At 34.7% G+C, this 127,723-nt stretch overlaps 1 protein-coding gene and 1 pseudogene across 1 annotated transcript in view; both read left to right on the forward strand.

Annotated features, from left to right (window-relative positions):
• The first annotated feature begins 81,538 nt into the window (after nt 1-81,538).
• On the forward strand, nt 81,539-116,626 carry LOC137406793 (uncharacterized; annotated as a pseudogene).
• Nucleotides 116,627-127,431: 10,805 nt separating this feature from the next.
• LOC137406794 (uncharacterized) overlaps nt 127,432-127,723 on the forward strand; it is a 36,833-nt gene continuing 36,541 nt past the window's right edge. The window contains exon 1 of the mRNA XM_068093406.1: nt 127,432-127,488. Coding sequence (XP_067949507.1) covers nt 127,432-127,488 — 57 coding nt within the window. The remainder of the gene's footprint in view (nt 127,489-127,723) is intronic.

Genomic DNA, 127,723 nt, shown 5'->3' on the forward strand with positions numbered 1-127,723 from the left:
CTTAAAAAATCTTCTGACCTTGGGCTTCAGCGCTTTAGATCTTTGCAATTTTAGCACCTACGATACTAATATCCACAGATCCCTTGATGGCCACAAAGTACAAAGTTTCAAAATTCTGGAGTTCGAAGCCTAAAAGCCCCAAAGCCCCAGAACCATAAAGCCCTGAAGCAATCATAAATGTGTTAGCTATTTGTATCAGACTCTTTGGATTAAAGCAGTTCATTGTCTTAGCATAAAAAGTTATTTGCTGTCTGTTTTCAAACTTATAATTAAATTTTCTTGTAGTATTTCAAAATCGCTAACATGCATGCTTTTAACTAAATTAAAACAAAATTTTAATTAATTGATACAGTTTAAAAAACTAACCACTGACAATATTATATTTAAGGAAAAAATTTAGCAAGGACTTAATGTTGTGAAAGCTGCCTAAAATTGTTAAACAGAAATACTGTTTGGTGCATTTACACTGTAGTTAGTATTAGTTAATCTTTTTGTGCATTAGGAATTATTTCGCTGATAAGATTATATAGCCGAGGTTTTTTGTTTTCACTAAACTTAAGACAATTTAGGTAGACTCCATACAGATCAAATGATCTCTATGTAAACATTAGCATTTCCACCTCTGTCTGAAATTGCCGTAGAATGTACAGTTATATGAAGAATTTTGGTTCAAAATGGGTAAACTCTCATTTTCCAACCTCTTGCAATTCAGGATACAGACTGCCTTACTGAGAGACTCTAACTAGTTTGAATGATTTTTTTATAACACTCATCAATTAATTTTATCAATAATGTTTTATTGGTCTTATAAATCGATGGAAATTATCAATATTTACAGAAATATTGTTCAAAAAGAGTTTCATTCAAAATTTTAATTTGCATACTTATAAGTATTGTTTATAAAGACTTACTGATACATATCTACCACTAAAGTGTTTGACATGCGAGAAACTCAAACACAGAATGAGTATAATCTGTATTTTCATTTTAATAAACGTCTCAAAAAAACTATAGATTTTTAGTTTCAACATTTTGAGTTTTCAAGAGCGTAATGCTGGTAAAACAATGATAGCTTTTACCTAAAGATAGCCAAATAATTATTAAACTTATATTTGCGAGTCTATTGCTCACATTTTATTTCAAAAGTGACATCAATTGTTTAGTAAAAGCCTGTGCATTATCATCAGATTTTTTCCTGTCACTCTTATCCACATTGGGTTTTTAAGCTGATGTTCGACGATTAGAATTTGAGAATTTGGGTTTAGAAATTGAAAGTGGAGGGCTGCAACATGAGTTTGATTTATTTGGTTCATCTCAAATGGTTCATCTAGTGTCGTTAATCATTTGTTTTACTTTGTTTCTTTTACAGTTCTCATAAAGATTGGCTGCCAAAAGTCAGGTCTTACGTTTGATTCTGACCAGATTTTTCTTTGCTCAGCTAAAACAGCTTAAATAGCAAAACTTGTATTATAAATATTGCCAATCACAAGGTTGTTTAAAGCTAGAGTGATATACAAATCAGTATGTAAATCAGTAAATCAGCTTTTATCAGTACGTTTTGTACCAACGGTAAAAACTAAGGCTGATTGTTTGATTAGGGTTTTCAAGCACTTGCTTGAACACCATGAGACATGTTCTCACTGAAGAAATTGCTGCGACACTCTCTATTAAAATGGGTGTGATAGAGATTATGTAGGTGACTTATTTGACTCATTACATAGGTGTTGATAAGACACTGTATCGTGCTCAGCAGACTCGCAGTGCAGCGTTATATTTTTTTGCCACAGCCTCCAACACATCAACACTAATATGCAAATAGTTGACGTAATTCCAAAGCCATGATGCATCATCTATAACGTTACCATAAACTTCTTAGGCCACACCAATACCCACTGAGCTAGCATACATTTGAACAGTGACAGCTCTCCTCAGAGCTGAGTGCCAAAAACCCTTGACAGGGTCCTTCCGATGAGCCTTAACTAGTAGCTCGCTAGCCAAACTTTTAACCGCACTTAAAAAGGAATCATTCCATGTTTCACCACATCCCAACAGTTTTAGAAAACTAAAATAAGTATGCAGCCATTTCCTAATGAGTAGTGACTAACCATTTTGCCACACAGAGAAAAATCTCATGTTTTGTAGCCTCATCGGTTGGAAGACAACTTTAGCGAAAGCAGCACCTCTTGATATTTACAAATGCTTTCTGCAGACACGCCTGAGAGCGATACTCAACAATCAACTCCCATCAAGGTTTGCTGGCCTTTTCATTTTGCGTCTGTACTTGGCAAGGTGCCTACGCGCCCTTTCAGCCTCGAGTACAGACTCCTGAACCCTTATATCTTCAATGTAGTAATATGTGGCACAAAAAACACGATTTTTCAGAGAAAGAACTTGCCCAACTATTGATGTCCTAATTCTGGAAGCACACAAGCGGTCAAAACCCAAATATGTCAGCCGTATTCTTGTATTTTACTACCTGATACTTCAATAGGTTTTTGAAAAAAGTGTATTTGCAGATATACTGACTTCAAGTTCCCAATCTTCCTTGTTTTGTCACTGCACACATTGACCATGTCATCCATAGATATAGTAAACCCTAGATTGGCGAATAGCTATCATTACAATGGAGCAAAAGTGAGTCCTATATTTGGCTGTTGTTCTCACGATGTTACGTCGCAGTGATGTGCATCACAGCAACAGAGCCTTCAGCTGAGCAATGAGTTTAGAAGTGAAAGCATGCTTCTCTTGCTAGTTTGTAAGTCATGAACGTTACAATAAGACCAAATTCTTGGTGAAATTTCATCAGAGGAGACTACAACACTACAGGTATGTGAACCCACAATAAAAGTTTTAAATACTTGGTAAACTGAACTTTTGCACATGTACTATACCATTGGTTCACGTTGTAAGTTACTACTGGAAACAAACTAACTGCCAACTCAACTAAACTTACTTGTCTTATCATGATCTCATAACAACGAACATACTTTTCTATGATTATTCTGTAGTGAATTGAATGAATGCTTGGGACTATCAAAAGAAAGAATGTCTAGACTGATTACAACGACACATATTACAAACTTGTTTCTCAGCTGATAGGGTTGTAATCTAGCTTGGCATGACTGATCAAATGCCTTTTTGTCTCGTTCCAAGTAATGTAATGGTATCCATTCTACTACATGTATGTATTGTTAATGTTTAGGCTAAGAAAAAGTCAAGCCGCAGCTGGTGCTGTGCCTATGGATGTTCAAGCAATCCTGAGAAATGCCTAGATCTGGCATTTCACCGCTTTCCAAACAAGAAACGAGCTAAAACCCGTAATGCTTGGGTAAAGGCGGTGCGAAGACAGGATTGGACTCCAGCATCAAGCTCTGTATTATGCAGTGGATATTTTCAAAAAGACTGCTACAAGGTTCCACCAGGTATTGGAAGAAAACCAATGCTAAAATCTGATGCAATACCTACAACATTTACAGCTTATCCTACCTACCTTCAGCCAAAAGCTGTGAAAAGACGGACACCAACCATAAGAACAGAAAGCCTGCTAAACATCTCAGAACATCTCAGACAGCAGCCAGCACCAAAATACCTGACCCTGCAAATACTACACCTAATGATACTACTACCCATGACGATAAGCAACATGCGGCTTCTGACAATCAGGACACACCTACAGCCTCAACAATGAGCTGCCGACGTGGTGGTTTACCTAAACAGCCTGCTGTCACATATCTCTCAATATTAAAAAGAAGAATCAGTTAGATCAGAGGAATAAGATTTCCACAATACTGAAAAAGGACACTAAACTTAACAATATAGAGATTACATCGATGGATAGATGGATGTCTAGGAAAATTATTGTCAAATGAAACCACAAACAAAGCTAGAAAGACTAAAAAGACTCACAGCAAAAAAGTAAAAGAGGTTTCCATAGCACTGTTCTATTATTTGCCCAAGGCTTATGAATACCTGCGGAAACAATTTACATTGCCAAAATCACGCACTATCTGATCATGGTTTGAAACAGTAGAGTGCCAGCCTGGCTTTTTGACAGATGTCATCAAGATATTGAAGAATGCCATCCGCAGATAAATGCTTCTAAATCTCATTTGATTCATTAGTTTATTATTAGTTTAATTTATATTTGGTCACTCTTTGTACCATCAATAATACAGAAGCTTCTAAATCTTTGGTATTATTCATTACCATGTGTCTAAGACTCTTACCCTTCTCATCCAAAGTCAGTTTTAAATATTATCAATAAATATACAGTCTCACATGCATAAACTATGGAAAAAATTGAGCAGTTTTTAGTGTTAAGTCAATAGAAGTTCATAGATCAGCTGATTCATTTTACACATCACCATGACGTTGTGTCATGCTAATTACATGCCTCACTTGTTTTGATTATTCGCGAATTTAGGGATTACTATATCTATGTTTCTAATGCATTATGTGCACTCGGACATATTGACTATTGACTTAATCACATCGACTATTAATTTATTGTCATTATTGACTTATTGGACACTGAAGAAAATATACTTTCAAGTTAGTTTGATTTTGTAACCAAACCAACATAGAAGTTGTTACGCAGCACCAAGTTGCGAGGTTGGTACACCAACCTCATTTTTGCAACCAGCTTCCACCACCACGGCGATACATGCCCAAAGAAAAATGCTGTCACCAATGTCACAGCAATTCCTACTGCTAACTTTCATGAATGCCAAATAAGCAGCCTTGCTGCTATATTATGGTCTCTTATGCCAAAACTGCCACTCACAGATTTCCTGTCAGTAAAAAGTATAGCAATTAAGTAGCTCAGCCACTTGCTTTCCTCAATGACGCATTTCTGTGCGAGTACCTATTGAGGCCTGTTTATATAGCGAGCCCTGCTAAACAGTTTCCTGACTTTCCATAAAACTCAGACTTTCTATTACTGCCTAGTCACGAGAAAGCCAGTTATTCATACAATATTCCACATCTCCTTCAGCTTATCACAAATCTCACATGAAACATGCATTGATCTCGAGTGACCAGCACTCATAGTCGTCCAAATCATAGAACGCCATGACACACGCTGCGACAGTCTACACGGTTCAGTTTGCTCAGTCATCATGACCATTAGCTGGTCCGCATCAGCTACAACTCCAACTTCCTAAGCTGAGAGCTGAGTTCCGTTGCCTCCCTGATTCTCTACTGCTTTTCCATTTGCCTTGATTTGCATCCAATAGGAGATACCATCTTCTCGGGCTGTGTATAGACAACATTCATGATAAGTCTATGGCTGACATTGTCAGCATCTCTATCATTGCAGTAACGCTATTGCCTAACAACCCTCACATATCTAAACATGCCATTCACACATACTGCGTGCTTAGAAATGAAGCTAGTAACCTGACTTAATGTCTACTATTTGGTGCAAGATAGCGGGTATGGTTATACCCACACTTCATCAACCACACTGAAACAGCTCCAGACATTTTCCTAAGATGCTTTGTGGTTGATAAAAAAGGCACTCGTCACTGATATCAAAACAGCACACTTGTGTGCTGTTTTGATATCAGCACACAAGTGTGCTGATATCAAAACAGCACACAAGTTTTGTTCAGCACACTTGTGTGCTGTTTTATGCAGCACAATATGTCTTCTTTGTCATCTTCTAAAGTGAAACATTATACCAAAAATTGCCTTTTTAGGGTCATCCCTCCCCTTTCCGCAATGCTCTTGATGTTCCTGTAGTTTTTCTCCACGATTCTATTGCCGCTTAGAGCTTAGGCGGCTCGAAACCTAATGAATTACTCACCAGCAAACTGCTCAACAGCAGATGACTTCAATGCTACTGAGTTGTCCATCAGCAACTCACTAAACAGTACTTATTCTGTAACAACGCTGTGCAGTTGAGCAACCAAACTTGCCACAAACTCAGTCTGCAAACATCACCAAATAACAAACCGTGACAAACCGTGACAAACCACAGTTCACCATTTAAAGAAATAGCTGGCAATCTTAGTGAGTCAAATCAATTGCAACTCTTCACCAACTCTGTTCAACAGCCAGGCTCCCAGTCGCCACAAAGTTTTCTACTTTTAATGCAGGGTCCACACGCTAGCATGACTTGCATCTAGCCAATTTAGACCTTGCTTTCTGAAGCAACAGGCCACTGCGAATCTGCTGAGCAAGATACAGTGTCTTATCAACACCTAGTTAATGAGTCAAATGAGTCACCTACATGATGTCTATCCCACCTATTTCAGTAGAGAGTACCAAAGTCATTTCTGCATGAGAACATGTCCCACTATGTTCAAACAAGTGCTTGGGAACCTTAGTCATACAATCAGATATAATGTTGCACTTTGGAAGATGACAAAGGAAAAACCTTGTGCTGCATGAAACAGCACACAAGTGTGCTAGTTTGATATCAATGACGAGTGCCTTTTCTATCAACCACAAAGCATCTTAAGAAAATGTTTGGAGCTGTTTCAGTGTGGTTGATGAAGTGTGGATAAAACCATACCCTCCATCTTGCATCAAACAGCAGATGTTAAGTCGGGTTACTAGCTTCATTTCTAAGCACACAGTATGTGTGAATGGCATGCTTAGATATGTGAGGGTTGTTAGGCAATGGCGTTTCTGCAATGATAGAAATGCTGACAATGTCAGCCATAGACTTATCACGAATGTTGTCAATACGCAGCCTGAGGAGATGGTATCTCCCATTGGATGCAAATCAAGGCAAATGGAAAAGCAGTAGAGAATCAGGGAGGCAACGGAACTCAGCTTAGGAAGTTGGATTTGTAGCTGATGCAAACCAGTTAATCGCCATGAAGAATAGACTGCCTGAGCAGACTGAACCGCCTAGACTGGTGCAGCGTGTGTCGTGGTGTTCTGCTATTTGGACGACTATGATTGCTGGTCACTCGAGATCAATGCATCTTTCTTGTGAGCTTTGTGATAAGCTGGAGGAGATGTGGGATATTGTATGAATAACTGAGGATTTCTCGTGACTAGCCAGTGACTAGAAAGTCTGACTTTTATGGAAAGCCAGGAGACTGTTTAGCAGGGCTCGCTATATAAACAGGCCTCAATAGGTACTCGCACAGAAATGCGTCAATGAGGAAAGCAAGTGAGCTGAGCTACTCAATTGCTATGTTTATTGCTGACAGGAAATCTGTGAGTGGAAGTTTTGGCATAAGAGACCTTAGTATAGCAGCTAGGCTGCTGCTTTGGCTTTCATAAAAGTTAGCAGTAGGGACTGCTGTGATATTGGTGACAGGATTTTTCTGTGGGCATGTATCGCCGTGGTGGTGAAAGCTGATTGCAAAAAGAGGTTGGTGTGCCAACGTCGCAGCTTGGTGCTGTGTAACAGCTTCTATGTTGGTTTGGCTACAAAATCAAGCTAACTTTAAAATATATTTTGTTCAGTGTACAATAAGTCAATAATGCCAATGGAGTAATAGTCAATGTAATTAATTCAATAGTCAATATGTCCGAGTGCATTTAATGCGTTAGAATTGATCAAGAAAAGAATTTTGAATTGAATGAAGAAAGGATGCACCGGAGGGACTTCATTAAAAATTTAAGTAAATATTTAAAATGTTGATTCGCTGAAGTAAGCTGGTTGGTTAGTTTTAAAACAAACTGTAGTTATAGCTGTAAAAATGCTGCTGTGTGATTGGCCACTTTAGAGTAATTAGTGATAGCACAAATGACAAAGCTTTAATAACATGAATGCAGGTTCAGCTTACTGCTGAAATACAGAAAATCCAGATCAAATGACAAACTATTTTGTTAGTACCCTTAGCTTTGGAGAATGCAGAACACAGGCTGTGTGTATAACAACCACATTTCTTTTTACAGTACATATTGGCTGGTGTAACAAAGCCATAGTAAGTATTCACATTCTGATAGTGAGTATAAGTTAGCTAGCAATAAATCATTTTGGCAAACCATCATGCTTTCAGCACATTGGTTTTCAGATAATTATAAATCTTGATGTAACATGCAGTTGGCACCACATCACAGTTTTTTTAACCTGTTTGATTAGTATATTTTTCTCTAAGCTCTTCTAATCCTTTTAGTTTTAATATAATGTTAGCAAAACTGCTGGATTGATTGCAACGTATTCAGACTCTAACAATTTATACTTCAATGTCAGCGAAGGTAAATTATGGCTGAAATGTGTAGAATATAAAAAACCTGATGATTTATTTGTTTCTTTCAAGAGCAGTATTTATAATATACTAATAACTACCGGAGGATATGAAAACATTTACCAATGCTAAAAACAACTGTGTTGGCAGCTTTTAGCATTGGTAATTTATTTCTTTTCTAGTTGATGCCCGGCATTGCTCCTTATGAACAATTGAGGTTAAAGATTATACAGGAAAGCATTGGTACTACTCCTTCTGCTGAAGACTCCAGGAGATTATTTGCATTAAAGAGTTAACATGTTGCCAATCAATAGCTGGTTTGTACATTTTATGTGGAATTGCTTGTTGATGTCGCATCAAAATTGAAGTCTAGGCTTACTGTTGAAAGGAATTCTTGCAGGTTTGGTGAGCAAGACAAGAATGAAACTCACAATACTAAACGGTATGCATGCTAAAAGTAGTTTTGTTAAACATTATTTGTGGGTATGTTAGTAGGGCAATATCTGAGCTAAATGGTATAGCATCTAGTATGTCTGCAAAAATGGGATCTTCCTGGATTATTTCATTGCCACGAGGTGGTCAGAAGATTTAATCCAAGTGGTTCATTTCCGGTGATGGTGTCGTCAAGGGGTTCATTTCAGGTGATGGTGTCGTCAGACAAGTGGTGTCCTTTTGGTCCAGAGTTGTGAGTCAACTTTTGATAAAGGTTTATATTCAGTAATGTAAAGTCTGATACGACCGTTAGAGTGAATTATCCTCCATTTTTCATGTTATGCACCTGCTATAGTAAGGTCTTCGTGATTTGAAATGGCCCAATAAAATTTAGGCTGTAGCTTTGAACCTTTGTTCTAACTTTTACACTTTGGTGTGCTGTTTAGAATTTGCAATTTTTATACATCGCATTTTTCGTAAGGTGCTGCTGAGCAGTTTATTTCCTAGTAGTAGATGATGGTTTAGTGGAGAAGGCCTGATCTTTTCATTAAGGTTGGCTGTGTTCCCAGAGAATGATGCGAGTGGGTGAAGGTGAATACTGCCAAGGTCAGAGCTAAGAATATTGGCTTCTTGCACTATAATTTGCATAGGCTTCTCACAATTCACAAAATAAAAATTTGTGCAACGGATCTGCGGCCATTTGGGGTCTGTTTTTGGGAAGACGCTTCGAGTTTATTGATACCCTTATTGGCAGTCCTTGCATACTTATCGGTTGACTCTGTCAAAGTTGTTACATGTATGAGCTTACCTTTTTCAGTACTCAGTCAAAAAATTATAAGAAGCAAGAAGCTCCATTCACTGTTAGCTTGTTAGCCAATTATTCTCATGGCTACACTGTTCGAAGTAAGTAGGCAAAAAATGTGTGGTTCGCTCAACTAAATACAACAACTCCAATTACATAAAACTTGACAGATTAAAGGTGTGATTTCTTGAGACTTGCATGTAATATCACACTTTGATGTATTAGTTATGATATTATTATGTTTTTATCTATCATATTTGTGCACCTTAGTAGGTGGACATATTTATTAGCCTATAAAGTTTAGCTTGACTTCTTCAGCTCAATTACATAAAAATAAAACTATTTAGGTGCAACTGCCTCGCTTCATGCTATGATAATAGTTTTTGCACTCGAAAATATTTTTGAAAATCATTTTCCTCGTAGAAAAATCTGCCTGCTTAGGATTCTGGATGAACATGTAGCTGTAAGAATTTTTTCTTTAATTATTTTTAACAAAATATGACTTAAATGAATCAAAGAAAATGCCTTTTTGCTGTTTTCATGCACATGACTGAAAAAATATACATTAAACTTTTTCATTTAATAACAGTACTAACTGCTCAAGCATATTACCAATTAGTCATAAGTATTTGGACTTAAGTTTACCATGCTTAAAATTAATGATTGTCCGAACACAGTTTATATTTTGGCTTAGCTAAACCAAGCGTTACAACAATAATATAAATTCTCATCTAGCTGAAGTTCTTAACACTTTTATAGTAGCTGATGCAATTATTATTGTCAATAAAATAATGGTAAATAAGCTCAAGATAAATATGATTAATCATTTTAATATATCATCAGCCTTTGGTGTTAACACTAACTTCTATGCTGGTTATTTTTCATCTCAGCTGAAGGCCTCAGGTCTTCTCTGGTGAGCAAGTAATCTAGATAAAAGAGCAAACAGTCAGTATGTTAGTTGAAGATTTATCAATAGTTTTACAGTAGTTAGCACACCAGTATAGGTCAAGTAGCTGAAGAGTTGTGTGCTCATTTTTGTGTTGTAAAAGTAGAGAAAACGAGGTTATAAATAAATGTGTTTGTGCGTGAAAACCTATTTATATAGAATTCTAAAATGAATCTCTATGACCTTTAGACTAGATTGTGTGAGCTTAAAACATTACACGTATCCTTTACGAAAAAATTGCTACATTGTATACTCATAATTGCGTCTTGTTCCCATCACTTTGAAAAATATAAAGATCAAATTTTTTTGTGTTAGATCAGCAGTTATGATTCATTTCCAGTGTGACGGATTCAAAATAAATGATGAAGGTTTTTGTTGAAAATCAGTGTTTTCTTCTGCTTCTAAAACGCGCAAAGCGTGGCTGTCTGGTGTAAAGTTATCCTGACCTTCAAAATTACTTCAAGTGTTTATTTGCCTAATCTTAAAGTTATACTTCAAACTTATTTTCAGAAGAGTATACTTGGGGCGATTCTCTAACTTGTGCTGTGATAGATATTGTGGTGGATGCCGGGCCATGACTCTACATTTCTTATTTTATTGTATGTGTTGTCCTTTTTATTTTATCGTTGTTTTACTTGTTGTGCTTTCACTTGTCATCACTCATGTTGTTGTCTTATTTAATTGTATGTCCATTTTATGGTATCGTTGTTTTACTCATTATTCTATCACTTATCATCACTTAAATTGTTGTCATACCAACACGCTAGCGATCCTGTTTATTCACCTTGTTAGCCGGTATTTTTACCGTTTGTTGTTAGCCGGAATGAGTGAGATTATTATATATAAAGGAGCGCGCTCACTTAGTTGAGCAGAGCAAATGGCCGCACGCTCCTCGGTTAGTGGATTTTCCTTCTCTAATAAAAAATTGAACGAAACCACACGTAATTTATTTCTTTATGAAATAGTCTAGATCGTGCCCAGTAAAAGCTGGCAAATTCCTTTACAATATTACTTGCTTTGGATGGGAAAATTAATTAAAGTTTTTACATTATTTGTAATAAAACAGATTATGAAAATTACTTTAAAGTTTGGTTACACATTATGAAACAGATTTTAAGTCTAGTTTTTTTCTGGAATGTGATAGTTTTTGTGATGTTGTGTGTCTTATTCTAATTTTAAATAGCAGACACTATTTATTTCTTTTTAGAATTATGTAATAAAAGTTAAATGTATGTCAAGTGTTTGTTTCTCTATTAAAAAAAATGCTTTAACTTTCATTTCAGAAGAGTAAATTTGTGGTCTGTTCTTCTCCTTTTAGCTGAAATAGTAAATAATATTATTTGCTTTTTACTGAGAACTGTTTAAGACTTTTGATTTATTTCTGCCAAGTTTGATGATAATGTTTTTTACATATTCTAAAAACAATAATAAATTATTTATAGTTGAGTGAACAAATTTGAATTGAATTACACACATACACACACGTGTGTGCGCGCACAAGTTCAGCCTCATCCGTTATGGTAAAAAAACTGATTGGCGAATAAATGATAAAAAATTTTGGTTAAAAGTACGAAGTTTACTAAAATACAAACTAAAACTTTTTAAAAGTATTTTTAAGTAAGCTAAACTCGTTTAAGTTGGATTCAGCGTTTATGTTACCCGTCTGTCTCAAAGGTAAGAACTCTCCATGTAGTGCATTGAACTGTTATATTATCTTGCAGATCATAACCATAAACTGCACTAAAGTCATTGTAGATATCTATAGTGACTAAGGTTGACATATTGCTTTGTTACCTTTTTTTATGATGAATTTACCAGGAGGTGATTGCATTAGATAATTACTATAGACTTCTATACCAATCTATGCACATCTATGCCATCACTGGCATGCAAAAATTGGCATGCCAGCTTTTGCATGCCAACACTGAAACAAACTAAAATCATATAAGTGTTCACCAAAGAATTTTTCATTGTAGTCTTAGAAAAACAGACTGCATTTTTCACATGATTGCATGTTTTCACAGGTAAATTTAAACACCTTTATATTTTTATTTTCCCTTCCTAATTTATTTCAACAAAACACCTATTTTAAGTTATGAAGTTTAAAAGTTACAGTTGTTTGACAAAATTTGAAAAACCTTTACGGTTTTTTTATTTTCTTTCCTAATTTATTTCAATTGAATAAAACTCATGATATGTAGTTTTCTCATGATATGCAGTTTGAAAGTTAGAATGTTGTTATATGTTAATTATAAATAAATTTTCTGCCCAAAGATTTTTGCATTACCCGACAAAGTCGGGTAGTACAGTTAGTATATATATATTTATATATACATGGATATAAAATTGTTTCCTCACCCCGGTCAACCCGTATGGGTGGTAATTTCTGCTGTAACTGGGGTTTCCTACCAGACACCGGGGAGTTTAAGCACTCGCCTCAAGATCTTAGCTGTTCCCATTAGCGCACTTTTTTGCAACTCACTTGAGTTGATTGCTTCCGGTATCTGGGCAAACCACATTTTATGCACAGATGTTATTGCGCCCAGTGCCTCATTGACTACTGGAATTACAGTTGTTCTTACATTGCAGCATTTTTAAATCACTTCTTCAAGAGGGAGATATATTTTTCTACTTTTTTATATTTTTTGCTGGCTATATTGTAGTCATTGGGTACTGCTATATCTATTGTAGTAGCCTTCTTGTTTGTCTAGTCCACCTCCACTATATCTGGTTGGTTTGCTTGGATATGCTTGTCGGTTCAAATATATAGAAGAAGAGTACAAGTACTTGGGGATTATGCAAAGCAACATCAACCACGAAGCCGAGGTACGTCACAAAGCCATTACTGAATACAAGAAATGCCTTCGGCAGGTCCTACGGAGCCAGCTCAATGCCAAGAACCAAGTCATGGCAATAAATACCTACGCACTGCCAGTAATAAGATATCCAGCAGGTATAATAAAGTGAACTGAGGAAGCCATCAAGGAAACAGATATAGCAACTCGTAAACTGCTGACCATACATGAAGCACTACACCCAAAATCTGATACTACTAGATTGTATCTCGATCGGAAAGATGGTGGTAGGGGACTCAAAAGTGTACAGCAGACAGTGAAGGAGGAAGAGCAAAGCATCAAAGCCTATGCAGCTTATATATATATATATATATATATATATATATATATATATATATATATATATATATATATATATATATATATATAAGTACTATATATATATATAAGTACTATATATATATATAAGTACTATATATATATATAAGTACTATATATATGTATATATATAAGTACTATATATATAAGTTCTATATATATATAAGTACTATATATAAACATATATATATATTTGTTTCCCTTGTCTGCTATATATATATATATAGCAGGCAAAGGAGACAAATTCCTTTGCCAATATGTATATACATATATATAATATATATATATTATATATTATATATATTTATATATATATATGTTGCCAATATATATGTATATATTGTTGCCAACATATATATATATATATAGATGTATAATATATATACTGCCCTATGTTGGTAAAACTAGTTATCAGACCAACTTTTAGTTTTTTCGCTCGCCGCCCCAGAGTTTTCAATCAACTGAGCTAATTTTCACAACAGACATGTATTACAAGACAAAGAATGTTTATATTTATTTTGAATGATCAAAGTAAAACCTAATCCTCAATAATCCCATTAAACTAGTTATGCAAGCAAAACGTTGAGTAATTAGGCCAGGTATTCGGCTGGAATAACTAGTTAGCAACACTTACAGAGTTATGAGTGCAGTTATGCAATGCATGAAGCTATGGTTCCTGCTGGTAAAATTAGTTAAGATGTTTGCAAAAGTTTTTATTATCTAAAAATAACAAAAATATCCACATAGTCACAGTATATAAAATTGAAGCCAATACCACACTGTCACATCGCATTTTGTGAGTCTGCAAATATGACCCATGCAAGTACCATGAGCCGTTGATGTGCGTTAAAAGACAAGCTGCAGCATGGAAGAGAAACACATTGTTTGAATGAGCCATGCAGTGAGAGTGAGTGTCAGAGAGAAAGAGAGCGCTTTGCCATCATCAATCAGCACCAGAGAGTTAAAATTTATATCATGTTTTTGAACATTCTCTATATCGAGCGAACAATTTTTATTCATTATTTAATTGACAAGACGTCCACTAACCCGAGGATAGGTGGCATAATCAAAATATCAGTAAGTGCCCTGCTCTACAATATTTTATTACAACAGCATTACTCAAGTCTGCACACTTTCCTAGGCAACAACTTTTGCAATCTGTGCGGCCATTATTTTGTAGCAGTTTAACATGTAACATCAAACAATTTAACAATACTCGATTGGCACTTACAACGTAGATGCACATCGATTAGCCCACAATAAATTTTTGTAACGCAATTCCATCCAACCTAAGACAAACCAGCTGTTGCAATAATACTACATGCCAATGGAGAATTTGATGACATTAAACAGCTTTTTATTATTTTAATGCATATAATATTTGCAATATGTACATGCAGATTGTATATTCTTATTTTAGGATTATTGCACCTACTATTTGAGTGATAGTGCAGGCAGACATCATGGTAAATTTATTAAACTAATTGTGTTATGCCATGTCAAAATTTTAAATATCATCACATGTGGGAAGCATGTATTTGCAAACCAAGTAGTTATGTTATGTACTTGGTTAATATCATCATCTGTTATTAATTTTTATGATACTACTTTTTACATTATTCACAAAATATATTACCAATCTTGTAATTTAATAAAGTAGATTACTTTCTTATGAATATTTACATTTGGCTAGTGAGTACAACCACCACAATTATTATTTTAATTTTCATGAAAATTAGTACCATTGTGACTCAATTTCAAGCGCAAATTTATAGAAATAACGCACAAACATTGTCTAAGTTACCCAGAGACTAGATTTGCTTGCAGAAACCCATTTCATCTACTGTTATTATGCAAATAGTTTTCTAATTTTCAGATAATAAGAAATTTTGCAAATCTTTTAACTAGTTTTACCAGCAGAAACCATGGCTGCATGCATTGCATAACTGCATTCATAAGTCTGTAACTCTTGCTAGCTAGTTATTCAAGCAAAATACCTGGCCTAATTACTCAACATTTTGCTTGCATAACTAGTTTAATGGGATTATTGAAGATTAGGTTTTACATTGATCATTCAGAATAAATATGAATATTCTTTATCTTGTAATACATGTCTGTTGTGAAAATTAGCTCAGTTGATTAAAAACTCTGGAGCGGCGAGCGAAAAAACTAAAATTTGGTCTGGTAACTAGTTTTACCAACATAGGGCAGTATATATATGTATAATATATATATGTATAATATATATGTATAATATATATATGTATAATGTATACATATATATATGTATAATATATATATATGTATAATATATATATGTATAAAATATTTATGTATAATATATATATATAGACAAAGGGATTTTTCTCCCTTGCTTGCTCTGAGCTGCACTGATGAGGCTTCAATAGCCGAAACGGTACTGTTCGTAACATCAGTATATATATATATATATATATATATATATATATATATATATATATATATATATATATATATATATATAGCAATTGATAGTGAGTTTTCACAAAAGTTATATGTCAGACATATACAAAAATTACTTGAATTATTTTATTAAAATAAGTCATGTATTATTTTTTATTGGCTAAAAATCAAACTGCTTTTACGAATAGCCGAGTTGGGTCATTTGAGCTAATCAAGTCTTAGTAGCTTGTTAAATAAAAGTAAATACTCATCAAAGTTTTATCAAGCAGATTTAGGTTAGAGAAATGTGTTTAGCTATTATATAATAAAAGTAATGGTAAAAAGAAACAAATCAAATGTTTACCTTATGATTTTGTCATATATACTCTATGAGACTCTCTTTATTCTCTTTTTTCTATTTACTTATATCAGCAGCAATTCTACAATGTTTAGACACTGAAAAGCCTCATATATTCATGCAGTAACTATTTGGAAGAGTCCAAAGTAAAAATTATGCAAAACCAGAAATATCCAAAAGTATCTCAAACTAAATAAAGATCGTATTCCAGCCAACACTTTGTTTTAATATTTGAGTATTTTTCTAATTATGTTTGCATTTTATAGGTAATCAGAAACATTAGCTAATCAAGTTTACCTTGACCTTTTGAGGCTCCGTGTAATAGCAAGTATAGCAGTTGTCAGCATGAGCTCAAGTGTTAGTGATCCGATGACAAAATACATAATAAAAATAGTGTTGTACTCCCTGCAACAGCAATAATGTTGTTAAGCTGTATTTTTAAGTTTATTTAGGTTGCCATTTCATAATGTGATTGTAAAAAGTTTTTATAGCACTGCCAACAAAAGATTACAGGCTATAAATACTTTATTACTGTTTGCAAAAAAGTTAGTATATTAACAAAATTATGCATTAAAAGTTTGTTAAGGAAACAGACTGGAGCAGGAGACATTCACTTTTGATGCATTATGTAGCGCATTAGATTTCATACAAAGGTTGAATATACTATATTCGGAGTGTTTTCTGAAGCAGATAGCTAAAGTTTACTTTTCCATTTGATATAAAAATGCCAATAAAATGGGATGCTAGCAGCAAAAAGGGTATAAACATTAATACTACTAAATAAGTCTACCCAGTGATGCCACTGAGAGTACCTTATTTAAACCAAAGGCACAAGTTAAAGGAAAACAGTCTTAAATGATTTAAAAAGAAAGTTGTATGTGGTGCAAGATAAAACCTAGCGGCCAAAAAAAGAGGGTTAAAAGCATTGCAGGGCTTAAAAAATATGCAATTGAACTACCCATTATAATAAACCCAAAAAGGTTTTTTTTACAGAAAACTGTGAAAGGAGCAATGTCAAAAAATGTACCGTAAGCCCTCATGCTCAAACCGCGCGGCTTGTGCTCACGAACAGATGACTCACGAAGGAAAAATAACTTTCCAGCAAGCCGTCTGTTGTATCTAGCCGCCCTTACCAACAAGCCCCATATGCCCACAGACCGCGGCTAACGACTGAGGTTTTGTCATTTTTGACTCCTTCAGGAGCGAGAGTGTTAAGACGAGTTTTGCTATGCCCCCGTCCTTTTGAATAAGAAAAACTGTGAGTCATTTTCCTTCGTGCGTCATCTGTTTGTGAGCACAAGCCGCGCTGCTTGAGCGTGAGGTCTTACTGTAAGTCGAAATAAAAACAAGTACCTGTATGTAAACCTTAAATGAGGCTTTAATTGAAAAATCACAAAGTACATTCATATGTAACAAAGGATAACACTTACGGTGTGTGTGATATTGTCAGCACAGTTTCTGTAGTTGTGATCATTGTCTCAGAAAAGATTTTCCATCCTACACCTTAAAGATCATCATACTAAAGCAAGTCAGTGCATCAGCTGCTTTTAATAAAACAAAAGGAATCCAACAATAGCTTTAAACAGTTATGTTATTTTTAGTTGACGGTTCTACAATAAATTATGTTTTTGTATATAAATTTAAAAAAAGTTAATTTTTGGTGTGATTGACCTCTGATTGTCATTTTTGAGTCATAATTTTTTCTTTAAAAATGTTCTATCATGACCAAACATAAAAAAGCAACTTTTTGATTTTGGTTTATTCTTATCCATCAACTTATAATAATTGTAAAGTCTGTTATTTTAATTTTGTATGAAAGTATCTTAACTATCTAAATGTTATTTAAAGGTAAATGTTATTAAAGTGCAGGTGCATGTAGACTATTTATAGCACTTGTTCAAACCAAGACGTGATAGTTAAGGGTGAATTTTGAGACTGACAAAACGTGTGATTTCACAAAGCTAATTTTATTGTATGGTAACAATCTACCAGATAAGTTTGGCTTTGCATCACAGAAACACTTTTTAGCGAGAATCAAAAAGCATTATGTAATCATGTTAAAAGAAATACTTCAGCAGCAGTACTCACATCTATCAGCAAGTCTGCTGAGGAATAATCTTGCTAATTAAAGACTGTGACCAAGATGTTTATTTTGAGTCTTTTAATCGGTTTAAGAGTTACCAAGAATAAAAAGCTAGTCAAATTGGCATAATTGTTAATGCAGAAATTTCATTTTTGAGAGATTCAGCCATTGTAATTATTTGTACACACACTTTACGGTAAGTGAGTATTTTGCTAGACAGCTACAAGCGCATTCCCTATCCAACATTTCAATAAATTAAATGTTTCTAGTTGATATTCCATATAAACTCATAACTATAATTCTACTCTTCATCTTTTAAGTATATGAGTTATGTAAAATAATTAAAATATTTTTACCATATAAGCCCTTGATGCCATACTTATCTCCAACTAGAGTCAATGAAGAGTTGTAGATCATGAGAGACGAAGGTTGAGAAAGCTTGCAGTTACTGATGTGCTGGCCACCACCTAACTTTGAGCATATTGAACTGACTTGACCATTGAGATCAATTACTCTTAAAGCGTTGCCTTGAAAGTCTGTGACAATTAAAGTGTCGTTTTTCATCACTAGAATATCAGTTAATAAGTGAAATAAAGCAACTTGAAATGAACCATCTTTATAACCATGGGAAGAACCTTCAACAATCGGTGAAAATGATAAATTCTTTGGGTAGATCTTTCCAATACCTCTGTTTGTAGCAGCTAAAAGAACTCCATTTTGACTATCAGCTAACCAAGTGGTAATAGAATAGATCTTTGGATCCATGTGCCTAACGATTCCACCAGGGTTACTCAGATTCATAATAGCAACGTATGTAGTGCGTAGTTGGCTGATGTAGAATACTTGACCATCAAATGTCGTAAGTTCATCTGGGTAGTTAAATGAACAAGTAATGAGACTCCCATCTTGCGTATTATTCTTGCCTACTTTACCAGCAAACAGAGATGTCTGTTCAGTAGATCTGTTGAATAACCTTAATACATTATTCCTTTTGTCAACGAGTAGCAGAGAAGAAGAGCTGCGATGATAAAAATCAGTAATGTCATTAAACTTTGCTGTAGTTTTGTTTCCTTCTGCATACCCAGCAGCAGACAATCCAATTACCGATTTTATAGTTTTTTGATTAATATTGGCTGTAAAAAGCTGACTTTTGGTCGAGAATAATATGTTACCCGGAACATAATGGTCATGGTCCATATGGTAAACTAAATCTTGCGTGTTAAGTAGTGAACTCGTTGTGTCGAATCTAATTCTGTAAAACATAGAATTTGCATAGATTTGCAAAAAAACATGGCAATTACAAGTGTTAGCTATGTAAAAACTGTTTTATGAATGGCTTTGTTAAAATTTCAAATACATTTTTCCATTAAATTTCTGTAATGGCACTGTTTTTTCATTACTTTTTAAAAGCAATACTAATAAAATGTTTAAGCAAATGTGCTTCCCAAGTGGTGTCTTCACGACCTTTGCTGCTGGCAATCACAGCAGACACTTCAGCTGCTTCACAGTCAAGCTCTCGATACTCTAGCCAATTTCTTGGTACCTTGGTCATTCAATCAGCTTTATTCTCCACTGAAGGAACAAAGTGAACAGACACTGTCAGTTCATATTCAACTATCATGTCACGAATCAACTTCAAACGTTGTTTAAGGGCATCTCAAAAACACCTTTTGTTCAGATGCGGTTTTGCCCACACAAAAGGTGTTGGTCAACTAGCTAACAACTGTAAGCAAATCAATGATCAATGTGACACTTTTGAATTCCATGACATGACACTTCTTGAATGTTGAGAAAATTGATCTTTTGACAGACTGCCCACAACCCTGCAGCATTGATGTGCTCATGGTTGAACTTCATTTGAAGCCATGAAGCATTTTCCACAATATTGCCATCTACCTCCAAGGCCACGCCTATGCCAAGGAAGCTTGCATCCGTCAAAACTGTTACAGAATCGTGAGGGTTTACCCTCTAAACTCCTTTGACTGGGTCCTCGTGGCGGGCTTCTCAGGCAACTTCTATTTTTCCAACATGTGAGTCTCAAGGTCTACAACAGTGTAGTTGCAGCTAACCTGCCACAGGGTAATGACCAACCAGTCAGCCAAATATTGAAAACAGCTACTTTTTCGTGACGTACTGAAGGCTCAAAATTTTCCTCCAAAAAACTGTTTCCTTCTGCACATGCCTACTAGAAAATTTCAACAAAGCAACACCCAGCTATCTCAAGCTACTTTGCTTTGGGCCTATTCCGAGCCAAGCTGTCTTTCAACTGTTGAACACACAATACCGACTCCTGAACCACTGTGTCATCAATATAGCAATTAGTTCAACAGCAGACACATTCGTATAATTACAGAACTTTTTCAAGAATTGAGATCATGATTCTTGGGGTACATCAGGCCAAAACCCAGTTGAGTTAAGACATAGTGCACACCCTTGTACCTCATAACTGAATAGTTTCACAGGTTCTTAGAATTACGGATCTGCAGGTATGCAGAATTTAGGTCCACCACCTTTAGCTCGCCCCGCAGTTGCCGTCATTTCTTAATCTTATCTGTGCACACATCCATCACGTCTGCACAAGTATGACACTTGACAAATACATCCACGTCATTCATGGTTATTAAGGATAATTCATGGTAATTCATGACTGGGCGCACTTTGTATTTTTTGGCTGAGCTACTGCCAGCAGTGGAATGATGTCTTTTACAGGCCCATGCCACCATTCAGCCAGTTTTATGAAATTCATCTCTTTAGTTTGACAAATAGTGCTCTCGCACCTGAGATGCTTGAGAAAATTTATACTCAGAGATCCTAATCTGGAGCTCGTTAGGTAGTTTCCCAGACTACCGTCAACTAACAGTTCAGTGATCTTTGACAAATTTGGTTATGACATCTGGGTCCTCAACCCGCAAAAGGCATATAATGCCTCTAGTTGGTGCCCCAGAATCCTCCATAGCTTTGCTGGTTGCAGTAACATAGCACCTTTACCAAAAAGCCCTGCAGAATCCATTCCATAGGGTTTTTCCCACTAGACACTGCATTTCAAATCTAAACCTCTCCCAACAGTGATACAACCCATATGATCAGTGACATCATTTGAGAGAAGGCAGTTAACCCAAAGATTTTTACTCAACTAATTACTGGCGCAGTAACAGGAAATCATTGTTTCTGCAAACCAATAAATACTCGACATTGGTCTTTCATGCAACAAACTTTGCTATTAATTGTTAACAAAAGCTAGCTTTCTATAATAAGAAGCACAATCACCAACCTAAGACTCACTAATGCCTGCTCGCTTTCTGTGTCTACAAGACACATGAAAAATGACTGTTGCAAATGGCTCAAACAAATGGAATACAACTACTGCACATAGCCCAGTACAAAGCTGTCTGATTGCACACAAGTACAGATTCGTGCTCCTCTGTTTCTATTGAAAACTCAATCTACCTCTGGTAGCCCTGGCAGCCATGTAATCATGCACTTGCTGGCTAATACAGTTAGCAACGAGGTGCTCAGTGCTGCCATACCCAAAACATCCCCTCTTGGAAGAAGCCTCTTTTGACTTCTTTCCTGTGGCACTCTTGCGCCAAGTCTGTTCTGTTTACAGGTTTCTACACAGTGATTACCATCCCATCGAAACAAATAACAAATATATTTAGTTACCATTATGTTACTTTAAAAATATGATATTAGCTATAATATATATATATATTAGGTAAGACTATAAAAAATTAATTTGGACTTGTTAGTCCTGCACAACCAACTTCGCTTTTGAGCTAAAGACTTGAAAGTGTGTGTTCGGCCTTTTGTGGTGGTTTGTGCTCTATTTCTTCTAAAGTTAAAAAAATTTAACATGGTCACAAAGAATTCTTGTGGTTAGGTGCTTGGTTAAACCAATCTTTTTGGGATAACTCTAACCGTCAGTGCCTGCTCTTTGTTTCTTCAATCTGTTGATTGAAATAGCAGGCTCCACTTCTGCAAACCAATCCTTTCAGGGTAGCTTTAACCAACTGGTACCTGCTCTCTGTTTTTTTAATCTGTTGATTAAAATAGCAGGCTCTACTGCTGCAAACCTAACTGCTTCTTGGATGTAGCCTCTTGTAACTAGAGCAGTCTTGCTGATCATACTACCTCTCTTCCCATCATCCTTAACAAAGGGATATATAGTATATGCTTCGTGAGTTCACATTCCTTCTCTGATGTTTTCTTTGTTTGGTTGCTGTAATGGTTCGTTTGCCGAATTTGTTAAAATAATTTAAAACCAGTATTAAAATAAAAAAAATTATTTTTAAAGAAAAAATTAAAAACTAATTTCGCTTGGAGTAGGAAAGAACAAGATGATAATATCACTATATTTTGGTTTTTCTTTCGAGTGCTCTTTAAAATTGATCAAAATATTTTCATACTAATGATTGATTGATTGATAACGCAGTGTTGATTATAAACACACAAAATCATATATGTATAGAAAAATTTTAATCAATATTATGCTAGTTTGAAAATGTGATATAAGCTATCACATGTAGATCAAGTATAACTAAAAGTTTCACGGAAAGTTTCATGATAGAAGACTTAGTGCCCCTAACAAATAACTGAAACCAATCTGCTATAAGATCTAAAATTAAAAGTGTAAAATACAGTAGCTGTAAATCCATACGTATATATACATTTCTTAAAGTTTGTCTGTATGTATGTTGGTATGTGCGTAGTTTTAGCTATAGCTATTAAAACCTTGGAATAAAGAATCCGTACTGCAGAAAATTTGATTTCGGACCCTACCGTTCAACCGGTTCACCAGTCCGACACCTTACCAATTCAACCACATGAGCTTGATAGATTCATAAGGCAATATATATCGCTATATGGGAGCAAATACGATACAGCTCTCCATCGCAACACAGATTCATGAGAAGTGGTAGCTCTTATTAGTAAGCTTACTCAAATTATCTATTGGCAATGTGCCAGGGTAATAGCAAGTGGCAGGCTACTCTTTTTATATCTCTTTGTTTATAAGCTGGTTTTTAATACCCGGGCAACACCGGGTAGCACAGTTAGTAGCTATATATAAATGTAAATATACTAAACAATGGATGACATAACTGAGCAGATAATTCTACGAATCTCTACACTCAAACTTTATATGATAATTTTGTTATGGGAATCAAATTAGGTCTTGGTAATAATTATAAAACCTCAAAGTGTATAACTTCATCTATAGATACCTTTAAATTGCAATTTACAGGTTGTTTTATTTGTCACTTAAAATTCATACTTGGTGTTTTATTAGATAAAAGAGGTCACTGATAAAAAATAAAGAGGTTGTTGATATAAAATGCAAGCGCCTTTTATATCAACAATAAGGCATCTGAAGAAAACGTTGAAAGCTGTTTTAGCGTGAGTGATGAGGTGTGGGTGATGAGGTGTGGGTGAATTCTGATGAGCGAAGCTGCTTATTTGGCTTGCCTAAAGGTTGGCAGTAGGGACTGCCGTGGGATTCGTGACAGCATTCTGCTGTGGGCATGCATTGCCGTAGTGGTAAAGGCTAGTGGCAAAGGAGAGGTTGGTGTGCCATTATAGCAGCTTGATTCTGCATGGCAACATCTTAATTGTCTTCCTGACAAATATCATTGGCTAACTTATAAAGTATATAAGTTCCAACCATATAAATGGGTGCTAGGCATGAGGAGTGATTTGTTTATGCACAGTAAAATGGCAGAATGTAACTCATTTACGCAATAAGAAATTTATGGCTTTTTTTGCAACAAAATACAAAAATTCTGAAAAAAAAACTATTTTTGATGATCATTAGGAGCAACGGTGCAATTTGCAATTATTTAAACATAAACAGACTAATGATAAGGACAATATAAGTATGTCAAACTTTAAAGAATAATGCATGTATCTGTGGAACGAACAACTCCAGTCTCACATTTACACATAGACCTGTAACAAGTCTATTGCAGTCACTATCACTACTGCAGTAAAAGCAGCCAACCCACTACCGTGAACAGAAAATTACAATGAACACCATCTTCAAGTATGCCACCAGCCTGGCATAGTTCAAATTAGTGTAAGGATTGTATAATAGTTTATGTACATACAAATAATAAACAAAATACATTATTTGTATACAAATACTAAGTTACAACCACTTTTTATTGCAAACGCACCAAGAGTGTGTAGCAAGAACTAGAGTTCCTAGATTTCCTATCGTGCTGAGTTGCCGATGGGCTAGACTATAGTTTCCTTTGAAATATTCAGGTTACTCACCCATTTACTTCTTCATTAAATATTGTAGTTCCGCCTAGCTACAAACAGAAACAGCTAATTTATATGCCACATTAAGTTTACCACAAATAGTGTTTATTTTGAACGGTAATGGTCACTTAGTGGATATAAATCTCATGTACGAGAGCGAATTTGTAAGAACTTGGATTATTATTGAGAGCTTTGATACTTGCAGAAATTATGGTCTTTAATAGTAATGGCAGTATGAGGTTGCATTATGAGTGTCATCTAGGCAAATACATTTGAAAACCTTTTATGCAAATACTTCCTGTTTTCCATTTTTTCTAAAGAAAACCAAATGGTTTTCTTTAGTAAAAATGACTGACATTTGAGGTTCTAACTATGACTTTGACTCCATTCTGTAAGAAATTACCTTTACTAGATTGAATAGCTAAAAATTTGCTTACCTTTTGTACAAGACAGCATGTAAGAACTAGCAATACTTTTAAATCCCTTTGTACAGCCATTATTTTATGATGGTCAGCAAGAGAAGCCATAGAGAACAGCGCAATGTCATACATTGTGAAAATTATCAGAATACTTTAATAAACTGAGCCTCAAAGCCTTAAAAAGCTGGAACTTTAATGCCTAAGAGTCTTGCAATCTTTTCACCTTTGCACCTTTTAATCCCGTAGCCTTGATGCCTCAGAGCCCAGCACGATGCTGCCACAAAACCTAAAGTCTTCAGACCTAGTGCTACAAAGCCTTAGACCCTTGAATTTTAGCACCTATGAGCCTCATAGCAATAGAAAACTTTATGGCTACCAATTTCATAGCTACAAAATTTTGAAGTCTAAAGCTTCAGAGCTGCAAATTCATTCAGCAGCTCAGCAGTATTATTAACTTTACTAGATTTACAACTTCATGTATATGAAGATTTACAGCTACATGTATATGAAGATTTACAGCTACATGTATATGAAGATTTACAGCTACATGTGTATGAAGATTTGCTAAAGCTAAAACAGAGGAGCAACCACATTTGAGGCTGTAAAGAAAGGTGATTGCAGGTACCAGAATTTTTCATGTGCAGGAGTGCATGTGTGTACATGATTGTGTGCGTGTGTGTGTGTGTATGTTTTTGACGATATTTGTGTAAGTACATAGAAAATATAGAGTAAACATACATAAATTCTATTATAAGTTTGCCTAGGAATGCTTCATTACTGACTAAAGTCTCTGATCTACTAGTGCTAAAATAATCTAGAGACTGATGTTTTTCCTGATTATCATAGAACATTCACCAACTAATTTTCAGAAATAGTTATTTTAAGTTTTACAAAATAATGACAACCACTAATATTTACAAAATTTGATTCAAAAAGCATTCCATTCAAAAATTTAACTTTTATTATTACGGTTATCATTTATAAGGGCTCAGCGCTACATATATACAAATACTAGATACTTCAAAAAACGTTTCAAACAAGGTTATAATTTGTATAATTAAGAGTATTGTTAATATTAAAAAAAGCCCAGTTTATAAAGACTCATTGATACAAAGCTACCGATTAAATGTTTGGCAAAATGTTTGCCAGGCCTGTTAAAGAGATAAATTCAAAGGACCGGAGAGGTTGAGAAATGAAAATTTGAAATTGTATTTTCATTTTCTTTCTTTTACGAAAATCACACAGTTATAAGCTAAATAATTTTAGCTGAAGTTTTAGTTTCCAGTTTAGGTAATTATTCAAACCATGTGATGTGATCGGTTGCTACACACTAATTGCATGTTCCTAAGAAGACAAGTGAGTAGCGTCTTGAAAAGCATCTTACAATAAATATTGATAGTTTTGTTATGGCCTGAATGTCTCTTGTTATAGCCTGAATTCTCTACATTGGTGCAGCAATGAAAGCAAATGATAATATTTCTGATCAGTTCATCTTTAAGAGTACTAGTTAATCTATTTGAATATTTTCTAACCGAGAGGAGTGAATGCCAAAAGAAACCAGCTGAGTAACATCATAGAGAATTAAGGCTAATATTTGAGTGATTTATTCTCTGAGATAAACTGGTCAGTTAATAGCAAATATAACTGCAGTTATATTTGTACGAAGTGTTGCAGATACAATTAGGAGAAACCTCTTAGGAACAGTTAGTGATATAACAGACGACTACCGTTACATCGGATGAGTACAATTTTATCTCAATGATAAAGACAAAAAAGATCAAATTAAAAAATATAGCTTTAGTACCTTAAGCTGTCAGCAAAACAGTACATGTTTTTCTTTAGTAAAAACAGGATTTAGAAAATTTATATAACAAGCACATTTGTCAGGTCAGCTTGGTTTTTATATGACACTATGTGTAGTAAGAGAGGGCCTAAGTAAGTTATGAACACATACCATAAAACCTCTAATTGAACGCCATGGTGCTCTATTTTTCTACCCTTCCTCTATAGTGGCAGTCAATTAGAGGCAGCATTTAAATAGAGACTAGCGGTCTATTTTTCAAATGGCTCGTCAGAATTTGAAAAGACAAATTTAGTCCTATTAGGGGCGAAGCAAGTGTCCCTATATTTTGCTCTCTTTTTCCCCTGGAGCAATATAACATTTTTTTAAATGCAATGAAATATCTAATTTACCTTCAACTTGTCAAAGATATTTTAGTAAATAAGCATCGAGAAACTGAGAACTATTTCCCAGTTGATATCTATTGCTTGCAGTTAACCTGCAACGATATTACAGCCTGTGTCCTTCTTTGCAATTTGTTGGCACTTTCAATTTTTAATTTATTCTATATTTAAAGTCATATTTTTGTTTTGTATTTATATTTACCAATGTTGCATAAAAACTAATTGCACTCATTGACACGTTTGCTACAGTTTGAAGCCAAAACTAGCTTTTTATGCGCAATAAAATAGGAGTTACGAGCGTCGATCAATTGTATGATCAGATTACCGCAATGATGCTATCAAATAATTTGCTATAAATTTGCAAATTTCTAAGTTATATAAGGATAATCTACCAATGCTGCAAACATAATTATTTTTATTATTAAGTGACTTAAACGAACCATGTTTATATTACATGCAGAAACAAAAAGGATCGTTTTTAAAACAAAAATATTTCCATCGTTTACTCGAATAGCCGCGTTTTGATTGTTGCTTTCGGTGGAATGAACACCTTTTATTTATCCAATACCTTCCACAATGTCTTCTGGTCTTTAATTGTCTTCTGCACTGCTAAAATAGTCGATATTAGCGTCAAAACCTTTTTGGTAAAGCAAAACTTTTACACAGTGCAGTTAGCACAAAATCAACGCGTAAAAGTTTGCTTGCTAATCGTAACATTTGGCCCAAAACTAGCAAACCGTTTTGTATATGTATGCTCTTCGAAGTATTAAGGCCTTGTTAAGCAAGAAACTGCTATTAGCCTGAGATAGTATAATTATTTTTATGGCGGTGCTTTCAAAGTTCATCTACCATCGCAAATTTATACCATTTTTTCGTATATATACAGTCAAACATGGATAACTCGCCCATGGATAGCTCGAACACATGGTTAACTCGAACGGTTTCTTTGGTCCGTTCCCACGTAATGATAAATTGCTATAGATAACTCGAACTCAACACTGTTAACTCAAACTGTTTTTTGCACAACGGCTACCGAAACGGTTATCGCTTTAGAAAATCACTTTATTCCAAGCCATAGAGGTAAACCTCAACTTTTCGTAATTCATAAGCGTCGTTATTACCACCATCGGCAAAATATTTTTGTCAATGACTTTTCTAAAGGCTTGGTGAAATTTGATTTATACCAAACATCCGCTTAGCGATCGCCCTTCGGAAGCGAGGTAAAGTGAGGTAATCTTTGCATAAACTTCAAGAAAAATCGGCAAAATTGATCGTGGGTAAAACGCTCAAAAGAAAAAGATGTCTTTTCTTTTGAGCATTTCAACAACAACCAAGTTTTGCCAATGTCAATCTAAAAAACGTCATGGCAATAACATCACCTCAAACAACAAACCAATCTCAAGTGATAGAAAAATCTCTATACTTTTTGATAAAAACGTTTGAAACTTTACATTAGAAGCATTTAATTTGAAACAAGCCATTTGTGCTTTTGATTTATATTATAGTTTGTATATGTACATGTATCTACTAACAAATAAGTAAATACATGGACTTGTGACAGTGCTCTGATAACATGAACGCTCTGATAATTCAAACACTTTTGCTCGGTCACATGAAGTTCGAGTTATCCATGTTTGACTGTATATAGGCTACTTTGAAGTATCATGACCGCGTTAAACAAGGTATTATTATTAGCGTGAAACAGTTATTAATTATTTCTATGGGGCTGCTTTCAAAGTTCATCCACCATCGTAAATTTAAATAGTTTTCTATATAAGTACTTCAAAGTATCAAGACTGCGTTAAGCAAGGAACTGCTATTAGCTTGAGACTGTTATCCCATAATCAAACACAAGCAAAGCGAGTTTGTTTGGGAGCTTTGTGATAAATGCATATGTGCACACAACTTCCAAAAAGTATCCACCAACAGCCACACCCAAACCCTTTTACCAAAATCCCATCAAAAAATTTAACTTATTTTTTGGAGTCGTTTAAGTATAATAGTAATACAAAACACCTATAAAGTTATTTAAATATGTTACCAAGTCTTTGAAAACTGTCGACAAAATCCTAAAATTTACCCATCTGATCCGATGATACATAACTAGAAAGATTTACTTGGCCTAACATTGCCATTAAAACCTGACAAGCCTTTTTAATCAAAATTAAGACCGGTTAACAAAACGCCCATAAAAACATGCAGCAGATAGTAGAAAAGCGTGCACATTTCACCAGTCTATCGCCAAAATTACCGCTAGAATATCGTTTGTTGCTTCCTCTCGAGTTTAAAACATTAATGACTTACTTTTTAACAACTTCACTAGGAAGCGCATCACTTGATTGGCTATCAAGGACCAAATCCTACAACGCAAAAGAAAGGAGACTAGACAGCGCGACCTTTAACAGAACACTGCCCTTATCTAATAGAACTATTTCTATTATTTTCTATATGAACTTTTTCTAAACACTTTATATGTCTCCTTTTTTATATTTCTATTATTATATATTTTCTTTGTTATTAGTTCGTATACAAAATACTATACATATACTTATATAGGGCCTACATATAAATCTATTTACAACATTATTCTATATCATATACCATTATTCCATTTCTATTACTTTATATACAACTTTACATTCCCCATATACTTTCCATTCACAACATTCCTAACATTTTTTTATACTTACACTTCTAAAATAGAACCTTTTCACCGTTATATATCTATTTATATTACAATGCCAAACACAATTGTAATATCAACAATTAAACAATTACTCATATACCTGGTTTCAACCCAACTTTACCTCCAAAAATAAATTATTAGTTGCACCTTTTTGAAGTCGTGCTTCCTCAGATTTATTTTATATCATCTTGAACAACTCTCATTTATACCATACTCTGTTAGTTCCTGCTGACAACTACTTTTTCAACAACTAGCAGTACCCTTTATTTTTTCCATTATCACTTAGGTCGTGGGCTGTATGAGGGGATAATTTCTAGTTGATTATTTTTATTGTGTTGCTTTCAAAGTTTTAACAAAGAAAGTAAAAAGCTTTGGGGTTTGACAATGAGAGAATTGATTGTTGTTAATGTAAATAATTCATTAATAATACGATTTTGTAAAAATTTTTCTATTAATCACTTGATATTATGGGTTCATAAAGATCAAAGATAGTCAAAGTGGCGGCCAGATAGAGGTGGTATTCAAATAGAGGTGGAGTTCTATTAGAGGTTTTACGGTATGTTACAAGTATAGGTTAACCAGAAGCGACTCATTTTAGCAAATAACTATAATTTTCAGACCAATAGCTTTTAGATAATCATAAACCTTGCTGTTTCATACAATTGGCATCACATCACATCCTTTGTGAACATTTTCGGTGTTCATCTTCTTTTGCTAAGTCCTTTTTTCTCAATCACTTTAGCTATATTATGAAGTTCGTCAAGCTGCCATTTTCAAGTGAAAAACATTCAGACTGCAACGATGGTAACTACAGTGTTTGGGTAGATAAATTAAAGGTGGCAGCAAATCTGCAGAATTTTAGCACCTAATAATTTGTTTGCCCTATTTCTATCAAGAGTAACTATACTAAGAATTAGCCAAGCACATTAAAAACGTTGTATATGAATGAAAGCAGCTTTGTTAGCAGGCTTTAGCATGGGTAACTTGAGTATCTATAAACTGTTAAAAAACTCAAAAGAGAACTATACAATTGAGTCTCTGAACAGGGCTACGCAATTGGATCCCGAAACATGATCATACAATTGAGTATCTAAACAGGGTTATTCATTTGAGTCTTTGAGCAGGATTATGCAATTAGATCTCTGAATAGAAGAATTCAATTACTCGATTAATTTCCCCTAACACTAACATAATCAGCACATAATCACTAATAACAGTAACATAAATGGTACCCAACCTAACCTAATCGGTATCCAGCCTAACACCATCAGTCTCTAACCTAACATAATTGGTACTAATCTAACTCAACCAGCACCCAACCTGGCCAAATCAGTAGTCAACCTAACATAATTGATGTCCAACCTAACGTTATCGGTACCCAACCTAACAAAATCAGTAGGCCGCCTAACATAATCTGTACTCAATCTAACATAATCTCTCCCAAATCTAACATAATCAGAACCCAAACCAACATAATCAGTACCCAACCTAACATAATGTGTTCCCAACCTAGCATAATATGCATCAACTATAGCATAGCTGGTACCTAACCTAAGATAATTGACACCAAATATAATATCTACTCAAAATTTGGTAGTTGTTTTTCGTCACTTTGACAGACATCACTTTCTGTCCTAATACTTTGATTTCATTTCAAAGGTCTCTCATCCTCAGCCCTGACTTCTCTCAGTGTAGTCATATGCAGGTTTAAAGATGAGTTGGAAGAGGCTTTTCAGCAAAAAAGATCTTTATCTGTCTCTCTAACAACATCTCCCAAAACTATGTACTGACCTACAACTGAATTAAAATTGGTGTGCCCTAACAACTTGACAAACATAAATAAGGTCCTAGCAATAAACAAGTAACCTTGGTAACAACTTTATAAGGTCTCATCTACAGATTAGTGACTATAGTCTTTAGTACATGAATGCATTTATGTGCAATCATGGGATTAAGATACATATTAGGTAAAATATATGTATAAAAAAACTATATAAAATATTTTGCATTCTCTTATCATGTTTTTAAAGTTGCATCATCACTTCCTGTATTTAGAGCTGAAAGACAACAAAACCAAAATTATGAACATCTGGACTCTGCTTAAGCTGCTTGATTACTTGCTAATATGTACAATGGGAAGGCCTCTAAAATCTTTCCCAACAGTCTTATGTTTGTCGACTAAGGAAGATGGTAGTCGGCTACCTTACCTTTGTCATATCTGAACCTATCACGATACTCTACCAACCAAAATAGTTTTAGTATCCAAGAAAACTGCTAACATATTCAGATACATAATAGAGTTGAATGCAATTATTTAGCTAACTTGCAATGAGATAACTAGAAGCAAGTGAAACTTGCTGCTGCAAATGCTTATCAGCTTCTTTGCTACAATAAATCTAGTCATATGTTATGGAACAGCAAGAGTAGAGTTGCTACTAGACCTCAGAAACACATAAAAACTTGAAAAATTGCTATCTATGCGCTATGCCTGTCAGCAGTTTCATTACAAAAAATTGCCAAATGTACTATTATATATTAAATGTACTATTATATATTAAATGTACTATTATATATTAAATATACTATTATATATTAAATATACTATTATATATTAAATGTACTATTATATATTAAATATACTATTATATATTAAATATACTATTATATATTAAATATACTATTATATATTAAATATACTATTATATTTGCATTCGAACACATAAGTTCTCTTTTAAACAGTTTTCAACAAGTGAAGAATTATATCAACAATAAACTAAGCTTAATATTCTAAGATTTGTTATTTGTATTAATAATAACACATATTATTGTGTTTTGTACTCTTTATTTGTAAACACACCAATAACTAATAATAAATAAAACAAAAGCATAACTGAATTTATTTTTACTATTGCCAAGGTAAAGAATGGCTGCTCTTGTATCCAACATACAGTTCCCTGTAACCAACACAATTATAGTCTATGAAAGATCAGCGAATCGTAATGCGTTATAAAGAGGTAATAAAAAAAGCAAAATAGCCGATTTTGCTGCTGAAATAGTCGATATTAGCGTCCAAACAGTTTTTTGGTAAAGCAAAACTTTTACGTGCTGCATTTAGCACAATTTCAACACGTAAGTTTCTGGCTAAACTTAGCATTTGGCCCAAAACTTGCAAACTGTTTTTTATATGTATGTTCTTTGAAGTATTAAGACCTCGTTAAGCAAGAAATTGCTATTAACCTGAGATAGTTAGTAATTATTTCTACGGCGGTGCTTGCAAAGTTCATCTACCATCGTGAAATTATACCGTTTTTTATATATGTAGGCTACTTCGGACTATCACAACCGCATTAAACGAGGTACGACTATTAGCCTGAGACAGTTATTAATTTTTTCTATGGTGCTTATTTCAAAGTTCATCCACCATAGTTAATTTAAATCATTTTTTATATACGTACTTTGAAGTATCAAGACTGCATTAAACAAGAAACTACTATTAGCCTGAGATATACTTTCCATCCACAACATTTTTAACATTTTTCTATACTTACACTTCTAAAATAGAACTTTTTCACCTTTATATATCTATTTATATTACTCTACCAAATACAACTGCAACATCAACAATTAACCAATTACTCATATACCTGGTTTCAACCCAACTTTACCTCCAAAATAAATTATTAGTTGCACCTTTTTCAAGTCATGCTTCCTCAAATTTAATTTATATCATCTTGAACAACTCTCATTTACACTATACTCTGTTAATTCCTGCTGACAACTACTTTTTCAACAACTAGCAGTACCCTTTCTTTTTTCCATCATCACTTTGGTCGTGGGCTGTATGAGGGGATAAGTTCTAGTTGATTATATTTATTGTGTTGCTTTCAAAGTTTTAACAAAGAAAGTAAAAAGCTTTGGGGTTTGACAAAGAGAGAATTGATTGTTATTAATGTAAATGATTCATTGTTAATACGATTTTGTAAAAACTTTTCTATTAATCACTTGATATTATGGGTTCATAAAGATCAAAGATGGTCAAAGTGGCGACCAGATAGAGGTGGTATTCAAATAGAGGTGGCGTTCTATTAGAGGTTTTATGGTATGTTACAAGTATAGGTTGACCAACAGCGACTCATTTTAGCAAAAAACTATAATTTGCAGACCAATAGCTTTTAGATAATATTAAACCTTGCTGTTGCGTACAATTGGCATCACATCACAGCCTTTGTGAACAATTTTGGTGATCATCTTCTCCTGATAAATCTTTTTTTTCTCAATCACTTCAGCTATATTATGAAGTTCGTCAAGCTGCCATTTTTAAGTGAAAAACATTCAGACTGCAACAATGGTAACTACAGTGTTTGGGTAGATCAATTAAAGGTGGCAGCAAATCTGCAGAATTTTAGCACCTAATAATTTGTTTGCCCTATTTCTATCAAGAGTAACTATACTAAGAATTAGCCAAGCACATTAAAAACGTTGTATATGAATGAAAGCAGCTTTGTTAGCAGGCTTTAGCATGGGTAACTTGAGTATCTATAAACTGTTAAAAAACTCAAAAGAGAACTATACAATTGAGTCTCTGAACAGGGCTACGCAATTGGATCCCGAAACATGATCATACAATTGAGTATCTAAACAGGGTTATAATTCATTTGAGTCTTTGAGCAGGATTATGCAATTAGATCTCTGAATAGAAGAATTCAATTACTCGATTAATTTCCCCTAACACTAACATAATCAGCACATAATCACTAATAACAGTAACATAAATGGTACCCAACCTAACCTAATCGGTATCCAGCCTAACACCATTGGTGTCTAACCTAACATAATTGGTGCTAATCTAACATAACCAGCACCCAATCTGACCAAATCAGTAGTCAACCTAACATAATTGATAATCTACCTAATATAATTGGTACCCAACCTAACATAATCAGTAGGCCGCTTAACATAATCTGTACTCAATATAACATAATCACTCCCAAATCTAACATAATCAGTACCCAAACTAACATAATGTGTGCCCAACCTAACATAATGTGTGCCCAACCTAGCATAATATGCATCAAATATAGCATAGCTAGTACCTAACCTAAGATAATTGACACAAAATATAATATCTACTCAAAATTTGGTAGTTGCTTTTCGTCACTCTGACAGACATCTCTTTCTCTCCTAATACTTTGATTTCATTTCAAAGGTCTCTCATCCTCAGCCCTGACTTCTCCCAGTGTAGTCAAATGCAGGTTTAAAGATGAGTTGGAAGAGGCTTTTCAGCAAAAAAGATCTTTATCTGTCTCTCTAACGACATCTCCCAAAACTATGTACTGATCTACAACTGAATTAAAGTTGGTGTGCCCTAACAACTTGACAAACATAAATAAGGTCCTAGCAATAAACAAGTAACCTTCGTAACAACTTTATAAGGTCTCATCTACAGATTAGTGACTATAGTCTTTAGTACATGAATGCATTTATGTGCAATCATGGGATTAAGATACATATTAGGTAAAATATATGTATAAAAAAACTATATAAAATATTTTGCATTCTCTTATCATGTTTTTAAAGTTGCATCATCACTTCCTGTATTTAGAGCTGAAAGACAACAAAACAAAAATTATGAACATCTGGACTCTGCTTAAGCTGCTTGATTACTTGCTAATATGTACAATGGGAAGGCCTCTAAAATCTTTCCCAACAATCTTAGGTTTGTCGACTAAGGAAGATGGTAGTCGGCTACCTTACCTTTGTCATATCTGAACCTATCATGATGCTCTACCAACCAAAATAGTTTTAGTATCCAAGAAAAATTCTAACATATTCAGATACATAATAGAGTTGAATGCAATTATTTAGCTAAGTTGCAATGAGATAACTAGAAGCAAGTTAAACTTGCTGCTACAGATGCTTATCAGCTTCTTTGCTACAATAAATCTGGTCATATGTTATGGAACAACATGAGTAGAGTTGCTACTAGTCCGCAGAAAAACATAAAAATTTGAAAAATTGCTATCTATGCGCTATGCCTGTCAGCAGTTTCATTACAAAAAATTGCCAAATGTACTATTATATATTAAATATACTATTATATATTAAATATACTATTATATTTGCATTCGAACACATAAGTTCTCTTTTAAACAGTTTTCAACAAGTGAAGAATTATATCAACAATAAACTAAGCTTAATATTCTAAGATTTGTTATTTGTATTAATAATAACACATAGTAGTGTGTTTTGTACTCTTTATTTGTAAACACAAAAATAACTAATCACAAATAAAACAAAAGCATAACTGAATTTATTTTTTGCTATTGGCAAGTTCAAAAATGGCTGCCCTTGTATCCAACATACAGTTCCCTGTAACCAACACAATTATAGTCTATGAAAGATCAGTGAATCGTAATGCGGTATAAAGAGGTAATAAAAATAGCAAAATTATAATGCCAGGAGTAGAAAAAGTGCACTGAATGAAACATACTTATGCTCCATTTTCTTTAGGGTTTGATCATTAATATTAAAGCTGAGTTGTATTCTGCCAGAATTGGTTTTATTTGATGCAGTTGAAGATTTTATGACTGAATAAACGGTCAGTAGTATGTGCGGTTTGAAAAACTGTGTCTTGTAATTTTGTTTGTTTGAGATTATATCCGTGTGATTTATTTGCCAAACCTATAGTTGGAGCAATTGTTTTTTAGTGTTAATGGATTACCCAAGTAAAGCAAGTAAAGTTTATGAACTAGCAGAAGTTAAGATCATTCTAGCTATTTCCTGTCATTTTTGTTGCATTCTAGTTCACAAATGAACTGAGCATTTGTACAAGAAATAATAGTGAATATTGCATTCACTAAAAATAAGTTGTCTAATTTGAAGTAAACTCTTGCTGGCCCTAGCTATAAATTTGAACATCAGCAACAGGATTCAACTGTAATATTTTACACATTACTGACTTTGACTGCTTTGCCCAACTGATTATTCAGGCAACAAACATGCAATTTGAGTAGCTGTATGGTCAACCATCTTTGAAATATTTGCTAATATATGACTACATCCGGTTCAAATAATGATGAGCAAGAGGTTAGGTACCCTAAAAACACTACTTAATCTTTCAATAATAAATTATTTAGATTTTTTCAGGTTCAGGCCCACCAAAAATGTCACGATCACGTGGGACAATTCATGGAATGCGAAACATTCTTTATTTTCAGCTTATCAAGTTTTGTTCTTAGTTTGGGATGTCATTCCAAAACATTCCCAAGAAGTTGCATGAGCTTAGCAATTGGGGCAACTGCTAGCCCATCTTTTAGTAAGTGTAGAAAAGACGCAGTTGATATTGCCATCTCAACATCTGTAGACTCTTCCATAGGAGATGAGCAGGAAAACGGTACATACTAACAATGTGCCATGCATTTCTAGGAATACATTTAATAAATGTGAAAAAATGTTACAATCAATTGCTAAATATTTAATAGTTTACAAAAACTGACAATAACATGTTATGATTAGATAAGCTGTTTAGAAATTTAATAGAAAGATGGAGTGTAAAATTCTAGTTTGGTAAATTTAATGATGGAGTACATCATAAAAAAGTATACGATGACCAGAAATATATTATACTGAAGCAGTTTTCTGACTGCACGGCTTACAAGAATATGTATGCATGTTTTCAATTTGATATGGAATTGGCCAACAGCATTGTAACAAAAATATATATGAAGCAGCACGGAAACTTTGAAAAATATTTGGTGCAATATAAAATGATGCTAAAGTGAGCTCAATAAATTATACAAAAGGGTTGAAAAAAGTTGACCTGGCACGGAAGTAGTCAATTAGCTTGAGAAAAAACTAGATGTTCACAATTTTGATGCCTGTTTTCTGCCAGCTTTAGATGGAGGAAGTGACGATGCAACTTGGGACACAAGGAGTGAGAATGCAAACCTTCCCACTATATGTAGTCTAATGCATATATCATAAAGTAATAGAATATCATTTTTACCTGTGTCTTCAGGTCTTGATGAGGCTGAAGTGCACTGCAAACTATTGAAATAAAAGTTTAGTTCTCTAGTGGCTGTATTGGCATATGTTTTATTTTGTATTTGCTCATGATTGCTAGAATAAATTTTTAAATCTAGTTACAGATACATTATTGTAAATGTCTCAAACGCCTCAATTAAGAGTAATTATAAATTTGTCATATTAGTTTCTTCTAAATGATGTGTAAACATCTGAGTACCAACATGTACCACGATTCTGCCAGTCCACGGTAATTAGGTTGTCAAGTCAACTTAATTCAATGCAAAGTATTAGCAAAATTCTCAGTTGCTACCCGCATCAGAAACTAGTTACTAGATAAAACAAGCATGATTCATCTTTGAAAAGATATGGTAAAACCAACTGCATTCCTAAAATGTCACGTATAGTCAACGTTATTTATTCATTATTACTATCAATTTGTAGAAAAAAATTTACTGGTCTCGTTTGATTAGTTGATCAAATTAGGAAATACAAAACAAATTTTTTTAAGTTGACCAAAATAGTGAACGCAAAACAACGTCAATTTCTTTGAAATAAATTAACCAATCGAGTCTGGCAACAAATCAAAAAAGCCAGTATTGCACCTGGTTGGCGGTTTGTGGTGTGGACTCATCTGTTTTTACTTAATAGCGTAGAGAATAAAAATTTTTGAGCTCTTAATATTTGGTTCGTTAGAATTGAGTCGAGCGACGCAAAAGTAGCTGTCAATACAGTAGCTCTGATTAGACTTCATAAATCCATCCATCAGACAAGATTTAGGCACAGGTGGCAACAGGGCTATGATGTATTTAACATGTTCTAAAAATCATGTTTTGCATTATTTTTAATATTATTATTTTATTACATGTATATAATTTTTACAACCCAAAGAATTTTCATCTCAGCAAAAAGTTTTTATTAGAAACATCCATCCGAGTCGTGGTCACTCATATAGTTTTAGCTTATGTAATAGAACAAATTGTTCTACTAAACTAAACTCAAGCTTTATATGTATCTGAGAAACAGAATGCCACATATCATGGTTTGTGCAGCACACATTCATGTCTCTCTTTCCCGTGTAAGGCAGTTTCCACACTGACAACACTGCTCCGCTGGTAGCCTCCTATAAACATCTTGTAATCAATATAACAAATGTAATAAATAGATGCCATTCATTGATATGTTGTTCTAACATGTATCTACTGAAAGCTTTTAATTTATGAGTTAGAGAGATTAAGAGTGTAAAATTGTAAAATTGTAAAATGAGCCAATGTTTAACAAAAGTACAAGTATGCCAAGCCAAAAATTCGAAGTTCTGTTTCTTGGAATTAAAGATGAGCATTGATCAATCCATTTTTCTCACTTTCTACCAGTGAGAAGTGAACATAAATTCTAATCATAAATCTAATTTACTAGCTAAAACTGTCAAAAAAATTTGAAGCAAATATTATAGCTAGATAAAACGATAAAGTTATGAAATTATGATTGGTGATTGCAAAAAGTTATAATTTTATTAATTAGTAAATGTACTCACAAGTAGTAAAACTATTACCTTTAGTTTAGTATAAACATAATAGACTAAAAGTTAAGGATACATGTAGATTTACCTTCATTCTCCAATCTTTCTCTGCAGCTTAATGCTGAGGACTCCTGTAAACTCTAAACATAAGCTGTCTGCCGCGATCTTTAACTACCTGATGTTCAGAAAATTTTGAGTCATCTTCACTGGGGCTGGAACCATTGTTACAACTTTGTTGTTTGTCAATAAAATGTGACGATGCAGTAATTCAGTAAATTAACAACATCAATTAATTCACTAAACTAAATAACGATGTCGATGCCAGATCTAATAATTCAGTAAATCTCTAATGATGGGAATCTTCTACATCACAAACAACACGTTTTATTAGCTATGACATTTATTATGACCTATATAAAACTTTTGTGCTGATAATTTGCTAAAGAAGACATAGTATATTTATCGCTCACAGACTCTTTCACTATAAATGTCATGAATAAAGTACCCACTTAAATATGAGCGTTTCAAAAAATGATTTCGTTCGAACGCATATATCTCCGGAAAGGGCTAGTTTACCAAGACAAAAATGACATCAAACTGAAGTAGAAATCTCAGTGGCAAAAAGTCTTTAATTATTATTGATGACTGTAGCGCCTAAAAAGATTCAAACAAACACCGTACATCACTCAGCAAGATTGCATTTTCTGGTAAACACGCCAATCTGACAACGTGGTTTATAACGTTACGTATTAGCGCCCAAAGATCTTAGAGAAATTATACATTAGATTCTGGTGACTAAAAATTCTTGCAAAAAGTCTTTTGAACTGTTAATGAGCAAAAAAGATGTGAAACCTTGATAAGCACAAAACAAAACAAAACAAGGTTTGGTCAACGACACCATGTTGTTTATCAATGCCGATTCCGGAGAGTATCGGTGTCTAAATAAATGATCGATGTAATATTGCGTCTGTCCGGAATAATGTTCTTTTTAACATCGAGTTACATTTTATTCAAAGGCTATAATGAAATGACAGAGACGAATGTAATATTACCCCCAAGAAACTGTAGATACTACATCGAGTACAGACATGTACAAAGAACGACTGGTAGTCGCTCAAATAAAGACTGAAGATGATCTAAACAAGTTGGGAGATCAAAGTATTAAAAAGCTCTATCTCAAGCACGAACAAAATTTTATGGATAGTATGACATTAATGCTTTATGTAATGGAGTTTAAATGGCGGTGGGAGTAGTAAGATCTTGATATGCGTTGACAAAAAATGGTTTTAAAAAAAAAACATTGATTTTAAACCAGAAAGTCTCCCAATGTTAGGTTTAGAAATGGCAGCGAGTACCTTTGTAATAAAAATGTTGCAAAACAATAGGCTACCGAGCGTGATATGGAAATAGTTTTATATTTTATAATATGAAATTACTCTAGTTCAATGTCGAGATCTTCTGTATCGTGAGGTATGACTTGAAGTTGTTCCCTCGTAAATTTTCTGTCTTCAATACCTTGTAAGGTATATAATGAGGGTTGATCATCAAAAGGTCTTATTTTATCAATCAAATACGTATCTATTGACTAAATTGGATCAGCCGCTCTGCATCTGTTATCTCAAGCTTATTCTCCAAGTTTGTATAAATAGCAAACAATTAAATCCATAGGTAGCTCATCCTGTTCAAAATCTTCATCTTTATATTCGGATTGTGGCACATTCTCCAGTTTTATTGCATCAACTGGTTTTATATGCATCATTCTTGTTTCTTCATTGTTAATAGCATCCACAACTTCGGGTAGTCTATTGACCCACTCGCGATTAGTTTGTTTAGTTTTGATTTCTTCATTATATTGGTGAGTGAACAATTTTTCTGATCAAGTCTTATTAAATCTCCCTGCCAATGCTACTTTTTTCTTGTCTAAAGACCTTTGAACTTTAGTGTCGTGTTCTTTTGTCAACTTGATAAATTCGCCCATAAATTCTCCAACATCCCAACTAACAACGACATTCCTGGGATGTTCCGTAACGTTACGCTCAAATAACGTTCCAAAAAAAACATTGTCATAACGTTCTACAAATGTTATTTGATGATCATTGTGGAATTATGTTCCAACAATGTCGCAGGAACGTTGCATAGAATGTTGTGCAATAATATTATCATAACGTTCAGCAGAATGTTACAGTAATATACTTTGGAAACGTTATCATAACGTCGTTAGCGAACATTATTAATGAATGTCCCAGGAATGTCCCAGCAACGTTACTCTGGAATGTTCGAGTGAAAACATTCATATAACATTGGCTTGAAATGTAACTGGAATATTATCGGGTGACATCATATTTACATTCAAATAATTGTCCCAACAATGTTTCAGGAATGTTACTTTTGAATGTTCGAGAGTTGATGTTCATATAACATTGGCTTGTAATGTAGTTAGAACATTATGGTGTTACATCAATTTTACTTTCAAATGAATGTCCTAGCAATGTTACAGAAATGTTACTTTTGAATGTTTGAGGGTTAACATTCATATAACATTGGCTTGCAATGTAACTAGAATATTATGGCGCGACATCATATTTTACTTCAAATGAATTTTCTAGCAATTTTTCAGGAATGTTACTTTTGAATGTTTGAGTGTTAACATTCACATAACATTGGCTTGCAATGTAACTAGAATATTATGGTGTGACATCATAATTAACTTCAAACGAATGTCTTAGAAATGTCCCAGGAACGTTACTCTGGAATGTTTAAGTGAAAACATTCACATGACGTTGGCTGGCAATGTAGCTAGAATATTATGGTGTGACGTCATATTTACCTTCAAATGAATGTCTTAGGAACGTCCCAGGAACGTTACTCTGGAATGTTCGAGTGAAAACATTCATATAACATTGGCTTGAAATGTAGCTGGAATATTATGGGGTGACATCATATTTACATTCAAATAATTGTCCCAACAATGTTTCAGGAATGTTACTTTTGAATGTTCGAGAGTTAATGTTCATATAACATTGGCTTGTAATGTAGTTAGAACATTATGGTGTTACATCAATTTTACTTTCAAATGAATGTCCTAGCAATGTTACAGAAATGTTACTTTTGAATGTTCGAGTGAAAACATTCATATAACATTGGCTAGCAATGTAGCTAGAATATTATGGTGTGACATCATATTTAACTTCAAATGAATTTTCTAGCAATGTTTCAGGAATGTTACTTTTGAATGTTCGAGTGCAAACATTAATATCACATTGGTTAGCAATGTAGTTGGAATATTATGGTGTTACCTCAGTTTTACTTTCAAATGAATGTCCTAGCAGTGTTACAAAAATGTTAATTTGGAATGTTCGAGGGTTAACATTCATATAACATTAGCTTGCAATGTAACTAGAATATTATGGTGTAACATCATACTTAACTTTAAATGAATTTCATAGGAATGTCCCAGGATATATTTGATATTTTATTCATGAATAAAAGTTAGTTTATTCATGAATATAATATAATTGTAAAAGCAGCATATCTACTCTATACTGCATTTGCAATTGCTAATACAATGGGCAACTCCTGTCATTCACCAGGATATCCAACTAACAACGACATTCCTGGGATGTTTCGTAACGTTACGCTGAAATAACGTTCCAAAAAACATTGTCATAACGTTCTACAAACGTTATTTGATGATCATTGTGGAATTATGTTCCAACAATGTCGCAGGAACGTTGCATAGAATGTTGTGCAATAATATTATCATAACGTTCAGCAGAATGTTACAGGAATATACTTTGGAAACGTTATCATAACGTCGTTAGCGAACATTATTAATGAATGTCCCAGGAATGTCCCAGCAACGTTACTCTGGAATGTTCGAGTGAAACCATTCATATAACATTGGCTTGAAATGTAACTGGAATATTATGGGGTGACATCATATTTACATTCAAATAATTGTCCCAACAATGTTTCAAGAATGTTACTTTTGAATGTTCGAGAGTTAATGTTCATATAACATTGGCTTGTAATTTAGTTAGAATATTATGGTGTTACATCATATTTAACTTCAAATGAATGTCTTAGGAATGTCCCAGGAACGTTACTTTGGAATGTTCAATTGAAAACATTCACATAACGTCGGCTGGCATTGTAACTAGAATATTATGGTGTGACGGCATATTTAACTTCAAATGAATGTCTTAGAAACGTCCCAGGAACGTTACTCTGGAATGTTCGAGTGAAAACATTCATATAACATTGGCTAGCAATGTAGCTAGAATATTATGGTGTGACATCATCATTAACTTCAAATGAATGTCCCAGAAATGTCACAGGAACGTTACTCTGGAATGTTCGAGTGTTAACATTCATATAACATTGGCTTGCTATGTAGTTGGAATATTATGGTGTGACATCATATTTACATTCAAATGAATGTCCCAGGAATATTCCCAAAATATTACCTTTGAATGTTCCAGCGTAAACATTTATAAAACATTGCCTTGCAATGTAGTTAGAACATTATGGTGTTTTATTGTTTTTACTTTCAAATAAATGTCCCAGCAATGTTACAAAAACATTACTTTGGGATGTTGGAGTGTAAACATGCGTATAACATTGGCTTGCTATGTTGCTATAACATTATGGTGTAACATATGTACATAGTTGTATAACTGGTTCTATTAGAGCTTTTGTTGGTAGTTTAATAAATAGGCAAACAACAAACCATTAAAAAAAAGATTAATTTTAGTTTTACCCATTTTGCCATCCTTCTATGCAAATATTGTTTTGACTAAAACCAATTGATAGCAATCATTTGTCTTTTTCATCATAACAGATGTCTGCAATCATTTTACTTTTCTCATTTTTGTATGGGAATTATTAATAGCTCTATCGATATTCATTATTTTGAGAAATCGAGCACAATGGTACAGAGAGTTTTAGACATTAGCCAAATGTGATTAATTATGAGTTGCAATCAGGAACATTATGGTCAGGCAAGTGTATCCTGACCATGACGGTTTCCACCGCTAGTGGTCGCTTCTAGATCCCAAATTTTCAACTGGGAGATATGCAATAATATTTAGAAAAAAACATATTTAAACAAATTATGAGCTTGCATCTAAAAGCAACAATGCTGTTGACATATTTGCTCGGAGCACGCCACACAATATTTATATTTTGCATACAAAATTACATAGAAGTTACCTTCTCATTTTGCAGCAAGATACAGTAACTTCAAGTGATGTTTTAATAATTTGGGAGTTGTACCACTACGCTTTAACAGAAGGACAACTTTTAGTTTCACATTAACTCGTTTTTATTAAATTGCTATAATAGTTGATGCTTGCAGTTTTTTGAAACTAACATAGTTAAACTGCAGTAGTCAATAAAATGGAAAGTAAGATTATTGACTTGCTAAAATTCACGAAAAGAAATACACTGTATTCACTTTGCATACAGTTTATAGATGCTATTAACTGAAGATCCTAAATACTAGGTATGTAAAATATTACTACAAAGTTTATAGCAAGAATGACAGACTATCGCTGTATGCGTTTTGACCATAAACTCATTAGTAATGTAGTTAAAACCTCATTAGTAACCTGTTAAAAATTTGAGATAAATGCAAATATAGTTGAAAAGAGCAAATTTCAAAAATAATACCAACTGGTACTGGTACTAAATTCAGAGAGCGCTGAAAAAGTAAAACATTAGCTAATTTGATAACAGGCCAACACAAAGAAGTTTGAATGCAAACAAAGAGTTTCTAAAGAGGAAAGTGTAGCAGTAATATAAATGTAACGAGGTTATAAAGCTGCAGCACTTACTAGTTCAAAGTAGTTGCATCTGTTTAGACTGTTCTACATATACATTTGGTAAATAGGCATAAAGCATTCAGCTACAATTGTAGTTCTTAGAAGTAATGATGATGCAAAAAACAGTCTTTATATAAATTGACAAACGACATTTTATTAACAAGTACTTTGATTCTATGTGTGTAACATCAACTAATAGGTTTTAGGGAAATTAATAATACTACGGCAAGGTTTTAAAAATTGTAGCATTAAGTACTGAAATTCCAAAAACGATAATTCAATTGGCTTGCCAGATATTTGTTTTTTTATCATTAAAAGCTTTTACAAATTATATAGACGAAATACAAGTAAGTTTAATATGTGTATTAGTACATTTTAAACAAATTTTTCATGTTTACATTTTGTTTTGTAAGTTAAATGTTTTCAACCAATTAATTAAAAATGTATTTTGTTGAAATTATTTCAAAAGACTTGAGTCTGCTGTTGTGAGCCTGTGCAATATTTTTAAACATTTTTGGTTTGAGTTTTGATTTATTATACCAAAACAACATTGTTTGAATACTTTCAAATTACTATTCAATACTCGATTTATTCATACATTTTATTTGCATAACATAGTACCGAAAGTATATACCTTTCATTCCGCTAAATAATTTAGTTCTGTCATAATGTTAGAATAATAATAAATGATGATTTTACCAAATATGGCAGTTTTCATCAATTTAGTAGTTATACTAAAGACCTGGTAAGGAGTTGTTATACTGTGGTGTATTTTATCAGGATGTTTCATAGCTTCTGTTGTTGTCAGGTTTCAACTCTTTTGCATAATCACATGGTACTAAGCATAAGTTTTAGGGTGCAGTAAGAGAAGTTACCGAGGTTGTATCAGATAATTGCTAGTAATTCTAGAGAAATGCTATGAGGCATGATTAACACCTCATAGATGCAACCTTCCAAGGAGGGAAAACTCTAACTGGAAAAAACTGGGTAATCTGTTATTGAAATAGATTGCAGCTGAGTACATGCTTGAACTGAATCAGTGTTTTTGCATTACATAGAAGAATACATGTGCATGTAGAGAGCTCCAAGTCAAGTCATGTTTATGAAAATCTTTAACAAGTTCACATTAAATTAGTTTAAAAAAATTCATTTTTATCGTGTTGCAGTTCAGATCCCAATAGGACCCTGAAGGATAAGCTAGATTAATTTGGCTTTAGAATTGTTAAAATACATCATATATAGATTTGATACTAAGCAAAATGGCTATAGTACAATGCAACCACAAATAGTTTTTCTATTGTCTGTTTGGGTAATAGGGTTTGTGCATTTAAGGTATATCATAATCCATTTACCATAAAGATAATGTTCAAGTAAAATGTTTAGACTAGCAGTTAGTATCGCTACGGCTCACTAGTCCACATCAGACAGCTCTTAGCTTTAGGAATCAAGGTTGTATATTAGAAGACACAACATCATTGTTCAGGCTTGTCGACACATTTGGTTTTTGCTTGCCTACTTGCTATCATTTTCCATGTGATTTTATTTGCATGTTTTATGCAAAATTTTGTGTCAACACTATGTACATAACCATAATCTGCAAATAGAGCGTTTATTTTCTGTTTTTTTTTTTGCATTTCTGGCTAGTTGATGTTCTAAACCAGTCAATCACAGATGTCACTAAAATAATAGACATGGGCTTACATGTGATTCTTGATAGACTACAAAAGTAAGCTGAGCCTAATGAATAAACAACAGTCTATATATATATATATATATATATATATATATATATATATATATATATATATATATATATATATATATATATATATATATATATATATATATATATATATATATATAGACTGTTGAGCATATATATATATATAGACTGTTGAGCATATATATATATATATAGACTGTTGAGCATATATATATATATAGACTGTTGAGCATATATGAGTATATGCTCCCTTACTTCGGTTTGGTTGAGCACTCTGTGAGAGGTGCGGCACTATTAGCCTTTGTGCAAAGCTCATCACTTTTGTGATTTGAGCACTCTGGTGCCAGCACATTGATTTTCTTAAAGTCTGTGAGGCAACCTAGTTGTTTCATGGCAGGAAATCAACTCTCATTGGTAATGGGATTTGTGTCCCTTGCCTAAGCTCTGAGCTGCACTGATGAGGCTTCAATAGCCGAAACAGTACTGTCTGTAGCATGAGTATATATATATATATATATATATATATATATATATATATATATATATATATATATATATATATATATATATATATATATACATATATATATATATATATATGTATATATATATGTATATATATATGTATATATATATGTATATATATACATATATATACATATATATATATTAATATATACATACATATATATAATATATATATATATATTAATATATATATATATATATATTCAGAGTCGCTAATCATGGTAGCCCAGGAGCAAGTGCTCCCAACAAGGCAACTCCAAACGAAAATCTATCACACTAGAGACGATCCTAGATGCAGACTGTGCAAAGATGCACCTGAGACCATCCAACACATCATCAGTGGATGCAAGCAGCTAGCAGGGAACGCATACACTGAGCGGCATAATCATGTCGCAGGTGTTGTGTATAGAAGTCTATGTGATGAGTATGGCCTTAATAAACCATAACACTGGTGGGAAGCTCCTAGTAAGGTCAATGAAAATGACCGGGCTAAGATCCTCTGGGACTTCTACATCCAAACTGACAAGCATGTCCTGGCAAACCAACCAGATATAGGGGTGGTAGACAAGGAAAACAAGAGGGCTGCTATAATAGATATACATGTAGCAGTACCCAATGACTACAATATAGCCAGCAAGGAAAAAGAAAAGGTAGAGAAATATCTCCCTTTCTGGAGAAGAAATTGAAAAATGCTGGAATGTAAGAACAACTGTAATCCCAGTAGTCATTGGGGCACTGGGCGCAATAACACCGGCGCATAAAATGTGGCTTGCCCAAATACCAACAGCAATCAACTCAGGTGAGTTGCAGAAAAGTGCGCTATTGGGAACAGCTAAGATCTTGAGGCGAGTGCTTAAACTCCCAGGTCTCTGGTAGGAGACCCGAGTTAGAGCAGAATTTACTACCCATACGGGGTATCCGGGGTGAGGAAACAATTTTTTTTATATATATATTGTGGAGGACTAGACAAATGTATTAACTATGCTCTTATCCTTAGATATCAATGTTCTGTATTACAACCTTATGTGTGCTTTTCTATTATACCCTATTATGTAACACTGCATATCTAGGCCTGCCTCACAGGCCTGCCGCAACGTAATTAGGTGTTATGTAATCATTATGTAAGTGGGCGACGCTGTGCAACATGTATTCATGATTATATATAATAAATAGGTTAAATTCACTCACACCGACTGATCACGTTTATGCCTGCCTGGGTGGCTTAGTCAGGACCATTCTACCAAAACTGATCTAGCTTCAAGTAAGGACTGCTTGGGAGATACCTAAGGAAGGCTAAGGGTTGGCTACGCTACAACAGGACCTGATCAGAAATGCGATAGCATTAGAGATCAGGCCCTACAGTAAGCTAGCCCGGAACCTAGACTAGCCAAGATAGGGTCTCAGAGAGCAGGCTGTGTTAGCGTTCCAAGTGAGCGTGAGATTGGGGCAACCAGCCGTGGCCTGATCAGACCACTAGGTGTGTCAGGCAGGCCGACGAGGGGAAGGCCCAGAGTTCAGGCTGCACCGGCTTGTTAGGATAGTAAGGCTGGCTCAGCTACCGGGCCAAGCCATTACAATATATATATATATATATATATATATATATATATATATATATATATATATATATATATATATATATATATATATATATATATATATATATATATATATATATATATATATATAAATCTGTGTCATCTGTGTCTAAGTGTAGTCCTGTTATAGCAATGATAATAATTACCATCTAGCTTCAGGGCTCATAGCCTCACTAGCTGAATGCCTGGCATTGCAGGGGTAATAAAACAACTTATAAACAGTTGCAGATAGTGTACTGTAATTGTAATGTAGTAGGTAATGTAGTGTTTATAAGCAGTTCTATTACCCTTGCAACGCAGGGCATTCACCTAGTAATAAATGAAGTGTTGTGCATGTCTTGACAATGTTCTAATGAACTGGAATGTTTTGCAGAGATAAATTAATCATATTAGCAATGAGCATATTAGTCTTTTTAGCAATGAACAAGATGAATGTTTGAAATATGTGACATATTGTCTGAAAACCTACCTCAAAGAAGAATAATGGCTAATTTTGTGAATACTTTTTACAGAAGCAGCGGACCATTTTAACCTTAGCTCAAGTGTTGTTTTTGTTGGCCCAAATTTATTTTGGCTTAGTTTAACTTTAACTTAAGTGACCTCATAACACCTTTCAGAGGTACATGTATATGGTTTCATTTGATACCATGCCTTCAAAGTTTGCTCCATAATCGAATTAAGGGCAAGTCAGTTAATGTCAACTCATGCATACCTCAGATGTTTAGATTTGTCACTCTGTAGCTTTTAAATGAAGTAGACGTATTGAAAGTGATTGTTAAGTATCCCTACCATAACTTTGCTAGTAGATGAACTAGGAAGCCTCATACTAAGTCATACACTGTGAAAAGAAGAAAAGCGATGAGACATGATCAAAGTCAACTAGCATTTGCAATGATTGGTGAAACATGTTTATTCATATAGAAGAGCAATAAAGGTGAAAAATTCAAACAGCAAGCAATAAGCGCTGTAAAATAGTCAGCTTGTCTGAGGTTGGGTGAACAAAATCTTCCATAACATGACAAAAGCAATCACAAAGATTCTGTTATAAATTCTGCTGATGTTCCAAGCTTTAGCTGCGGGTAACAACATCTGTAAGGGCAAAAGCTTACAAAGATGTTTGATGTCAAAGATAGTCAATGACTCCGTCCAATGCACTCGCGCAACTGCATCAAGCTTCGAAAATATAAATTCTAACTGTTTACATGTTTCAAGAAACAAATAAGTCTGGTAAATCTAAAATTTTACTATGCAATCATCGGTGGAGTTGTAGGAAGTTGCAGCTATGTGATTGCAGCCAATTTCATGTGCAACTAAAATTGATAGTAGTTGCTGCAGTGTAAACACACCGTAAGACATTTCCACTGTAAGCCTATTGAGTGATGTCATAGCGAAGAGGCAAACTGGTAAACATGACTAAAATAGTAAACTTTTGATTGATTACTGTTCATGCAGTCATAGAGCTTACTCCATGAATAATACCTACTTTGGGACAGCCATAGCATTGCTCAATGAGCGAATGATGGAGATGCGATGCACATGAGACTGGTGGGTTTAAATATACCATAGTCATCTATTTTGGCAGCACAACTAAATGTCTGGCCATGTGTTTAGTTGTTAAAGGTTGACTTGCAACAAAATTCACATTACCGTTATTTGATATGAAAATATTCACTATGTCTTACTCTGTTATGTTGTAGGTGCAAAATATGTGGAAATGTGATTACAAGCTCTTAAAAGCTCAAAAACGAACATAAAATAGAAGCCCCACGAGACCGCCGTAGTTTGGATTCCCTTTCCAAAACGGCTCAAACGTGATGTAGTTGTGAGAGATGGATTCTGTTTACACTTTCATGCAATCTTATTCGTCAAAATGTTTTCGCAAATATACTTCACGCATTCAATCAAACTATGTCTATTGTTCTTACGCGTCAGTTTTATCGTCATTGTAATGCTGTCACTTTTAGCACTGATATCTTATAACTTATCGCAAAAGTTCATTAAATATTTTAACCTTACCCCGAATGAGTACATATCATTGTCTGATAATCATGACGAGCCTGTTGGTCACCTTTGATGATCGAAAAGTGCTGCAAAATTTATTTGCGAAGTGTTGGGTCACATTATCAGATTATGACTTGCCAATTAGACCAGGCCGAAGCAAAACTGTAAAGTAGTGAGCATCTATATTTGATATGCGGTCTTTGGTAAAACCCAAAGTGTTTGTCATAAACTAATACTACGATAAGTTTTATATTGAGCTTTGTATTGGCCTTTCAATTCGCGTGAGAACATTCGTGACAAGACAATAACCAAACTTCGTGGTTACGTCATCGAAATAAAGAGATTCTAAGCTATGGCGGCTTTTCGTTTTTGAGCTTTTAAGAGCTTGTAATCCCTTTTCACATATTTTGCACCTACAACATAACAGAGTAAGACATGGTGAATCTTTTAATACCAAATAACTGTAATGTGAATTTTATTGCAAGCCAACCTTTGACACAGCTGCAACTATAATGGAAGACAGCTTCAAAACAGTGCCATTATATGTTGTAGCCACATAAGTATCAAAATGATTAATAAAAATTTGTGTGTATTTCTATTTTCAGAATGGCTGTAACATATATGCAACATTCCAAAACATTATGGTTAGGATGATGGCCCATGCGCCGCACGGTGAGATGGCATAGATAGTCAACGCATAGATATTCAACGGACTGAGCTCGTGTTAGCAGTCAGACATCCTCAGCCTGTGTAACAGTCCTTGACAGTGAGACCGTCTAGTGTAGTGCTATTTGAAGGATGTGATTATTTAACTCATCTCTTAGAGCTCAACTAGAGAAGAGTTCAACATGCTAGAGAATTAACAGACAATAGCTGCGTTTCCATGACGCTCATAATTTGCAAACTGAGCCAATCCACAAGTTATCTGCGTCATGGAAACGGCATAAATTCGCAAGCTAAGCGAGTTTTGCGATCTACAAAACATTATCGAATCCATTGTTCTTGCCAAATATGGAAACGGCACTAGTGTTATTAATGTGCATTAGAATATCGATGACAATCACATTAAAAACATTTTCACGATTCAGTCGTTTTTATTTCCATTTCAGCAGTCTCAATGCGCCAACCTTCCGAATCATTGCTGCTAACCTTAGCGGGGACAAGACTGCTTAGCTATTTATTGAGTCATTAATTAGGCTAGTACTTGACCTATGAGGTCAAGCCTGGTGTTAAATCCACATCAGCAAGTGTTTATTGAAACGCTCGATTGCAGAGTACAGTGTGTACATAGCAAAATGCTTAATTATTCATATTCTCTGATTGTAACGCGCAGTCACTCGTACTAATTCCTCATTGAAGTTGAGAGCACTTTTGCAGGATTTTATTACATTCAATTTACTCTTTTCTACATTTCAAGTGAACTTAGGTACAATACACCAACATTTTACTCAATCGAGGCCTGCATTTGTTTCACCTATGTTGTCATTTAAGTTCCTTCTGTTTTATTGTTTGCATGCAAAACTTTAGCACAGAATAGAAAACCATTTTAATATTTAACAAGGCTCTTTAAAACACAAACAAAATTATTATTAATGAAGTATCCTTATTCAGCTTTAGTCTTGCTTCATGCAATGAAAACAACTTCTCTATAAGATATCACTGTTTTTCTGCAACAATGCTTTATTCAGTTGCAGAATTTTAAAAAAACTTTAGATAGGTTATTTTAAAATCTAAGCAAAAATCTTTAGCTGTTTTATGGTTATAAAATACCTGCAAATTTTCCAAATGTATAAAAGGAAACCTTATTGCAAATATCGTTCACAATAAACGAGCTGCTCTGTTTAAAGATCGGTCTATTGTTAGGGCAATGTTAAAAGGGCTATAACTATGTTTCCATGGTGCGCAGTACTGCGATGCAGCCCCCTCCGAAGTCGAAGGGATTGACACGTTACCATGCTGCGCAGTGGTTTTCAGCAAATTAGCCAGAGAAGAGACATTGTATAAATCGAATCGCCTGATGGAGAAATTGAATCGATCATGGATACCGAACATCAGAAAAAGGTCTTTTTATGCCTCTGTCATCATTATACTTTTATTTACAATACACAATCACAATGTTTTACAAAACTTAACACATATTTTACAAAGTAATATATTTTTAATAAGAATTTTTTAAGCAATATATTATTTAAACGTTATTTAGGACGTGCCTCCTGTTTTTCGAAAAGTGTTGGCATCGATAACAAAGTCTGGGAAAGTAATCACCTCATCCTTGTGGGCGCAGACCATAATTAAATATAGGTGAAAGAAAATCAGATTAGAAAAAAACAAGATTAGCAGGATAGCTTTTGTACTATTTCATGGCCCTCGAAGAATCCGTTTTCATGGCATGGGAGATATGTGCAGCCACTGCGCATTTGCTGTTTCCTTGTTGCAAATTTGCACAGACTTTGCACTGATCAGTGCGCAGTGATTTCAGTGCGAAGACGCCGTTTCCATGATTCGGAAAGGGCGCAACTCCGAAGCACTGCGCATCATGGGAAAGTAGTGTATGTAAAAAACCCTCCTAAGAAGGTTGAACTGGCTAATTTTGAGCACCTAATATTACTGCTGCAATATTTGGGTAGCCCTTTTGCTAGATTAATTAAACGCTCATGCTCTAATATTGTTCGATTCATTTTGGTTCAGTAAATGTTTGTTCCAGCTGTCTCAAGCCATTTTTAGTCCTAATAGTCAAAATAGTCCTATAAAACCACGGGTACGGGTACGCTGTAATAGAGGTGGAACGAGACAGGTTTTTTAAGCTCGAGACGAGACTCGAGACACTGTCTTGTAAAAATTCGAGACTCGAGACACGAGACAGTAAAATAATGAGCATTTGGTGATGATTTCACTACACAAGTACTAGCTACTTGGTATATATAAAATTAATCAAACTCTTTTTAAATTGATTTTTCACCTGGTGTAAACGATTTAAATACAACATTTTAATAGTGATATGCATGTAGTTTTTGTAAACAAAAGTGTCACAAACAGCTCTAAAATACCGAAGTTATATATTCTAAGAATTTTGAGCTTGATTGATCATAATTATTATAAACATATTGCTTTGTACATGTATATTTTTACCATCTATTGAATAGTTAGTTCTTACTTTTTAATGTAATGAAACCGATAGCCGTCGCTCTACAAAGAAATACCGCAACTAAAAGAACACACAATAACACTTTCATTCTTATCGTTTCATTAATGTTAAGTTTTGTTTGTGTATTAGCTGTAGTATGTGAATTATATTTAAATTGTACTCATGAAATTATATTAATTACTGTATACATGCACATGTATATTCTTATATTGAACTAACAAAACGTCATTGTTAACCGAACACGGACTATGGTCGACACGGCCTTTCGTTCGTTTCTCCGTGTCCGGGCAAGTTTTACCCGCGATTGTTAGTATATACGTAAGAGAGGCCCGAATTTTATGAAGGGCAGCTGGCGTTTAGACACGATACGATAAAATACAGTCATTTTACCCGCAAAAGACTTATTTATTAAATTGGATTATCCGAAGAGTAATTAGATACGACCCGGTATCTGTTTTAAGGACACAGAACCAAACTAAAAAATAACAGGGCCGTTGTCTGGACTACATGATTAGACTCAGTGGCCAACATAATCAGTAGCAACAGGTAGTAACGGACCGGGTATAACTTTAAAGGCAGTTGCCCGCAATCCATTACAATATGTGGAGTTGTTGCTACCGCAAGAAGCCATGTTTTAACAACCGTGCGCAGGCGCCTTAGTTCTATTTCCTGTCTCGAGTTTGGCAATAGTTTAGTCGAGACGAGACCGATACGAGACAGGTCGATACTCGAGACGTCTCGTGTCTCGTTCCACCTCTACGCTGTAAGCCTCATAAGGACACAACAGAGAGCATTTAAATCCAAATTGCTGATTACAGCTGATGTCTGATCAGAACTTTGCAGGATAAAAATAAACTAACTTGAATTGCATAAAATGTGCAAAGTTCTCACAATTGTATTCACATAGTTAAACAGCTGCAAAATGGCTGAAGACTGTTTTGCCATAGATATGTTGGAGATTATATTCATGACCAGGGGAGTGTCCTACTACATGACTGACCCTGACACTATATTGAACTCATGAGTGATGTTACCACTTATATATACAGAGTGAAGTAACAGGGATAGCTCAATATGTATGTGTGCCTGTGTGTGTTGGTCTGCGTACTGCTACTCATGTTTAATTCTCAGCTTGACCTTTGGTGTATTTTAAATGCCAATGCGCTGGCTGAAGCTCACTACCCTTTCTTGAAGGTGACATTTACGAGCCTATTTAAGACCTATTAGCTATAGGAGACTGGGCAATGCAAAGCCGTGGTGTTCTACATAAATAACCGCATGCTTTGTGACAGAAGGGCAATGCTTTGTTCACCTGCAGCTGGTCAGGCAAGTGAGTCATCATTGTTTGCACTGAAAGAATCAAGAGACATTTTTGTTGCTACATGTAATTAGATATAACTACTAAAGCACACAAGATATTTGTTTCAAATTTTAGATACAACGCTTATACACTATGTATTTCCTACCCTGCAAATTTATAAACATAAAGTTGAATATTTCATATAAAAAGTGCGAGTAAAAGTGTATATTGATGCACATGTATTCCAAAAGATATTGCAAAATTATCAATGTTGCCATATGCTATGGGCTAACATGTCAGATAGCTAGGTGTACAAACTGATTTCAAATGCATACACACTGGTACATCGTACGCTGATTGCAGTCTGCCATGAATATAAATGTTGGGTCTTGGGTGTTATGCAAACAGCATCAGCAAACTCGTAGAAAACAAGCGACAAATGGTACACTTTTCTAGACATACAGTGAAAGGCTACACATGACTAAAGACGACCAGTCGGCTGAGCCTTGATCTGAGATTCCCTTGTTAGCTGCTACCTTTGTAGCCTCCTGATGAATTATAATCCTGAAATATCTGGAGGTGATACTTTAACTAACGTTGCGCTGCGCGGTGGAACGAGCATGGAAATCCCTGATGCAAATTGCTTTGTAAAACCGATGAAAGAGTTTTAGTGACCACCAGCTTGTGTATGTCTGCAGTGATTCCTTGTAAGTCAACACCCTGCCGTATGCTCAGTTCTGAGCCTAGACATATCTTTGTGATGACAGGATGAGGTGGAAACATACCACCTCTATCTTTTACACTGATTAGTATCGCATCATCCCCTGATGCGTAAACCTGGACAGGAGGCTATAAAGCTGGTGCAGTCATTGCAGTTGAGTTTTAAGCTCTGTACCTCATAACCTGCTAAATAAATATCATATGCTAATATTATTATAAAAAGCATATGTATCAACCATAAAATAAATTTAACTACATATCGCTGATCTGCTGCAGTATTATTTCAAGCCACTCTGCTTTCTGTATATCTGCTTTATACACTAACAATAAGTGAAAGTAGCTAATACCAAAATACATTTATATACCCAAATTATGCACCACAATATGAGCAGCCATGCAGTTTAGCATATGCAGCAAGGCTGCAATGTGTGCCAGATATTTTGTTTTGTAGAAAACCTGGATATATTGGTCATATTTACCTACCGATGCACTCCACTATGTTCGAGCCAGACCTTGACAGTTCGATTTCCAGCTGTTTGCTTGATTCCAAATCATCATGGAAGTCATCGTCACCTTCTACATGACTCTTTCTTGGTTTAGATGAGAGAAGTAGGGGCAGGAGCCATCTGTGTCATTAAAATCAAGTTTTAATTGCATAACACAATTGCAAAGAATGCTATTTTTAATAAATTTCGGTAGGTCTCAGGATCTTTTCATCAGTGACATCGGAATACTGTGCCAAAATTTATCCAAAGTTTCCAAACCAGCCATTGTACCTACCACTTAGATTTAATAGCAATTAATTTTAAAAATATTATTAAATTCACATAAAAGCTTTGCATCCATAAAGCTGGTTGCCGTATGACATTAAATAATACTCAGCATTTAGGTGGCTGAATGGCATGTAGTAGAGTCGCAAGTGGTGATAAGTGAGCATGCTAGTCACAGTAAATGTAATAAACATGGGCTAGTTAAGTTGAATCAAAAAGCACTAGAAACAGTATTGCTGTTTTTCTAGCAAAAAAGCCATTTTAAAGCTGATCCAAAAAATAGGTGCGAGCTTAGCAACAAGGGTAGTTACCATTTTTAGAACACATTCTCCTATTCTGTAATATATTTGATTGTTAATGTGTTTGCTTGCAGATTTCGATGCCATCTACCAAGTCCAGCATACTAATAAGTTAAGACGAAGAATCATAGTGCTATACTTTTAAAATTATAAAATAAAATACATTTGTCTACCTTTGGGTTGTTATGTATAGAGTTCCATTATAACATGTTTTATAGAGAAAACAAATAAAGCAATTGAGGATTTCAGGCCTATGCCAACAATAATAAGTCTGACAAAGATACTAATGCTCAGCAAACCAAGCCAATCAATGATTAACCAGATTTTTGAGAATACAATAGAAACACTCATGAAGAGATCTGCCATCTTACAATATTCAGTTATGAGATACACAGTTTTACAAGCAACTTGTGTGGAGTATAGTATGGAAGTTAGTGATGTACTTGCGGTTATTATACAATGTATATAGTTAAAATCAATACACTCAGATTTTCAACAGTTTTGCTGGAAACAATTTGCTGTTAGAAAGTTGCTGGCAGCAAAATCACAAACTACTATCTACAACCACCACAAACACGCTGCTTCAGTAATGAACTTGTCAATTGAATAGTTGACTGATGACATAGAAATTGTAATGACCTTCTGTTTAAAGGATTATTAACTATAAGTGCTGGATTGGTGGTTCAAGTAGTTGGTTTATGATTTGCGAATTTATAAAGGACTGTATTTTAGGTGTAGATTTAATGTCAAGAATTAGACTGGTTTGTTTTAGTTAAAAAACTTTAAAACAGAATATATTTATTAAAAATTCAAACTTTCAATTGCAAAAACATAAAATATATGAAGGCTAATCAAGTCAATGGCCGATGCTCATTGTGCAAGTCTAAAAATATAAAGAGTGATACAAGAGCAGAGTGATACGTAGAGCGTGAGTAAAATATGGAGTTCGAATTGTTTCTGATCTACACAGGCTTATATATGTTTGCCTAATCAGTCAGGCAATCGTCACATCCGTAGATCACAGACGATTGGGCGCTGCAAAGCTTCCTAGGCAGTAAGCGAGTAAGTACAAGGAAGCAGATAACATTTATGCTAAGCAGTAAAATAGCAGGTGCTAGGAAGTTGGAATAATAAATCTGCGTGTCAGGCTAGCAAGTAGCCTGGGCATGGCTCTCGTGGGGATTGGGAGAGAGAGCCTGGGACACATCGCAACACGCGGGGAAGACAACTCTAAAAGCCGACTTCTGAAGTCGCTAATATCACAATCATTATTTCCGAAGGAGTATCATGTGACGGTCTTATTTATGATCTACGCGAGTATTATGTATTATTTTTAATCTGAATTGGCAGCAAACAAACGCTGGTTAGTAAGTATGAAATGTTGGTTGCATAATAAATCAATAACGACAGTTATATTATTTCATATGTTCAATTCATTATGTTTTGATTTAATTATAATAGAAAATTGAATCAATTGAATAAAAAAAATTCACAATAACAATACAAACATAGCAAACGAATAGCAATAGAACAACAAAAATGAATTGCACGCTGCTAGTAAAGAAAAGTTTATCTAGTAAAAAGTAATCTCAGTTTTATTTTACTCACGAGTATTATTATTCGCGACAGTTATTATGAACAACTCGGACCTACCACTGCAAAACGGTGCCATCTGAAAGCAAATACTCTTTCCGAAGCCAGTAGGAAGAACTATAAATTGGTCAAGACCTGCGATAATATGTTGTAAAGCTTGAAACTGTTCTGGTCTCAGTGCGACTATGCCTAGCTTTGATAGTAATTTTTGAATCGCTCCATTTTTATCAGTATAGGAAATGAAACTGCTAACGTGAAAATGCAAGAGAATAGTAGCCTATGGTTCCTATCGTTTTATTATCAAACGAGGTATTTCGTAACCACCCAGCCTATCAAAAAAATAGCGCTTTTTACTAGATCAAGTCACGTTACCGTGACAATAGGCTTTTAAACGCGCCACATCTAATACATCGTGAGATACGAATCTAACGACACGCTTCCATTAGTATCAGTCTGAGCGTCATATGTAACATATGTCGCTCGTTTTGCAGAAGTTATCTTACCTTTTTTTCGCTATGTGTCCCAGGCTCTCTCTCCATATCCACCACGAGAGCCATGCCCAGGCTAGCTAGCAAGAGTCCAGAAAGCTGTTTCCTAATCACATCAGAAATGGTTAAATAAAAGGGGATGAGTGGTTATGTAAGATGTGTATAATACTCTTAAGACAGGATGCATAAATACTAATATAGAAGTTGAATAACATGATGAGTTCCTTTGTTTCACAATGACAGGTATTCATGGGGTGTGTAACTAAAGATTACAAATGCTGGTCGCTTCACAAAATGGCACCACAATGCACGATTATATTAGCTCAAAATTCAAAGGCAGACACTACCACTGAAGCTGCAATAAATTAGAACTGGAAATAATTGCCAAAAATGAACTAAAGTCAGATATATGCTTCTACTGAGAATACCCTCTAGAGAAGAAAAAAAAACATCAGTTTCTATCAAGCCCCTACAACAAACTAATAAGCATTAAACCTGACACCACTGCCCTACTAGAGCAGATACACGATGTGACCAACCAACAATATTCGTTATAATAGCTTTTGCATAACATAAGTTTCCTCCTAAAAGCAGAAAGCTAAATCTAACAGACTAAAGCTGCGGTCACAGCAGCCGATTTTGGGTCAATTCTCTGACCAATTTTTCTACTGACCGAGAATCGTATCGTGTGAACAGCGCAAACAAGCCTGCTACCGATATAGTCCAAAGAGAAAATTTTTTTTCAAAGCCGATATTCTATTTGAGTAGCCAATGACATCTTTTTTACCGTGAGTCATAGTGTCATTAAAGCCTGGTTTCCATATGACAGCACAATGATCGTGCACAGCACAATGATCGTGCGCAGCTTAGTGATCGTGCACAATGCATTTCATGGGCCGCGATGCGGTGTTTCCATATCGCGCGTAGGCACCACGCTTGCATTGGACAGAGTGGATAATTTCCTTACTTTTTCGTAGGAGAGACGGATTTCTTCGGAAAACAGCCCTCCGTTTGAATTATGGGATGGGTTGACAAGGTCTAGCGGTGTATTGTGGAATACATAATCGTGCGCACCCATCGCAAGGACCCATTCTGTTGGATCCTTGCGATTAGCGTACGCACGTCGCGCTATCGTCGTGTGTTGAAGTTTCCATATCACATCTGGCCTACGCACGCAGGACGTCGCGGCCTTGTGCTGTCATATGGAAACCAGGCTTTAATATGAACACCATATTTGTCTTCACACCTGTGTATGCTATTGTCATAGCTGCACTCATGAGTAACAGCAACCCGGAAAACTGCTGTTATTATAATAGTTGAAGCACATTATGTTAGCAAAAGATCGTCCTCCTTATGGTTATCCATTATTAGCGATGAGCAGTGCAAAATAATCAGGCAGCTTGCTAAAAAAGTTCACTAAAAACATTGTAGGAAACAGTCAGCAAAATTCAAGGAGTGACTCACTAAAATATATCAGCCAAAGTTATCTGACCCTGCAAATAAAAAACGGACAAAATCACCCACTCTCAGATCAAACTTGGCCTCTGCACAATGGCTGATCTGAATGCAGCTTAATACTAAAGACTGGTTCATATATCGATTGCGAAACTCTGGCGGTAACTTGCGCAGCAAAACGCTTGCGGCACTAGGCTCGGTGGCATATGTTCACATATAAGCTACATCGCTAAACATAATCGAGGAATCACATAAAATGTTCGCTCGCCATGCCGTTTCTATAATGGTGACCTTCACCTGTACGAGCATTACATGAAGGTTTTGCCTGCGGCCTTTTGCGACATTTGAACAGCCCTAAACTATTGCGAGGCCGTCTGCAACTATCGGCGGTCCTTGGCTGTACCCGGCGCATAGGTTCCCATTTCACCGCTAATAGCATGTGGTGCTGTCGCCAGTACTTTGCGACGTGTATGGGAACAGGCGAGTGACCAGAGCACACATACACACACACAAACAAACTGCTTATGAATCATTCAATAAACTAGTGGACAACCAAAGCGACACAAATGATTGTCCATACTGGTTAGGTTATTAAACTATGGAGGCACTCTGCTTGCGCAAACTCTAGTGCGTTCTATACAAGAGGTCAGAGGCTTTTCTGCTCCTTCCAACCTCGGACAAACAGCACAAATAAGCCTAATTGCCAAAGAAATAAGTATAACATCATAATTCATGTAGTAATTGGACAAGCACTGATCATTTTTAGTACCAAAGATGGCTGTGATTCTTTGTAAAGTGCTTAACCTCATCCTATTCTGATATTCGATATTCTAGAGCACTTGCACTATTTAATTGAAAAAATAAAATAAAAATCATGACTAGGCTGAATTATTAATAACAGTGACTATATACATGTAGAAACGTGTGTATACAAAGGTTACTGCTGCAGCAGAAGCTACTTTGAAAAAGTATTGAAAAAGTTTTTATGGACGATACCGGTACAAATGTATAGCAATGAAGGGCACCAGGGTACTTTGTAGATTTAGCGATTGCTTTATAAGAAACCGAAAATAGGAGTGTAGCAGGACATCTGAAATTGAAACGTCACATTAAAAGATAGGTAATGGATTTTAAAATGACTTTATAAAAATGAAACAAATGGTAATATTAGTTAATAGTAAAAATTACATATACATTTAGTTAGTAACCTACAATCGCAATACGGATACTGAAAAAAAGATGGCCGAAAATCACAATCTTGTGGTTAGTTATGCGTGTTTGCAAACTTGTGATTACAATCTTCGCAAGTTTAAATCCTCTGCGAAGCGAATTTTTTATTACTAAAACTATCCGTATACAACTGGACCGACCGACAAACGCTCACATTTATATATAGATTGAATGTCATCCGCTGCTAACAGTATTGCATTGTAACATATTGCCACAATTTATTTTACCATTGCTTTAACTTATTGAATAATTATATTAATTACACTAACTATCATGGTTGTTTTACTTTAATTTTGGTCAGCTGCCAATGACATCTTCGATAACAGAACGACTTTGGAGAGACCTCTGCAAAAAGCTATGTAATATTGTATAGCCCTTCGGACCTCTATAGAACCTCTCAGCTATGTATGCATGTATGGACCACAAAGATGTAATGGAAGGTGCACCAGTAATAGATTCGCTTACTTGAAACACAGCCTTTTAGTAATGTTGCAAAGGTGACACGCTAAAGCCGTGGTCACGCGATGACCGAACTGACTTAGGTTTGGAGGTTAGTTTAGTTTGGGTCGGCTAAGCCACATGTCACATGGCATCCGAAGTCAGTTCGCCTCCTAGATACCATACGCATGGAGACAGGACACTGTTTCATTGGTAGTTTTTATGTATTTAAACTAAATATTTCTATTGTAAACAAAAAACTTTGAGGAACAATTATTAATTATTATTACACAGCAGACTTATCAGAAGATCGTTCAGCTGCTCAGAATAAATCACTCAATAGAAAAATTTTGCCAAACCTTCCATCAACAAAATTATACTTTTTGTTAATATATGAATGTTTTTCTATGCTGAGTACATAACAAACAAAAACAGTCTTCATCATAGTACTGTGGTTTTACATAAATAAAACACGCAACGATTATTCATCAGGATGAGTATGACACATTACTTATATTCTACAGGAAATAAAACCACAACCATTCTTTAACATTTATGCAAAACTCAAGCACAACATCTTACATTCATGCAACACAATCACAAGTCCGGGAGAGCGTTGTCATAAATTGTTTGATGTTGTTTATTTAACCAAATAAAAAGATCGTCCCATTTCTATTTACCTTTGCTCACACGCACGTAAATAGAAATGTGACAAGTGCTCGGTAGAATTTTAACCAGCCAATAAACGCAAGGGTTCGACCACAAAATTTCGAGCAGGATCGAAATGGTTCGTTTCAGCCAGAAATGTCTTCGGCTGAACAGTTTACAACTGACAGCGACGTTGTTTTGTGTCGTTTAGTTCGTTTCGGCTCTCACGTGACCACTGACCACCCTTAAAGAGTATTGATGAGTAAGAAATTTGTAAGCTGCGAGTCTAAGATACACCGGTAACTGCTCAGTTGAGCGATAATCCCATTGAAATACAATTCTTGGATAATACTGTGATAGTGTGGCATCATGCGGATCGATCACCCATAGACTCCCCTTCAATCTATTGCATGTGCGTTTTTATTAATAAGACAAAACTGTCACCATAGAGCTATAAGCTGGGCTGACTAATACTTTTTAACGAATGCCATAGCTGTTTAGTAGTTAAAAGTTACCGGAGAAGTGGAATTGTCTGCTCTAAGGAGAGATAGCTTTATCGTTGCAACAGTATGTGTAGACGTGAACAGAGCCGTATAGCACACATGTGAGCTCTACAGCTCTGAGAGTGAATTTTAAAAAGCTGAAGTTTTTGTTGTTGATGGAAGGCAGCTTAGCCTCCATAGCTTTAGTTTTAGTCTTAAAGGTTGACTTGCGACAAAATTCACATTACAGTTATTTGGTATCAAAAGATTCACCATGTCTTACATTGTTGTGTTGTAGGTGCCAAATATGTGGGAATGTGATTACAAGCTCTTGAAAGCTCAAAAACGAAAAGCCGCCGTAAATTGGAATCTGTTTATTTCTCTGACGTAGTTCTGACAGTCTGGTTATTGTCTTGTTACGTGATGTTCTCATGTGAATTGAAAGGCCAATAAAAAGCTCCATATAAAACTTATCGTAGCACTAGTTTATAACAAACAGTTCGGGTTTTACCGAAGACCCCATATCAAATATAGATGCGCGCTACTTTTAATTTTGTTTTGGCTTGATCTAATCGTCAAGTCATAATCTGATCATGTGACCCAATACTTCGCAAATAATTTTTGCAGCAATTTTCGAATATCACATGTGACCAACAGGCTCGTCATGATTATCAGACAATGATATGTACGCCTTCGAACTAAGGATAGAAAGTTGAACGACTTTTTACGGTAAGTTATAATATATCAGAGCTAAAAGTGACTGCATTACAATGACGATAAAATAGACGCGTAAGAACAATAGACCTGGTTTTATTGAATGTGTGAAATATATTTGTGAAAATATTTCGACGAATGAGGTTGCATGAAAGTGTAAACAGAAACCATCCTGTAACAACTACGTCCCATTTGAGCCGCTTTGGAAAGAGAATTCAAACTACGGCGGTCTCATGTGGCTGCGATTAACTGTTGGTTTTTTTAGCTTTTAAAAGCTTTTAATCACATTCCCATATAATTTGCACCTACAACACAACAGAATAAGACATGGTGAATCTTTTGATATCAAATAACTGTAATGTGAATTTTGTTGCAAGTCAACCTTTAACAATAAGTCATATATAACAATCTTATTTTTTGTTCATGAAATGACGAGAACACCTATTGTAGGTTTTCGTAAACAGTGTTAAATAATACAGTGTGATATTCACTGTTCTTTTGAAACCTTTGGCTCAGTTTTTGTTATTGCTTGTCACAGTAGATATTACAAATAATTAACAAAACAATGAAGTGTTCAGTTATTGTTATTAGCTTGCTGATATGACATTGTCAATTTACTAAACAAATCTTCCTTTTGCAATTACAAAATAGTTTGCGCCCATCTGGGGCATTGGTCAGTAATGACACAAGAAACAACCATCGTAACCGAGCCTGTCAACTTGCAGAAAATTCTCACATACACTGCGTTTCCATGACCCGCATAATTCGCAAATTAGAGCCAATCCGCAAGATAACCGCGTCATGGAAACGGCATAAATCCGCAAGCTATCCGCATAAATTCGCAAGCTAAGCGAGTTTTGCGATCCGGAAAACTTTATCGAATCCATCGTGCTTGCGAATCATGGAAACGGTACTTGCTATTAATGCGCATTTGATTATCGTTGGCTATTACATTAAAAACATTTTCACGCTTCAGTCGTTTTTATTTCGATTTCAGCAGTCTCAATGCGCCAGCGTTCCGAACGATCGCTGCTAAGCTAAGCGTGACAAGACTGCTTAGCTATTTATAGAGTCATTAATTAGGCTAATACTTGACCTACGGGGTCAAGTACTGGTGTTAAATCCGCATCGCCAGGTGTTCATTGAAACGCTCGATTGCTAAGTAACTCAACTTGCGGATCGTTCGAATTATGGGAATCATGCGGATTAAGCGAGTCATGGAAACATAGTGATAGATGATTTATACAGCTTAAAGGCAATTACGCGGCTATAGCAAACAGTCAGTTCACATACCCGTTGAAATGATTGTTGTATTGTCAGATTTGCTCTTTACAAAATAAGAAAAAAGGGGATGCACCTTCAAAAAAATTTCCAAACCTTAATGCAATCTTGTTGTTGAATTTAACTCGAAGAGAGATTATCTCATTTATATCAAATTGTAAAAATCACAATTAGATAAATTACAGAAATTAAAAATTACAGTTACTACATGGTCATGTCATAATAATTAGTCTACATGTATTTGCTAGAATAGACCATGGATCCGCATAAAGTTACTTCCACTTGGCAATGCTTAAATAATTTTGGCAAAGATAAATTTTCTTAGAATTGTGTAACATATTAGCAGACAAATCACTGAAAATTATGTTTTTTGCAAGGAATGTTAGAAGTGAAAAGGTTGCTTTGCTTGTTGTCTGATGGATTATTTTTGGACTCAACAAAGTTTCATGCTGTAAATAAAAAATGATTATTGAGTCTTGACTGACAACTTGCAACTTCGTTTTTCTTTTCAGTCAGTACAATAAATAGTTTTGTAACATAAACATGATGTACTGCTCACAAAAAAATCACCTCAAAATCTCTTTCTCATAAAAGAGTCTTCAACTTATTCACTACGTAATTCATTTTAGGTTGAACATAATTAATTTGTATCAACAAAAGCTATTCAAACAGCTGCTCACAAAATGGGTCAGGCCAAACAAGGCAAGTCTTCGTCAGATGCGATGAAATTCGTATGCTCTCTACGAGCGCGTTTCAGAGCTTTTGTGCTTATAGATGTTGGGAATCATCCGCAGTTAACGTTTCACATGAAATGAATACAAATGCTATATATATAATACTTATAAGAATCCTTTACTGTCAGTTTCACATGAGCACACACTACAATAGTCTCCATACTAAGCATTTGAACCAAGAAAATTTGAATCCATTCACTTGTAGCTACAAAAAGAGAACCAAACCACATAATATAAAAAAGCTCCAGTGAGGGGCTTCCGTCTGATTTAAATTGTCTGTAAGCCCCACAGAGGGGCTTATAGTAGTGCATGAGTTAAATCGGTCACCACAAGGCAAATATGGTATTCATTGTTCGATATCAAGTTGATTTCAACCCTTCGGGCACCATTTTCGCAGGTCTGCGAGTGTGCAGTGGCTTTGTGTAAGGCAGTTTTGTAACTGATCAACAATTTGAGGTTTCTTACCAAATAGCGTCAAATCACGTCCATTAGTAGTAAATAAATCACTCGGCGATATTTATTCAGAACTCTTTTAGCAGTTTTAACACAACATCATGAGTATAGGCAGCGGTAATCACATCGGTAGTTTCAGAAAAAATCACCAACTTGTCGGAATCTCCAACAGGTATTCGGCGTTAAGTATGACTCGCTTGCACTTCCATAACCGTGGTTTTACGACGTTTTGTCAGTTTACGTCTATTAAATCTTTACAAAGAGATTAAACGCTTTTTTGTATTACTGTATAATGAACCAAAATATCAACCGAGATTGTTTGTGGGCATATACATAGAATTTAGTTATAACTTTTCGGAATTTATGAAGTTCGATGCATGGGAAAGCTAAAATCCGCATCGTACTCCTTCGAAAGATTTCGAAGTTATGCATTTACATCGTATTATGCCTGAAAATATCGGACAAGGCAAAACTAGGAGGAGGAAATATCCGCCATACTGATTTATTTTTCCGGTTGTTGTAGTTTAATTAATGATTTAACGATGCTTAACTCATCTGCAATACTTGCAATAAAATTCACAATATAGTAATAAATGATATTGACGCTCTTTGCGATCGTTATTACAGGTGAGTAAAGTTTTTTGCATTGGTACAAATTCAAGTTTTTCTCCGTAAATAAAACCGAGTGTTAAAGACTGTGTTTATAAATAATTGCACTCCATGGTGGTAAACTGCAGTGGATTATCGTTCTTGGATGCGTTTGACGTTGGAAAACAGCTTGAAAAGCATTTGCGAGTCATAGAATAGATATAATTTGTCTTTAAAATGTCACGCTTCTGTAAACAGGAATTCATTAAAAAGAGTAGGCCTATGGCACTAAAAGGGTTACATATTGCTTTCGTTCTTTAACTGTACCTCTGTGCTTTAAGAGAAGTACAACTTTTAATATTATTTTTTTCACGTATTATTTTTTTCACGGCACTCTTTTTATGCTTATGCGGACCCTTAAGAAAATATCTCCTAATGTCAAAAGGACAGCATACTATAGTGTGTGTCGTCCACTGCTAGAGTACGCTTCGGAAATCTGGAGTCCACATTTTGATTATAGTATACAAGATTTAGAATCCATTAACCGAAAAGCTTTTAGGTGGGCCAACAATTTAAGAAAATTTGATAGTATATCATCAGAAATGGTGAAGATGGGATGGCAAACACTTGCAGAGAGAAGACGCATCAAGGACGAAAGCACACTGCAAAAAATTTTAAGCCAAGACCTAATGGTCGATTTTAATAGATTTGTAATTAAGAACTCATCCTATTTTACTCGAGGCTCCAATATCAGACACACAATCAATACAAGTGCAATGAAACACTCTTTTTTTAACCGTGCGATGAAATTTTAACATCTGATTCTCTTATACTAGACCAAGCGATCTTATACTTTTATTCTTCAGACTTAGATAAATAAGTCTATGCTATTTGTGATCTTATTTTTATGCCTAATGCACCATTTTATTTCTACAGGCCTAGCGGCCACTTGAGATATTTTACAGAGATAGATAGATAGACGTATCACAGCGATGTTATCGAATGTCTTAATAACTGATAAAAACACTTTTGCTGGTTGAGCGAGCTTTTGCTAATAGAATTGAAATGGCTTTGAAGCCATATATGCGTAGAAAAATGTGTAAAGCATGTTACTGAGTAGTAGCATTATCTTTTGATTTCATTACCTACTTCAGAGGCATTGTTGATAATAAATCTCATTGCGAGTGACTGTGTGTTGTGTACAAACGGAGTCTTGGTCTTGGTCAATCGAACCCTAAGACCTCGATCCCCGAGGAAAAAAAGGGCCATCATGTACGTATCCAGATCTAGTTCAAATGTTTTCAATAAAAGTCAAGTAATATTCGAAGTAAGTAAAATCATGACTATAAAAAGTGCGTTAAAAATTTCCTCGCAGGTCGCGAGAAGTTCTCGGTAAAAAACTGTTATGATAAAATGTTTTGCTGGCTGGAACAGCCCTAGGTACGTCATTGGATACCGATCTGGTATGATGTGAGTGTGTGTCATTGTGTATATTGTTAAAATTATTGATTAAAGACTCATGCACACCGCTGGAGAGAATTTTTATAAGTAAAACCATTCGAGCCGACTTCCGTCTGTTCTTAAGCAATTCCAACCCTAACTTGTCTCTGGCCATAGTTACGCTTTCCACCCTTTTAAGATCCGCAATAAAACGCACAGCGCGCCTCTGGACATTCTCCAGTTGTGTTTCATGTTTTATGAGGTATGGATCCCATACCTCACAAGCGAATTCCAAAACGGGCCTGCACAGACTAAGATATGCAATTTTTTTGACGTTTCTGGGTGCTCCGTGTAATACTCTCCTCAACATCCCTAACCTTTGATATGCTCTAGAGGTAATGTCATCTATGTGTATGTCCCATTTAAAGTCATTAGAGACATTCACTCCCAAGTATTTAAAAGATTCCACAATCTCCAAGTGTACGCCATAAAGGGTATACGATAAATTAACTTGGTTGATTGGTGGCTTCCAGCCAAACAAAACTACCTGGCATTTTTTAACATTAAACTCCATTTTCCATGTGTTAGCCCATCGCTCAAGAGATAAAAGATCTTGCTGAAATAAAAGCGTATCACTAGGCGTTGTAATTGGACAGTATAAGAGAGCATCATCAGCAAAAAGGCTTATAGAAGAATGTTGAAGAGAACTTCCAATATCATTGACATAAACTAAAAACAGTGAAGGGCCCAAAACAGAACCCTGGGGGACTCCGGATGTAACTGCCAAAAAGCTCGAGTTACTTCCTTGGATAACCACTCTCTGAAATCGATCAAACAAAAAATTTTCTATCCATTTGATTATTGACTTGTCAATTGTAGTACGAAGCAATTTGTCAATTAACAGATCATGGGAGACTTTATCAAAAGCCTTGGAAAAATCCAAGACTGCTGCATGTACTGATGTTTCATTATCAACAGCCGCCATTATTTCATTTGATGTAGAAACAAGCTGAGTAGCACAGGAGAGTCCTCTCCTGAACCCATGTTGGTCAGGGCTTAAAAACTCCTCAAGTATTGGGCTTATATTGCTAAGAATAATATGCTCTAAAAGTTTGCATGATATACATGTTAAAGACACCGGTCTAAAATTTCCAGGGAGCTCTTTGTTCCCTTTTTTAAAAATTGGTACAATATTTGCAGTTTTCCAGATGTCTGGCAAAACTCCAGTATCCAAAGAGTATTGAAAAATTAGTCTTAAAATTTCAGCGGTATTATTTATATCAATACTAAGATCGTTTTTTGTCAAGCCATCTGGGCCCGGAGCTTTGCCATCTTTAAGACCTTTCAACATTACCATGACACCATCTTTAGAAACAACTATCTGACTTTTTGCTACCCCATCACTATAAAAAGTAGGCCTGTGGTCTGTTTTTGAAAATACGCTTTGGAAAAATGTGTTAAAAATCTCAGCTGTCTCTGAGCAAGACTTGTCCTTAAAAGCTGACGTACCGCTACCACCACTCCGGCCACACTTTCTTCGGTAAAAAGAATAAAAAGGCTTACTGTCCCCCTTGCTTAGCGGTTCAAAAAGAGTTCTAATATAATGCTCATGTTCCATTTTTCTGAAAACCTTTTTGTTTGTTCGTCTGAGTATCTTGTACTCTTCAAGGTCCTCTGGCAAGCCCGATCTTTTAGCTTTGTTATACATCTTTTTTTGTTGCGTAACAGCTGTTTTGGCCTCTTTATTAAACCACATAGGCTCATTTGGTTTCGAATTTTTGATTTGGTATTTGGGAACAAACCTTTCAATTGCCATCTGTAAATCACTCTGAAAACAGTTCCAAATCACATTTATATTTGCATTATCCCTAATTAGATCTTTTACTTTCACCAGTGTATTATCCAGATGTTTTATGACAGCTGGGGTATTAGCCTTTTTGTACAAATTTAAAAACTTTTTTGAGGTAGCAAGATGGCTTTGGACTGACTGGAGCTGTAACTCCACCATGAAATGGTCACTCAGGCCAGGCTCAACAATATTCAGATTGTCAACCAGCTTCTCATTATTAGTAAGAACAAGGTCCAAGATATTCCCTCTAACGTGAGTCGGCTGTGTCACCAATTGGTGGAGCCCATAAAACAAAACTAAGTTTAAAAAACATTTGTGTACCTCTCTTTGATTTAAACCGGGCCTAACGGCCATATGCTCCCAATCTACATCTGGAAAATTAAAATCTCCAACTATCATCACAAAGTCACCAGCAAACCTCTTGAATATAAAATCTAACAAATCACTCAAAGGAACGATCGAGTCTTTTACCATGATAGGTGGAATATATACGCAAAGTATAATTAATCTAGAATTATTATGTGAGTCCAGTTCTACTTGGACACAAACGGCTTCCACTGGGAAAATCTCGAAATCAATACTGAAATATTGGTGAGGCAATGAGGGCTCAATCGCAATCAAAACTCCACCCCCGTGTATACTTCTATCCTTTCTATAAATTGTTTTGTTTGATGAGAATATAATTTCATCATTTGTAAATGTACTATCAATGTGCGTCTCCGTGAGACAAAGTATATTAAATTGATAAGAAAGGATATGCAGTTCGTTTAACTTGCCCTTAATGGATCTAGCATTTGCCAGCACCAAATTTAGATGTTTGTTTGCACAATTTTCTTTTTTACTATCTTGTATGTGTTTTCGGGATTTTCTTCTCGAGTCTTCATCAATGTCTTGTATAATTGAAAATCCTCGGCCCTTTCCTCCTTGGTCATGTCAAGCTTAGCAAAAACACCCCCCTTTTTAAGACCATTTATCCTCCTGACTATCTCCCATTTTTCCTCCTTGGAGGTAGTGCTTATTTTAATAGGCCTAGGCTTACTATTTTCGTGTTGACTCTGATCAGCGCCCGAAGTTACCTTAGGTCTACCGAGTCGGTACATGTTTTTCTGATCTATGCATTTTGATAGATGACAGTCTTTGAGAAGATTTTGCAATTCCTCAACTGTTTCCTCCTTGGTCTTAAATTCTCTGATACCAAAAATTATGAGATTTTTATCTCTCATGTCTTGAGCTTCAATTTCGCTTAGTTTAGTGACTTTTTGAGCTGTCACATTGATTGCTGTTGAGTTCGACTCAAGTCCTTTAACTACATTAGCATACGAAACTTCCATTGAATCAAGTTTACGTGTCACTGTATTCGTGAACATGGTTTGAATTTCCTCTAAACTAGAGTTCAGTTTTTTTATTTCCTTTGGAATTTCATCCACTTTTCTTTCCAACTTCAGCAATCTCGAGCCTGCCTTGTCACATACTGAGCATGACTAATGAGCACCCGGCAGAGCCGAAAACAAGTCAAACAGCTTAGGATCTGTGATACCAACACAGCTACCATGAAACCATTTGAGGCAATCTTCACACTCAATGCAACTATCCTCATCTGATACTGGCTTAACACAGCTCTCACATTTCACAGCATTTGAGGTCAGACTCTTACTGGTCTTTCTGTTACTGCTTTCAGAACCTGCTCTTCTACTATTGCTACCACCAGCCATTATCACTGAGTTTAAAATCAAAATTAAAAAAAAAAAATCAGGATTTTAAAAATGAAACAAAAATTGTCCCACTCAGTGTCTTCCAACTATGTATTAGCCAAAGGCTCAAAGCAGAGCCTGAAGTGGCCAAACTGCCCAATCATAAACCAATAAACAATATGTTGTGTTAGTGATTATAAATAAGGATAAAAGGGGTAAAAGATATGTAATAAAATGGAATAATAATACAAAAAGCCGAAAATTTTCAAAATCTGAGAAGAGCTCTTAAAAACACGTCCTCTCAGGTCAAGGAGTAATGGTGAATCATTAATAGTTTTTGACTGCCATAAAATAGAGAAGACAACTCTGATGTGACAAACTCTGATACAAGTTTGAACGCCATTTCCTAAACTTAATTTGAAGAAATCTTTCTTTGCCATTATTTTTGTCTCCAAAATTTCATAAAGATGAAGATCTATATGCATATATCAAATGAGTAAAGACATGTTTGTTAGTCACTGAGCTACTAAACTTGTTATTCAGTTGGAAAATGTTGAGCAATATTAGTAGTGACCAACCAGCAGTTTTTAGTGGCCAGATTTAGGGTTTGCAACTACAAGGTTATCGGTTCAATCTCAGTCCAAGTCCATAACCATTAGATTCTTACCATATAGATAGTTTATCGATTTGTTGTTTGCAAGATCTCTAATGTAGTTTGTTTGCGATTTTTTAGAATGAATCTCACAAGATCTGGCCATTATCCTTGCAACTAATCGTCTAATCGCTATCTAGTCAATCACCACTACTATGGTCAATTTGCCAACCATACACCGGTTCGGCTCAACAGTAAATTCTCCATAACCAATTGAATCGGTATGAATAACTGTGGGACAGGTGAGATCTAGACATATTTCTTGCATTTTTCCATCACTATTGCAAATTTTCCATGTCTGTGTTTTTATTATACATGTTGTAGGCTTACTAATATGTTATCAATATGCTTTAATTCAGCTACATGGAAAGTTTGTTTATTTGTGCCCTAAGCCCTTAACGTCGTGACAACCATATCAAATTCGGTAAACATACCATATAATATTCAGTACATAAGACCAGTCCTTCTACTGCAATGTCGCCGTGCGCACTGACCAGTGTGTATTTATGCTACACCTACAAGCTTCCAGCTCGCTGCGCTGGAAGATGTTACCATAGAGCATTTGTGTTTGAATCCCAACAGTGACTTTGTTTCTTTCATGAATTTAAATAGTATTGCTGTGGTGTCTGCACAAAAATACGACGGTAATGTAATTCATGGCACGATTTCTAGTAAAATTCAACTTCAAAAAACCGTTGCAAATCAAAATTACATGATATCACATATAGGAATTTATTTATAAAATAGTGAAATACCAGTAATCCTACTCAATGTGAGCTGATTGGAACACCAGGTCCCCATTATTCACCATTCGAAATGTCATCACTAGGATTCTCTTCTGGAATTACGTGATATGTTTTGAATTTGATGTTGGTTTTTGTAGTATCTGCCTACAAGGCCACACTTCAGTAATCCATTTGACACATCCACTATTGGGCATTCACACCTTTTTCTTGTACATGAATCACGATTTCTGACAGAAATCTGTCTTGCGGCATTGCTACTCTGTTGAATACCTATTATCCGAGGTAGCGGTTTTGTTCTTGTATTGAGGTGAACCAGTACGTTGGTTAAGTGCTTGTTTTTGTTCTCTGTGATCTTCACTATAACATGCTACTCTCAGGCTTTTGTTAATTGTAGTATTCCCGACGGCGCCAAAAAAGGCATCCTTACTGATGGTGTTTTGAATGCCATTTCTTCAGCTACGCATTGCCCGCCTCTGATCCCGATTGAACTATTAGCGAATAAAAGATTTGGGCCATGGAAGAGGTCACGGTATGTACATGTCAAAACCAGGATTTTCGAACCAAACTTCAGATCTCGACTTGTACTCTTGAATTTACGATAGATCTATAGTTACTCTCCCTTTAACTGTGATTTTTGTTATTGAAAGTTGGAAAAATTAGTTTCAAATTTAGAAATGCTGTAGTACAAAACGTAGATTTTTTTGGCAGATTGGAAGCACATTTCAACACTAACTACCTAGCACATCAGAATTTTAAGCAGAGAAAATATGGAAATCTAAGAGTTGTGTGCACGTGTACATAATTAAGAAAGCAACTCTTGAAAGTTTGCATTGTGTTAGATTATGTATAACTTGTGATAAGCATGTTAGGTTGAGAATCCTGCTGCCTTTTACCAAAATGTCAACTTAGAGCTAGTAGTGCGATGTAATTTCTTTTTCTCTTTTTATGACATGATTTTCAGCTATTTGATTGTGATATAAGATAGGTATGTATGATTGAAGAATTTGACAATATGTAAGATGCAACAATAGCCGATTGACTATGTATTTTTAAAAGAGTGTACGCGCTAATTCAAACAAGCTTATAAAGGAAATTGAAAAGGCAGGCTGCTCGCATACTTCTAGATCAACTAAAACTTACAAAATATTATCGTTTAATTTTTCATTAAATGTCTGCATGGCGTTTCTTAAAGCTTTGGAACAATCTGCAATAGCATTAGCAGTGCTTCTCATTTACCTGCGTATATAGCTGTTTGCACATATAGCGTCTCATCAGAAAGGTTAACCTCCAAGTAAAAAACTCGACTAATGCGGAGTTGTTAGCTTACAGTTTGTTATTATTTTTTAATGGATATGTCCAAGTTCGTGTTTTTTGCGACATGAGATTTACTAATTAATTTACCGCATTGCTATTCTACAACAACTCTTTTTTAAATTTCAAATTATTAAAATGATAATTCAGCATAAGAACAATGCGACTAGGACATTAGTTGCTTCTGAAGAAACTTACTATTAGCGCAACCCTAAATATGATATGCTTGTGCATTTTTCATAATATGCCAATATGAAGTTGCAGCCTTATAGGAAGCTCAGTTATGAAGCCATTAAATAAAAAGCTGATTAGGATGATTTTGAAAATATGGTGGTTGTGCACTCTTGTATCCACCTGTGCCTATTATGAGGAATCGCGATTCCAAAAACTTGAATGAGTGGACAATATTACCTTATTATAGAGTGCCCACAAATAGTGAAAAGAAAAGTATTGCTGGTACTATTTCATGTATCTAGCAAGTGACACTGTGATGTGGCAGATCAACCTCGATGTTCATAATTACTTTGTTAACAGGTTGTTGCCATATTTAGTTTATACTCATATTTGCTTTGTTTGTATTCTGTACTTTTTAGCAGTTCTCATCTGCTAATATAAATGCTTCTTCACATTTCAGGGCTTAAAAGATTGTACTGTAATCTGAATTGTTGGATGAAAGAACAGCCTTCGCCACCACAATCCAAGGACGGACGAGCTGGAAAAACTTTAGTCTAATGTGGTAAAGCATTTGGTGGACTGTAGCATTATTCACAAATATGATCATAGCTTTGCTTGTTTGTCTCTGTGTATCATTGATATATAATTTATTCTGGTGTAAAGGCTGTGGTATTTTTCTGCCATGTTTTGATGATGACAATATATATAGAGTTTAGTCATTTTATAGCTATATTTTTATTGTGTTTCATATTATTTTTTGTTATTATATCATGCAACTGTTTGTACCAAAATATACAGCTTCGGAACCATGCCCTAACTATTGAGATGCTCACAAAGATTATTTTAAGAATAATCTAGTAAAAGTCTTCGTATATATCTAAGGTGCAACATTTGTTGAATGTCCGTCAGCCTTGAGAAGAGATGTTGTGTGAAGGTTAAGCATGGCACATTATAGAAAAATTAGGTTGCTTCGGAGACGTAATGTTGGTGGAATGTTGTATAGCTTAAGGAAAGAATATTGTCGACGGTTATGCTCGGTACATTATAGTAACATTGTACGCGATTCATTAGAGGAACATTCTGTGAAACATCAAAATGTTAGAAATTGTCTACACAGTTACACCCCACTAATGTTCTGCACGAAAACGTTCCTGGGATGTTAGCTAATATCTTTGAGGCAACATCATGAAAGGCATGCTTGTGGAATGTTCTGTAACATTCTCCCATGTCGCAGGAATTTTGCACCAGATCATCTGCTGAATGTTCCATAATGGTGAAATAACATACTGTTCCGAATATATTAGAAGACAATATTATGTGAATGTTTATACCCAGACATTTCAAAGTAGCAATCCTGTAACATTGGTGGGACATTCGATAACAATGTTTTGTAACAACGTTATAATAACGTTAGCAAACCTTTTCCTCTAACGTTCTAGCTAGAATGGTACAAAAACGCATGATTCATTTTTTGGAAGTTGTCCCCCTTTCATAACAAAAAATTATTTAAAATGAAGCAAATTAACAATGTTATAGATTTTTCATTACAGATATAAAAACAAACAAAATAATAAAAAAGAATAATGATAAATTTGAATGATTTATGTAAATGAAATGAAAAGTCACTACAAATTTCGATTTTCGCACTTCATTAGACATATCGCAAAAATGACTAGGGTCCATTAGGCTCTGACCATCCGTTAAACGGGTCAAAGTAAGACGCGACAGTGTGAACACATCGCAACTGACCAGGTCGCCACATATACATGTTGTGTCAGATGGATGGTGATAGTCTATCTACCGATTGATTAACGCTACGTGTCGTCTGACAAGCCGACGCGTATTTCGTTAGTAGAGCGAAGCCAATGCCCATTAACTTGTATGCCCTTATAATTATATTTCGTTTTGGCTCAACGAGATTACCGCGGCAAGGAAAGCATGCGCAGTAGCTAGGAATATTGTATAATAAAGATGGAAAATCCCTACTCATCAATGTCCCACCAATGTTCTATGCGTAACCTTCCTGGAATGTTAGCTAATAGCCTTGAGACAATATTATGGAAGAAATGTTCGTGGAATATTACGCAATGTTCTCCCAATATTGTGGGAATGTTATGCGGGATCATTTGCTAACATTCCAGCAACGTAATTCCCACAACGTTGTTGGGACGTTGTGGGAAATACGTTGCTGGGACGTATTTCCCACAACGTTGTAGGGACATTATGGGAAATACGTTCCAGCAAAGTAATTCTCACAACATTGATGGAACGTTTTAAGAGTTACGTTCCAGCAATGTTTTTCCCACAACGTTGCTGGAACGTTGAAAATGTGTCTACAAATAATCTTGTGACAACGTTACGATGTAACGTTTCTGGGACTTTTCGGAACATCCCTGGAACGTTCTGGGAACGTAAAATTGTTAGTTGGGATGATCACACATAATAGTTTTTGGATATTTTAGCCTAGATCTAGAGTATATTCTTGTATAGCATTTTAAGCTTTGTTGGCATATCGTTTTTATAGATTCGGCTTCTTTATAGCGAGAAGCGATATCTATTATAATTAAAGCGTATTTGTACTTTCCATCGTGGGGTACATATAAAATATCCAACTGATAAGTATGATTTGGTTTGTCTTGATTATAATGAGGATATTTAACAGTCTGGTTTAAGTTTATAAATTTGATATATCGGTTGTCTATTTAACCAATGCTGTATTTGTTGTTTTGTCAATTCAGGAAACTTTTTGCGTAGACTAATAGACGCTAAAACACCCTTTTAGTAGCCCGCCGGGCTGTAATAAAATTTTTGTAGTTTTTCCATTTATTGTAAATATTTTTTAAATTCACACAATTTTATTTGTAGTTACGTAAATATTTTTTTTAATTTACACCATTTTTATTTTAATTTACATAAATATCTTTTAAATTAAATGTTTTATTTGAATTTATGTAAATATTTTTTAAATTAAATGTTTTATTTGAATTTACATATATATTTTTTGAATTAAATGTTTTATTTGAAGTTACATAAATATTTTTAAAATATAAACAATTTTAATTGAATTTATGTGAATATTTTTTAAACTTACACAATCTTCATAAATGTTTTAACTTTAATACTATTTTCATCTCATAATCGTTTATTATTCGTCTATAAAGTCTCATTTGATTAAGTGATAAATAGCCTGTGTTTTTTAAAAAGAATGTTTTCAATTCAGTTTTGCCTAATCTATATTCTTTTTCAACTGAGTGATGACCTTTTACATCCTCGTATAAAACTTGCAATAACATGGGTCGCTTCATCTTTTTATAATTATTTATATCACGGCTTTTAGCAATCTCTCTCAACACTAGAACACCCTGACCTCTAAGTTCAAGTGGTAAATGACGTTCTCTTTCAAATCTTGAGCTAAGTATTGCGTTTAGGTGTGCCTCATTTACAAAAACTTATAGGTTAATTTTTTTAAATAAACAGACTTTCATTAGGTTCATAACTTTGCTCTTCTAGTCTCAGTTCACAATCTTGCCATTCATAAAAAATATAATCTTTAGGAGGAAAAATACATCAACATCATTAAGCTTTTTTGTTCATCTGAGTCCATTGATATACGTGAAAATTCAGGCATTGATGGAATCTTTATCATTTATTGTAATTATTCATCTTTAGCCCACAATATGGAGTGATAAGTGTGTCCGCTGGTATTAGATTTTTGTTGCAAGCGGTTGTATATAAATCTCTTGCCAGGCGTAGCGTTATCAGCTATATATTTTGGCATAAAAACTTTTAGTTCTTCGTTAGTATCATCATTACAAATTGTGACTATATACGAGTTGTATTTCGTTGGCTTGGGTTGACTGATACAATGGTATAAGGAGTTGTTTGATTTAATGTAGCTAGTTTGCTTATTGACTCGGTGGTTGCTTTAAATTCTGTGCCATTTAAAGTCTTACTATCCATGCTTATTTGTTACAGATTTTGTTTAATATGAAACTTGGCTATAGTCGTATGCAATAGGGATTGCTTATATCGCGATTAGACCTCTATCTCGTATATCCCGTATTTTATATAATTTTTTTATTTAAACTCGGGATAAAAATTGGGGTCATTGAGTGCAAACTTTATTGAGTGCAAAGTGATTCCGAACTCCCCTGTAGCATACTACTCTTCTGTCATAAAACATCGAGCTTGTTTCACAGCAACTTCAAATATTTGTAACAAGAGCTTCAAGCTAAATTATTTTATATACAAAATATGTTGTTCGGATTTTTGAAAGTGGTATTAAAGTTTCGATATGTGGGTCTATGATGCAACCTCTAAAGTAATCTATAGAGTATTCTATTGGATATTGTTACGCTATCAAAGTTTTTGTGACTGATGAAAGGTCTGGTTAGCTGAAGGCTTTAATAGTTACCAGACTAGAAAACTACCTATTTGCAAAAATTAATCCGAATAACTATTTTTACACAAATTTGTAGGAGTTAGTTATAACTTATGCATCATAAGAAGTTGAACAGGAAAACACTAGCAGTGTCTTTTGGCACTGGCTACATATAATAAGTCACATGTCCCATTTCAGCTTGTTCTTCTGCTCATGTTCTCATTATATTAGTGCATTTTCTATGGCATTACTAATTCTGCAAATTTGAAGAACAAAGGCAAGGAATTTGGAGGGTTGTCTTAAGTACCTGAAAGTCATGTTACGTGTAGGGTATATTGCAGTTTCTTTTTTTTTAAAACAGCCAAGCCTGTAACTAATCAGCTTATGATTATTTTTAACAAAATGTTTAAACGTTATGTCACAAGAATATGTTGTGATGTATCCTTTTTAGCTATATAGTTATAGTATAAATAAGTATAGTCTAGTACCGTTAGGATCCCGTCTATTGAATAGCAAAAAATGTAAAATCCTAATTGACCTTAAACGTCAATTGATGCATACGAAAGCTATTATAATTAAAATTGTAAAATTTCTTTATTTATTAAACTTTTTGCAAATAATTTCAGAAATTTGAGGATCTTTAAAGTATATAATCTGGTGAAAGCAATTTTATTTATCTAATCTTGCACTTTGAAATCTATTTAAAAATATTCTTGTGTTGATTTATGGTATTGTCTAGTGAGTTCACTGGAATGATTCTGCTTGAGAATACAATGGTAGGTTAATGTTGACATAATCATTTTTTGCTGAACTGTAAAATGGCTACCTGGATAGCTAAATACTCCAATTGAATTATTTACTGTTCAACAACAAATTTTCGGCTTCTGATACAACTGCATTTTGTTTGGCAAAGTCCATTATTCTTTACACAAGCTGTAGCAATAAATATATCAGTTACCTTAAAACAATGTCTGTAAAAGTCTGATAATCAGCAACTCGAGGTAGGTAGTTGGGTAAGCATTTAGGTAGGCAGTTTGATAGGGAGTTCGGATTGGTAACTAGGTATGAAGGTAAGTAGATAGTAGGTAGGTACCACAGAACTGTTCTAAACTAGTTAGCATTTTATGAAAGGCAAAATTGGTTGTTACCAGCTACTGTGTTTAAAAACTAAACAAGTTTTATGTTTTGTTATTTTCTATTTTTATTTGTAAAAACTTTCAATTTAGATAACTGTTATAATACCAATACAGTTGTGATACTAGGAAACTCAGTTATGCAAAATTTTTAATTTGAAATTATCAGGTCCAGGATTAGACTTCAGTTAACTTTTATTTGTTTGTAGTAAATATTTTATTTTCAGGAACTTTGTAAGTTCCTGCTTAAAGTTCATAGCAAACAGCTGATACTCGTTGAGCAAGGGTTGTAAAAAAAGTCATGAGACTTGCTGAAGACTTTACATTTCAGAAGCATAAAGTCTATAATATAAACCTGATTCAGGCTTTTTTCGACATATGTTGATCATTTTGAGAAATAGCAATTGTAAAAGCTCTGCTCGATACAAGCCAAAACATTTAGCTGCCAAGTCAAACTTATCTGAAACATCATAACCATGTTACCATGGCATCTTCATACCAAACAATACCTAAAGCTTTGATAATAATAAAGTTCATGCTCTTCGATCACCTCTGACCCTCATAGTTTTATACAACAGCCAATCAATGAATTCTATAACATCTGATGCTCAAGGCAAAGATATTTTCAAGAGGCAAAGCTAGCTCTTACATTGAAGTATCATTCCGTGTGAAGTTAGCTTATACTTACTGATATGATGAAGAACATGCAGCACAACGGTGAGTCTTGTAGCGGCGCAGAGACTTCCCCGCAGGCACCAAATAATTTATCTGAAGATGTGGAAAGGAAAATTGAACAGACACTTGCCAAAACCATAGAGCCACCTGATGGAGGTAATCGTCATTCAGAATAGCTCGTAATTGACACTTTTATTTATTAATGAATAGTGGGAAAATATCATAAGTTGGAATTTTTAAAAATTTTGCTTCGGCATGTTTTTTTTATCATTTCAGATTGATCAAGGCTAACAACAAAGCTTCTTGAAAAAGTTTTTTACACTTCTAAATTTGTTAGTGTTTAATAGTGTTTTGATGCTAGTAGGAAGTAAATACTTAGATTTTTTCACTCTACAAAATGGCTTGTCACATTGAACAACCTCTCATTGAGGTAATTTTAAACCTAAACAACATCATTCCAATGATCATTTCATTGTTTCTTCCAAGTTCAAAATCGTGTTGAGATAAATTTTGGCTCATCAATAGTAGCATATACTATAAAAGCATTGAAAGTAGTTTCATCGAGCCCAATCGTATAGATTAAACCAACGAACCTCAGACCTTTTGTCTAGTTTGACTCAGATTTATATATTTTCAGTGTTACATAAATCAAACATTCACAGCTATCAGTCCGAGTCAATTCAGGGAAACTGAGTCAGAGTGAAACTTGGAATCACCTTTTGTGTATGTAGTTTGCTTGCAACTAATGAAGACATGTGATGTCTGCTGGCTATTGCAGGTTGGGGTTGGATTGTTGTGCTTGGCTCCTTTCTCATCCATGTCATAGTTGATGGCATCACATACTCATTTGGAGTTATTTTCATTGCCCTTCTTGAGGATTTTCAAGGGGGAAAGGGTGACACGGCATGGATACTTTCCATCTTTGTTGGCATGACTCTTGGTTCAGGTTAGCTGTAGTGCTTTAAACTGTATGGCTGCTAACTGCCATGTATAAGTTTGAGGACACGCTCCTTATGACCCTTACCACAGATAACAAGGTTTATATGAGAGACCTATCTGTTTTTATAATGAACGCTTTCGGGTTAGGATATTATCAGCTACATATTTGTCAAAAGAAATTGATAGAGGATGCTGTAGCTTTCTCAAACTTCAATCGAAAAACATCACTGAAAAACTGAAAAGACCCAAATAGTATTTGGGCTGTTTACTAGTTATTGCATTTTGAAAATGTACATTTCCCATATCAAAATATTAAATATTGTGATTTTATTTAAACTGAAATTAAAAGATAGCGAGCTTTGATTAGTTGCATTAATGAGCCCCTCAGAAAAAGCAGACACTAAGGGATTCAGAAATGAGTTTTTCGCATAAGATCTTTTGAGAGAAAACAATGAATGTTGACGTGTGATTGACTTGTTTTGCATATGTGAAACAGAACATTACTTTCGCTTTTTCTATTGCCCAATAGAAATCTTTATTGAACAGTGAAAGTGATTAGTGACTGGTATATTTACTTTCATTAGTGAGCATGTGCAATGTTTTATTGCATGTAGCTTATAGGAGAAAATAGAAATTAATAAAAATACAAACATGAAGCAAAATAGACTTTCCAATAGTTTGAGACTAGCTGAAGGACACCCTGACACAACAGACACAAGTCATGAGCGAGCACCAGTAGCACCACCATCCATGGCACCATATTGCTTTAACTTAGTAATTAAAGCTGCATGCACACTCACCGATTATAAACTCTTCGATTTTAATTGAGCTCTGTGCCAACCATGATGAAGCAATTTGCCTAATTTGTGTTGTTTTTACTTCATTCCTATGGTTTACCCAAAAATGTGGCTTATAGAGAGTATGATATTTTTGTGGATCATGGGCTGTATTCGAATGTCCTTTAGAAAATCAGTGTTGTTGCATTAGAATGAAACTTATTATCACAAATTTTTCAAGTCCTAAACTTTGTCATCCATATTTTTTTAAACTTTACAACATTGCCATTTATAAGAAACTCATGGATATTTTGATTTGACACCAACAACGTCATGGCAAAGCATCTAATTCTAATGACAACTATGGTCATTAGTAAAACTGCAATGATACATGTATTTGAGTTCATCGCAATGAAAATTAATTTTATAGATTTGAGTTTATATTTTTGTGTTTGGTTAAATAAAAGATGCATAATAACAATACAATAAAAAGAAATAGCAGTAGTTATTGTTGGTAGCATTATTAAAGTCAAGTACTTCCTGTAGAGTTTAACGTTTTGATATTGTATTGCTCAGGTAAAATCCTTTTTCTGATTATCAAATTACATGTAACTTAAGCAGTAACAAACCTTACAGCTTTTGGTAAGGAATTTCATCAATCAAAAATACTGCTGCTGAATGTGCTTTAACGTTAAACATTCTGTTGTTAGTGATGAGATGAAACTACTTCTATGAGGGCTGGAGTCAGTGTGACTTTTGATCATCTACTTCTTATATATGAGAATTATTGCTGTAAACAATAGCTACTGATAACACACAACTTTAAAAGCATAAATAATGCTCATAATTCTATTTATACTGGTAAATAACATTGTATAAATACGTCCACCACTCGGTGGATGTCACCCAAAAACTTAGTTTTCATTTTTAGTAGAGATTTTACTAAAATGAAAACTATGTTTTTCCTGTAGGACAATTATAAAGCCGACCAATGGAAAAAAATTTGTCACTGTATTGTCACCCTCCGATTTCATTGAATGTCATACTCTTTCCAGCTGCCATAGAGGCTAAACAATGCTTTAGGTATTGCACTGCCATTTTTTGCTATTTTCACATAGCCTTAGATGAATAGATGTAGGTAATCATCGGGTTAGAAAAATGCTGTAATGGTGAGAGTGTAGGCCTGAAAGACAGTAGATAGGCAGTTGAGAGAGAGCTGGCAGTTCTTGTGCTGTGTTATCCCATGATCTGACAGGGTAGACCTGATGTGGTAGGTGCCTAAGGTGACAAACCATAATGAACTTTGCTACTAATAGAAACAGTTGCGCAATCCCAATCCGCTTGGATATAATTAGCAACATCTTTGTGATGATGCTTGGCTAGCCTTCCTGTTTATCCTGTTTAGAATATTGTCTAGCGATATACCCTATTATCACAATCCTAGAATATTGCACTCTCACTCATCCGCTCTAACCCCAGAATTAGTTTTTGGAAATAACTGCAAAAAGTTAATAGAAATTGAGATTATTTTTCTAAATTTATCTAGCATATCGTAATATTTGCTTAATATAGGCCCACTAGCTGTGCTACCCAGCATTGCTCGGTTAATAAAATAGTGTTTGGTCAAAAAATTAATTTTTATTTAATATGTAACAACATTTTCCATTCTAACTTTCAAACAACATATCATGAGAAAGTGTTAGTTGAAATAATTTAATAAAAAATCAAACAACTGTAAAGGTTTTTAAACTTTGTCAAACAACTTTTAAACTCATATTTCTTTATATCATAAGAAAAATGTTACGTGCAGGTCAAATAAATTAAAAGAATAATTTGACTATAAAAGGGTTTAGATGTAAGTGTGAAATATTAGCAAGCAGAAGTTAAATTAAGTCGGTTTTGCTACAGTAATGATACAACTTATACAAATTGGGAAAACAGAATAAAAATCCTGAATATGTAGAATTAGTAATAGCAATTATTGCATAAAAGTGCGTGTGTATAACAAAGGTTACTGTGCCACCAGAAGCTATCCATCAAAACTTTGAATACAAAGACACTCTTACTCTACGGAGACTCTTCCCATGGAGACAATGCAATTGTCCTTGCGGGAAGAATTGGCCTTGACCCCAGATATAGTAATTGAACCTTACGAAAAATATTTCTTAACAGGGGTGTCTTAATGCGTGGCCGCATCGATAAAATAATCAGTGTGCACTATAGCTATATCTATAGCTGGACGCACACACCAACACTTAAAAATATGTACGTTGTATAGATTGTGACAGCTTTCCTGTTGTCTCTGTTCTGTCAACTGCTCTCTAAAGTTCAAAGGCAGCGCTATGTGTGGTACGGCTAACGACAAGGTACACTGGACTGCATAAATTGGCTGATTGCCATACATAGCATATTCACCTCTAAACTTACAGTAGTCTTTAATTATCTTTTGCGCATCTCTTTAGCCAATGCTTGACTCTAAGGTTTATCATGATGACACGCGTGAGATCAGTTTCTTAAGACCCACCATTTAATTTTTTTAACTGTTTCCATATGTTTACTACACCACATCTTATTATATCACAAATGGTAATCATTGGCATAACCTTAGCTGACACATAATGCGTTGATGTCAATGGAAACATTGCCATCCATGTGCGATCATATGTATTTGATTTCTTGGGGGCAGCTTTGCAGACGAGGGTAATTCTATTGAATTTATTGTACGCCTTGCTGCTTATGACTGCTTATATTCATAGCTGTTTCTTTTTCCCCACCACGTGGTTACAGTATAAACATGTTATTTCCTATATTGTTTTCATAAACACAAAAGGTCAATGAAAGAACTCTCCATGTTGACAGGTCTGTATCAGACAGTTATTTTATGTAAAAACACCAAACACCTAATAATTAGTCATATCAATGCCTTTTGCATTATTTCAGAAAAGTTCTAGCCGCTTACAAATACAGTTTTAATTAAAGGACATGAACTCTCATCTTTTAAAATGCTTAGACAACTTTGGGTTTGCTACGCTTATACTTATAAACAAACCAATAAACTCATGCCGTAATTGTCTTATTTTATGATGAAATAAATAAAAAATAAAAAGCGGTAATAATTACTTTATATAATTTGAAGGACAAATCAAGGTGACTTGGCTAACTAGTTAAGTAGACCAAATTAGAGTACTTGGCTACTTGATCAAAATTAAAACTGACCTGAAAGGACCACTTCACTAGTTTCTTTTTCAGAAATTAATAAACAAGTTAACAAATATCGAAAAATATTCTGTTGAATGAAAAAAATATTGGTGATATAGCGTGGTGGTGTTGAAATTGTTAGGTGCGTGTTATTTCATGGTTTCATTTTGTGATTTATGTACTTATCAATTTGCTATTTGTGTGAATGCCTTCAGACACCTTAGCTTTTTGGCGGGTATGACTTGTACAAGTTAGTCAACACTGATGCTTGTCAATCACCAAGGCTATCACCCTCAACATTTTCAGTTGAGCAGATTTTAAACAATACCTAAGATGCCGCAGGGGTTTCATTTTGGTTATTTCGTTTAGGTGTACTTTGAACTAGTTTTTAACAAATGGATTTTGTTGAAATGCCTCTGAATGTATTTATTAAAATTGTTAAAGCCCTATTTACCATATAAAATATGTTTGGAGCTACTCTTTCATTGGGTACACAACTCTGTCATCAGCCAATGGTCATCTAGCACAAATGGTCTCAACTTTTATAGAAAGTATCTTTGATAAGCATGCTAAAAATGTTTAGCTCTAAAATATTTATTATTAATATAAAATTGGCATTTCCTTGATCCATTTACACAGTTGAATGTTGTAAGCTTCACATTTGAGCTAGAAAACATGCGATGAATGTTGCCAAACTTCTGAAACTTGAAAAAAATTGTCAACAAAATCAAAAGATATCTTTCAACTTTAAAAAATGCCTAGTCGTTATATTATGCTATCAGTGATCTATAGTACCAATAGATCATTTAGGAATTATTATTTCATATTATCACTTTTAGAACTGTAAATATTTTGCTATTGCTATTTATCATAAATTTGTGAAAGTGCATGCATTGAATGAAACTGATAAAACTCTGTAGTACTCTAAAACTATTAGTTAGAAAAAAATTGAACTATTGGAATAATCATTGATGTACATATACTTCATAGCCTTTTGTGCAAAAAGTATTTCATAATCTGATGTATGTTGGTGTTCCATAGCCTTAGGTTATGTAGGTGTTCCCCAGCCATATGCATGTAAGTGTTCCATAGCCTTAGGTATGTAAGTGTTCCATAACCTTATGCATGTAGTTTAATGCCCAACGCATCCTGAAATCACCTATTACCATTATACCTTTTTTCTGAAGTTTAATTGTAATAGCCATAGTTGAAGCTTGGTATGTTTTGCCATAAAAGGTTATCGTCATTGCAAATATTATTCTTGATGAAGAGGAAGGAACTTATTAAAATTCCATTATTTACTTTCAGCAGACTGCAATGTTGAATATTTCACAAAATATTAGCCTGATGATGGCAAAGTGATTTTACTGCGTTTGGCAAAAATTTGCACCAATTGCAGTGAAAGTCTTTCTGTCATTATCAAACATCTGTCATTATGATTTCACTTCAAACTCAATATTATTTTAGGGCCAATTGCGAGTGCATTGGTAAATATGTACAGCTGTCGAACAGTCACTATGGTTGGTGCCCTTATCGGTGCTGTCGGATTTGTCATCAGTTCCTTTGCACCTGGAATCTGGTTTCTCTATCTCAGCCTCGGGATTGTGGCAGGTAAATTTTTGCAAATAAACAGGGAGCAGTGTACCAGATTAAAGATAAGATGCAATGAATGATATTAATAATTAAAGTCATTCATTCGCAGACATCGAATATAGATAACTATGTTGCTCAATATTTCACGCTGGCAGGCATTTTTGTAGCTATAAAGTACTTGTTCTAACATTAATTTTGGTGAGTGTTTTACATTTGCGTGAACGTCATCAGTACATATCACGGCGAAACACTTCCTTGTTGGGTTTGCCATATTGTAGGGTAGATATCTTCTGGAATCTATCTGCTTATTTTTAGCCAGTAAAATATAGAAAAAAATTAATCATTTGACAAGAATGACAATGAAAACTTTCATGTGACTATTTTATTTATCATAACAATGCTAGCAGTAGAAAGACAGACTTGACAGTTTTGACCAACCATTAAACAAAAACCTTCAAGTTGTTAGTGAGAACATATATGCCCTATTTTTTAAATGTGGTTTATTGGTTTAACTTATGGATGGGCAACTTTATAATATCTAAACAGTGGCTGATCTATCACACTTTGTTAAAATTATTTTGTACTTGTATAAAAATGGTAGCGGCTTGAGAGATAGCTAGTCTTTAAAAAAGTGTACTCAGATTGCTTGACTTGTATTAGTAAAATATTTCTAGTGGTCTACCTATCATTCGTATCATAGGAAGTTTGCTCAACACATACCGCCAAGTTTTGTTTATCCAGGTCTTGATGTATTTCCAACATACATAAACTAGAGTGTGTGTATGTATTGTTGAGATGCATGAATATCTAGACTTGATGCAGTTGACTTTTTGGTTAGGAATAGCATCATGTAGCCATTTTAAAATGAGAATAATGCTACAGTTTCCTTGCTGTTATCTAGGTATCTAAGGTAAGGCTATTATATGCAGGTTTGATGACATAATCTGAAAGACTGCATGCACACAGCAGAATGAGTCTTTACCTAACCTTGCCCTACACTGGCTTGAGTTAGATTTCCCTAACAAATTGCTTTTCTTCAACATTCATTTACTGAGCGATGTCATGTAAGACCTGTCAATATTTGACATACAGACATAAATTATAGTTTGCTACAAGAGGTGGCAGAGTAACTCTGAGTAAAATTCTAAAAAAATTGATGTCTAGTTAAAAAGATCAATGTCTAGTATATCTTTTTTATGTAACATCAAAACAATGTAGCAGTCGAAACAGGGAAAGACCAAATTTCAATGTAAATTTTAATTGTAATTTCTTCACTACTCTTTCTATGCTTTAATACAATTACTAGCAATAAGAATGGTGTTTATAGATAGATAAAGCAGTTGATGAATGTCTTTAACAATTTCACAAGGAAATATAATTTCTTCGTATTATCAAACACTGAACAATTATTGTTGAGGCGTTTATGCACGTTAACTTCTAATTTGTGGAGTTGCCTACACATGCACTAGCACTGATTAAGTTTACAATGGTAGCAAGGAGATTTATCCTGTAGCCGATTATTTTAAATTATGTTGAAACTACATGTTGTATTTACTGGAAGCTCTTTTATGCTATATTTGGTAGCAATATACCAGCGGTTCTGCTAGACACTTGTATTTGCATCTAGATATGCCAAGGGATTTTAATGCTTTAGAACTAATAGATTGAAATAGTATTTCCATAGTACAAACCAAATTCAACAGTTAGATTTGATACAAAGATGGCTTAATTGTAATCTGCAGTGGACAGTCACCGAGCTGAAATGCATCAACTTGGTTTACGCTGCTTTGGTTGTGAGGTAGACTAGTTTTTGTTGGAGCTGCTGTGGAATTATTTATGAATGTGTAAAATTTATAAGATGTTTCGCTGGTTTACCATATTGTGAGAACATTGGCACCTGTCTGTACTTAGTTCACATTGTAGGTTTTGGCTTTGGACTCATCTATCTCCCTGCCATAGTCATAGTGAGCTACTACTTTGAAAAACGTCGTGCCCTTGCGACAGGCCTTGCTTGTTGCGGCTCAGGTTTTGGTACCTTCATCTTTGCACCGTTATCCGAATTTCTCGTCGAACACTTTGGTTGGAAGGAAACATGTTTTTGGATAGCCGCTATTATTCTCCAGGGCTGTATTTTTGGGGCACTTTTTCGACCGTTGCCACTTGTTGATAACACGGAGGTTCTGCATGCAATTGAAATTACAGAAGTAGAGTTACAAGACAAAGCTTTGAGTGAATCCAACGTGAGCATTGTTCAAACTGGTAAAGCTCAATCCGCAGGAGTGACAAAGAGCAAGATTTCTTTAAATCAGATGACCTCTCTCAACTCTCTCGACAACCAGCTATTACCAGGTCATCAATTGAAACAGCATATACCCCTGCACAGAAAGGATGTGTTCTACAGCGGCAGCCTGCAAAATATACCACTCTACACGCACAACAAATCAGACTATGTGACGAGCAATATGTCCATAGCCCATTCCCTTCATCAGGCTCAATGTCCAGCACAAGCAGAGAAAAAGCCACAAGGTCGATGTGGCAACTTCACTGGCAGCTTTAAATCACTAATCAATTTTTCTCTGCTCAAAGACTGGGCATTCGTTCTATTTTTGTTATCAAACATTCTTACAAGCTTGAGCTTTAACGCTCCTTTCTTGTTCATCCCAGATAGAGCTAAAGAATATGATATCAGCAGTGGCAAGGCAGCCTTTCTTGTTTCCATAGTAGGTATCGCAAACACAGCTGGCAGAATTATGTTCGGGTTTATAGCAGACTTGCGCAGAGTAAAACGCTATCGACTCTACATCTACAACACAGGATTAGTCATTGCTGGCTTGGCTACCACCTTCAGCTCTGGAAGTAGTCATGCATCACAAATCATCTACTCCATTGTCTTTGGCCTTTTTATCAGTGAGTCCGCAACTAGGTCATGTTATAAGATTCCTATAATAGCTTGAAACAAAGAATCTTTGACCAAGCTAAATCCTATATCAGTGTCGGTCTACTGATGAAAAACTATTGCCCTGCTTAAAATACTTCATGAGACTATTTTCATGAAAGCCTAAGCATCTTTGTAATAATGTATCAAGGTTTAATGTTTGCGTAAGCACTATTTTACTGCCGCTTAAATTATGCTAATGATTGTAGATCTGGCTGCCGATCATTGCAACCATTATCATATTGCTATTGTATCATTAAAATTCTGCCAGTTCAATGTGACTTTAAGATTTCGTTTTAATCTTACCAAAGTTTTTTTAATATCTCTAAAGCAGTGCATGCTGACCTTCTCATTTTAGCTGTTCCGAAAATATGAAAATATTCTACTCTTTTTAATATTGGGTCCTTTTTATGAAGTTTTTTGAAAATGCGTAGTCAATGATTCAAATGACTCAGCATATTGAAGGCAGACCTACAAAGACATATCTAAGAATAGTTTGCCCATAAATCAATATCATGAAAAATGATAACAATCTGTTAAATTTTTGTAGTTGGAGATAAGATAGTTTTTGGTCTGTTTTGATCAGAAACTTTTTTGAATAATTAATGTATCAGTAACCACTGAGACCATCAATGTATGTCTGTTTGTTGTGGTGTAAAAGCCTCAGTAGCTGGATTACAATTGACATGCTAATCATACCTTGACTTTGCGTTGTCCCCTCATTCAACAGAGAAGACAACTCCATTTGAACTCATTTTCACAACTCGTTGTTTATTGATGTTTTTTTATTATTTTTTCTTCAAAGTCAACAGCTTATGCATTTTTCAAAATTGATTCACCAAGTTGTACATCACCATTTGTTATATAAAACACTTAATAACACACATTAAATTTTCACCTTATGCTCAGTCATGTTATGTAATAGCTCATGCTCGGGTGCGTCATCATGACCATACATAAATATGTACTTAACAGTAAATACAGAAACACTTTGCTTATTCTCCTCCTTAATGAGACTTTCTAAAACTGCTAAAGGTTGCCTTCCTTTAAATATCTTATCATATCAGTTCTACTGTAACACAAATATGCTAGAGGCTGTTCAGTGTGATCACTAGAAATCATCAAAAATATTGAAGCAATGCCGATTCATAGAAAAAGTTGTCATTTACAGCTACATGTATCTTAACACACTTTTATATGTTAGAGTTGATTATCCTTATTTTCCACATATTCATGAGTGTTAAGTTGTATCACTATAGCTAGTCTTATTGTTGACACTTTCTGACAGGTTGTTATGTATCATTGACGGCCATCATACTGGTTGACCTGTTAGGAGTTGACAAGCTAACTAGTAGCTTTGGAGTCACCCTGCTTGTGCAAGGAGTTGCTGTACTTATTGGACCCCCTATATGCGGTATGAATTGCTGAGGCATACTCTAGTATAAAATGTGTGAGCATTAGTAACGCTCATTGTTTTGAGTGACCAGTACATGAATGCTCTTAAAGAAACTGAGTAAAGAATGCTTTAGCTTTTAAATAATGGCATTAATAAATGTGTGGTTTATATTAAACTACATGAATGCCCGGCGTTGCATGGTTAATTAGCTCAGTTTCCATGCTCATTGAGATTGAGTAACTTAAAGTTGACTTGCAACAAAATTCACATTACAGTTATTTGATATCAAAAGATTCACAATGTCTTACTCTGTTGTGTTGTAGGTGAAAAATATGTGGAAATGTGATTACATGCTCTTAAAAGCTCAAAAAAGAACAGTTCATCGCAGCCACACTAGACCGCCGTAGTTTGGATTCTCTTTCCAAAACGGCTCAAATGTGACATAGCTGTGGTAGATGATTTCTGTTTACCCTTTCATGCAACCTTATTCGTCGAAATATTTTCACAAATATACTTCACGCATTCAATAAAACCATGTCTATTGTTCTTACGCGTCTGTTTTATCATCATTGTAATGCTGTCACTTCTAGCAGTGATATCTTATAACTTACCATAAAAATTCATTTAATTTTTTAACCTTACTTCGAAGGAGTACATATCATTGTCTGATAATCATGACAAGCCTATTGCTCACCTGTGATAATCAAAAAGTGCTGCAAAAATTATTTGCGAAGTATTGGGTCACATGATCAGATTACGACTTGCCGATTAGATCAAGCCGAAAGAAAACTGTAAAGTAGCAAGCATCTATATTTGATACGGGGTCTTCGGTAAAACCCAAAGTGTTTGTCATAAACTAGTGCTACGATAAGTTTATATTGAGCTTTTTATTGGCCTTTCAATTTACGTGAGAACATCACGTGACAAGACGATAACCAAATCTCATGACTACGTCATCGAAATAAAGAGATTCCAATCTACAGCGGCTTTTCGTTTTTTAGCTTTTAAGAGCTTGTAATCACATTTCCCCATATTTGGGACCTACAACACAACAGAGCAACATAGTGAATCTTTGATACCAAATAACTGTAATGTGAATTTTGTTGCAAGTCAACCTTTAAACTAGTGACTTATGCTAGTTTAAATATTTACTATAGCAACAGCCATGATGCTAACTTGTAATCATTACGTTTCGGGTCATAATCTCTTACACAATGATGATCGTCAAATGTGCTAGTAGTAACTGATAGTATTTATGCAAGAGCTTGAATCGTGCATATTTTAGCCGGTGTAATAAGTATGTGCACAATTGTTGATTAGTACGGTCAGTTGAACACGTAGTCTAATGAATAGTATACCTGTCTACTGCAAAATTGGAAGTTCTGAGTTTAATGCCAGTACAAAGTTGATTTTTTTTTCCTAAAACTGTAATGCTCTAACTTGACTCACGAGCGACAAACTAGCAAACTAAAACTGAGATTTATATAGATAGACTAACTGAATTCCCAGCATTTGACAGGTAATAAACCACTAAATATAAACAGTTGCAGGGAATGTAGTTGCCATTAGGTAGCTTGTCTAATTAACCAATGGCCAAATTAGCTAATTGGCTAATTTTAGTAACTTAAGCTAGTCGCATAAGGTTGTGACTTACTATAATAAGAGCTGTGAAGCCAGTTTGTAGTCGTTATGTGTAACGTTATGCGTCATGATTTTTCTCACAATCATGACATTTAAGCATGCTAGTATTTTAACCAATAGTATTTTTGGTAGCACGTTAAATGTCTGTATTTTAACCGATGTAAGGGATATGGCCACACTTATTCTATTGCATAGCAATGTAATCGTTTGACTTAAAAATTAGACTATCTGCCCATTTACTTGGTGAATCCGAGTTAAATCTGATGCAAAGCCGACTTTTCTTTTTTACAATTTAATTGCTATGACTGGAAGCACAAACTACAGACCTCCAACAATAAACAGACACTGAGATTTATATTTATAGAATAATAATATGTGATATAAGTCTCTTGTATGCCATCACATTGTCACAACTTTCGTATTACTAATAATTGTTTGTCATCAACTATTTTCTCGAAGGAGTCTCACTAATTCAGCTTTTGAACTGTGTCTGTTTTCTCTGCACACAGTCTTGTGTCAGCATGTGTTACGTAAAAGATTACAAGATATACAATCTTAGGTGGAGTACAGGCTAGATTCTTTTATTGGCTTTAATATTGTATCTTTTTGTTTTTAATCTCACAATTTAGATGAAACTAGTTTTCATCTTATTATTTATAATTTAGATACATGTATTTCATATCAGTTACTTAAAATGTTGATTAATGACCATACTATTGCAGGTTGGTTGTATGATGCAACTGGAAGTTATATGTGGCCATTTGCTGTGACTGGAGGCAGCATCGCTTTCAGCGGAGCTATGCTATATTTCATTCCTATCTTGAGCAAATTTCAGCATAAAATACGCACGAGTGAAGAATTGAACATGGGTGTACGTATCGGAGCAACAAGCTTGCAAGGAGTAAATGAGGAAGAGGTCGCGTTCAAGAGTTCGACAGCAATTGATAACAATGATGCGCACACTGCAAACTGATTATCAACATTTAAATTTACAAAGAAAACTTGAGGAGCCTGTAAGGCGGATGCCTTACTACAGAAGAATACCATGCTTCTTGATATATGAATGAAGTATTTGAGAGCGGTATTTTAAACTCGATGGCATCCATAGAATATCAATAAAGGTCATACTAGCAATAAGCTTCAGTTCCTGTGCTCTACTATGGACTTGTTCTTCCCTCATTTTAGGTCATTACTTTATTTTCTCGATTACATATATTTTATTAATAAATAATTTCAGTGAACTGCTGTCAAAGCTGTGACATGACACTTTTAAGGTAGGTGTTCGTATTATTTGTAGGTGTTCATTGTTAATGGTAAATTATGACAATGGCACCAGTTTTCGCAGACATTAGTTATTTTATACACACGACTACTGAACCACCACTGCAACTAGTACCAATGTACTTTAGTAATCATATGTTACAAAAACCTACTTTCACAGATATTACAGCCTTTAGATAGGCTAAGCACTTAGGCTGACTGTTGCTAAGTAACACATGTTAGAGATATTGTCATATCAGTAGTGATAAGCAAAATTGCTATATTTGATTGCTTAATTTTTAATTATATATTATATATATTTTATGATACCAGAGTACAAAAGTGCATAAATTCTCACCCAACAAAATATAATTGCCAGTTTGCATGTTTTCAAAGCTCGGCTGCCTGCAATGTTATCCAAGCATAATTTTATTTTGAGCAGCATGGCCGCTGGCAATATTGGGAATAGAGAAAATCGTGTGAGTACAAATGTTTCACTGATGTTGGAATGTTAAGGGGCATTGTAAACAGTTGGCTACTATTATTAACTCTGTACACAAGTGAAAGACCTACCCTTAACTAGTACATTTATCCCATTGATTAAACTAAGCATGTGTGTTTACAAATAGGGAAGTCTGAAGTCAAACTAGTCTTGTGATGTCATTGTGGTTATAATAACTGGTCTATCCTTCAACTCAAGTTCCTTGAAATCTACCGTGAAGGTAAACATTATCTACTCAGCTAACAAAATTGTAGTTTCTGAGTGTATACTGTACGAATCTCCAGACAAAGGAGAATTACAAGCTCATGAAGGACTAACTTCAGATGGTGTTAGAAAAGAAAGGATATTTACAAGTTCAGTAATTAGTGAGTTATGCATGCTAGAATGTTTCAGAATTTTATTCTTTAACCATTTTTTCAGATAATTGATTACTAGTACAATGACAGTAAAAATTTGATAGACATTGCTTGAAGTACTCAGGAATATATATTTTAACTAGTAGTTAAAACTTAATAGTATGCCTGGATTTAGAGTAAACGGCTTTAGAATTGTGGGCACTTTAGCGCTGACCAATTGTAAATGCTATGCAAAGTTTGTGTGGACAATTATCAAAAGTCTTTCCTGTTGCAATCTCCATTGCAGTTGTGTTAGCTTCTGCTTTTGTGAAATAATTTGATTGTTCTTTGTTATTCTCTGGTATACTTGTTGTTGTTTGTCGATCACAGCTAATTATAGCGAATATTAGGCAACAAATATCAAAAGCGAAAATTATTCTCTCTCCCTCCCTTGTAATCTTGTGATGAAAAACTGCTTTTCCAAATGCACATTCATGCCAAATTATGATGCATGTCACATTTGACCTATCCATTTTACGAAGTAGTCTTGTATGATGATGACGTTATTTTATCAGCATGAAAATGGTGATAAAATACATAATAAAAATTCATTGTTCAAAAAAATAAATGTATCATTTTAAAAACTAACATTAGAACAATTCAAAATTTTTCCATGAAAATGTAGGTTTTGGAGAATTAGTATCAATACTTAAAAATCCTAAACTGCACTAATACAATGCTGAAATGTCAATATAAAAATCCTTATTGAAAGGAGAGTTTGTACACGTATCTTCCAATTTGCCGGCTTAGTTAATTAATCTCATTGGTTCCCAGCTTGTTTGTAAACATGCGCGCATGTCAAGGTTTCTCACAATGCAGGAGTCAGTAGTGCAAGGTTTGCATTCAGAATAAAAAATGGTACAAATATAAATGAATTAGGACACATTTCTGTATTGTACATGCAAAGTAATGTTTATGACATTTACTGATATGGCATCATTCTTTAAACACAGCAGTAACATGTGTAAGGAATGGTATTTTCCCCAATAGTATGGCCATTAGGTAGCCCAACACATTAGAATGATACCAGTCTTCCCACTAGATACATTCCATCCTTCTTATACCTTCTCTGCCACATCAATCCGCACTTTAAGTAAAACTAAAAGTTCAGAAAGAAATTTAAATCTTGAAGGTTTCTTCAAAAATAGGAAGTGGTAAACATTGCTTTTATTTTTATACTCTGCATTTAAAATAATTCATTGAGATACGGATTTATTTGCTGAGTAACTGGGAGAGAGGTTTTCATACCTTTGCTGTTACATATTTTAATTGAACACTGTTTTTTCTTATCTCAACACCTAGGAAATTGTGATTCTCCATCTTTCAGATGGTTGAATAAATGCCTGTGCAAAAGTTTACAGTGAAAGATCAAGGAGAACAGAAACAGCTCTGCCAAAAAACGAATGGAATCTACTTATGAAATTTATGATGAACGTGAGGTACAGCTATCTATCAATTTTTCTTCACCCCATTATTTTTTGCTGTCATTAAACAATCATATTTTTAAATTTTCAAGATATTTCATCAGTCATTATCTTTTATGATCATTTAGAATTAACGATAGTAAGTAAACAAATATTAGACAGAGAATTGAACAAAAGAGATCATTAGACCGATAAACATTACAGAATCTTGATCAAAAAAGGATTAAATGTTACAAGCGTGGTAGACATCATCAGCATTTGCACATGTAAATTAATAATTATACACTGTGCAAGCTCACAGAGATGTTGTATTGAAACGAAGCCAATCTAAAGTGCAGTGAAACAGCGACAATTGTTCTCACCTTCTTCACCTATGCATGTTACCTATAAGTCAGCATAGAAACATATCATTAACAATTTTGTCAAGTTGGTAAATATATTTGAATGCACAGCACTTGTTGGATCAAATAGTGTTCCTGAAGCTTTCATTGAGCAGTATGGCGTGTCTCTTTTATTATAATTATAAATTCAACGTCTGCCCTCGTGACATATCATTCAAATGTGAGACACTAGCATCACTTACATATGATGTACATTAAACTGATTTCTGAAACTGAAGTGCTGTAAGTTTGGAAGATATGATTTGTTTCACTCAAAAGACAATTATCTGAATAACAATTAATAATTTTTTTCCTCAAAGTGAAAGTGTATGTTATATGCTAAATCCACATAATCTTATTTAAACCTTTGTAGGGGTGGACCCAAATAGTTTATCTACCAAATATTCGATTGCAAATAACCAGCAGTCACTGGCTCCGTATTGTCTTTACACATTCTCCCATCTAATCCAAAGGTGTGGGGCTAGGGCCTTGAGTAAACCTACATGAAAACAAATGTGTAAACTATAGTTTTGGAGAAACAAATGAATACTAATGTATCCAGATGTTGTGTAATATAAAAGTATTTAGTTTGCAAATGCGCAGAGTCTCATAAGGTTAGACATTTTTTGATGAAAAAGCACTGCCAATATATTTTTCTGCTTATTGTGTTGTAGACACAGTTTTGATTCGAGCAGCATTTGTGACTGTTCTCCTTGAGTTTAAGAGGACAACAAATTCACTTTTAGGACACGATACAGTAACTAGGTAATTGCTTAATCTGCTGCGAGTCGGTCAAGTTAAGGTTTAGTGTTAACTTTTACTCAACTGCACTTTATGAATTTAGGCATGACAAATCATTTTTAGCTTTTATTCACATGTCAAGTTTTATCTCAGTAATGTGGTGTACGATCATGGCATACTTCTTTGAGCAATTGAGTAGCAGCAAGCTTGCTATCTTTTGCGCACAAACATTGGCAATCTCTTTCAAAGCTAGATTGTCAAGGACAAAGGTGAGTGAATCAAGTAGTTGCACATATGTGCTGAATCCTATATTGGTACAAGCCAGCCAATCTTTACAGCCAACAATCACATATACAGTCATACATTCACTCATATATACGGTCATGTATACGGTCATATATACAGTCATATATACGGTCATATATACGGTTATATATACGGTCATGTATACAGTCATGTATACAGTCATATATGCGGTCATATAGATGGTCATATATTAGGTCACATATATGGTCGTACATACTGTCGTATATACGGTCCAAGGAAGGCATCATTGGTAGAATCCTATTTAAATACGAATCCTTATTAAAAGCATAAAGCTGTTCACCATTTACTTTGAAGTTCACCGACTCCCATACCACTATTGCTGTTCGATTTCGCTATTTAGCTTATCTAGGCTAAGCCCCATTCAGGTGCATGATTCTGTCGCATTGTTTGCAAGCACGATAGGTCCGCCTAGAAAGTCCATCAGCATTCCTGTGTTTGCTTCCAGTTCGATACTCTATGATTAAATTGAATCACTTAGGAATTCTAGCCATTTTGGTTTGGCTTTTCCTGCAAAGCCAAAGCAATGAAGTATGGTCAGTCCTAATTCCGGTGTTGTCTGAAAGTGGCTGAAAGTGTGCTACAGCTTTGACAACACCCAATAATTCACGCCTCTTTACTCAATTGTTTTGTTCAGGTATGGACAAACTCTGAATGTTATAGCTTATAACCCTTTCTTGACCATTCTTCACCTGAGACTCAACCACACCTATGTCATCGAAAGATGCGTCAGTGTTGAGAGTGTATGGGAAGCAATAGTCAGGGTATTCTAACATCAGTAAAACCAAGAGAGAATGCTTCAGGGATTGGAAAGCATCTTGACACTCCGTAGTCTACTTAAATTGAATATGCCTTGAGGGGAGCACATTCAAGGGTCGATCTTTACTGGAATGACTTGGTATGTACTGGCAATGGTAGACAACAAACTCAAGAAAACCTTGTAACTCTGACAAATCTGAGGAGACAGGCCAGTTGGCCACTGCACTAGTTTTATCAGGATCTGTCGCCACACCACCACAGCTTACAACATGACTTAAATACGCAACCTTTGAAATAGATGGCATTTGGATGGTTTCAGTTTCCGCCAGGCTTCTCGAAGTTGATTTGGTATTTCCTTCAGGGTTGGATAATGATTATAAAAGTGGTTCCCTATGACAATGATGTCATCTAAGTAAAGCAGTAATGATTTTCAGTGTAACACACGTAACGCTCGCTTCATCAATCGTTGAAAAGTGGCAAGTGCTCCATCAAGCCAAAAGGCAGGACCTTCCACCTCCACAAGTCATTGCGAGTGCAAAACGAAGCCTTATCCCTAGCATCTTCCTGTAGTGATACCTGCCAGTACTTGCTCATTAAATCTGATGTAGTTAAGTACTGGCTTCTTGCTAGAGTTTCAAAGCTCTCGTCAATCCTAGATAGTGGGTGTGCTTCATGCACAGTGACGGCATTCAAGCAGTGGTAGTCCATATAGAACCTCAAGTTGCCATCTTTCTTTTAGACTAAAACCACAGGTGAGCTCCAAGCTTCTTGCCTAATTTCTATCAAGTCCTGATGTTGCAGTTTCTAGATCTGCCTATCAGCTTTTGCTTCCTTCTCCATTCTTAAACAATATGGTGCCTGTTTAATTGGTTTTGTGTCACTTTTTACAGGTATCCAGTGCAAAACCAATCTTGTCAACCACAAATCATTATCTCTAAGAGAGAAAACATTACTGTAGGAAATCAACAACTTCCCGATGTCCTGTTGTCTGTGACGCTAAAAACATGGAACAGTGGCGCATGGTACAAAGACTCTAAGTGCTCCACCAGCAAACTAGCATGAACATCTTGATGAGGTAGCAGCCTGCAACACTTTCGTGGGCTCGAGCAACTTTGCTGTCTTCCACTAGTTGCGCTCACCTTATCTAAACATACTGTACCTAAAGCCAAGTTTCAGTATGTAATTTACTAGTCGAAAGCTATAAACCAAACTAAATTTTTATCACTCAACTGCTTTTACTTTTGTTTTTACTATAACTTATAACCAATAACCTTAAACATAGATACGGATCAAGCAAGCATCGTTTTTTTCTTTCACCTGCGGCATAGTGATTTTGATGAGCAGCATAATGGCATTTTTGTTTTTTCATCCTAATCAGTACACCGACAGTCAAGTTTTAGTTTGCAACAAAAAAGCTTTTGTTAATTTCGTTCGACAAAGAAAATCATGCTTTATATCGAAAGACAAAAAATTATAATAACAAGGGCGTTGTAACTCGAGGGCTTATTGTAAGAATTGATATTTTAGCGTATGCAACCGCGAAATGAATACACAGTATGTTGTCAAAACGATGAGTGTGATAAGAACGGCTTAGCTTTATGGGTTGTGTGCGCCTGTTAGTAGACTTGCGATTTAAATATCGCGGGGTCAAATCCCGTAAAAAAGTGATTTTTTGTTGCTTAAACTTCCTCACTCTAACCTGACAGATGACCAATGATCAAGTCTCATGACTAATGACCGACCACAGGTGATCGATAAACGATCTGACAGACGACTGACAGACGACCGACAGACAATCAACCAATGACCAACAGACATGAGACAGACGACCAACAAACAGCTGACAGACAACCGACAGACGACTGGAACAAGACCAACAGACAACCGACATACAAACAACAGACAACCACAGACAACAGAATGATGACTGACAGACAACCGATAGACGGATGACAGACAACCAACAGACGACCGACAGACAACAGATGACCAACAGACAGCAGACAGAAGGCAGACAGACAACAGACAACAAACAGGTGACAGATATCTGAGACTTTGACATAGACAAACATTAAGATTTAGATATTTTGATGCTAAAAGTACACGTTCAGCATGTGCAATCACAGAAGGTATACATCATTTGGTAAGAACACTGGGTGTGAGAAGAATGACTTAGCTTTGTAGTTACGTTCCTGTTTGGAGACTTGTGATTAGAATGTGGCGAATTCAATTCCTGTACGACAGTGAATTTTTGTTGCTAAAAGTTTATCTTTATAGCCGGACAGACAAGGAACACACCAAATAATAGGGAGATTTATATATGGACTAGCTAAATGCCCAGCGTTATCCGGGTAATAAAAAGGTCTTTGAACAAAAAATTTAGTTTTATTTAACCTGTACAACATTTACCATTTTACCTTTTAAACTTCACATCATGAAAAAATGTTTGTTGGTGCATCTAAAAAGAATTAGGAGAAAAAATAAAACAGATGTAAAGGTTTTCAAGCCTTTTCAAATAACTGTAACTTTCAAGTTTCGTATCATGAAAAAAGTGTTCTTTTGAAATAAATTAGGAGGAAAAATAAAACTGCAAAGGTGTTTAAATGCAACTGTGAAACCATTAGCAAGTAAAAGCTAAATATAGTCTGTTTTGCTACAATTACAATTAAAAACTGTTTGGTATACAGTTATATGACTTTAGTTTGTTTCAGGATCAGCATCATAGGGCAAAAATATCGTATAAACATATATAGTGGTATAGAAACCCATGGTAATTTTCTAATACAATCACCTCCTGGTGAAAATCATATGAATCATCATCATCACAAATAGTAAAAAACAATATTTTAATCTTAGCAACTATATTATATTACTAAGGTTGACATATTGTGATTATTGCAAAGAAACTATTACATGTACATTTAAATAGTCAACTCATAATGGCAATTTTAGTTACAATTTATTTCCCTCGCCTACTCTGAGCTCCACTGATAAGCTTAAATAGCCAAAACAGTTCGATCTGTAGAATGAATATATATATAAATATATATATATAAACATATATATATATGTATATATATATATATATATAGATTTGTATATACATGTATATACATATAAATTTGTATACTTGTATATATATACAGTGTTTTTTTATCTACATATAAATCTAAATAAATAAATCTTAAAGTTTGCGTGTCGTTTGTGATTCTGTGAATTATAGAGTGTCAAGCTATAGCTATTAAAATCTTGGAATAAAAACTTGATTCACACTGGATTTGAAATAATGATAACTGCAACCACCAGTTTCTAACTACACATGTAATCCCTGAGCTACACAGTCCTTACATTTCTATCGCCCTTATCATATACTGTATACCCTTTTCTCAATTGCACACGCTAAATGACGTATTAATTGATACATTAAGCCTACGCGTTACGATGCCCCTGTTATAAAATAATTTTTTGCCTAACTCTATGAAACACAATGCTTTTTTGTTTTCGCCCGACAAATCTTCTTTCTTTTATATGTTATCCACAACAATTTTTCTCAAAATTAAAATTTGTGGGCTGTATCTCAGTTCAGCATCATCCGTGATGGTAAAAGCGGATTCACAAAGTTTATAAAACTGCAAAGTGATAAATTTCTTGCCTCTGAGATAGACGTGTAACATAAACGCTGAATCTTACTGTATTTATATGAAATTAGCTTGCTAAACACATACTTGAAGGAAGTTTTAGCATGTATTTTAGAAAACTTCATACTTGTAACTAAAATAATTAATTTTTCATTTCAATCGTAGCAAAACAGGATATTTTAGCCATTACTTGCTCATAATTTTACATTTAAAATTAAACATTTTTACAATTATATCTTTGTTGTGAAACAACTAAGTTGATTCACAGACTTTTAAAAAGTCAATGGGCTGACACAAGAGCGATCAAATATCAAAAATGTTGATCTACCCTAGGACACTTATATTTCGCTAGTATTTAGTTTCGTGAGTAGCACACAGAGTAAAATTTCGCTGCAACTTAATTTCGTGGCTCTGATGAGTGCGAAAATATATTGGTGTGAAAATAAATGCAGTGGAAAAAACATTACATTCCTCAGGTCCAGTTCACTAATAAGAAAAAAATTCAATTTGGGAATAGTTCGTATTTGTAAACCACAGGTTGAAATGTGTGGGTGAGATCGACAATTCAATTTGATCGCTTGCTGCCATTTGTTTCTTAGACTATCAATGACGTCTAGGTCCCTCCTGCCGTGACTTTCACACTCTAATCCCAAGAAGAAGAAAATAGATAGGTAACAACCAACTTCACAACCAAAACTGTATAACCCTTACATTGCCATAAACGCATTTATGCGTTTTCTAGGGGTCACTGACATAAACGCATTTTCTGACTTTCTCAGCAATTGTCTGGTAATCTGATTTTATTATTTGTTGACCACATAACCCACGGTCTTTAAGTGTTTTATAAAATTGACTGTGTTGTCTGAAGATTTCTCTATAAAATCAGCCTAAAACAACGAAGCAATTTTAAACTTTTGTTTGAGAATTTCTAATCTAAAAACGAACATTTTTCTGTGAGTTCATTAACTACCCCGCGCGAGTCATAAAACAGGTAATTAGTTGTTGATGGCATAATAGCCAGTTTAGATTTTCGTGATTATACAGATAATTAAAGTAGAACTTAAAAAATACTGTATACATATCATAAAGCAATATCGGCAATTTCGGTAAAATGGCTGGCACTAGGCCGGTAACGAATTTGTACATGATTGGCAGTGAAAGAGATAATGTGGTTGGACCTGATGAGGGTTGATATTGTTTTTGGATGGTAATAAAATTCATCACTGCAATAATTATTCTTCAATTTTACGACTTCACCTACCAGACTTTCATTCTCACCAGTTACAAATTCGGTGACTAACCTGATATTGCTTTGCCATGCTGCTCAGTTGGTGTATTAGCTATAATGAGTTTACCAAAAATTTCCCATTTATCCTAACCACAGACGAAAGTTGCCTGCATTTCTAATATTACGATTTTATTGTGGATATCAATGAACAAAGCTATTTAACTTCGCGTTTTCGCTCCTTCGTTATGATAGTTTAGTTTCGCTCATTAAATTTTCGCGAAAGGATTACACCGCGAAAACGCGAAAGTTAGATGCCGCGAATACATAAGTGTCCTAGGGTATGCGCGAAGGCTAATTTAGTCACCTTTTACAGAAAGCCCAACCACACTAAAGTAAGGGAGAAAATTACACATATATAAATATATATATAAATAAATACATATATAGCATATATAAATAAGTATATATAGCATGTATAAATATGTATATATATAATATATAGTATATATATAATATATATAGCATGTCTATAATACGGAATATGTGTGATATAAGACATGTATAATATAACATGAATATATGCGCATATAGCTATATATACCATATATGTATACTACATACTCTATATACTATATATGTAGAGTATATATATGTACTCCTTAACTCTTCTGTGAATGCACGCAATTGAGGATTGTGGAGATGAACTAAATTTCATCAACTTTTTTGTACAAACCCCATAAAACAATCTGTAGTGAAGTGCTAATTATGGTCATTTTTACACTTTTATTTTATCTATTGTTTAAGAACACAGCTTGTTTTGACCTTGCTCCTCGATGGTTTGTCAAATTTTTTTGTGAAGTGGTTGTGTATGCGTTTTTACATATAAAATATATTAAAAGGTACAAGTATAATGTTTAGTAGGCCAGTCCATGAAGCCAATCAGATGCTTGCATTTGATATTTTTGACCAAATGAGAGGTGTGACACTATACATTTAAAAGTAATACACTTCAATGGTAAGCTCACGTAATCTTTGGATTCTCTGCAAAAATTACAGGATTTTTCTGTGTGTGTTATCAGAAATTCAGCAAAGACAAAATACTACCATTGCTCAAAAACTGTGAATTGTATGTCTAGTTTAACATTGTTTTAGTTAGATATAAAGAATAATTAGTAACAATTGTTCTTACTTTGGTTTGACCGTGCCATGACCTTGACCGTGCATACTCAAATTATAATGCCTTAAACATGATTTAGCCAGTTTCTACTACTCTAAAATTAAAACATTGTATATTATCACAATTAGCAATTTAATTGAATAAGTCTTAACTACATCAGTTCTTTAAAAGTGTGCTATATCGTCTATATATATATATAAATCCTAATTACCGACTATCTGTCCAGTGATAGCAATTAAAAACTAGAAACGGAAATTCTTCTTCGCAGAAGATTTGATCATGGAACCTCTAGGTCTGAAGAGCAGTGATATAAATCACTACACTACAATTGCTCAACTGACTGTAGCAATGAATAATTGTAATGACATTTGTTAAATCTTTTATAAGCTCACACTTAAAGCTCCTAAAACACCACTATTGCTTCAGTAAAAATTTAGACTACTAGCTGTTAAGGTAAGTTACTCGGGTTCACTGCATTATTATTTTGTTACACATGCATTGCCGGGAAATTAACTAGTAGTCTTATAACCATAAAATCATTAGCTCTTATGCACTGAACTTGTGTGAGTCACATTAAATATTTATTCCGACCATATAAACATTATGACATATGTTTATACCAAACTAGAATCAGTGGATAATTGTGGCTTGTGAAAGACTTTAGCAATATAAGGAGCAGTTACATATGGGCTAGTGGCTACCTATTAACTTTCTAGATATATTGTCACAGACCTCTGAAGCGACTTTTAATAAAAGCTTTCTATGTGAGCTGCTACAAAAACTCTGACATGAATTTTCTTTAGGAGTTTTCGAAAACATTTGAAGCCAAAAACACAGCCAAAGAATTAGTGGAGAGCGACTTTAAAGAGATTTAGGAAAAGAAAACAAAAAAATGCTTTTATTTAAAACTGCCACCAAAACAAACTCCTTAGAAGATTATTTTAAGTAACACCAAAATTTCTTGAACAGTTACATACAAGGGTACCATTTTGAAGGACTATTAAAGGGGCCTCCCAAAGAGTCTTTTAGAAGAGCTTAGCAAGGCATCGCTTAGAATTGATATATTCCTCTAATTTTATACTGACAGTTAATAAAGTTAAACAATAATGTAATTTTAATTACCTATTTTGTTTTAAAATCAAAACTCTGTTTTGAGCTCAGTTATACACAAGTTCAAACAACCTCCTGATCATTATATTCATTGTTGAAAGACTTTGGCTAATTTTTGTCTTTCAGAAACTTTATGAAGTTCAATCTCACTTACTTTCTCCAAAAACATTGACAAGACATTAGTATTGGTCCTCCATAAACTTTGAATCCTAGTACGTGAATCTTCTTGGTAAGCCTATTTGGGAAGGTAGTAATCTGGTAATGTGTAAATGTCTGATATGTGTGAGCGTTGTGTGACTGTCTAGTCTACTTCTTGCTTTCATCATCTTCATCTTCCGCCCAAAGAACCTTCCCTTGCAGCTTGTTATGTTTATGATAGAAACAATTGTACATTGAATATGGTCATCTATTAGATGATCTAATTGATCTAACTTACATTATATTAGTGATGATTATTTAGGCTCTAGCTTACAGCGCTTAAAATAATTAACAGAAGAAGATTTGAATGTCTCAACACAAAGAACAATTCACTTAGATAAGCGGCGCACAATAACATCAATGAAATAAAATCCCACTCTGGGTAAGTTCTCAAAAACTTAGTAGCTGACGCAAGTTAATGATTTTAATAAAATTATTATTATTCAACTAAATATAATCTGTCAGTTTGATATGTAATAGGCGTATGATGCTAATTCTAACTCCTTTGTTTGTTATTTTTCTTTTCAGCAGTTGACTCTCTGGAGTCTTTTCTGAAAAGGAGATACTGTAAATAAAGAGCAAGTCAGTAATTTAAAGCCCAAAAGTTCCCTTAGCTTCTGTTTTTACATGTACATCGGGGTTAAAGTAAAAGTAAGCCTGTCATCTCTTGTGTCTGATCAGGTGCTCAGTCATTTCAATGCTGCACTTGATCAAATCTGTAGGCTTAGTAATGGAAATATTTGTAGTGGAATATCTAAAGTTAGGTGACTCAAACATCTTGTTATCCCTAAAAGCACTTGACAACTAACCAAATAACCAAAATTGTAAACAATAATGAATAATCATTACCTAATATTAGCGAGTAAGAAAGCTGGAGGGTTGTTACATTGCATAACAAATAATGAAAAAAGCACTCAATACACTATGTGTAAAGTGCTTAATAGTATATTATTAATACTATATATATTATTTATTATCTATAATTATACCTTTTTGTACAATTAGCCCTACACATAGTGTATTGAGTGTTTTTTCTTTATTCTTTTTTATATATAAACAATAATATATAATTATGTATATATACTATATATATAATAAATATTTATTATATATATAATGTATTTGCGATATATGTATTACTAAATGTCCGGCATTGCACCAGTATAAAAAATTTATTGCAACAAAACTTAACTTTTAATCAACATATATCACATTTATCATTTTAACATTTAAATAAAGGTGCTGATTTTTGTAGACCTACTGTGTTTATGTCTGTGTAATTTTTACTCTACAGGCTGCTGTGTCTACAGCAGCTGTGTCTACAGAACCATCCCATGAGCTGAATGCTTAGCTTTTGGCATCTTTGCTAGTGTGAAACTAATTGCATACTAGCCATTTAATTGGGCAGGGCATACTAAAAATACCAACCAGTGGCTTGAGCAGGGATTCATCATGCCATGCTGACTCATTATATTCATAACGAATAAAGCAAGAAGGAAAAATCCACCAAATTTCTCATTAGAAAAGGGGAATACCAAATACCTTAGTAAGAAGAAATTCTGAATTCCCAGTATGCATCCAGAGTGAAAATTGACTCTGAATTATAAAAATTGAACTAAGAAAAAAATTGACAATTTATTGACCTTATAACTTGGCTATTAATGTAGCTACGGTGCTCATACATAGTATTTTTGTGAGTTAAAGTGATCCAAACATGTAAAAAAATTGAGCTAATTGATAAAAGTTTTCCCTACTTATAACATATTGATAGAAATTTGCTCGAAAATTCATCATACATAGTATTTACATTAGAATGAGAACAGACAAGCTTGTACCTACTAATCTGTGTTAAGGCATTCTGCTAAAAATTTGTTTTCTTTAAAATGCTTGAGGTTTATCAGATATCAAAAATAAATAGTAACTTGAATAAAAAACAAAGCATATATCAACAATAAACATGCACATTTAATTGTTGTGAGCACAGAAATATTATAAGTTGTTTCAAAATTTCGTTGCATAATAATTTGCATAAAGTGGCTGCTGAATAATGTTAAATTTGAAAAAAAACTGTATTGGATATCGGTCTGAACTGTGGCATTTTACCATGTAACTAGATAATGTGAATATTTCAAAAACATGTGTCAAGACATGTATAATTGCAGACCCATTTAGTGGTTTAAAAGCACAAGCATCTTCAGTCATTTTTTTATTTATTCTGTCATCTCTTTGAAAAGTGTGATCTTTTGAAAAAAAATGTTCTCAATTTTAAATAGAATTAAAACAGAAATATTGTATGATACATTTTAAATTCTAACGTTTAAATTTAGGAATTCAGCGGTCATTGCTGATGCTTTAGAAATTACATAGTAAGGTGGATGCTAACCAAGTATTTTTATCACAGGATCTTCATATAATTTGAAACATTGTTAGCATGGCTCCTTTGATTTTGTAGAAACATAAAAAGCCTGGTTACCTGCAATTATAACTAGTTTGTTTTTTTGTGGGTAAGGAACTAAATTTGGGAACTAGATTGGTATTTAAATTAAGCCTAATGCACACTGTGCTTGCAAACTTTATTCTTGTTGCGTGTAGAGTTTGAACAGCTTGTTTCTTTTTTGCTAAAGTATTTGCTGATACAGAAATGGTTTATTGGATTAGTTTCTCCTACAAATGTTTCTGAAATACAAACCTACAGATATCGTTTGCCTATACGTTCTAAATTTTAAAAGATTGGGTACAGCTTAGCATTTTTGAAATGCAAACATATCCATCTTTTAATATATACTGTGAATGTAATATACTCATATAGATATACAATACCCACATTTTTCTCATGATATGAAGTTTGAGAGTTGGAATGGTTACTGTTGTTATATGTAAAATAAAAATAAGTTTTCTGTGCAAAGACTTTTATTACCTGTGCAACGCCGGTAATATAAAATTTTTATTATCTTTAGATTGCTTATTAAATTTTGCTTGAAAGTGATATAATATCTAGTGAGGTTATCAGCAATAAAAATACAATAGTTACAAAACTTACCATAGTAGTGTCAGTAATAAGGAAAGACCACTTTTAATGGACCTAGATACAAAAGGTCGGTAATCTCCTGCACTTATGCAACACACTTGAGACCAGTCTGAGAAACAGAACGCCAGCTATCATGGCTTTTGCAGTACACATTCATGTCTCTATTTTTGTGTATGGCAATTTCTACACTTAGACCACTGCTGGCGCCACATAAACATTATGTAATAAAAAAATGTAATAAATTGATTTTATTCATCCATATGTCGCTCTAACGTGTATCTACTGAAAGCTTTCAATTTACGAGTCAGATAGATTGAGAGTGTAAAATTACAAAATGAACAACTTTTTAACAAAATCATAAGTACGCCAAGCTAAAAATTTAAAGCTTTGTTTCTGAGAGTTAAAGACGAGCATTGATCAATTTATTTTCCTCACTTTCTACCAGAGAGAAGTGAAAATAAATTCTAATCATAAGTCTAATTTACTAACTAAAACTACCAAAGAAAATTTAAAGCAAATATAGCTAATTGAAGCGATAAAAAAGTTATGAAACAATGTTTGGTGATAGGAAAAAGTTATAATTTTATTAATTAGTAAATGTATTCGTGAGTAGTAAAAATATTACCTTTAGTTTAGTATATAACTATATAGGAGACTCAAAGTTAAAGATAGATTTACCGCCATTCTCCTATTCCTGCTGCAGCATAACGCTGCTGATGCATGTCAGCTTTAACCATCAGCTGTCTGTACTAATCTTTAACCACCCGATGCTCAGAAAAATTTGAGTCACCTTTGCTGGAGCTGGAAGTATTCTTAGAATTTTGTTGCTCATCAATAAAACGTGTCGATGCACAGTGTGCGATTTACATGTAGTGATTCAATAAATTTCCTAACGAGAATCTTCGAAACTACAAACGTGTTTTACTAGCCATAACATTTATTATGCCTTATATAAAAATTTTGTGCTGATGGTGGTCCAAAGAAGAGGTTGTATGTTTATTGCTTGCGGATTCTTTTTATATATGCTCACTATATATGTCGCAAATAATGCACCTGCTTGAATCTGAGCGTTTTAAAAAATGATCTCATTCAAACGCTTATATCTCTTGACAGGGCTAGTTCACAAAAACAAAAAATAAATCAAGTTTTAGCTGATGTTTTAGCCTTACACTGGTCATAAATTCATTTGAATGACTTTAATGGAGCAAACACATTTTCAAGTCGGAACTTCCAAGCGCTTCTGCGGCAGTTGACTACACATGATGACAATGATCTTCTACATACTTGTTAACTTATGAAAAAGGATTATTTACATATTTGTTACAGACAAATCAAGTACTGTCTATCTACAAACTTTGATTTCTGCATAAAAATTTCGAAAAAAAATTAAAAATTAAGACATGATCAGGAATTTTTCACAAAGAATATGATTAATGAAACAATTATTTTAAGGGACCATTTAATTTATTTTTTTCCCAATGGCCAAAGCAGAGTTACTAATCATGGCAGCGCAGAAGCATGTACTTCCAGCTAGGCAGCTGCAAACTTGGAGTCATTACACTAGGAACAATCCATGAAACTGATTTTGCAAGGACACCATGACTATCAAATGCACCATCAGTGGGCAATTATGATCTTAAGGCAAAAGTTCAAGCTTTTAGGTTTCTCGTACATAACTCACGCTTTAGTAAATATTAGCTGTGCTTTCCCGGGTTGCCCGGGTATTAAAAGTCAGCTTATAAACAATGAGAAGTATTGAGAGTTGCCTGCCACTTGCTATTAGCCTAGCACAATGCCAATGGAAAATTTAACTAAGCTTACTAATAAGAGCTATTCATCTCCTTAACTTTGCGCAACCACCCTCCGTAGTACGCAAAGCTGTTGGGTATTTGCGGCCATATAGCGAAATATATTAGCTAACGAACCAATTGATCTCTGTCGCCTAATTGGTACGGCGTCAGACTGAAGAACGGGATGGTCCGAAATCAAATCTTCTCCAGTACTGATTCTTTATTCCAAGATTTTAATAGTTATAGCAGGAGGGACACACATACCAACACTGAGAAATATATATATATTACTATCCGCTTGGTTTTACCACGCCTTTGCGACAGGCCTTGCTTGCTGTGGCTCAGGCTTTGGTATCTTCATCTTTGCACCATTATCCGAATTTCTTGTCGAACACTTTGGTTGGAAGGAAACATGTTTTTGGATGGCCGCTATTATTCTCTAGTGCTGTAATTTGGAGCACTTTTTTGACCGTTGCCACTTGTTGATAACACGGAGGTTCTGCCAGCAATTGAAATTACGGGAGTGGAGTTACAACACAAATCTTTGAGTGAATCCCACGTAGGCATTGTTCAAACTGACAAAGCTCAATCCGTAGGAGTGACAAAGAGCAAGATTTCATTAAATCAGATTGAAATTAATTATTAAATGAAATTACGTCTCTCAGCTCTAACAACAACCAGCCATTACCGGGTCATCAATTGAAACAGCATATACCCCTGCACAGAAAAGATGTGTTCTACAGCGGCAGCCTGCAAAATATACCGCTCTACACCCGTAACAAATCAGACTATGTGACAAGCAATATGTCCATAGCCCATTCCCTTCATCAGGCTCAATATCCAGCACAAGCAGAGAAAAAGCCACAAGGTCGATGTAGCAACTTCACTGACAGTTTTAAATCACTAATCGATTTTTCTCTGCTCATAAGACTGGGCATTCGTTCTATTTTTGTTATCAAACATTTTTACAAGTTTGGGCTTCAATGCTCCTTTCTTGTTCATCCCAGACAGAGCTAAAGAGTATGATATCAGCAGTGGCAAGGCAGCTTTTCTTGTTTCAATAGTAGGCATCGCAAACACAGTTGGCAGAATCATGTTCGGGTTTATAGCAGACTTGCGCAGAGTAAAACGCTATCGCCTCTACATCTACAACACAGAATTAGTTATTGCTGGCTTGGCTACCCCCTTAAGCTTTGGAAGTATTCATGCGTCACAAATCATCTACTCCATTGTCTTTGGCGTTTTTATCGGTGAGTCTGCAACTAGGTTATGTTATGAGATTCCTATCATAGCTTGAATCAAAAAATCTTTGAACAAGCTAAGTCCTATATCCGTGTCAGTCTACTGATGAAAAAACTATTGCACTGCTTAAAATACTTTATGAGACTATTTTCATGGAAGCCGAAGCATTTTTGTATTAATGTATCAAGGTTTGATGTTTGCGTAAGCACTATTTTTACTGCCGCTTAAATTATGCTAATGATTGTAGATCTGGCTGCCGATTATTACAACCATCATCATATTGCTATTGTATCATTAAAATTCTGCCAGTTCAATGTGACTTTAAGATTTCGTTTTAATCTTACCAAAGTTGTTTTAATATCTCAAAAGCAGTGCATGCTGAGCTTCTCATTTTAGCTGTTCCGAAAATATGAAAATATTCTACTCTTTTTAATTTTTTAACATTGTGTCCTTTTATGAAGTTTTTTGAAAATACGTAGTCAGTGATTCAAATGACTCAGCATATTGAAGGCAGACCTATAAAGGCATATTAGATAATAGTTTGTCCATAAGCCAATATCATGAAAAATGATTACAATCTGTGAAATTTTTGTATTTGGAGTTAAGATAGTTTTTGGTCTGTTTTGTTCAGAAACTTTTTTGAATAATTAATGTATCAGTAACCACTGAGACCATCAATGTATATCTGTTTGCTGTGGTGTAAAAGCTTCAGTAGCTGGATTACAATTGACATGCTAATCATCATACCTTGACTTTGCGTTGTGCCCTCATTCAACAGAGAAGACAACTCCATTTAAACTCATATTGACAATTCGTTGTTTATTGATGTTTTTTTATTATTTTTTCTTTAAAGTCAAAAGCTTATGCATATTTCAAAATTGAATCACTAAGTTGTACATCACCAATTGCTATATAAAACACATAATATCACACATTAAATTTTCATCTTATGCTCAGTCATGTTATGTAATAGCTCATGCTCGAGTGCGTCATCATGACCATACATAAATATGTACTTAATAGTAAATACAAAAACACTTTGCTTAGTCTCTTCGTTAATGAGACTTTCTAAAACTGCTAAAGGTTTTCTTCCTTTAGATTGCTTATCACATCAGTTCTACTGTAACACAAATATGCTCGAGGCTGTTCAGTGTGATCACTAGAAATCATCGAAAATATTGAAGCAATGCCGATTCATAGAAAAAGTTGTCATTCACAGCTATCTTAACACACTTTCATATGTTAGAGTTGATTATCCTTATTTTCCACATATTCATGAGTGTTAAGTTGTATCACTATAGCTAGTCTTATTGTTGACACATCCTGACAGGTTGTTATGTATCATTGACGGCCATCATATTGGTTGACCTGTTAGAAGTTGACAAGCTAACTAGTAGCTTTGGAGTTACCCTGCTTGTGTAAGAAGTTGCTGTACTTATTGGACCCCCTATATGTGGTATGAATTGCTGAGGCATACTCTGGTATATAATCTGTGAGCATTAGTAACACCCATCGTTTTCAGTGATCAGTACATGAATGCTCTTAAAGAAACTGAGTAAAGAATGTTTTAGCTTTTAAATAATGTCAATAACAAACTTGTGTTTTATAATAAACTAGATAAATGCCTGGCATTGCATGATTAATTAGCTCAATTTCCTTGCTTATTGAATTTGAGTAATTTAAACTAGTAACTTACGCTAGTCTAAATATTTACTACAATTACAGCAATGAAGCCAGCTTGCAATCATTACTTTTCGTGTCATAATCTCTCACACAACCATGATCTTCAAACCTGCTAGTAGTAACTGATAGTGTTTACGCAATAGCTTAATATTTGCATAATTTAATCAGTGTAATAAGTATGTGCACAATTGTTGATTAAAATAGCTGGTTGGACACGTAATTTAATGGATAGTATGCCTGTCTGCTGCAGAATTAGAGGTTATGAGTTCAATTCCAGTAGAAGGCAGATCTTTCGTTCCTGAAACTTCAACGCTCTAACTGGACTCACGAGAAACAGACCAACAAACAAACATTGAGGTTTGCATAAATAGACTAGCTGAATGCTCAGTATTTGATGAGTAATAATCCACTTATAAACAGTGGCAGGTAACGTAGTTGTCATTGGGTAAGCTGTCTAATTAGCCAATGGCCAAATTAGCCAATTTGGCTAATTTGAGTAACTTAACATAGTCACACAAGGTTGTGACTTACTTTAATATGAGCTGTGAAACCAGCTTGTAGTCATTACGTGCGACGTTATGCGTCATGATCTTTTTCCAATCTTGACTTTCAGGCAAGCTAGTATAGTAACCAATCGTATTTCTGATAGCACTTTAAATGTCAGTGTTTTAACTGATGTAAAGAATATGGCCATACCTATTATACTGCATAGCAATGTAGCCGCTTGGCTTACAGAATAGAGTATCTACCCTGTCACCCGATGGATCGGAGTTAAATCCAATGCAAAGCCGACTTTCCGTTCTTACAATTTAATCGCTATGACTGGAAGCACGCACTACAGACCACCAAACAACAAACAGACACTGAGATTTATAGAATAATATTAGGTGATATAAGTCTGCTATATGCCATCACATTGTCACAACCTTCGTATCACTAATTTTTGTTTTTCATCAACTTTCTTTTCGAATGAGTCTCACTAATTCAGTTGTTGAACTGTGTCTGTTTTCACTGCACGCCATCATGTGTCAGCATGTGTTACATAAAATATTACAAGATATAGAATCTTAGGTGGGGAACAGGCTAGATCATTTTATTGGATTTAATATTGTATCTTTTTCTTTCTAATCTCACAATTTAGATAAAATTAGTTTTTATTTTATTATAGCTAGTTTAGATACATGTATTTCATATCAGTTACTCAAAATGTTGATTAATGACATTACTATTGCAGGTTGGTTGTATGATGCAACTGAAAGTTATATGTGGCCATTTGCTGTGACTGGAAGCAGCATCGCTTTCAGCGGAGCTATGCTATATTTCATTACTATCTTGAGCAAGTTTCAGCATAAAATACGCACGAGGGAGGAATGGAACATGGGTGTACGTATCGGAGTGACAAGCTTGCAGAAAGTGGATGAGGAAGAGGTGGCATTCAAGAGTTCGGCAGCAATCGATAACAATCATGCGCACACTGCAAACTGATTATAAGAATTGAACTTTAGAAAGACAACTTGAGGAGTCTGTAAGACGCATGCCATACCGCAGAAGAATACCATGCTTCTTGATATATGGATGAAGTATTTGAGAGCGGTATTTTAAACTCGATGGCATCCATAGAATATCCATAAAGGTTATACTAGCAATAAGCTTCAGCTACTGTGATCTACCATGAAATTGTTCTTCCCTCGCTTAATTGCCTCAATTAAATATATTTCATTAATAAATCATTTTAGTGTATTGCCGTAATAGCTTAAAGTGGATGCTACAAGTTAAATCCATGTCACCTTATAACTTGGTAGAGCTGAACCCACAAAGTTTTGACTGCCAAAATATGTGATTGCAAATAACCAGCTGTCACTGGCTCCGTATTGTCTCTGCATACACTTCCATTAGAGCCAAAGGTGTGGTGCTAGAGCCTTGTGTAAACCAACATATAAAATGAAAGTGTAAACCTATAGTTTTAGTCAAAAAAAGTATTACTAATGTATCCAAATGTTGCGTGATGTAAAGGTATTTAGTTAGCAAATGCGCAGAGTCCCATAAGGTGACACTTTTCTTGATGAAAAAGCACTACCTACCGCTGTTTGTCTGTCTACTGTGTTCTAGAAACAGTTATGATCTGAGCAGCATTTGTGACCGTTCTCCTTGAATTCAAGGTGACAAGAAATTCAATTTTAGGGCATGATACGGTTTCCAGGTAATTGCTTAATCCGCTCTGAGCTGGACAAGTTATGGTGTAGTGTCAACTTTTAGCCAACTTCACTTTATGAATTTAGGCAGGACATTTTTAGCTTTATTCACATGTCAGGTTGAATCCTGGTGATATGGTGTACAATCATGGCATCTTCTTTGAGCAATCAAGTAGGAGCAAGCTTGGCATTTTGTTTTGACAAACACTGGCGCTCTCTTTCAAAGCTAAATCATCAAGGTCAAAGGACAAACACTGGATATGTGAAAATAATACTTATAAAAGACTGAAAATAACACATATACAAAACTTTATGGAAATAAGCTAGTGAATCCCTGGCATTGCGCGAGTAATAAAAGTCTTTGCACAGAAAACTTATTTTTATTTTACATGTAACAACAGTAACCATGCTAACTTTCAAACTACATATCATGGGAAAAATGTGGGTATTGTATATCTATTGTTAGTTGTTAGTTGGGTACATATCATGAGAAAAGTGTTTTGGCTAGTTGAAATAAATTAAGAGAAAAAATAAAAACAAAGGTGAAGGTTTTCCAACGTTGTCAAGCAATTGTAATTTTTAAACTTCATGTCATGATAAATATGTTTTGTGCAAATCAGATAAATTTAAAAAAAACTACTGTGAAAGGGTTTAGATGTAAATGTGAAATAATTAGCAAGTAATAGCTCAATTGAGGCTGTTTTGCGACGATTACAGTGAAAGATGATTTGTTAATAACACAATTAATACAAACTGAAAAAAATTAAAATCCTGAATATGTTGAATTAATAATAATAATTTGCTCATAGATATGTGCGTGTGCGTGCGTGTGTGCGTTTGTGTGTTAAAAAAAGATTACTGTTCCAAATTGGATAGCCGTTCAAAGTTTTAATGGATAGCAAAAGCTATCGATTAAAACTTAGAATACGACGATAATGATACCTCTTGGTACTAGCACAAATGATAAAATGATGCCCTGTACTGTCTTTGTTTGACCGAATAGAGAGAGAATGTAGAGGCTATTTCTACTCGATATTATACAATTGTCCGCATGAAAATATTTGGCCTTGACCACGATTTAACAATTAAACCTTACGAAAAACCGGAAATAGAAGTTCACAAAAAGCCTTTTGTTTCATAAAGCTAAAAAGGTTTATAGAGTTTCAATTAATACTTCATTTTAAGTGTGAAATTGAAAAATGCTGTAAACTTTATGTAGTAAGAGCGATGAATTGTAAGAGTGTTTGTAGTCTCATGATTAGAGGATTGAATTGCAAACCTGCAGTTACAATCTTTGTGAGTTCAAATCCAGCAGTATGCAAAATTTTAATTCCAAAATTTTAATAGTTATTGCTGGACATACTGGCTGACAGAACAACAGGCTACAAATTTTGAGATATATATAGATAAATATATAGACATTATGAAAATAATGCATACATATAAGAAACTATAGGAAAATAATACATAAGAACTTTTGCGAAAATCAACTATGTAAACGGCAATCGTTGTCTGTATAAGTTTATTTGTGTTTGTGTGTTTGTGTGTGCGTGTTTGTGTGTGCGTGTGCGTGCGTGTGCGTGTGTGCGTGTGTATCCACCTTATAGAGTACCATACTTTTCGGACTATTAGCCGCTACTTTTTTCTGATGGTCTGTGAGCCATGCGGCTTATATAAGGGTGCGGCTATTCTGTGGTTTTTCTTTCACCGCTACGGCGCATTAACGGGAACCTCTGGTTAGTACACCTCTATACATAACTTATTCATCGTTTTTACACAAAAATCATGTGATGTCCAGTTAGCCCGCCTCTTTACAGTGCCCAACGGCAAAGTTCTGTTTTAAACAGCAAAGTTGCTGCCATGTTAAAAAGCACCGCTCTGAGTTCTGCGGCCTATACAAAGGTGGCTATACAGCTATACAAAGGTACTACTCATTAAATAAAATAAATTAATGAGTAGTAATTTACATGCAATTAATATTTAATGCCGGTGTGTACCGAGAAGGTCACGTGAACGTTTGTTTCTTGCGGCCACCGGAAAAGACGCAGTTCTCACCTACTAAATTTCGACATCAAAAAGGTAAGTACTTCTTATTCAATGTTGCATTCTCTATGAATTGCCACACTTCCAATACATAACCTATTCCCTTGCGTCCATGTACAAATTTAGCTATCAGCCTACTGCCAGCCATTTTGCCGATAGTACTTCATGATATGTATACAATATTTTTCAATTTCAAACTCCATCTAGAACGTTTGTTTTGGTTATATATTTCATTTTTCCAACATGTTAACAAACACTGCTATGCAAAAAATTCATTGCATCTATACTTTGTGCATTGATAAAGCGATGTAAAGCTGCGATCGCTACGAAGTTGAAACCATCCTCTACAATGTCCCTTATTCATACAAAACCATTACTTTCACTACCATCAGAGTCAGTGCTGCTATTGCTATTTTAATTATCTGTGTAATCACAAAAATCTGAATCGTCTATAATTTCATCAACATAAGTAGTTATTTGTTTTCTAAGTCGGACGCGTTTTATGAACTTACACAAAAGTCGTTCGTTTTTATGTTGGAAATTCCCAAACAAAAATTAAAATATTAAACTTTAGGCTAATTTTATAGAGAACTCTTAGGACAACACTGTCACAACCATAAAATTCCTAAAGACCGTTGGTTATGTTATCAACGAATAATAAAATTCAGTTACTTGAAATTGCTGGTAAAATCGCAAACATGCGTCTACGCGGTTGACCATAGAAGACGCAAAAATGAGTCTACTTCAGTGAAAAGGTTATAAACGCTGGATTTTCCACTGTTTGCAATAGTAAACATGTTCATTTCCTTCCGCAGCCGAGTTACTTTTACTTTTTTCCAGCTACAAGTACTACAGAACTACAGCTACTACAGAGCGTGCACGGGCACTGCTACTGTGTTTTACCTACTGGATTTCCACTTCAAAAAAGGTAGGTACTTCTCATTCAATGTTGTAGTGTATTGTCTATGAATTGCCACACCTCAACTACTTAATAACATTGGATTTGCTAATGTTTGTGATAGTGGGACATGTTCATTTCCTTCAGCAGCTGAGTTACTAATCTTTTTCCAGCTACGTGTAGGCCTACTGTAACTTACTACTACATAATTTGCACGAGTACTCTGAGGGTTGCGATAGGCAATGGTGGAAAGAAAGAGAGCATCGGGTATCGACTTCCTGTCACCCTGCTTTGGCCATGACCAGCTGTACGTCTCCTGCTCAAAAGTAGGCACAAGCCGAAAACTATTTGTTCATACACCCGACAGAAAAACAAAAAATGTTGTCTATCCGCAAGTGTTGCGTTGAACTAACATTGTGTTATTGTTATGTCATGATATGTTCTTCATGTTCTGCTATACCACATGCAGCATTTTCTAACATATTTTTCAGTATATATATATATTTTCATGCATTCGTTTTCCTTATTGTATCTCATAAAAAGGCTATCATGTTGGCGTTATGTTTTATTATTGTAAGATGCTAATGCTGTATCTGCTTTGACACCATACTGTCTGTGCTGTTATACATATAAATTTTATCGACACAACCTCATTACTGTTTGTATATACGATATCAAAACAGAGGCTATAGATGAAGAAATGGTGAGCCATGATTAGTGTTTTAAGCATTTAGAAGTCTCCATTCAATAAATGCTGGGGATAGCAAAATATTTTGTATAATTTTTTAAAAGATGCAAAATTTTTCAATACTGCCAGTTTGAAGAACTTCAGTTTGCCTAGCAATGTCAATTTCATTATCATTTTTCTGTACACATATAGGGCAACTTCAATTTGAGTGGTTTGAGACTGATGCATTGTAGACTAGCTGTAAAACGTATTGCAGATTTCCTTTGTTTTCCCCAACATTATTGACATATATGACTGCATATGTGTATGCATAGTGTGATCAGGGCAAAATATTTCAGCCGACTGCATATTTGGAGCTGCTTTATAGTATGAAAGACAACACTCAATAAACCTCTTGCTGTACATGAATCTGTTCCCGTGAACGGGTAATGCAGCTAGCAGTTTGGGACCGTGGCGTCACTTGGGGATGTGCGGGAAAACTTTTTTGTCCCTACTGCAGCGAGAGTCTCTAGGAGCGGCTTTCCAGGTGAGTGAGTTGGTGAGTGCGAGGCGATTGATTGCGAAATGAATGCAAGGCAATTGAGTGTGAAGCAATTGATTGCGAGGCAATTGATTGCGAGGCAATTGATTGCGAGGCAACTGATTGCTAGGCAATTTATTGCGAGGCAATTTATTGCGAGGCGAGTGCAAGGTTATTGATTGCGAAGCGGGTACAGGCCAATTGATTGCAAGGTATTTGATTGCGAGTGTGAAGCGATTGATTGCAAGGCAAGTGCAAAAGGGCGATTGTGTACTGCTTGGCGGGTAAAGACTGGTCAGCCGAGGCGGGAGCTCGGCGGCAAAAGTGCGCAATCGTCAACTGCAAATATAGATGGGTATGAACAGATCCATGAATCTAAAATATTTACTAGATTTTACACGCATCTAGCTGTAAAACACATTGCAGATTTCTATTGTTTCCCGAACATTATTGACACCTAAATGTGTACGCATACTCTGATCAGGGCACCAATTTCAGTAGACTGCATGTTTGGAGTTGTTTTACAATATGAAAAACAACTCTCGATAAACTTTATGTGTGTGTGAGGGCATGTGTGTTAGTCCACCTTATAGAGCTGTCTTTCCTTGATTCGGTCAAATGAGGCAAACTGAATTAATATAAGTAGTAAATAAATTATAGAGCGGTCTTTCCTTTTTTCGATTCGGTCGTACAGTGAAACCTATTTTGAAAAATTGATTTCGGCATAGACGCCGCTTAGACCGCCTTTTGTTAAATTTAAACAGTCATGTTTTGTCAAAATAGCCACGGCAAAATAGGTTGTTTATAAATTTCACCGCGGTTGTACGAAGCCAACGGAAAGACACATGAACATTTGTTTTTTCCAGCCACCTAGACAATTCTTTTCACATCAAAAATTACCTATTAAGTTTCTACTTCAAAAATATCAGTACTTCTCATTCAATATTGTATTGTTTATGAATTACCACACCTCCACTACTTAACCTTTTCATTGCCGTTCATGTACAAATTTAGCTATCAGCCTACTGCCAGCCATTTTGCCGATATTGTTTATATGTATACAATATTTTTTTAATTTCAAACTATATCTAGAATTTTTTGGTTATATATTTTATTTTTCCAACAAGTTAACAAACACTGCTATGCAAAAAATTCATTGTATCTATACTTTGTGCATTGATAAAGCGATGTGAAGCTGCGATCACTACGAAGTTGAAACCATCCTCTACAATGTTCCTTATTTGTACAAAACCATTACTTTCACCACCATCAGAGTCAGTGCTACTATTACTATTTTAATTATCTGTGTAAAATCTAAATCTATATTGGCTATAATGTCATCAACATAAGTAATTATTTGTTTTCCAACTCGGAAGGCACTTACAAAACTTACACAAAAAATGTTTGTTTTTAAGTTGGAAGTTCCCAAGCAAAAATTTAGAATCAAATTTTAAACTAATTTTATAGAGAAATTTTCAGACAAAACTGTCACTACCATAGAAATTCTAAATATTATTGGTTATGTTATTACCGAATAATAAAATTCATTTACTATAGAAAACACATAAATGTGTCAATGGCAGTGAGTGTTTAAAACGTTGGATTTGCCACTGTTTGTGATAGCAAACATGTTCATTTTCTTTTGCAGCTGAGTTACTTTTCCTTTTTTTCTAGCTACGAGTACTACAGAACTACAGGCACTACAATACTTGCATGGGTACTGCTACTACGTTTTACCTACTAAAATTCTACTTCAAAAAGGTAAGTACCTTTTATTGAATGTTGTATTGTCTATGAATTGCCACACATCTACTACTTAAAAACGTTAGATTAGCCACTGTTTGTGATAGTAAACATGTTCATTTTCTTCCGCATCTGAATTACTTTTACTTTTTTTCAGCAATGAGTACTACAAAACTACAGCTACTACAGAAATTGCACGGGTACTCCAAGCGTTGCAATAGGCGACGGTGAGAAGAAAGAGAGCAGGGTATATTACAAAAAAAGCACACCATCTCATTCAGTTTTAGAAACGCTCCCAATTGAAAATATACCTCAAATAACCTAAAAAACAGAAGTTTACCAATTAAAACGCTTACCTCTTGAAGCAGTACAATGCCTCCCAGAAAGCCTACTGCCAAAACCAAGAACAGATTGATTCCCGTAGAGAAAGAACAAATTCGCCAAGCAGCGACTAAACGAGCAAAAACTGCTGAGAAAACACGGCTACAATTAGAACAGGCCAGAATAGCTACTGCGGCTGCTAGAAGTGCAAAAACTGCAGAACAAACACAGCTATGCCTACAATGAAACAGAATAGCTACTGCATCTGCTAGAAGTGCAGAAACTGCAGGAAAAACACAGTTACGCATACAACAAAACAGAACTGCTACTGTAACTGCTAGAAGAGTAGAAGCTGCTGAACAAACCCAGCTACGTCGAGAGTAGGCCAAAATAAATGCTGCAGCTGCTAGAAGTGCAGAGACTGCTGAGCCAACCCAGCAGCGACTAAAATGGCTCAGAGCAGCTGCCAGATGGGCAGAAACCACTGAGCAGATGCAGCGGTGACAAGAACATGATGCACTAGCTACAGCAAGACGCACTAACTACAGCAGCTGCTTGAACAGCTGTATGTTGTCTGCTCAAGATTAGGTTCAAGCCAAAAACTGTTTGCTCACACCCCCAACAGAAAAACAAAAAATGTTGCCTATCCGCAAATTATGCATTGAATTAACATTATGTTATTGTTATGTGATGCTTGCATTAAATTAACGTTATGTTCTTGTTACATGTATGTCTTGCTATGTCTTTCATGTTCTGCTATACGTACACATTATCTACATGCAGCACTTTGTAATATATCTTTCAGTATATACATGCATATATTTTCATGTATTCATTTTTCTTATTGTATTTCATAAAGAGGCTATCATTTTGGCGTTGATCTATTATTGTAAAGTGCTAATGCTGTATCTACCTTGACATCATACCGTCTGTGGTGTTATACATGTAAATTTTGCTGATAGTAAATTTTACCAACACAGCCACATTACTGTTGCACTGTTTGTATATACCGTGTCAAAACACAGGCTATAGACAAAGAACTGGTGAGCCCTGATTAAAGTTTTAAGCATGTTGGTGTCTCCATTCAATAAATGCTGGTGATAGCAAAATATTTTGTAGAATTTCTTGAAACATGCACAATTTTTCAACACTGCCAGTTTGAAAAACTTCAGTTTGCCTAGCAATTTCAATTTTATTATCAGTTCTCTGTACAAAAAAAGGACAACTCCAATTTGAGTGGTTAGAGACTGATGCATTGTAGATTAGCTGTCAAACACATTGAAGATTTTGATTGTTATCCCCAAAATTATTGACATATATGACTGTATATGTTTATGCACTCTGATCAAGGCAACAATTTCAGCAGACTGCATATTTGGAGTTGTTTTACAGTATGAAAAACAACTCTCAATAAACCTCTTGCCGTACATGAATCTGTTCTTGTAGACGGGTCATGCAACTAGTAATACATATGAGAGACTTTATGAAAATAATACATATAAAGAACTTTATGAAAATAATACATATAAAGACCTTTATGAAAATAATGTAAGATATGAAGATATCTCAAAGAAGACGAACAATTTATTCCTAATGACTCATTGGTGTTGACCTGATTATGTCAGTCGTAGCGATTGCAGCCGCTAGGTATTTATTTGAGAACAATTATTTCGTTATAGCAACACTGCTATAACATCTCCAGGAAAGCCACTCATTTACACAAGGTATGCATTGTTTACGGGTTTATTCATATTGACAGTCATTGCTGACATACATTGCTATGAACTCTGTTTAGAATAAACAATCTCATCCTATGTCTGCCTTCAAGGCTTATTCTCAAAAAGCGGTGTCATGATAGATCTGTCTGTGAACTGCTGGCGTGTCATTTGTGTCTAAAAGATAGAATGTATATTTTTGTCTAATGTTGTGTGTCACTTAAACCAAGTTGTGTTAGGAAATGTTTACGTTTTGATATCAGTCCTGCCATCATAGTTTTTATATAAAAGAAGCACTCTTAGCTATAGATAAGTAGTCTTTTGCAAGTGATTGCTATATGCACAGTGTACATTACTCAATTATATTATCTTGCTTGAAGTTTAAAGTAAGTCTTCTTTGCACGTTATTTACGCCGAACCCATAGGTATGAGGTCAGCAAACCCTCACAATAACATATATGAGAAGCTTAATGAAAATAATACACATAAAATATTTCATGAAAATAATATGTTTGAGAAACTTTATGATAACAATACATTTAATAGACTTCAAGATAATAATACATATATGAGACATTGTGAAAAATACACAGAAAAATAAAGAGACTTTATTACATAATGAAAGCTGTGATGAAAAATTGGGTAAATCAAGCAGGGACACACCCTTATTCATAATAAGCTGAACTAGAAAACTGTAGAATGCATTGCTGAGCAAAGATGACTGCTGATGTCAAAGAATGCAGTAGTGAGTTTGGAGTTGTCAGAAATATTAGTTATATCTAACAAAAATTTTCATCATTATGAAACTATGAGCTGTTATCATAAAAATTATGGTTACAGTTACTCATAAGCAAACCATATTAATAACCTGTTTCATCATCAGCAGGGAATTATGGGTAAAATGATTCATGCTATCCGAAACCTCCTGGATGTTGAATGTAAAATGGTACTTGTATCGTTATAACAGGCTTTTGCAACCTGATGAGATTGACAATGTCCTTCGTATCTTCATCCATCAGCCACACACCGGTTCTCTAATTTCAGCTATTAGGATCTTGTTGGTACATTTTCTTCTCATGTTATGTGAAGAATACATTGAACATAGCTGTATTGCTCAAGTTAAATATTATGCAGGTATAAAAATCAAAAAGCGATTAAACAATTCAAAACTCCAATTTCATGTTTTTTCTTTAGCAAGTATTCTTTTCTAATACCAGCTTTTTGGTTGTTTTGAGGATATTGGCAGTAAATAATGACGTTTTCTAAAGAATGAAACATGGTGAGTGCCTGTTAGCTGTCAATAAACCTAGAGGAAAATAGGAAAACTGATCTGAAATTATAACTTTCTTTTCAACCAATTGCAGTTTAGGACCAGAATCCTGTCTAGTAAAAAGGCAATCATCCAATATTTCCGTAAGAAAAACTGACATGGTTCTAGCTAACTGACGCCGGTAATTACCAATGTAAGTGAAATTCTGAGTCTTCTTTTCAGACTCCCATCTCTGAGAAGGATTCAGGTTGTTTACAACTACTTTTACAAGGTCTCAAGAATAGAGGTTCTGAGGTTGGTTCAAATACATAAAGTGTTCCCTTCCTTTTACTTCTGTAAGATGACTCATCACTCTCTCTCAACACAGTTTCAATTTGTGAGTCCAACTTTTAAGGTCATCCGCAATTGCCTTGATTTTTCCAAGTAATTTTACAAGAATAATCCCCTTTGAGTTAGCATCATCATGGAGGCACTATCGAATAGCCTCTGTGCCCGCTGCCAACTTTGTGAGAGATGGGTATGTACTATCCTCCGTATCGTCATTACAAACGTCAATGCAGATTCATGTGGGAACTACATGTATCTAGCTGTTTAGAATAAATGACTGCTCAATGAGCATTTTAGCTGCAATCAAGCTTTATCAATTTTAATTTTGAAACATCGTGGCAATCAGATCACCTCAAACATCAAAAACAATCATAAATGATAGAAAAATATCAATTATTTCTGTGAAAATCTACTAAAACTTTGTGTACTTCTTATTTGTAAGAAGAGCTCTATTAAAGACCTCTATTCTCTATATAATTTCTAGTATAAATATTAGAGACCTTGTATTTTTTGTCATGCGACATTTAATGCCTGAATCACACAGTTTGATCAACTGAGTTTCTCTGGACAGTTAGAATTAACCCAGTCTCCGTCAGTTAGAATCAGCTGAGTATCTTGTTGTAGCTAATGATATTTTTGGCTTGTATGGGCACTTATAATTTATCAGATAAAATTATTGTGTAACAACTTGAGACACTGCTATTTTTAGTCCAAGTTTTATGTATCTTTTCGAGCCTTAGTGTATCCCAGGATCTCAAAGTAAAGATGGGCATTGCATCTATAGTACCTAGTGTGGTCTCTGACCTGCTGGTCGACATGATAACTCTGGTGCTTTAACAATGGCAGATGAAATGGGTGTGCCAGTTGACTACATAGATGTCTCTTTACCTGACTTGGTACAAACAGGCAGAGTAATGCTCTTGGAGTTATCCACCCATTGATTAGACAACTCCTTTTCTAGAAACATTTTTTTTAACTTGTCTTTTGCGCTAATTTGAAAATAAACTTGCACAAAATTTTAGTAAATCTTACAAAAAAGTATTAATATTTTTTCATCATCTGCGATATTTTTTGACATTTTAGGTGATTTTACTGGCAGGATGTTTCAAAATATTAATCGAAAATTTTTGA

Source organism: Watersipora subatra, chromosome 10 (genome assembly GCF_963576615.1).
Source record: "Watersipora subatra chromosome 10, tzWatSuba1.1, whole genome shotgun sequence".
In the NCBI taxonomy this organism is placed as follows: domain Eukaryota; kingdom Metazoa; phylum Bryozoa; class Gymnolaemata; order Cheilostomatida; family Watersiporidae; genus Watersipora; species Watersipora subatra.